Source organism: Mesoplodon mirus, assembly GCF_964341445.2.
Source record: "Mesoplodon mirus genome assembly, chromosome: 1".
NCBI classification, from domain to species: Eukaryota; Metazoa; Chordata; class Mammalia; order Artiodactyla; family Ziphiidae; genus Mesoplodon; species Mesoplodon mirus.
In genome coordinates this window covers 54,074,532-54,218,710 of record NC_138976.1, presented here as the reverse complement: position 1 = coordinate 54,218,710, position 144,179 = coordinate 54,074,532, and positions in this window count along the sequence as shown.

Genomic DNA, 144,179 nt, shown 5'->3' with positions numbered 1-144,179 from the left:
GGTGAAAGATTACTCTACCCAGCAAGCATCTCATTCATATTCGATGGAGAAATCAAAAGCTTTACAGACAAGCAAAAGCTAAGAGAATTCAGCACCACCAAACCGTCTCTACAACAAATGCTAAAGGAACTTCTCTAAATGGGAAACACAAGAGAAGAAAAGGACCTACAAAAACAAACCCAAAACATGTTTAATTACCTTAATCATGAATGGATTAAATGCTCCAACCAAAAGACACAGGCATGCTGAATGGATACAAAAACAAGACCCACTATATGTTGTCTACAGGAGACCCACTTCAGACCTAGGGACACATACAGACTGAAAGTGAGGGAATGGAAAAAGATATTCTATACAAATAGAAATCAAAAGAGTAGCAATACTCATATCAGATAAAATAGACTTTAAAATAAAGAATGTTACAAGAAACAAGGAAGGACACTACATAATGATCAAGGTATCAATCCAAGAAGAAGATATAACAATTATAAATATATATGCACCCAACATAGGAGCACCTCAATACATAAGTCAACTGCTAACAGCTCTAAAGGAGGAAATCAACAGTAACACAGTAATAGTGGGGGATGTTAACACCTCTCTTACACCAATGGACAGATCATCGAACATGAAAATAAATAAGGAAACACAAGCTTTAAATGACACAATAGACCAGATAGATTTAATTGATATTTATAGGACATTCCATCCGGAAACTGCAGATTACACTTTCTTCTCAAGTGCGCACGGAACATTCTCTAGGATAGATCACATCTTGTGTCATAAATCAAGCCACAGTAAATTTAAGAAAATTGAAATCATATCAAGCATCTTTTCTGACCAAAACGCTATGAGATTAGAAATGAATTACAGGGGAAAAAACGTAAAAAACACAAACACATAGAGGCTAAACAATATGTTACTAAATAACCAAGAGATCACTGAAAAAATCAAAGAGGATATCAAAAAATACCTAGAGACAAATGACAATGAAAACACTATGATCCAAAACCCATGGGATGCAGCAAAAGCAGTTCTAAGAGGGAAGTTTATAGCTATACAAGCCTACCTCAAGAAACAAGAAAAATCTCAAGTAAACAATCTAACCTTACACCTAAAGGAACTAGAGAAAGAAGAACAAACAAAACCCAAAGTTAGCAGAAGGAAAGAAATCATAAAGATCAGAGCAGAAATAAATGAAATAGAAACAAAGAAAATAATGGCAAAGATCAATAAAACTAAAGGCTGGTTCTTTGAGAAGTTAAACAAAATTGATAAACCATTAGCCAGACTCATCAAGAAAAAGAGGGAGAAGACTCAAATCAATAAAATTAGAAATGAAAAAGGAGAAGTTACAACAGACACGGCAGAAATACAAAGCATTCTAAGAGACTACTACAAGCAAGTCTATGCCAATAAAATGGACAACCTGGAAGAAATGGACAAATTCTTAGAAAGGTATAACCTTCCAAGACTGAACCAGAAAGAAATAGGAAATATGAACAGACCAATCACAAGTAATGAAATTGAAACTGTGATTAAAAATCTTCCAACAAACAAAAGTCCAGGACCAGATGGCTTCACAGGTGAATTCTATCAAACATTTAGAGAAGAGCTAAAACCCATCCTTCTCAAACTCTTCCAAAAAATTGCAGAGGGAGGAACACTCCCAAACTCATTCTATGAGGCCACCAGCACCCTGATACCAAAACCAGACAAAGATACTACAAAAAAAGAAAATTACAGACCAATATCACTGATGAATATAGATGCAAAAATCCTCAACAAAATACTAGCAAACAGAATCCAACAACACATTAAAAGGATCATACACCATGATCAAGTGGGATTTATCCCAGGGATGCAAGGATTCTTCAGTATACGTAAATCGATCAATGTGATAAACCATTTTAACCAATTGAAGATTTAAAAACCATTTGATCACCTTAATAGATGAAGAAAAAGCTTTTGACAAAATTCAACACCCATTTATGATAAAAACTCTCCAGAAAGTGGACATAGAGGGAACCTACCTGAACATAATAAAGGCCATGTACGAGAAACCCACAGCAAACATCATTCTCAATGGTGAAAACCTGAAAGCATTTCCTCTAAGATCAGGAACAAGACAAGGATGTCCATTCTCACCACTATTATTCAACATAGCTTTGGAAGTCCTAGCCATGGCAATCAGAGAAGAAAAAGAAATAAAAGGAATTCAAATTGGAAAAGAAGAAGTACAACTTTCACTGTTTGCAGATGACATGATAATATACATAGAGAATCCTAAGGATGCCACCAGAAAACTCCTAGAGCTAATCAATGAATTTGGTAAAGTTGCAGGATACAAAATTAATGCACAGAAATCTCTTGCATTCCTATACACTAATGATGAAAAATCTGAAAGAGAAGTTAAGTAAACACTCCCATTTATCATTGCAACAAAAAGAAAAAATACCTAAGAATAAACCTACCTAGGGAGACAAAAGACCTGTATGCAGAAAAGTGTAAGATACTGATGAAATAAATTAAAGATGATACCAACAGATGGAGAGATATACCATGTTCTTGGATTGGAAGAATCAATATTGTGAAAATGACTGTACTACCCAAAGCAATCTACATATTCAATGCAATCCCTATCAAATTACCAATGGCATTTTCTATGGAACGAGAACAAAAAATCTTAAAATTTGTATGGAGATGCAAAAGACCCCGAATAGCCAAAGCAGTCTTGAGGGAAAAAAACGGAGCTGGAGGAATCAGACTCCCTGACTTCAGACTATACTACAAAGCTACAGTAATCAAGACAATATGGTACTGGCACAAAAACAGAAACATAGATCAATGGGAAGATAGAAAGCCCAGAGATAAACCCACGTACCTATGGTCAACTAATCTATGACAAAGGAGGCAAGGATATAAAATGGAGAAAAGACAGTAAATGGTGCTGGGAAAACTGGACAGCTACATGTAGAAGAATGAAATTAGAACACTCCCTAATACCATACACAAAAATAAACTCAAAATGGATTCGAGACCTAAATATAAGACCGGACACTATAAAACTCTTAGAGGAAACCATAGGAAGAACACTCTTTGACATAAATCACAGCAAAATCTTTTTTGATCCACCTTCTAGAGTAATGGAAATAAAAACAAAAATAAACAAATGGGACCTAATGAAACTTCAAAGCTTTTGAACAGCAAAGGAAACCATAAACAAGAGAAAATTCCAACCCTCAGAATGGGAGAAAATATTTGCAAACGAATCAACAGACAAAGGATTAGTCTCCAAAATATACAAGCAGCTCATGAAGCTCAATATTAAAAAAACAAACAACCCAATCCAAAAATGGGCAGGTGACCTAAATAGACATTTCTCCAAAGAAGACACACAGATGGCCAAGAAGCACCTGAAAAGCTGCTCAACATCACTAATTATTAGAGAAGTGTAAATCAAAACTACAATGAGGTATCACCTCACACCAGTTAGGATGGGCATCATCAGAAACTCTACAAACAACAAATGCTGGAGAGGGTGTGGAGAAAAGGAAACCCTCTTGCACTGTTAGTGGGAATGTAAATTGACACAGCCACTATGGAGAACAGTATGGTGGTTCCTTAGAAAACTAAAAATAGAATCACCATATGATCCAGCAGTCCCACTACTGGGCATATATGCAGAGAAAACCATAATTCATAAAGACACATGCACCCCAATGTTCATTGCAGCACCATTTCCAATAACCAGGTCATGGAAGCAACCTAAATGCCCATTGACAGACAAATGGATAAAGAAGATGTGGTACATATACACAATGGAATATTACTCAGCCATAAAAAGGAACAGAATTGGGTCATTTGTAGAGACATGGATGGATCTAGAGACTGTCATATGGAGTGAAGTAAGCCAGAAATAGAAAAACAAATATCGTATGTTAACGCATATATGTGGAACCTAGAAAAATGGTACAGATGAACAGGTTTGCAGGGCAGAAATTGAGACACAGATGTAGAGGACCAACGTATGGACACCAAGGGGGGAAAGTGGCAGTAGATGGGGGTGGTGGTGTGGTGAATTGGGCGATTGGGATTGATATGTATACACTGATGTGTATAAAATTGATGACTAATAAGGACCTGCTGTATAAAAAAATAAAATTAAATTAAAAAATTTTTTAAAAGTTGGCTTAAAGCTTCTTTTAGACAATAACTATCACCTATACTGAAGATTTATGTGTCCGTCTTCTGTTAGACCTGAAAAGTCAAAGCCAGAGTCAGTTGCGTTCTGTACATCTGCGCCAGGCTTATCCTGCCTACATCTCAAAGTCAGTAGGAAGAAATTTAGTCCGTTATCAATAACTGAACTTCTTCCTTCTATAATTACTGACCTGTTGGAGAATAGAACATTAACTCCATCTTCCATATAAGAAATCTGTTTTTTCTTGTTTATTCATGTATTCTGCTAATACTTATTGTATATCTACAGTGCATTAGATATGGTCTAGGTGCTGGCATTATTATACTGAAAGGTTTGCCAGAGATTCTGCCTTAATTATAATAGGATGACAGCAATAAAATGAGCAAATTCATGATATTATATCAGGTAATGGTAGGTGCTATGAAGAAAATGACCAAATAAAATTAGCTTCTTTGGACATATAGTTAATGACATTTGATAACTTTATTCTGCCAACATTATTTTATTCTTTTGAAATTCATCTTTTACTGGGTCTTCAGAAGTATTTTTGTGAGTTTAGAAAGACAGCAGCTAGCCAAAGTCATTGAACTGGAATTCCCTGTTCATCCTCTTTCTGTCAGTGATGATATGCTTCTTCCAATTTTGTTGGATATCTTGTTCTGTGTCTTATCCTTGGTTTTCTTTGAGTATATCCTTTATTTCTCTTCTCTTACTCGCTACAGATAGGATTTCTTTTGCTAAGTCCATATGATGGCTGGATACCAATAGTCTCAGACTTTTATTTGTTACAACAGCAATCACTTTGAAAGGCGGCCATCTTGGCAATTGTTTGTTGAGGAAAAGAAGCCTTGATTTGTGGAATTTCCTGATTTGCCCTTGTAAGTACTTCCACCATGTCTAATTTCAAGCTACCAAAATGGCATCACTGAACACAGAGGTGGAAAAGCATCAGATCTTAAGTGTATATTTTTTAAGTGTACATGTCTACACAAATGTAGCTATACCTCATTCAAGATATAGAATATTTGCATTTCTTTAGAAAGTTCCTTTGTGTCCTTTTCTAGTCAGTACCTCACTCCCATGCCAAGGCATCCACTGGTCTGATTTGCATCACCATAGGTTAATTTCGCCTGTTACTGAACTTTTTCTAAACACAAGCAGAGATTACAGGCTTTTTTGTTTCTAGTTTCTTTTGCTGAACATAATGTTTTTGAAATTCATAATATTGTTACATATTTTTATAGTTCATTTTTTTTTGTCCAAGTAGTATTTGTGTGGGTATATTACATGCTGAGTCTCCATTCTGTTGGTGGACATTTGGATTGTTTCTAGATTGTGGCAATTATAAATGAAGCTAGTATGAATATTTTTGGATATGTATTCTTTTGGACATATGTTTTTATTTCTCTTGGATAAATATCAAAAGAGTAAATTGCTGGGTTGTGGGTTAGGTGCATGACAACAGCTGTAAACTGTTGTCAGAAATTTTTGTATAGTTTTATATCTCATCCTGGATATATGCCATTTTTTTCCAGATCTTTAGCAACTCTGGTATTGGTATTGACAGTCTTTTGAATTTTAGCCTTTCTAGTGTGAAGTGGTATCTACTGTGGTTTTATTTTGCATTTCCCTGAAATAAATATTGCTGAATACCTCTTCTTGTATTTGTTGGCCTTTCATATATCTTCTTTTGTGAAGATATACAAATCATTTGTTTACTTCTTCTGTTATTCATGTTAATCTGTTTTCTTATTGAGTTGTTTCTCTTTTTATTATTGAGTTGTAAGATTTTTTTATATAATCAAGATAAAACCCTTTATCAGATGTGCACATCACATATATTTTCTCTGAGTCTGTATACCACCTTCTCTATTTTCTAAATGCTCAATAAGTTTTTAATATTAATTAAAATCCTGTTAATCCTTTTCATATACTTTTTGTAACCCTTTTAAGAAATATTTGCCTACTTCATGGTCATCAAAATATTCTCCTAGTTTTCTTCTAGAAACTCTAAATTTAGCTTTATGTTATTTTTCTGATCTCAAATAAATTTTGGTGTTTGCTGTTTGGTAGGGGTCAAAATACATTTCTCTCCATTTATTTATTCTGGTGTTCTAGCGTTATTTGTTTAAAAGACTTTCCTTTCTCTCATGACTTATCGTGAGAATGAGGAATATTGTTTGACCACATGTATATGGGTGTATCTCTGGATTTTCTGTTATATTCCATTGATCTGTTTATCTGTTTTGAAACCAGTACAGTGCTTTTTTGGTAAATGTTGCTTTGCACTGAGTTTTGAAACATGATAATGTGACTTCTCCAACTTTGTTCATTTTCATGTGTCTTGGCTCTCTTAGTTTCTTTGCATTTCCATATTGATTTGTCTATTTCTATAAAACGTCTCTTGTAAGTTTAATTTGGAGTGCATTGAATCTTTAAATGGATTTTCGGATAATTGAAATTTTAATAATGTTGTCTTCTAATCAATCAAAAGGCCATGTCTCTTCATTTATTTATTTAGTTTTGTAGTTTTTAGATAAAGGTCCTGTTAAGTTATCCCTAAACAGTTCAAGTGTTTTTTTTAGATTAATATTTGAAATGACATTTAAAATTTTATTATCCAACTGTTTGCTGATAATATGTTATAATATATTTTTTAAATGTCAACTTTATGTAGTATACTTCTGCTAAATTTACTTGTTTTGATGTTTGTTTTATAAATTCCTTAGGATGTTCCATGTAGATAGTCATGTTATCTGCTAATAGAGAGTATTTTAATTCTTTCATATTTGTTTATCTTTTATTTCTTTACCTTACTTTATTTACCTGGTTAGGACTTCTGATTCAGTATTGATTGGAAGTGGCAAGAGCAGAAAATCTTGCCTTGTTCCAATCTTAAGGGGAAACATTCAGATTCTCATCATTAAGTATAATGTTAGCTGTAGACACCTTTTTCAATGATCATGTGGGGTTTTTTTTCTCTTTTATTCTATTAAAGTGAAGAAATAAATTGATTTTGAATGTTACTCCAAACTTACTTATATACCTGGGATAAACCTCTTTTCATATGTTAATAGATCTCATTTATATATTACTGGATACGATTTCTTAATAATTTTATGATTTTTGTATCTGTGTTCAAGAGTGAGGTTAATCTGTAATTCCTTTTTCTGATATTTTATTTTTAGTTTTTGATATCAAAATTATGATTAGTTCATAAAACCAGTTGAAGACTATACTCTGACCTCTAATTTTTAATTGTTGGTAAAAATTACTATTTTTTAATTTTTTTAATTTTGAGAAGAACTCACTTGTGAAAATATTTAGGCTTAGGTTTTTCCTTATGGGGAGGATTTGATTAGAAATTAAATTTAAAAAATAAATATAGGTCATTAATGTTTTTCATTTCTTCTATGTCAGTTTTGGTTCTGTTTTTCAAAGAATTGTCCATTTCATCTAAATTTTCAAATTTATTGGTATAAAGTTGTTAATAATATTGTCTTATACATTTAATGTCTTTAGGGTCTGTAGTAGTAATCTGTTTCATTCCTCAGTTTGTAATATGTGTTTTCTTTTTGTCTTATTTGATCACTGTTATGGTTTACCTATTCAGTGAATCTTTTCAAATAAATGACCTCACGATTGTTGATTTATCTCTATGCTTTTTTAATTTTATTGATCACTGATCCATATTTTATTATTTCTTTCTTCTTAGTTCAGGTTTGATTTGCTTTCCTTTTTCAAGCATATCAATCTGGAAAATTAGATCATTCAGGTCTCTTTTTACTAACATTAAATTATAATGCAATTTTCTCTAAGTCTTGTTTTAACTATCCCAGTTTGAAATATTTAAAATTGTGCTTTCTCTTTACCATATTGTATATTTAGAAATGTGTTGCTTAATTTCAAAATATTTGAGAATTTCCTTTATGTCTCTTTATTGTTTTATAATTACTTCCATGGGATTACAGCTTCAGAGAACATAAATATAAGAACTCAGTTCTTTTAAATTTATTTAGACTTGTTTATAGTCCACGATATGGTCTATCTTGATGAATGTTCATTGTGCACTTGAAGCTAATATGTGTTTGGTAGTTATTGAGGGTGTTGTCCTATAAATGTCTGTTAGTTCAAATTAATTGACAGTATTGTTCAAATCTTCTACATCCTTTCCATCCTTTCTGTACTTTTTTCTAGTTTTCCTATCAATTACTGAGAGAGAATTGCTAAAACCTCTTCTTATGATTAAAGATTTGTCTATTTCTCCATTTAATTCTGTCAGGTTTTGTTTCATTTATTTTGAAACCCTGTTTATGGTGCATTCACATTTATCATTGTCTTCCTGAATAATTGACCCTTTTAGCATTATGAAATTTCCTTCTCCATCTCTTGAAATGTCTACTTTGTCTGCTATTATTATAGTCTTTCCAGATTTCTTATACTTCATGTCTGCATGGCATAAGTTTTCCATCCCTTCATATTCAAACTATCTGTGTCTTTATACTTAAAATAAATCTCTTGTAGTCAGCATAAAGCTAGCTATCACTTTTTAGTCTAATCTTATAATCTAGCTTTTCATTGAGAATTTGGGCAATTTAAATGTATGATAATTATTGCTATATTTGTGTTTACATCAATCATCTGGCTATTGCTTTCTACTTGTTCTATTATATGTCTCTTCTTTTCTGCTCTCTTTCAGATTAATGGAATATTTTTCTTTTTTTAGTACTTCATTTTGATTATTCTGCTTTTTTTAAACTTATAACTCTGTGTGTGTGTGTGTGTTTGTGTGTGTGTGTGTGTGATGCCTCTTGGCATTATAATATGCAACCTTATCACATTCTACTTATAATTTGTATTGTGATACTTCTTATAAAATTTAAGAACCTTACAACTGTTTAATTCCTTTAGCCACTTATCCTTTCTGTTATTGTTGTTATTACACATGTTATAAATTTCAAAATATGTGTTGATATTTTTGTTTTAACTAATTAGGAGAATAAATGTCCCCTTATTTACAGTTTATTTTTCTCTGTAGGTTCACATTTTTATCTGGGTTTTATTTTATTTTAGCCCAAAGAACTAACTATTGTTCTTTTTACAGTGCAAACCCACTGGCATTGACTGTCTCAACTCACACTTATTAATAAATATATAAGCATAAAATATATTAAAAGAACCAGTTGTATGGATTTGTACATAATGAGTTTTGTTTACGCCCTTGAACAGATTTACATTGTGTTCCAAATTTCTTTTCTGTGGTTTCTCTTTATTGATTGCTTTCTTTCTTGACTTTGGGTTTCTTTTCTCTGCTTCTTCACATATGCAGTACTTATTATATAATGGCTGTTGCTAACGGTTTGATGTAGGTAGTCTGAATTATGTCATCTTCCTTTAGAAGATATTGAATTTTGTTTTGAAAAGAAATTAACATCCTGTGAGGTTTTTTTTTTTTTTTCCTTTTTTTTATCCTGGCAGGTTTGGTTTTAACTGTACGAGAGTGAGTGTATTTCACTTTTGTCTTTAGTACTGGTGCATCCCTTACTGTAGGCCATGGTCCTTCTAGGTTCTCACATGCCGAGGTCTCAACTGAATGCACAGGGTGCTCAAGGGATCAATATACTTTTGCAAAGCTGGGATTTCAATGTCTCAGCACTGTGAGACGCCTGGAATCTTTTTTTCAGTTTCCATCTCTGAAAGAGTGTTCCTTTGTTAGTTTTTGTAGAGTTTTCACTTACACATTTGAGAACCAGACATTGGCAAATGACATGTCATTAACCCCGGAGGTTTTCCATACTCCTCACCCCTGCCAACTTTCCCTTCTCTAATATTTGGCTCACAAATTCCAGCAGATTCAATAATTTTTTCCTTAGCTTAACAAGACTGAATTCTTCTTGGGCTCCACCTCCCTTCTGCAGAGGAGAAGGTACTCCCAGTTAGAAAAGTTGGATAAATGTTTGTTTCTTTTCTGTCTCAAGCATCATCATTTTGTTTTGTTTGATATACAGTGCCTGAAGAGTTGTCTCATATATTGTGTTCATTTGTACAGTTGGTAGGAGTACATATCCAATATAAATTATTTCATAGTAGCTAGAATTGGAACTCATTGTTTTCTTATAGATTCATCTTGACTTACCTTTGGCTTCATGTTTCTAATACGTACTTTTAAGCAAATAGACATATATTCTTGCTCTTTAAAAAATGTTTCCCACACATTTGGTGCTTAATATTAATAAACCACTATTGGTTGTTTATTAATAATGATAAGTTGAAAATCTGAAATGAATATTTGAAAAGCCCAGCATACTAGATAAAATCCAACCTACTTTTGTTGTTCTTTGTCCAAGAGACTCTCTCAGACCCCTGTGCTTTAGCACCTCAATACAGAATTTTTCAACCATATTAAGAACCGTGGCTACTGTGAAACATTTGTTTTTCTCCTTTTGTCTTAGTACCTTGACAATTTCTAGCATTATATTTTCTTACTTAACTCTTCAGTCCACACATTCTGTCCTCAGGGAAGGAACAGCTATTCACTTGTTACACCAAAGAATTACTGCAGTGTATATGTTTTCAAGGTGAGTGAGTTTGAGCATGGATTGAGGAAGAGAAGAAAGATATTAACATGTGTCATTTGCATTTTTAAAAATGTAGTCCTATAACAATCTTCAGAGTCATATAGTATTGTCCCTCTTTTGCAAAGACAACCATAATAAATAATTTTCCTGAGCTGTTAATATCTTCCTTCTCAGTTCCTGTAACTGGATTTATTAAACTTCATTTGAACCTTAGTAGTGTATTGTTAAAATTTTAATAGTACTAACAGCCTCACAAGGTATTTTAGAGCATTAAACATTGTAATAGAAGCAAAGTTGCAGGCATTTATCGGATTAGTTTTTCCTCCAGGAAATTTTCTTGAGGACCCAGTTTATGAATGGTAGAAGTGGATTTTGAGTCAGTACCTCATTAGTGCCTCTTACCTTATAGTCTATACTTTTTTCAGAGAACCATGATATTTTTCCAAATGACTTTTAAGGGTAGGCATAGGATGAATTTTTTGACTATACATCTCTGAGTCATTCAAAATATTCTCTGGTAGTTATGCCTATTAAGTTATAGATTTTTCAGTATCATTGGATGAAATCTCTACCACTTCCAAACATCATTATTAACAGATACTTTAAAGACTCTATCAACTTTCTTACTGAGTCTAATGCCATTATAGAAAAAGAATCAGCTTTAAGTTTAGCAGACTCTGATTATTTTCCATCTTATATTCAGGGACATAATAAGAGGCAACCAGATTAAATGGAGGACTCATTATAGGGTCACCATCATCATATACATATCTCTTTGTGGAACCTATGACAGCTGTTTGTGTTCACCACCTCTGACTGCTTTGAGAAACCTATGACAACTGTTTTTTGTGTTCACCACCTCTGACTGCTATGATATTGTTATGGAGTAAAATAGCACTTACACTTTAAATAATGTCTAATTTTGCAACTGATTATTTTCTAGAACTTCACACCCTTTTTATTATTCTGATATTAGAGCCCTATTTGTTGAATAAATAAATGAATACATTTGAGATTTTCTCATTGCAAAAGTATGATCCATTCTAATTGTAGTGAGGCCATTTGTTTTATCACCTTTGAACTCAGACAGATCTGAATTTTAAAACCTGGCTTTGCCAGTTTTAAAATTATATGAGCATAATTCCCAGAAATTATATGAAATATATAAAGAAAAAAATTTCAACCAAATCTTAATTTGAAATGATAGGTAATAGTATTTTGGTGTAAAAATTAACATTTTTATCCCAAAAGAGAATATAAATAAAATAAAAGAATCAGTTAACTATTACATTTAAAAAATCATGTTTAAGGAAGTGGTCTCATATATTTACAATGAAGATATTTTCGTGAAAGGTTAGAAAATTTCCAGTTTTTCAACAGTGTTATTTTAGAAAATCAACAGACATGAAGAAAATTTATAAAAGAGGGGGCAGCAAAATTAGAAATAAATTCGAAAGAACACTGTACTTGGGAATCTGGAAGCATGTATTCTATACCTGACTGTGCCATTAAAGCTGTGTTCTTCATGAAAATGAGTTTATTTTCTGTAATCTCAAGTACTTGTGCTATATAATATCCATATTCTGTTTAATTCTAAAAATTCCATTACTTAAAAACATATTCTTTAAGTATTGTTAGCTACTTTAGGATTGCACAACTAACCAAATGGAGTTCTAGGTTATAATGAATTAAGTTTTCTCCTTTAATGCTATTCCTTCTAAAATTAGCCCCTATCACTTTCTATCCAGTAACCCTTTCACCTGCACCCATACATCATTTCCTAAACCTCTAAAAGAAGGAGGCTCACGTGAAAATTCATCTTTTAGCCTACCAAACTATTCCTTAAATAGCATACATAGTTCTTGAGTTAAATTTCTTGGATATTTCTTTGTAAAACAGAGCCTAGAATTTAGCCCTTCATGATTTATCATAAGTCTCGGTCATTCCACTGCTAACTCTTACCTCTAAAGCATCAGTGCCTTTTGCTATTCACTTGTTGGGATTCATTTATCAAGAGGCAGAGATGTGAACATCTGTCCAGGTTCCAACTGAACAAATCACTCCAAGTAACCTTTCTAACCCAAAGTTCAGTGGATGAGGAAGACCATGATTTATATTTGAGGGGTTTTGTTTTGTTTTTGCAACAAAAGCCATTCTCTTACTGTACTCTCAACAACTGCCTGTACTGCATTAATCAGACCTTAATTAACAAGGAAGAAAGGTGATAATTTACATTTATTTCAGATTGACACAGTGTACTTTATTTAGCAAATGAGACCTGTCAGGCACTGCTAGTGAGGCTTAGATTGAAGACAGAGTGTCGAAAATATGTCTTCCACCTGCCTGTGCCTTTGTAGGAGGGAGCTTTCAGTGTGTTTACACAGAGATCATTAGACATACCTCATGCTAAGCTTCCATGAATCTTTGAATAAGAAATGCTCAAAGGTCATCAGGTATGAAATATTTTATAATGACACATTGTCATAAGGCATGAGAAACTGTGATTTATCCTCCAAAGTAAACTCAAAGAGGATAAAGGAAAGAGAAACACACAGGCCTCCAAACCATTTCAGATCTATGAGGATGGAGGCTGGAGAAAGTTTATTTACTCTGTGTAATTGAACAATTCAAAGTCAGAGTTGGAGGTCTGAATTAAACAGATGAGCACTCTAACTGGTCACCAGCTTTTGAGCAAGAACAGTAAGTTGCTATCAAATGTCAGGAAGGAAAGAGAATTGAGGAATCATGAACACCAATCTGCTAATTCTATGAGGTGAAATCAGAAAATTAGATGATTGATTTCCCCATTCTTGCCTTTTATTGGGTTATATGGGTAAAGGTTGAATTAGAAATTTATGTTTAAGAAAGTTGAAGTAAGTGAGATTTATAGTTTAAAGTAGATCCGTGTTTTCCTCCTGCCCTCATAAGCTTATTTTCATGGTTTTTTATGTTAGCATATGTTTCAACCTGTAGTTTAAAGCAGGCAATAAGGTAGTCCTGCAAGCGTCCCTTTTATGTGTTTGATGGGCCTGGATGAGCACTGCTCCCTGCCTTGAGCATGCTGTGCTCATGCAGGCATCCCCACCTTTGCTCATGTTAAGTCTTCTCCATTGAGATGACCACTGCTCTACCCCCTCCATATGGTAAACCTGTTGTCAGCTTTAAAGTGTGGCTCAAATCTTATCTTCTCTCTGAAGCTTTTGTTCTTCCCAGTACTTCTCTGCCCCCAGAGCACTTTAAGTCACACATATCACATTGCCTAAATGCCTTCCTCTCTGCCTACATGTGAATTCTTACTCATCTTTATTTCTCCATTGCTTAGTGGAGTGTCTGGAACATGGAACATCTTACAGTAGATGCTAGTTAACTTAGATTAAATTTTGAATAAACATTCATAGTTTTCTAGCTAATAAATGTTACTTTTTATGGTGGCATTTTTATATTTGCTCTTTGAACTGTACTATTCAACTGATCCAGGATATGTATGTTACTAAAGAGTGTACATTATGCCACTATATATAAAATTTATGTGATATATACTATATATGTGCATGAATATGAAACATTAACTCATATAAATAGCATATTCAATTTTCAAAATGTTGTCAATTATACAGTTTTTGAAATTTGTAGACTCTTCTCTTTTTATCAGTTTATGTTTTTATTAGCATAAATCATTAGAGGAGCTTGGGCTTTTTAATCATTTAGATCATGATTTGAATGATATTTCTCCTCCCTACCATAATATATAAACTTAAGCATGTTACTTGATCCCTTTTGGTAAAGTTTCTAAAGTTTTATTTTTTTTTATCTAGAGATAAAAATGTTAATCATGGCTACCTCATTTTAGTATTTTAAAAGATGAAATAAATTAGATGTACAAAGTTCCCAGCAAACCTTAATTGTCTGATTAATGTTTACTGTCCTTTCACCACCCTTATGCTGATACTGTAGAAAGTACATAAACTTACAAAGCAAGAGGCTGAAATTTTCATCAATTAATGACATTGAACAAGTCTCTTAACCACTGTAAAAGTCAGTTACCTCATTTAAAAATAGAATTTTGTTGAAATAGTAGCTGCCATTCTATGAAAAAGAGATAGGAGCTTTTGGAGGAGAGAGAAATCTCTTGTTTCATATATGTTGTTGTTAAGCTCTAAAGCCAAATGTAGATGAAAAAAGATTATAAGGCATGATAGGATCTATGATGCCAAATCTACATAGTTTTACAACACAGCACTGAATTAATGACATGGTTTGAAGTAGAAATATTTCCTGTTACTCCTGATCTATACAATAGGAATATTGATTTTTATTGGCTCCGGTGTGCTAAGGAAAGCATATTACTTGTGGGTTAAAGTTACAAATTCTGCTTTATAGATGAGTTAATAGGAATTAGAATAATAGAATCTACTTTTCTTATGGATTTAATTATTGTGGATAACTTGTTCTATGGTTGTTCAGAGGCAGAGCTGGAACTAAAATTAGGTTCTCGTCTACTTCCATGGTTTTAACTTTTGCATCTAAGGTAGTAATTTGCAGATCTAAGAATCCATTCCAAATTCTCTTTCAAATTTTTAATTATCTTTTCCAATTACTGGCTGACATAATACAGAGACTCTTACAATAGTATTATAAACATAATATATTAAAAATATAGTTATTTTTAATAAACATTAAGATGTCAGTGCCCCACAGGCTTATTAGTTATTCACTCTGATTTCCCATTCTCTTGGTCACAAAAATGCAAAATTTGTTTAATTTCACTCCATCTGTTTCCAAAATCTATAGGGTCTCCTTCTGGAGTGTTAATTTTGGTCCTGTCTTTTATACTTACCACCTAAACCATTGTTGATGATGTTAAAATACAGTTGCTGCCCTGATCCTTTTCTGAAACCATTTTTTGTACATACTTCATCCAAAAAATTACAGGCCATATTGTGGCTACTCAATGCCTAGAGGATTTCCTCAGCCTGGCATATAAGACCCTTCAAAAATGGTTTAATTATTTCTGTTGCTGAAAATTCAGAAGATTCCTCTCACAGAGGGTAGCTGGAAAGTCTGGACACCACATAAAGTACAGATGTTTGAGGATATCACAGATCTAACCATGTATTGAAGAATTCGAGAGCTAAGATATGTGAGAAGACAGAAGTCTGAGAAGATGGGCCTGGAATCTGTCCTGGTAATGCATTCATATTTTGGCAAGAGGTCATGCTTTTTGAGAGTCTGAAAAGCACCTGTTTTTTCACTAGGCAATAGGAAACCATGCACCTGCTCCTATCTCCCTGAGTTTTTTTCCCCAATAAACACTGTTTTAGGACTATTCTTTATATTGCCTACAACACCAACATTGTTTGTTTAACTGATAGTGATAAGAATGATATACTTCAGGAATGGATTGGAAATCCATTTTATTTTATTTCATAGTTTTTAATTGAAGTATAGTTGATTTATAATTTGTTAGTTTCAGGGGTACAGCAAAGTGATTCAGTATGAATACATATATATGTATGTATATGTATTCTTTTTCAGATTCTTTTCCATTGTAGGTTATTACAAGATACTGAATATAATTACCTGTGTTATACAGTAGGTCCTTGTTGTTTATCTATTTTATACATAGTAGGGTATATCTATTAATCCCAAACTCATAATTTATCCCTACCCATGCATCTCCCTTTGGTAACTATAAGTTTGTTTTCTATGTCTGTGAGTCTTTTTCTGTTTTGTAAACAAGTTAATTTGTATATTTTTTAAGATTCCAAATATAAGTGATATCATATAATATTTTTGAGAGGCTTCTGAGGCACAAAGTTGGAATTTGGGGCCTGGGATAATACCCTTTTGCTTTGAGGTGGGATTCCAAAGAGCTTCACCACAGCAGTAAATCTCAGTGAGATAAAGCAAGCCCTCACAGAGTCTGAAGTTTAGCATTGAATGGTTTGAATGGTTTCTTTGCTTGAAATTCTACGGAGGTGATCTCAGATTATTATTGTCCCCAAGAGCCTGGCAATTACAAATGTGAGTCCTCTCTGGAGGAAGATAACATCATCTTAGTCTTTATATTGTTACAGCAAGTAAGTTTTCAAACGTAATATCTGAGATGCAACAAAAAAATGCCAAGACAGATAGGTAGACAAAACAATCTGAAAGATAACAAGCAGTAGCAAAGAAGAAGGACCTGCAGATATTGGATATATTTGACACAGACTATACTATATTCAAGATAAAAAAATCAATAATAAACTTTTTGGCAAATAACTAAAAACTATTAAAAAGGACATGGAAATATGAAACAATGAAAAAGTGTAGTTAATATTTAGAAGTTGAATTTATCAACCAGTAGACATAGCTGATATAAGAATAAATGAATTATTCAAAATGAAGTCAAAAGTTTGAAAAGATGAAAAATACAAAAATATGTATGACAAAAAGAGAATATAGTATAAAGTTCTCTTATCTATCTTTCTATCTGGATGTGTGTGTGTGTGTGTGTGTGTGTGTATGTGTAATTGGAGTCTCAAGAAGAGGAGAAAAGGAAGGTGTCTAAACTTATATTTGTGGAAATAATGCTTGGAAACTTTCTGATTCTCTTGAAACCGTTATATCTTATAAACCCAAAGCTTTATGGCCCATAGGTCAAATAATGAATCTCAATAGAAATTAGAAGATATTTTTTACTAAAAGATGATAAAAATACTAGAAATCAAAACTTGTATAATGAAGGAAAAGTCATGCTTAGAGTGTCCTTTATAGACTTATATGTATATATTAAGGGGGGAGAAAAAGGCTGAAAAATCTATAGCTGAGTATCTTAAAGAATTTAGAAAATGAAGAATAAACTACATTATATCTAAAGAAAGTCAAATGGAGGACATAATAAAGGAAAGGGTAGAAATTAAAAGAATGATATAATAAACAGTGGAGAGGATTAGCAAATTAGAGTATTTTAAAAAATAGAATTGGTAAACCCCTGGCAAGATAAATTAAGAAAAAGCAGAGATATATGCCCAGGAGTGGAACTGCTGGGTCATATATCATAGTTCTATTTTTAGTGTTTTGAGGAACCTTCAAACTGTTTTCCTCAGTCGCTGCACTGATTTACATTCCTACCAATGGTATACGAGGATTACCTTTTCTCCACATACCCAGCAACATTTGTTGTTTATGGTCTTTTTGATGATAGCTGTTCTGACAGGTGTGAGGTGGTGTCTCATTGTAGTTTGATTTGCATTTCCCCGATGGTTAGTGATGTTGAACTTCTTTTTATGTGCCTGTTGGCCATCTGCATGTCCTCTTTGGAAAAACGTCTATTCAGGTCTTCTGCCCATTTTTAAATCAAGTTGTTGTTTTTTGATGTTGAGTTGTATGAGCTGTTTATACATTTTGGATATTAACCCTTTATCAGTCATATCATTTGCAAATATCTTCTCCCATTCAGTAGGTTTTGTTGATGGCTTCCTTTGCTGTGCAAAAGCTTTTAAGTTTAGTTAGGTCCCATTTGTTTATTTTTGCTTTTATTTTCTTTGCTTTAGGAGACAGATCCAAAAAAATACTGCTATGATTTATGTTAAAGAGTGTTCTGCCTATGTTTTCCTCTAGGAGTTTTATGGTTTCCTGTCTTACATTAAGGTCTTTAATCCATTTTGAATTTCTTTTTGTATATGGTGTTAGAGAATGTTCTAATTTCATTGTTTTACATGTAGCTGTCCAGTGTTCCCAGCACTACTTATACATGCACCCCAATGTTCATAGCAGCATTATTTACAATTGCCAAGATATGGAAGCAACCTAAGTGTCCATCAACAGATGAATGGATAAAGAAGAGTTGGTGTAAATACACACACACACACACACACACACACACACACACAGTGGAATACTACTCAGCCATAAAGAAGAATGAAATTTTGTTGTTTGCAACAACATGGATGGACTTGGAGTGTATTATGCTAAGTGAAAGAAGTCAGAGAAAGGCCAATATTATATGGTACCATTTATATGTGGAATCTAAAAATACAACAAGCTAGTATATATAACCAAAAAAGAAACAGACTCAAAGATACAGAGAACAAACTAGTGGTTACCACTGGGGAGAGGGAAGGGGGAGGGGCAATATAGGAGTAGGGGATTAATAGGTACAAACTATTACCTATAAAGTAATCTACAAGGATATATTGTACAGCAAAGGAAATATAGCCAATATTTTATAATAACTATAAATGGAGTATAACCTTTAAAAATTGTGAACCATTATATTGTACACCTGAAACTTAAAAAATATTATATATCAACTATACTTCAATTAAAAAAATATGGACATGGTTAAATTAAAAAAAATGAAAACACAAATAGTCTAAATATAAAAGGGGAACATTACTACAGATCTGGAGACTCTAAAAAGGTAACAAGAGGACATTATGAACAACTTTATGAATATGTATTGGAAAATGTTGAGGAAATAAGCAAATTCTTAGTAAACTAAAACTGCTAAAACTAACATAGAAGTAGAAAATCTGAATAATTACTAATGAAATTGAGTATATGATTACCTTTCTTTATATACTTAAGCACATACTCAAACCTTTCAGTCTCAAATGGGTGAGTTTTGCTAAAAACTGGAATAGTTTCCAACTTGTTTCATGAAACCAGAATACATTTGACAGTAAAATTTGATAACATCTTAAGTACAGATCAATCTCAAATCCTGAAACAAAAATTCTAAATGAGATTGGAATTCACCACATTAATAGAATAAATGAGAAAAATCACATGATCTACTCAGTAGACACAGGGAAAAAAAAGCTTTCAATAGAATTTAAATACATTCATTAAAATAAAACTACTAGTTAACTAGAAATAAAAGGAAATTTTCTTAATCTCATAAGCAGTATCTCCAAAGACCTTCAGCAGATAACAGGGTAAAGAAGAAGTATTAGAAGCTTTTCTGTTTAGATCTGATCAAGTGTTTACTATTTTCCCTTCTAGTCAACATTATTTTGGAAGTCTCTACACTATATTAAGATGAGACAAAGAAATAAAATGTAGATATTGAGAAGGAAACTATGAAATTATGATTATTTGCATTTAATATGATTGTGTACATAGAAAACCCCAGAGAATCTAAATATAAACAATTAGAATTAACAAATGAGTTTAGCCAGTGTATTTCCACATAACAACAATAAGAATTTGGAAAATGAAATAAAAGGTTATATTTTAAGAACATAAATGCAAAATATATTGGAACATGTGTAAGATTTGTATATAGAAAACTAAAAACAGTGTTGAGAAAAAGTAAAAAAGGAGTAAACTAAAAAAATAGAGGAAAATCTAGTTCATGGGTTGGAGGATTCAGTATTGAAAAAAATCTAAGTTATCGCAGTCCAAATCCTAACTTCTTTTGTTGGGGTAGAGATTGATTATAAAATTTATGTAGAAATAAAAGGTCCCAAAATGACAAAGGCACTTGAAGAACAGATAGGAAGGACTTGCTCTGTCAGCTATCAAGATACTGCTATTTCTACTGCAGTAAGACTGATATTATTACAAGAATTGGAAAATAGATCAAAAGAAGTAAAAGAGCAGAAAAAAACATGTTTTTGTGGACATTTGGTTACAAAGTTGGCAGTGCAGAACAACAGGGAAATGTTGACCTTTTTTAATGAATTATGTTAGGATAATGGCATCTCCATATGAAAACAGGGAAATCTAATACCAAGCATAAGAATCCAGGTAGTTTTTAGATTTAAATTTTTTAGGAGATAGTACATGATAATATGGGATAGGGATAATATGGGATATTCCTTGGGATAGGGAAAGCCAGCACTCTGCACATGCAAGTCATTTACCTGCTATACTGAATTCTTCACTGGATTAACCTGTATTGTCATGTCTTGGCCATAGCTTGTTGACGGGGCAAACTTATACAAAGAACACCTATCAGATAAGCCACAGGCTGGTGAGGGGCTTTTAGGGACTGCTGGTAAATAGAAGAGAATGGTCAATTATATATTTTCTCTCTTTTTTGAAATAAAAGCATAAGAGTGTATCACTCAACAAGTGGTTTGCTCCTAATTATACTCCATTAATTAACTTCCAGAAAGAAAATTTAATCAGGTTCTATTTAAAAGTTGTTTTCCTGTTCATATTCCATATGTAGGTGTCTCAGAATTTCTACAGTGCAAATTGGCCTAATGTTTTAATTCCTTTGGTAAGATTTGTATCAACAATTTTTAGTCTTTATCTTAATTACATTTGAATACCAAAATTTATATTTTTCATCTAACTGTAGCAGAAGGGTTTACCTAATTTACACATGTGTCTGGTTATTAAAAAATATATGAAATTCAGATGGAGATTTTAAATTTTAATTGCTTTTGTGTTTCTTTAAAATATAAACATTATGAATGGAAAATAATAACATGGTCCAAATTTTCAAAGAACAAAATCATTAAAAATGCAGCCTTTTGTCCCTCATAATTGACTCATTCCCATTTCTGCCTCCATATTGAAATCTGCAATAAATTTTATTAATTCGGAATGTATCTTGTATTAATAATCAACTTCAGGAAACCGAGTGTGATCTTTGCAATATCCTACCAACTCCTCTCTCAACTCTATCACTTAGTTCTTAAGTTCCAAAACTTAAGGTGCCAAGTTATTATTCTCTTGTAAATGCACTCATTATCTATTATTAATAAACATTTATTTACTATTCCAAAGTATTAGAACTTCAGTGAGATTTAAATATTCAATCTTAATTGATTCAAAAGTTTCTAGCCACCCCCCCTCCTATCCACATCTGTTTCTTTATGCCAGTTACAGGTGGATCTTATCACACTTTAATTTCTGTCTCTAAAGTTTCTAATTAGCGAAGTATTGCCTGGTATTTGAATGTTGCTGATTAACATCTAAGAGAATATCTCCAATAACATTCCCATTGTGTATTAAATCAATCCAATTTTTGATAGATTAATTTTTTTCTTATTTTACTGAAATCAGCCATTTTTCCATGTTAATTTGGTCTCAGAGAGGATAACATAATTGTCATTCATCTCCCTTTAAAAGCTACTAATTTCTAAAGTGGTTCAAATCTGCTGAAAGCCAACTCAGTACTAGGAATTAAAACTGACAAACAGCTACATAACATTAAAGTTGCTGGGGAAGAGTTAGACCATTGAGCTATAAAATGAAATGTCTATGTTTCCAAAATCAAAACCTCTCCCCTCCAAAATATTGTCCTTTCATTCCCATTGTGCCACAGTTATGGTGTAGAAAAGCAAGCTGATAGAACTTACTTTGTCTTGCACTTTTATACCCACAGAGCTTCAGTTTCCTCCTTGTCAAAAATCATCAGCTTGGTAACATTTTCATCGTTCTCTGCTGTAGGATTATTAAATCAGTGGAAGTCTCAGGTGGTGATCACCTTAGTAATCTCTGGAGGCCTATTTTCTACATGAAATAATTGAGGTTCATTTAGGGATTGCTTTGAGGTCACCTGTCTAGTTACTTCAAAAGCAGGAATAGTACAAAGGTTTATTCTTCTAGTTTGTGTGTGCTGTTTATAATCAATTCTATGTTTCTCTTTATGTTTGCTTTTATTTGTTTGCTTTTCTCACACATAGGTAAAGTGATTGCTTTTTTTTGGTGATGTAGCAGACATCCTATGACTGCATTATCCATATCCATTTTGCCACTACTTCTGCGGGGTGGACAGCCAAAAGAGTCAGGCTGCCCTTGGCTCCAGTTTAATGGAATAGAGATGAGCAGCTGACTCAATGAATCAATCATAATCTTTATCCTGTGAATTTGAAAATGTGAGATGGGGGCTTCTAAAACATACCAATTCACCAGGCCCTCCTAGAGATCAATTAAAGCAGAAATATTGGGGTGAGGCCCATAATTTTTAACTCCTAAATTACTTCTAATGGTGAGAATTGAGAACCACTGGTTCTGATCTTAGTTTTTTAATACTTATTTTCATAGGCTATCTAATTTCTGGGTGCATATATGTGAATTTGTATATATATTTGTATTATGTACATGTATATGTATGGCTATATTCATATGCATTATTCCAGAAACATAATCTTTGACCTTTATAATTCTGTCATATTTTTCACTAACCTGAGTATACAATTTTGATTTAGTGTTCATGTTCCTCCTGTCTTCAGTGATCATCTCTCTACCATATTACTCCATGTAATATTTAGTTGCTGTCAACTAAATATTAATTACAAAAATATCAGTTTCTCTATTACATAAAATATGATTAAAACTTAAGGAATTAGCCCTTAAAATAATGCAAAAGTAATTTATCCTGTATAACACTTTTCTGATAAAAATATATCTATATAAAATGATAAATTATATTTTGATTAATAGGTTAAATAGACCTTTTCTTTTAATTCATTTTTTTCTATATTACACTTATTAAAAATACTACAGAATTTAATTAATGTTTAACATGGAAAATTGTGTTTGGTAATTGGCTTAATTTTTTTAATAATTGGTTACATATTAAATCCTCATTTTCATAGAACACTGCTCATTACTAAGAAAAATAATTCTAGTCAATAAAATATTCATCACTTTGTTGGAGGTTTTCTTCCTAACTTAATAAGAAAAAAGTTAATTTTTATTGAATTACTTCCAGTTAGGGGTATCAACTTAAAAAAGGCAAATTTCTTACTATCTCTAGCTTACAGTTTATATGTATGTATGTAGTTACCCAAGTGTTTATGTATGTATGTGAGTGTGTGTGTATGTGTACATATATAGTTACTCAAGTGTTGTGTTTACTTAAACAGAAATAGTCATCATCCATAAATTCTTGTTGGTTAATTGCTTACTAATTGCATTTACTAGTTCAAAGTAAAACACTGTTGTGCATTGTGTCTTTCATACTAAAGTATAGGTTGTAACCAAATCCTATGGTGATGAGGAATACATTCCTTGATGAGTCAAAGTATTAATTCAAACACCAATAATTCATATTTCATATAGGCATTTGCTTACTCATAACCTAGCTAAAAATCAATCTGAAATTTCATATTTTTAGAGGAATATTCATCCAAAGGGGACAGTTTTATACTTTTATAATTTACATATATACAAATGATGCAGTTTAGTCTGTTATAAAGTATTGTCAGTCTCATATCAGTTGACTTAAATAATGAACCTATAATATTTTAAATATAATAAATTCAGGTTCTTCAATGACAAACTATACTTTTCCCAAGTTTGCATTTATTTGTGAGGCTTCTTGTATTTTGATAAAAAAACATTTGTTGCAAACCTATTACATCTTTTAAAACATGGTTAAAATACTTTGAGAAATCTAGAAATAGCTCGAAAATAATAAACATTCTATAAATAGTGAATATATTTGAAAATTTTGAAAATGTCTTCCTTTGGAATTTAGAAATAATTGTTAAGAAATTGGCAGAGACTAAGTCTCACATAACCACATAGAAGTAACCAAAGATTGTATTCCACTGGCTTTGTTGGTTCAAATAGAGTTCCTCAGGCATTTCCATTAAGAATCATAAATAAATCTTATCTTTATTCAACTCTTTTTAATCTTTATATGAAAAATAAGGAAAAAGAATAAATGGAACCATGTTTGAAAGCTTTTCTTGGGTTGTGAAATATAACACATTTATAGAAAAATGCTCCCCTTATAGTACAGTTTAATGAGTTGTCACTAAATGAACAGCCAGATAAACTCTAGGTCAGGAAATAAAAACATTTTCAGAGTCTATAAGCCTCCATTGTGCCTCTTCTCATCTCTATCTATTGCTGCCTTGAAGACACTCTCTATACTGACTTTTGCGCCAGTAAGTTACTTGCTTTCCCCAAAGTTTTACCACCAAAGTATATCTCTATAAACACTGTATTTATTATGGTTTTGTCTAGTTTGAAGAACATATAAATGGAAACATAATATGTTTTCTTGGCCTCGTTTCTTTCACACAACAATATTTTTGATATTCCTATACATTGTTTTAAGTTACTGCAATTCACTTTTATTATAATACTATTCCATTGTACTAGTATGCTATAATGTCTTTATTTTAATATTGATGGACATTAGGTTGTTTGTATTTTGGAACTATCACAAATAATGCTGCTAAGAACATTTGTATTCTTGGTATACACATGCATATATTTTTCTCAGGTACTATATTTGGGGGAGTAGAATTGGTAGGTCAGAAAGTGTGTGTTTATCCAACTTAAGTAGTTTGATGCTAAACTGTCTTTTTAAACCAAGTTAAGAAACCTGACTTTCAGAATGATTGTACTAATTCAAACATTCCATACTTTAGCTGAAACAAATAATACAAAGTCCTCAGTTCCAAAGTTGTCCTGCCTAACATGACTAAGACACACACACATTCACTTCATTCCCAAAAGGAGGCATTTGAGAGTAACTCCCAGAAATTACTTCCACATTTGATATCATAGGATGACTTTTCTCGGAGTCCATGATTTCCAAGTGATATGATTATTCCTCCAGTTCTTCCAAAATCTACTCCAGACAGAGGTCCCACCATCTCAAATGTAATATGCTGATTAGTTATAGCTATGCTATGTAGTTGTTAAATGATAGGAGGAAAAAAATAAATTCACCTTTTTGTTTTGCTTAACATGTCCTGTAAAATTCTATCTAGTCTTGTAAATTGGGCTCCTTGATTGTCACTTCATTGCCAGCCAATTGTGGCAGAGATTTGAACTATTTTCATCATCAAAGAATATGGTGCCACAGGAATTAAAGGAATACGTAGTCATTTCAATAAGAAGTATGTGGTCAAAGTAAAATAGGCAATTTGGGAGGTGTAGTAAGATAAGAATTAAAAGTGTCCATTTTATTTGGCAGGTTGAAGGATATTTTTGAATTTATGGCAAACAATTTTAAGAATGCAGGAAATAGAAGACAGATTGTAGTAGAGTGAGGAGTAGGGGGGTGCAGGGCTCAGTAAGGAAATGGAGGTAGGATATCACTGCTTAGGGAGTTAACTTGGGGCTTTGTCGGCCTACTGACCTATGTGGCTAGAAATGTCATTCAGAATACTATGTTAAAGGAATAAACTGGTGTGACAGCTCTGAATCGTTAAGACTAAAGTCAAGTGGGGCTGGTCATAGGCAGTGTTGAAAAGAGCAAGGTTGTTGAAGTTAGGGGATTGGCATCGTCCTTAAATAGAGACACAGCTTACTTTGATGCTTCTAAAGTTCTTTGCACTTGTTTTATAATCTTAACTCTTCAATATTAAAAATAATTGGTTTCTCTAATTCTATCTAAATACTCAGTTAAAACCATTATCAAAATCTCTTAAATGTATCATAATTCAAAGTAGAATAGCTAGAATCTCTTGCCCCCGGAATGGACTTTTTAACTAAGGCACAGTTGCCTCATCACCCTTAGGGAAGATATGAACTAGAGAGCACAGCTGGATATCCAGTAGACAGCTTTACCTAAACTGAGCTTTCTTGGGGTAAGAAAGCCAAAATGTCACCAGATATCTTGAGCTTGATCTTCCTAGTGTAGTGAGTGTGTTTCTTTGTAATGTTGTGAACTTCAAAGTCAGTGAATCAAGTATATGTCTGAAATTGCTTTCAAAAGTTTGAATGATTTACCCTCAGAGTTTTTAAATACTTCCTTTTCTCCTAACTCCTATGGTGGTCAGTTCAGTTTGACACTGGAAGCCAAATAAAGTGTTTAGTGTAGGATTGCCTGGATTCTCATGGACTTTTTCAACACTGTCTTTAGAATGGTTATTTTTTAATAATTGGTTATCAATAAATTTGTGTTCATCAACCAATTTTCAATAAATTAGTGCCCCAACCTTTTATTTAATAAAGTTTTAAACCTAAAGAAAAGTTGAGGAACTAATTTATAACTGCCTTTTTAAAAAAAATCCAGAGTCCAGTCAAGGTTTACATATTGCTTCAGATTGTTTTGTCTCTTTAGTGTCTTTTAATCAAGAAGGTTCTTCTCGCCTCTTTGTTTATTTATTTTTCATGATTTTTACTATTTTGAGGAGTCTGGGCTAGTTGTAAAATGTTCTGATTTTGCTTTTGTATTTTTGTTTGGTTTTATTTTCTAATTAGGTTTTTTTCCTCTATAAGAATGCTGCATGAGTCATACTGTATAGTTCTGGTTGCTTCTTAGCAGTAGGTCATGTTAGACTCTTAATATTGGGGATGATAAGTTAGGCCACTTGGTTGGGGCTGGTAACTGCAAAATCTCCTTGTTCATATCATTTTGAAAAATGTGAGTATTTTTTTCCAGCTCCCTGCCTCCTCCCATAATGGTTCATAAGATGGTTTTATATCTTTTGACAATCATATTTTAAAGCAGTTATTATACTACTGGTTACAATGTGGTGATTTAAAAATTATTTCTTCTGCTTAATTATCTGGAAATCTCCAATATGCAAATATTTCCATTTTTTCTCTCTCCTCTTTTTCCCCCCAAATTATTTATACAGGACATAGCTAGGGATTACCAGATTTAAAAAAAAATGCACTGAAGGCAAAAGATTTCTCTTGCACTTGTTTTTATTTTCTGTATAATTTCTCTTCACCAAGTTTTCTCATTATATCCCTACCAATCTTGACCCAGTGCCTTCATATCTTCTTTTATTCTTTCCTGAATATTGTAGTGCTTAAAATGTACTATTAGCTACTTTGGAACTTCAAACAGATTAATTGCTACCTTTGGATGTAGGTTTTTCACAAAATCATGATAATTACATATAGGGTTGTGAGAATTTCACAAAATAGCATAATTTCTTTCATTTAAAACACTCTGGTATATTGTTGAATTTTAATAAATTGTCATTATCATCATCAGCAAATTGAAAATGCCGGGCAGGATTAGGCATCAGTTTCCTTCCTGCTTTACATTTTCTACTATACTTGTGTTTTAGGAACTTTTATGGTTATTTAGCTAATATTACTTATTTATAAGTTAATTATATTTAAATAATACCCTCATTATTTAGCAAAGCATAAAATGGATAAACTAATGTTTCAAAACCCATAATTATTGAATAGAAGAAAATGACCATGTAAAATAAACTCACATAAAAGTTGTACCTTTATGAGGCTTTTTGGAAATTGTTTTTAATTGTTACTGTTGCCTCTACCTTACTTAGAATATTAACAATATGGTAGTTTAACTGGCAAACATGGCAATTAATATCTATTGTGGTTTAAAGGTGATAATTAATCACACATGTTTGGAACAGAGATGGACAGAGATCAGAACAATGGAGATAAAAATATGGATGCTATTATTCACACTGTTAAATCAGATTGCCCTATGTTCAAATGTACTCCCTTCTGCACCCCCACTGAGTGTATACATTGGGATAATCTAGCTAAGAAAGAGTATAAGGCTTCCAAACATTAACCTGTTCAGACAAAAGCAGGATTTTAACTCATATTTTTGAGCTTTAAGAGCATTGGCAGAAAAAGTAAACCATAGAACTGTCTCTAGGAAGGCAGGTCCTGGGGGCCTGAGGGAGAGCAGGATCAGGATGAAAATGGAGAATATCGAGCAGAGCAGCCCAAAGAGAACGAGTAAAGCCAAATATGCCCTGTGCCTTTTTTCTCTTCTCAGAGGAGTACATGGGAGAGAGACAATAGAAGAGGGATAAGTATGCCCAGGGAGGAGAGAGCTTGCAAAACAGAGTTAAGAGAGTTAGGGTTATTGGTTCCAAGGCTATTGAAAAATATCCAGGTAAGAATTGGTGGGTGGCTGCAGTGCAGTTAAGAAATGGTCAGATTTGGGATAGACTTTAAACTTTAAGTCATTAGGAATTGCTGATGGCTTGGGTACAGAATATGAGAGAGTCTGGGACAACTCTAAGGTTTTGGGCTCAACCCTCTCTGGAATTTTCTTCAGTCTCACAGTGTGCTGAACTTTGTTTCTTTGTACAGACTAAAATGTAATTCAGTGGTTCTCATTATTTTAAATTAGTTTCTAATTTTGTCAAAGCCATACAGGTACTTATTTTTTAAATTAAAATGATATTACATGAGTTTGTGTCAAAAAGGTCAGTCATCAGCATTTTGTCCTTTTATCCTCCAGAATTACTCCCCAGATGATATCACATTTCCAACTCTTTTTTTTAGTTTTCTTTTTTTTTTGTAGAATTTACTTACATATTTTTTAAATAATGGGATTATATTTCAGTTACTTTATTTACTAATTTTAGTAATTATTGATTCCCTGTTACCATAGATGAAGATTTAGCTCTCAACCCACACTCACATCTCTGCTCTACCGTCTCTTGTCTTTTTGATCTAAATAACTAAATTTGTTAGTAGATAAACAGAATCTATTCTCATTGTGATAACTGTAAATACAGTTCACTTCCAAATGATGTGGTATGCTTTGAAGGCCTTTTCTCTCCCATTACTTCCCTTCATCCCTCACACACTGTAATTAATAATTGCATCATTTACATTAGTTTTCTATATATATAAATGAGTATTTTTCTCCAAATGCATCAATCTCTCTGTCAGTCTACCAGATTTACTCTTCCTGGATATATTTTTGCCCAAGTGTGTCCAGTATGTATTGGTTGGAGTCTAGGTCTGATGTAGAGATGTTATTTGTGCATCTCTCTCCTCTCTTGTATCTTGTATTCTCCCCTTTCTGAATCCTGCCTCTTCTTTATGTTTGCCAAAACCATCTTCTAGCATAGTGTTTCTCAGTCTTTAGTGTGTCTCAGAATCACACAGGAGTATTTTTAAAACACACATTGCTAGGTTACACCCCCAGCATTTCTGATTCCTTATTTCTGGAGTAGGGAGAGTGAATTTGCTTTTTTAGCCAGTTCCCACGGGATGCTTCTGATTCTGGAACTAACATTGAAAACCAATATTCTAGAATAGAAAGAACAAATTTTTGAGAGCTTTCATATCTTCCTATTTCAGCTAGTAAGATAAAGTGCACTATTGTCTACAGTGCTTCATACCTCCCTATACATGAGGCTTTTGTTGTGTGACTTTGCAGTCCCTGCCATTAGAAGCAGAGTTTATTTCTCTGTGTCACTATTGCAGGACTTGGTCATGTGCCTTGCTTTGGCCAATTGTGTTTTAGCAGATATGACTCAAGCAAAGGATTTAAACTTGCTTGTAGAGTGAACTTCTCTTGTGTTTCCTTGAGAAAAATATGCCTTGGTTGGCCTTATCCTCTCAAATGTGAGAGACATGTGAGACAACCCCAGCTGAGCCTAGCTTAGAGGAACTTAACCCTAGACAATCTGCAGAAGCATGGGTGAAAAATAAATATTTGTTTCTGTAAGCCACTGAATTATGGCATATCTTGTAATGGGGCATTATTGTGGAAATAGCTGAAAAATACAGAATGTTTGGGTTAAAGTTTGAGAGCATATATTTCTTTCCCCCTCTGTGGAACACTTCAGAAACCTCTCTAAACTCCAGGATTTGAAATTTCACAACGATAGACATTCATAGGAATCTTTTCTCATTTATTGTGTTGAGTTCATGAGAGACCCTTTTGTTCTGGAGATATAAATTCTTTATTTCTAGGAATTTTCTTACATTATTATTTTTTCTCTTGTGTAATTACCCCTTTCTGTTTTGTTTATTTGCTCTTTTTAGAACTCCTGTCATTTAAATATTATACTTTCTTGATTGATTCATCTTTTCTCTCTTTTTTTTTTAAACATCTTTATTGGAGTATAATTGCTTTACAGAGGTGTGTTAGTTTCTGCTTTATATAACAAAGTGAATCAGCTATACATATACATATGTCCCCATATCTCTTCCCTCTTGCATCTCCCTCCCTCCCACCCTCCTATCCCACCCCTCTAGGTGGTCACAAAGCACCGAGCTGATCTCCCTGTGCTATGCGGCTACCTCCCACTAGCTATCTATTTTACATTTGGTAGTGTATATATGTCCATGCCACTCTCTCACTTTGTCCCAGCTTACCCTTCCCACTCCCCTTATCCTCAAGTCCATTCTCTAGTAGGTCTATGTCTTTATTCCCATCTTGCCCCTAGGTTCTTCATGACCATTAGATTCCATATATATGTGTTAGCATACGGTATTTGTTTTTCTCTTTCTGACTTATTTCACTCTGTATGACAGACTCTATGTCTATCCACCTCACTACAGATAACTCAATTTCGTTTCTTTTTATGGCAGAGTAATATTCCATTGTATATATGTGCCACATCTTCTTTATCCATTCATCTGTTGATGGACACTTAGGTTGATTCCATGTCCTGGCTATTGTAAATAGTGCTGCAGTGAACATTGTGGTACATGACTCTTTTTGAATTATGGTTTTCTCAGGGTATATGCCCAGTAGTGGGATTGCTGGGTCATATGGTAGTTCTATTTGTAGTTTTTTAAGGAACCTCCATATTGTTCTCCATAGTGGCTGTATCAATTTACATTCCCACCAACAGTGCAAGAGGGTTCCCTTTTCTCCACACCCTCTCTAGCATTTATTCTTTGTAGATTTTTTGATGATGGCCATTCTGACTGGTGTGAGATGATATCTCATTGTAGTTTTGATTTGCATTTCTCTAATGATTAATGATGTTGAGCATCCTTTCATGTGTTTGTTTATCTCTGGAACATTTTCTTGACTTTATCTTCTAAACATGCCACTAATATTTAAAATATTGTCAGTTTTATCTTTAATTTTTCCAGTAATCCTTCTTATTTGAATGCTTCTTATAAATCATGTTTTTATTTTATAGTTTCATTTTCATCTCTTCTTCTGAGGACAATGAGGATCTATCTGTGAATTTTTATTCTTTGTGTTACGAGTTTTTTATTCAGTTTGTTGTTTTGTTTATTTGGGGGTCTTTTCTTTCATGTTGGGTATTTTACTGATGGAAGCTCTGTTTGGATGAGATGGGTCTTTGTGATGGTGGAGCTTTTCAGTAGAATGGCAAAGTGTTGTGTCATCTTTTTTATTGAGGACACTCAAATTCTGTGTAAGTCTGTTTTTATTTTTTGTTTCCCATGTGCCATTTAGTTTTGTGTCAAATAATCTTTCAGTCCACTTTCTGAGTGTGTGTTGGTTAGATTGGTGAGATTGATCAGGTATTAGGGAGGGGGAATTATGCCTGGCTGCCAGGATTCTGGTAGGTTAGGGAAAGAGAAACTAGCATTCTGCAGTTCACAATGTAGCTGTACAGTTAACTGCAGTTCACAATGTAGCTGTACAGTTAGCTGCAGTTCACAATGTAGCTGCAGTTCACTATGTAGCTGTACATCGGTCCTTAACTGGGCCAATGACCACGAGTCCAGAGACTCCAGCTCATTTTCTCCAAGAGGAGAGGCAGGCCCTTGGATTCTCTTGTCCTGTAGACGTTTATATTATTATTTCCTTTACTTTTTAAAAGCCAGTTATCACTTCTCCTCTTGCTTTCTGCTGTCTAACAAGTGGATATAGATTGTCTGCTGTTTTCTATTGTCTTATTTTCTGTCTTCAGGTTTATAATCATTTACCATCACTTTGGTGGAGCCTGGGACGAGCGATGAGATAAATTCATGTAGACATTCAACCATGTTTTACTAAGTATAATTTGTTAACTCTGTTAAGTAGAGTGTAACATCCAGGAAAGGAGACTGTATGGCTGTCTTAATCACAGTTCCATACCCATGGTCTAGCACAGTGCCAGGCACATAATTAGTACTCATTAAATATGTGTTGACTAAACCTATGGATGAATTCTTCAAAATGAAATACCCATGCAGTATTTAGATGTCTGTTTGAATCCCTGTATTTCTAGCCTAAAAGATAGAAAATGTAGAGGTATAGTGGGAAGCAGGCCAGGCTCTTCTGTTTATCTGGCAAAGTGACACAGACAGATGGACAGTTGTTATTTACCAATTCAGTTCCATTAGTCTTACCCTGAGTCGACTTACCAGATTTGGCAGGCTGTTTACACTGAAGTCTTTCCAAGGAATACTTCTTTATCTACTTCTCGGGTATATAGATCACATTTCTGTGCCACTAGTTAAGTATTTTGGAGTAATTATTTTTCTCTATCCTGAAGATATGGAAAGTCAAAAAAGTATTTTTATTTCTGTGACTCTTAAATGTGTTGTGGTGAATTAAGAAGTCACCCTCCATATACCCTGGTAGAAGATAGCCATCTTTTATTTGAACAAATCTGCTATCAGGTAACTCTGTATACTTGCATTCTTGAAAAAAACACAGATGATTGTGAAATACTTCATAAAGAATGCAGAAAGCAGAACAATTCTGAATATTCCTTTTGTCTTTCTTGTGAGATCAGAATTTCTCAGCATCCATAGTCTGGCACTTTTATGAGAACATTGGCATGATGAATGTGTGCTTCTCAGAAACGTTAAGTTAGATTACTTTATTCTCTATTTTTTAAGAACTTCTGAATCCTGATTTGATTTAGGTCTTTAGACTAATGTCCATATAACCCAGCATGACTTATAAAATCTGCCTTTATAGGTATGTGCTTATTAGTATACATTCGATATGTCAAAACAGTTGTAAGAGCAGGCAAATATTCTAAGTATTTCCCTCCAGGGAAGATTACCAGTTTGGGAGTAAAAGTAAATAAACATGTATAAATATTATACATGTTACAAATGAAAATACTTCAGGAGTAGAAAATTTATTGGCATGTGTGTAATAAATTGGTACACTGTTACATAAACCTACGTTTTCTTATTGCCTGAAAAATACCAAAGTTCCCTTTCTCTTACCATCTTTGTACTCCAATTTGAAATCTAATCCTTATAAAGGAAACAGAATAAAGCAATGCCAAAGCCACAATATGTCTATTTTACTTCTAAATATTCAACTTAGGTACACAGAGGTAGGTGACGTACTCTATAGATAGCCCATTAGCTTTTGCTGTATTCTTGAGACCAAATTAGTATTGCTACCATCCTGTGACTATGACCATTCTTAATGACTCTTGCAATGCTTATGGATAAAACCAATTCTCAATTATCACTCTGGTAATTGAGGCTGCATTTTTAGCATAAGTGAAAACCATGGGAGGCCCAAAACTTCACTGTGGCAGAGAACCCCAAAGCCTCCTCACTTTGTCCTTTCTCTTATAACTTCACCTTCATTTTATTCCAAAACCTTGTTCTGATTTGAGCAGATTGCTCTGTGCCTGGAATAGATCCATGAATATACACTAATTTACCACCATCTTCCATCCTTCTTTTTTTTTTTTTTTTCATTCTGAGCTATCAGCCCCTTTCATCCTTTTTGCTTCCCAGTATACAAGCTTTGTTCACACTCCTTCTACACCTGCTTTTTCTTATATTATTCCTAACAGAGACCCGTTCAGGATGGTAGATATCAGGGATACATTTGTGTTTAATTTGTACTCGGTATGTAGACTAAGTCCTGTCAAGGCAGGATGTTTGTCCTAATAAATGATGTATCTCCAGAGCCTAGCACAGTATATAGCATATAGTAGGCATTTGGTACATATTTGTCATGTGAATAAATGTAACTGTTTATGATTTAATTACATTTTGAACTTCCAAATAACAAGGGCTATTTCTTTAATCCAGCTCCTAAGGGGTGTGTTTGAGAATTGCACCAGGAACTGACTCTTGGTGCGTCATGAGAGGAAATAATTTGCTATGATTGTTGTTGCCTTTAACAGCAATAACTACAAAAATGCTTGTTAATGCTTAATTGCCCATGGAGATACATGTGGCATTGTATGAAGAGGTGAAAAAGCACAAAATTTAATGGGCTTGACAAACCCCTATGTTGTAGACTTAGACATGCTAGACCAGACAAAAGGCAGAATTTCAGCCATTTTGATGTAAAAATTAAGAAAAATAAAAATTTCCATTTTTGTACCACAAAATGCTTTCACTTTTAAAAATATTTTACTTAAAAGTTTAGAACAATTTTTATGTAGTTGTCCAACTACTAACAAAAGGATAGAAAAACCCAGTATATACACAAATGGTTTAGCAAATTTTATGCCAATGAAAGTATTCTTGCTATAGTGCTATAATTTTTAGAAATCTCTATACATAAATAATAACCATTAGTAAATTAGTAATTAAAAGTCTCTTGATTATCAAAGATGATTAATAATTTAAGAAAGTCTCTTCTTACTGATTGAGGGAAAGAAATGTTACACATGTCATTACCATGTATTTGGGAAATTCAAGCCTTTACGTGACAATAATGCCCTTAATAAAACAAGGAGAGACATCTGTGTTTTCTTTTTTAAAAAGATTATTGTAATTGACAATATGTGTGCTGACATCATCCTAATTATTTGAATTTGCTAATAATTGTCCTCCACAAAATAGTAGCACAAGTTCAGCCTTAAGATGCATATGCTTTGCTAATGTTAAGATTAGCTGATTAATATTGATGGCAGCTAAGGCCAGTGGCTAATGTCTGACATCTGTTTGGGAAGTCAGTGTTCCAATTCAGGAAGCTGGCATTTCTGTCGGGGTTAGAATGAAGGATTATTGTGTAAGGAATTATGATGAGGGTTTTGTGTATGGTTAAGGTTAGGAGTAGGGACATGATCTATTTCATTTCTGTTCATCTCAGGGTATTTCTGGTGTCAAGCTGCTTGCTCTATTCTGTGTTAACAGAGAGGTCTTCCCCTCTGTTCCCTCGTGGCACATTCACTGTGGCACATTATTTCACTTGCTTCTCCTATGTTAATGGACTGATGTATCTCTTTTTCTTTGCCTCTGTTTGTCCTTACCTTGTCCTTAAATGATCTTTTCATTTGGGACAGAGGCATTTCTTTTTGTTCCAGTTTTTTTTTTTTTTTTTTTCAGTTTTGTGAGGAAAAGGTTAAAATATACAGATTTGTCCCAAAACTGTCTGGAATTTTTATGAATCAAACCTAAAAACAAAGCAAAACAAAATGTCATAAAGTTTTTGACATTATTCTGACATAGAGATTATTTATTTCTCTTTCTCTAGTGGACTTCAGTTGGCTTCAAGTTTTAACTACTATGTAGAAGTGAAAAGTAGAGATTGCACACAGTTTATACAAAGGGAGGAATGAAAGCTTCGTAACCTACTTACTGTAACAAAAGGGGCAATAGTGAAGTAGCCACAAAGATTCAGAAAGCAGATCAACTGGAAAAGCAAAGGATACTGAGACCTTTCAGTGTGTTGAACAAAAGCACAATCAAAATCCCTTTTCTTTTTTTTCCCACTTTGCTTCAACTGAAAAATCATGTAAAAAGTCACCAAACTCTTGAAAATTCAGGAAAAATTTTCAAAAACATTTGAGGGTCTTACTATATTATATACTTTGCTTACTTGAGGTTTGTAATGAAGTCTCTGAAGCCATAGTGTCAATGCGATCATGACATTCCATGCAGTAAAGCAGGAAAATGGAACTTTAACACAGTCTTAGAAGATTGTTTTCAAAAATGATTTTTTTAACAATATGGTTTTGTGCTTTAAGATATTACTTAACACCAAAAAATATTTATTTACTGAACATCTCCTGTGGGGGAAAGCAAAACTAAATCAGAAGAAAATTGAAATTAGGTAATGAGCATTCCATATTAATTGTAGGCTGGGGCTAGGAGAACTGGTGTTTTCTATTATAATCTGTTCAGATCATTATGTATTAATTTTGACACAAGGATTTTTTTTTTCATTTCAAAAAAATATCCTAGTTTGCGAACTTCTAGCTTGGGCAAGTTGCTACTTAAACTTTTCATGCTTAAGAGTCCACATCTTTAATATTATGTTCAGTATTTTCGTTGGAAGCATCTTTGCCATAGAAATTTTTGCCACAAACATTTTTGCCACATAACTAATCAATCTAAGGGCAATTTTGCTGTTAAAAAGTAATGGAAAATGAAAGAGAGACATTAAAAAGATATAATGAAACATGGAAAATGAATAAAAACTATATTGTGAAACAAAATATTTGAATACATTGAAAATGTTACAGATTCATGGCAGTACTGTGCAAATAACTGGTTTTATTGATCTTTCGTGGGTTGTACCTAAGTACTTGTCTTCTAGTTCTTTTGTTCATAACATCCTATAACTTTATATATTTTTTTGCTTGTTGATTCATCTTCTTGTTCAGCATTGTACTTTTTCTATTTCACTAAAATTACTTCCTTCATTAAGAGAGGTATCAGTTTCCAAATACTAAGACGCATGTTTGTAACTGAACTTTGTATTGTGTCGTGAAAGCCTCTACATTGTTGTTTGTTTCTGGCATATTGTCACATGTCACATGTTCCAAAGTTCTGTAGGAAATGTGAGTTCAATTGTGTACCTTCAAGACCCTGGAGACCTCTTCCTCCTCCAGTGTAGTGTGTTTCAGAATGAGAAACTAACTCTTGGAGCAAATCATCACCACTTGTCAGTTCAATAAAGCCATCAATACTGTTGCTAACTGGAGGAAATGCAACCGGTTGAAATCAAACTGTCAACCAGTTATTTTATCTTTCACAGCAAAATTGCCTTACACTCAATTAGTTATATGGCAAACATGTTTGTGGCAAAAACCCTGTGTCAAAGATGTCTACAGCAAAGATGCTTATGGCTAAAGTACCTAGAACCTTTTACAACGGGTATGGTAATAGGGATATTGTGATAATTAATGAAGTAATTCATGTAACACATTTAGACATACCTGATAGTAAGTGCACAATAAATGTTGTTTAATATTAGTAGAGTCATAATATTTTCTAACATGACACCCACCTAGCATTGAGCCTTTTCTTAGAATATACTCAGTAAATTAACTAATGAATAAAGAAACTGTCCATAGCATTTTCATAAGAGTAAGATTCAAGGAAATTATAGAAATTTAGAATTAGAAGTTAATTAGTGTACCTAATAAGGCAGTTCTTTAACTTGTACAGTTGGATTAATATTATTTTACTGCAAAATATTTTCCTTAAAATAAGAGGAAATGTGAATAATTTAACTTTTGCTCCTTGGTACTAAGCTCTGAAGCTTCACAGAGTTGGTCTACACTTTCTGTCATAAAATAACACTAAACATTAGCTTTCAGGAATTATAAGAGTCTTATATAGACTACTTTCTGGGTAAAACATTCATTTGTTCTCAATTGACTCGATTTTCTCAAGAACTCATTATTCAGTCATTCTGATTTATAAATATATCCCTGTATATATTACGGGCAGAACAAAATAAAGATTCCAGAAGGATCTGACTTGTGCCTAGTAGGATTATTAATAGCTGTTCTTACATTACTATCACCTCAGCTAACAAGGATTTATCACTTGTTATGTGCTAGGCGCTGTAGTAAGGCTATAGATGATTTACTTCTCCTTTTGTCCAGAACCCTCATAAGGCAGATTTCATTACCATCATCAACTTAGAAACCGGGGTCCAGCCTGGTCATATCACCAGCCTAAGGACTTGCATATAGTCACCAAGACTGACAGATCTCAAACACTGGTCTTCTCTGACAGGAAAAATTGAGCTTTCACCTCTCCACTTTGTTGCTCTATTTTCTGCCTTTTTCTGGACACCATGCTATAAACCTTTGTATTTTTGAAAGCTATAGCTAAAACCTTAGGAATTTACCAACAGTTAAAAAAAAACACCCTAAGAATTAGAATTTGGCTGGTTGATCAGGCTCCTGTATACAAATAGGATTCCAGTCTAGAGTGGGGGCTTTAAATATATTTCATTTAACTCTTAATTATAATGAAGGTGTTGTTATGGCCATTTACATTAATATATATCATGTACCTCTCTGGTCACACATGAATTGCTAATGCAAGGATATTGAATTTGCGTTATGTCAAAGGTCTGCACCACTTTTGTGAGTATGTACTATTTAAGATTGCATTAGCATTTTTGACATGGCATATTATTATCTCATATTAAGCTCTGCTGACTAAAACACATCTTTTTCAGATGAACTATTCAGTGGACATTCTAAGATCTGGTACCTCGGTGACTAAGAACCTAAAGGCTGGGACAACTTATCAAATCATTACTCTAATGAGAATCTTCCCCCTAGGACAGATTCATACTCAGTCCATACTAATTCACTTCTGGGACCCTAAAGTTACTTGCTTGGCTCTGCTGTCAGTTAAAAGTAGCACCAAGCAACAGGATATAAACATGAAAGCAAAGAAAAGGAAAGGAAGGACTTTCAGCGGTTTGATATTTTCATTGATAGTTGCAGGGTGCATGCCAATAAAAATCATTATTTAGACAGCATTAATGTAGTTACTGACTCAAGCAGTTTGTTCATGCGTGCAATATTTTATTTTGATATTCTTTTAAAAAATAATGATAAGGGATGGATGTACTCTGAAAGAAAGACAATAACAATATTAAAAAAAGATTGGGCATATGCAGTTCAATTAAATATAGCTAAGGTACAGGTTAAGAGAATGGGAACTTTACATCTATCATATTCATTGGGAGATGGTTATTCTAGATCTTTGAATTAATTTAGTAATATAACCATAAAATCACATGCTTTAAATTAAAAAAATGAAATACATGATGGGAATTACAGCAGCAAATGGATTTTTTTTAAACTGAAGGCAAAGTGAAGCATATCTCAAAGGAACCAACAAATGAGAGAAGATAATCAATATGCTCAAATAGAAAAGTATGGTTAGTACACAAAAGTGGGCAGTTTCTGAGGATGCTGGTGTAAGAGAATTACCTCTTTCAATAAAATGAATCAATTGTAACCACATTTCAAAGTAATCTTTTACTATTTGGTTTTTTTGATACATGAAATTAATTTTACTACAAATTTTTCATTTAACAATATGTTACAGGCATAGAGCACTTTCCTAATTTAGTATTTGAAACCTTGTGTAGAGAAAATGTTTTCCTGTTTTTATATTCTTGAATTAGCCATAACTTATGACACTCTTTTGAGGAAGGTTTTATTTTCCCTTGACAAGTTTAAGTAAATTGAATTTAGTTGAATTTGATACAACTAGATGCATAAGATGAGGTAGATAATTTAACTGTCAAGCAAACTGTAGGTAGTTAGGCTACATAACACTTTGGTTTTTTAAACCAGGAAAGTATCAGTTAAATAACATTCATTCCTTTCAAAATACTTCCTTAGCTCAGGCCTTCAAAAGAATCTCAATGCGGTTGTTAAAAATATTTTGAATTACTGGTCATAAAGGAGTTTTAAAACATTCCTGTGAAGTGCTTTAGAGCTTCACCCTGTAGCATCGGGAGTATTCATTACTGTTCAAACAAGAGAACAGAATACAAGACTGGCCGCAGAAGTTGCCTGCTTCAGAGATTCAAGTCGAATGGAAATCAAAGAAAAGAACAGGCAGCACAAATGGTTAAAAGTAAGTTAGTGTTTCTGAAATTAGTTGAAATTGTTTTAATAGATATTTGTATTTTAATAGCATCCTTTAATTCATACTTTGAAATGAAAATACGTGCCAAATTGAGAAGGCATTTGCAAATTTATAGGAATATTAATTTTCAGAATTGGATTCTTAAAACTGATATGAATCACCCCAAATGCCAAAATCTAAAAATAACCTCCCAGTCAATTTTTATTATCTTTGTTTTTTGTTTTATTAAAAAAGTCTATTTAAACATCTGAATCTTCACTAAGCCATATAAAGGATCGCTATAGTTCTAGGAGAATGTTCTAATTATTCATTTTCATTTATGTAGTATATTATGTTGCCTGAAAAGCTATCAGTGTACCAGAATACAATGACAGAGAAATAGTCCCAGTAACCGAGAATGCTATTGCATCAAGATCCATTATATATTTTTCTTTATTTTTCAACTCAGGGTGGGCAGATTTTAGAGATCTGACCTATCCTTTTTTCTTTGTTTAAGTATTTTTAAATTCTGGTCATTTGCAGTGAGAATTTGCAGGTGTTTCTCAGAGAACTTTGTCCCCTCTAGCTGGATGTGGAAAGGACAATGCAATTAATAACAGATGGCACGGGATGACCACGTCCTTGAGAGAACGCCTTATTGGCACCTCCTGCTAATTGTATCACATATAACACAACTAAAAGCATAATAAATCTGAACTGGGGGACATTTTATGCAAGAGCTCTTCTCCTTTTCCAGACGGTAAATTGCTCAGCTCTTGAAATATCTATAACCTTGTGACACCCAACTTGCATTAGCTTAATTGCCTTTTTTTCCCTCTCCCTCCCCCTTCTACCCTCCCTTCCTTTCTCTCTCTCCTTCTCTCTCTCTCTCTCTCTCTCTCTCTCTCTTGTTCTTTCATGTTGTTTTCCTTCTTGGGTGTAAAGGAACAGTTGTTTTTCTCCCTCGTTTAGTGCTGTGTCTGAAACAGCTGTATTTCCTGGATTGTATAGAATTTGGTCAGAGTTTGATCTGCTGGTTTAATGGGAAATTATTCTTTTAGAGGGCTTTAAAACACTTTGCTTAACATTAATGTTGGGAAAGAAAATGTGTGTCTAACTGCTGATGCAATTTAATAAACCTGCAGAATAGAGTTTTAATTAAATGGAAAAATGCGTAAGCTTCAGATGGACACACACACACACACACGCACAGGGCTTTCTTCTTTTTTGCACAATGGCAACAACTCACAATATCCTGTAGCAGTAAAAAGAATTGAGTTTTCACTCATTTCGTAACTTGGTTTGGTGTTATTAACAATTTGTAAAGTAAAAGTTTTATAGTATGTGAGAATGTAATCTCCTAGCATTTTTTTCTCTTTCTCTAAGAAAATGCTTTAGGGAATAGCCTGAATTTCATATTCATTTCCTACACATCTATTTCCAGTTTTGGAGGTTTGCCTATAACCAAACAGAACAAACAACTAACCAACAAGCAATTTAAATTGTATTTGGAGAGGGTTAAAACAAATACATCAAAATCATGGAATATGTGTTGAAATTGTGTCTTGGCTGGCTAGCTGTGTGTATGTTGTGTGTCCTTTCCTTAGCTATATATAAATGTCTGTTCCTCTGTAGTGATTTAGCCTCACTGATGAGAGAGTAACCTTAATATTTGTGTCAGTTGGGTAAACCAACCCTAAAATAATAAGACAAATAATAGCCCACACAAGAAATGATAGAAAGTAAAGGGAAGAAACCATATTCTGAGACCTTTCTGGTATTAAGACTATCCCTGGATCCGTTATTGAGTATTTACACTTTGAAGAGACAACTTTTAGGCCAGTTCTGGACCTGAGACACTCTCGGAATTCGATATAAAGGAGCATGGAAGATTCTCATGATTTTGATCGTTCTCGTTTGGTCTCTGGTGAGATATACAGCATTCTGATGTGTTATCTGGTAGGCACATAATAACATGCTAATAATCTCAGCGTTATGCTGCTGACGCTCCCGGTGATGATGATGATAATGATGAGATGACGTTTAAGACAAGTTGATACGTCATGGTCTGCATATAGCTAGTGAATGACCTTGGGGAAGTCCCACCATTTTTCTGAGCATCACTGTGTGTTCCCTTACAAAGCGAGAGGTCAGGACTAAAATCAGTGATATTCAAACAGTGCTCCCTTGAAGATTAGGGGTTCTGCAGAGCCCCTACTGTGGATGGGGGCAGGATGGAGGGAGGAAAATGTAGAACAGGTGGCCACTATTCTCAGAGCAATTTTGTTATTGTTTTTGTATTTGTTTATGTTTCATGTAGGATTTCCTTTGAGCAGTTCTTTTGAATACGTGTCCACATGGTTAAAATTATTCAAAACATTTAGACTAAATAATTGCTAAGGTTTCTTTCAGTGAGGAATCTATGATATATGTATTAGCATGCCTCTTATTTAATATGAACTAGTTTTGATGTTCTGAATATACGAAACATGGCATTTAGAAACAACCTGCTTTTTCTCCACTTGTTCAGCAGTTGATTTGAATAATAGAGTATAGGAATGAGCATCAATAAATTCCTTTGCATTGAAGGGGTATGTGTGTGTGTGTCTGTGTGTGTGTGTAATGTTTAAAATGTATGTCATTTTGTGCCTCTATATCTTGAAAAAGTAGAATCATTTATAAAGCAGGCAGAATCTCTAAAGCTCATGTGAGTAATGGGTCTTATGTTTTTCTTTGATTTCATGTTTGCCATCTTCATCCCTGTATATTTATAATTCACAATCTTCAGGTCAATGCAAATGGCTAGTTGCTCAGTGGAGATGCGAAGATAGTTTTATCACACTTAGAAAAAAGAATAAAATCATAGTGTTAATGATAGTGACATTTGGTCTTTGTCTCATCTGTGTCCCTGTTGATATCAGACATTCTCTAGAAGCAGATCCTTATTTCTGGTTCAGTAGTCAAATAAAAATGTTTCCTATATACAATGGAAATAGAGGCTAATGTGATAGGAAGGATACTCATTACCATATATCTCTGAACAATAATTCATCCCATTCCTGACTTTCTCACTTTTGCTGTGAGGACTAGAGCACTTATACAGTAAAAACTTTTGGAAAATACAAAGTCTTGAATGAATACAGTAGCCTCCTTGTGAGTGGGAAATTGTCTTAGTTTTCTTTGTAGTCTGATCACTTAATATGTTTCATAACTCATAGTTAATGCCCAGTTAATCTTTGATGAATACATAAATAATGAATGAATAGATAATAATATATATAATTCTGTATTTGGACTGATACATAAGATAAGGTGAATGCTACATAGAGATGATATTCTGTACCCTGAATTATTTATAACAAACATAATAAAAACTGAACAAATGTGCATATGCTGCTTACCTATATATTATTGCATGTGCTTGCAACAACTAAAAAAAAGACTGTCTCTTAAAAAGGTGGCTGACTTTTTCCTGTATACAAATATCAATCAAATATTGTCATTTATTGGGGATATAGGGAAGAGTCAAAGGGAAGAGCAGTCAGAAATCGAATGTTCCTTTCCTTAGTTACAATAACCTTTCTCCTCTGCAACTCATTACAAATGAGGTTTTGACGCTTATTTTTGAACCTAAATTTATCTGTGGTCCACACACACCAGGTGATATCTCACTTATATTATTGTAAATTATTTACATCACAAATTCTGGGTCATGAAGCTGAGGTGATGGAATATTTTTACATAAAAATGTTGGGATTGTGTTTTATTTTAAGCCTCTTACACTGATCATTTTATTTGCAGTGTAAGTACGTCCTACATTAGCTTCTGGATTTGGGTATTAGTGCAGTAAATGGGATCAGTTAAATAGCTAGCACTGTATCCCTCCTGATTAATGTTATACCTCATATCTTTGGGTAATTGGTGATATATTCGGATATAATCAGGATGAAGTGTTACACTTTATATATGGCTTTGGATAAGTCATTTAAAATTGTTTAGATCCTTGTGTGTGTGTTTGTTTTCAACATAACAGTGACAGTACCAGGTACTGACTTGTCATTTAGAGTTGGAGATCATCATAATGTTTGGTGCTAGGGGATTGATAAGCATCAACTATTAAAAAGTAGGCAGTGGAAAAATACTGGCTTTGGAATCTATTATTACTTCCCTATCGTGTTTATTCAAGACACTGTCTCCTTTATTACTGTTAATATATTTCTTGTTGTTAATATAAGTGAAAATACTGGTTTAGATAGTGGTTCTCAACCAGGGGGATATATATATATATATATATATATATATATATATATATATATATTTTTTTATTTTTTTTTTTTTTTTTTTTTTAATTTTGCTATACCACCCCCCTTCAGAGACATTTGTCAGTATCTGGAGATGTTTTTGGTTGTCACAAGTTGGGTGAAGGTGCTATTGGAATTTACTATGTAGAGTCCAGAGATGCTGCTAATATCCTGCAATACACAGGACAGTCCCCCACAGCAAAGAAGTATTTGGCCCAAACTTTCAAAAATGCTTAGGTTGAGAAACCCTGACTTAGATTATTATTTTCAAACCACTCTCTTGAAAAAATAAAAGTTGTCATTTAACTGCTTCATATTCCAAGAATTTAAGCTACAACATATCTCTACCAAATGGCCTCGATAGCCTTTCCATTATATTTATCTTGGTCTTAGGCTAAAAGAAATGACCTCCACACTTAATATAACATAGTAGAAATATCTCAAAATTTCCAGTTTTTAAGGCATATAGTGTCTGGATGATAATTGCCTTCTGATCAACTCGGCCAAGTAGTTAAGAATTGAAGCTCCTATTGACCTGAATTAGTTATTCTGTGGTCTGTGTGTCACACCACCTTTTGACTTAGCTATTTTCAGGAAATGAGAGGGATTATGGAGAATCAATGCTGCAGTGGATGACTAAAAGCATAATTACTTCAGCTTAGCACAACTTTCTTTGCTAGCATTAGTTTTGAGTTTATTTTATTTATTATATAATCTCATATATTTTAGTCATATCAATTCAATTTGGAATGTAGTCAAGGGCATTATAAATGATTGATTTAGGTTGGGACACAGATGAGATAAGGACCTGATGCCATCTTAATTGACATTAGGGCTTTTTTTTTTTCTTTTAAGGCAGATAAAAACTGTCTTCATGTTGTCACTGAATATCCACATACTTCGGCAATGCCCCAAAGATTACAGACTTTAAATACAAGAGGACAGAGATAATAGACATGAAAATCAAAGAAAAACAGATGATTCTGTGAAAATCATTAATTTATTTACCTTTATTCAAAATTCAACACTTCCCAAGATATTCATATATTATAGCAACGTGACTTTTTATCCTCATAAAGAAAAATAACAATTTGCATTTGAAATTTGTCTGCTGTGGGTGTGGGTGGGACATGTAGCAAATAAGGAGAGAGAAGGTCCTGTTTCCCTGCAAGCTTATGCTCTTTTATTCCCTTCATCCTTAGAATGGACCCAGATGACATTTCTTGATTTGTGTCTTTTTTATTTTTTCCTAAGTAGGCATTAGTATACTTAGAAACAAAGAGTGGCACAAACTTCCTTCAACCAGCGTTCTCCATCCCCCTGAACTCTCAGTTACTTTACTGTGTACAATCTCCCTTCTCTCACAATCTCATTTCATTATCTTTTGGATCCTTTAATGCTGTGGGTGGAGTAGAAATAATAAGCCCCAACAAAGGACACAGTAGTTGTGTCAAATGGGTAAACTCTGAAGGAGGCGTGAGGGATAAGCAATGTTATATTGACAAGCTGCACTAGAGGGCAAGAGAGAGAAGAATTCTAGTTTCAGCTACAGTTCTATAGCAAATACAGAAGGTAAACTTGTACAATCCATTCACCCTTGGGAGGTTCGTAAATGAAATTTGTTTAAAAGTGTCTTTCACATATACAGCGCTTACTTGGGAATAAAAATGACTCTGCAAAGTAGGTTAAAAAAATCTTTTCATATCTATCCCAGAAGAGAATTGGTTTGTATGAAGAAAGCTTTAATCACACACACATACACAAACACACACGCACACAGGAGCACACAAAGACACACAGACACACACAAACTGGAAAGTTAAAAAAAAATCCTCTTTTTTGGAACAAATGCACGAGGAAAATATTATAAAGCTTTAATAAGGAAAGGAATCTTGCAGAAATCTATAAGCTAGAAAATTCCTTAACCTTCTTCTTTCTGCAATCTGTTAGTCAGTTGGGTGTCTCTCCCTTTTCCTGATGAGATTTTGGGTTGGGAAATCAATGTGGTGACTGTGTCTTTGAACAAAGTATTGTCATGTGCTGGTAACAATATCTTTTATTATAACAAATATGAATTCAATTGGATAGCAAGGAGACATCCCAGGGGAAATGGTAACAGTTGGTTATTTATCTGTCATCAATCCACTGAACCAGCAAGGAGGAGGAGGTGAACCATCACCTGCTAGATCCTTAATTCATCTGCTTTTTTGAAACTGCATTTCTATCCCATGTGGCTAGAAATCGACAGGAAAACCTCTTCCTTGAAATGGCATGAACTAAAAGCCAGTTTCTGGTCCTCTCTGTGTTTCTTTTTAACAAGGACTGTCTGTAAAGTAGCCTTGTTTTTGTGACTGGATTTGGGAACTGAGTTTTGAACAGGCTCTAATGGGTTACCTAAATTGGAATGCATTGTAAATTCTAAAATCCAGGCATGTTGGAGACCCTGAATTGACTTGTAGATGCAAAACCTATTACAATTAAAAATGATTAATTTCAGTATAAAATGTGTACAAATAAAGAATATTGAAATTTAGGAATTATTCCTTAGCAATGTATATAATTACTATTCCTTAGGAATGCTCCAAAAGAAATAAACTTTTTTTGGTAGCATGTAAAACCAGAAATAATTACAATAAGGGGGATTATTAAACATTTGGAAATTCTAGAATTACCACTTCTAACAGTTGGAACTTTAGAGAAGACACATTAGCTTTCTAAAATATATTCTTAATGTATTGTTACATTTGTGGAGGAAAACTGATTTAGCCAGCTATTTAATATTATTTTGATTTTCTAAGCATTTTTTTCCTTCCACTTGGTATATATGGGTAAACTATCATCACTCCTCTTGCATAAAATAGGAAAAAAATAGCAAAAAGAATTTGAGACTTCAAATTACAGTATTTGAACCAACTGGACATGAAAAGAAGAGTGAAGCATATTGAACACTTTCCTAAACATTGCTAACCTAGGCCTGATGACTCTACAAAACAGAGCTGACTTCTTGAAATGTTGAATGAATAAAACTCGCCATAATAAGGGAGGGTATAGCAGTTGCCCAAGGAAGTGGAAAATCCAAGTTGTCTCTCTCTGTATAAAAGGAGCCCCCTTTCTCTTCTGTAAATGTCACCCTGTAGTAATGAAAACTTGAGAAAATCCTGAGGGGGACCTGGTGCTTTTAGTAAATGATGCAAGCCCCATTGACTTACAACGAAAAGTAGTTTGTGGGTCTATGTACTGCTCCCTTTGGCAGCTGAACTCCCTCTGTTCTTCAGAAGCAGCAAGAGAAAGGCTGAGAACACACAGCTTCATATGAGGGCCTTGGCAGAGGAAATGCAAAACGCTGGAATACCCAGCAGTTTTGTGCTTTCCTGAGAATGGGCTCAGCCAGTATGAGAAATGGCCCCCGATGCCTTTGAAGGCAGGGAGACAGATGATCAAACTCAATAAATATCAGATAAAATTGCTTTGGGAAGTTGGTTGGGAATATTTAGTAGACTAGGTATTTTGTATTAAATTGGGCAACTTAGCACTTTAAAATATTGTCAGTGTTGTGTGCTTCCAATCAATCAAAACTTACACATACTTTTTTTTTTTTTACGTAAATTTTCCTTCTCGTTTCAAAGCAAACTCTGTTAACTCTTGATTACATATTTCAGTCAAATATTTTCCACCTGGCATTTGACAAAGATTAAAAACATAATTTTAAACACTTCTTAGTAACAGAGAATAGGAAGTTTTCAGCTGAAAAAAACACAACTGTTTGTCTTAAGAGAAGTAATCTTTGGGCTTCCCTGGTGGCGCAGTGGTTGAGAGTCTGCTTGCCAATGCAGGGGACACGGGTTCATACCCCAGTCCGGGAAGATCCCACATGCTGTGGAGCGGCTGGGCCCGTGAGCCACGGCCTCTGAGCCTGCCCGACCGGAGCCTGTGCTCCGCAACGGGAGAGGCCAAAAAAAAAAAAAAAAAAAAGAGAAGTAATCTTCAACTGATCAAGGCACTGACTTTTCCATAAAGAAATGTGAGAGTCATCTTCTTCACCCGATGATGGGGTATTCAAATTTAGTTCACTAACAGAAGATTTCTCCCAAATTCAAGTACCTAGAGCATATAGGCACAGTTGAGTTTTCAGGAAGGAACCACTTCTGGTGTTTACAGTTCTTCAGATTCCTGAGATAAATGTTTGCCTATGTAAATTGGTTACCACCCATGCAATACAGATGCAACTTTCATACTAAAACAGTTAGCATTTTTAAATGTTAAAAATTAAGGAATAAAGTTAAAAAATTTAAATTATTTATGTAAGGCAGCCATATTATTTACAATATTCAATAAACAAATATTAAAACATAGTTAAGAGGTTGTTCCTTAACTTTGAAAGAGGAATACAGAAGAGGGAAAAGATGAAAGACAGAAAAAACAAATTTCACAAACTATATATATTTACAACACGCAAAGATTTTGCAACACTGTTAATTTAGTAGGGCCTCTGCCAGCTATGCCTGTAGATGACACTAACAGGTAACTGGTCTATTGGTCAGTAGGCTCACTAGGTACCCTCCTACTTTAATTCAGTCTGTAAAGTGATATAGTGCGCCTCCCTCAGGCCTGAAGACAGAGTTAGATTCCACATACACAAGGAATCAAACCTGGAGTCAGTCATATTTCTGGCCAAAAAAGGTTAAGTATTGAACTTAACCAACTGGGTAAAAATGAACCTTTGTCAAGTCTGTCTGAGGGACAGAGGGTCAGATTCTTATTTTTGTATCTCCATGGCAGCAGTGTCTTGGATGTGGGATGCCGGAATAACAGAATTGAAATACTATAGTTCAAAACTAAGATTTTAAGTACTAAAATGGATTTGGGGAGTGTGTGAGAAATCAGTAAAGTATGAAGAGTATTATTTTCATTTTTTCCTTGAAATATTGAGAGGTATAGTTCATATATATATATATTTTGTATAGTAACTAGGTGACTCTCATCTACCAAGCATCTACCAAGCTTTCTACATCACCTCATTTAATTCTCACATACACACAAAACATGAAGTTAATTGATCATCTACAACTTATAACTGAGAAAGCTGAAGCTCAAAAGGCTGATGAATTTGGTTCAGCTCTCATAGCTAGTATATGGTACAGTCAGAAATTAGACCAGTTCTCTCTGGAGTTAAAAAATCATGTTCTTTCCACCAAACCAATATGAACTTCATTGTTTTATGTTTTTAAAGCCAACTGTTCTCTGTTGTTTTGCCCTTAATTATTTAATATGTTTGAATGTTTGATTTTTCACTAATGTTAATCGGTTAAATATTAATTATGTGAAACTAGACTTTTTTTTTACTTTGATCAGAAAAAACAACAGCAGACTTTAGTCCAATTGACTCTCTGATACTGTTGGTTTTAAGAATGAAGAAAAAAATTTTTTCTCCTTTATAAAATCAGACAAATACAATGTTTCCTTTGTAATCAACATTATGACATAAATGTAATACTTTCAAAGATAAGTTCTTTTTCTTCAAGTTTAGACCTATAGAATTAATGTTATACTCAAGACACAAATATGATCGCTGTCCTATAAAGAGACTAATAATTAAAGAGGAGTGTGTTGGTTATTACTTTTATGAAAAAATTGAGAATGGCTTTAAAAAATGTCCAGCATTAAGCAAGAGACTAACTTGATATGTTGTCTGAGTGTCTTATTCTGTGCCCTCTGCTCTTTAATTAAGTGGTCAGGTAGAAATATGAGAAGATTCAGAGAAAGAACATTTTGAGCCTCTGTTACATGCCAGTGACTGTGCCTGGGTGTTTCTCATTCATTTCCTTGTTTACGCTCAGGTAAAATTAGCATTACTTCTCCTTAGTACTAAGGAAAACTGAACTTAGAGGTCCACTGATTTGAGAAATGGCACAACAGGTATTTAAACCTACATCTCTGTGGCCATAGAGGCTTGGCATTTTCCCATTACTGCAGTCTTTGTGGAGTTGCTAATGGATCACAGACTTCATTGACTTTCCATTTTAGTGCTCACAAAATAGATGTTTCAATAACATGAGGGGGAAACTTAAGAAAAGCTGGGGAAATCTTTGTGATTTACATTTTAGACAGCCTCACTTAATACTTGAAATCAATTGCTAACATGCTATACATAGATCGCATACTTGTAAATTGAATTCAATTCTCTTTTTTACATTGACTGCCACTTCAGTATCAGTAAGGTGACATTTTTCATATTCATTTTTGTTGATCTTCAGTAGACAGTGGTTCTTAATCATTTAAGTTTTACATTTCCCATTTAGTTTTTCAAGTGAGATCTGTAAAAAAAATATTTTTTTTCTTAAAAAAATTTTTCCCTCATCTATTTCATTTATGCCCTCACCCTCCTCCCCTCTGACAACCACCTTCTTTTTCTCAGTATTTATGACTGTGTTTCTGTTTTATGTGTCTGGTTTACGTTTATGTGTTTTATATGTTTATATTTTTAAGTATACTTATATTTTAAGGGAATATTTCTATAAATTCTTTTTGGATACCAATATTCTTTATTTAAATCCTCCCCCCATGATTTAGGTGAGATTAAATTAATTTAATTTTTCATTTTGCTTCTAAGGAAGGTAACTTTCTTAGAACTTTAGAAAGAGAAACCCTGTGCAAGCCTTATGAGGCTTACTCTCAGCCTAAGGATAGAAAAGCCAATTTAGGAATAACATGTTATGATGAAGAGATGAAGGCAAGAAATAAAAACTCCATGTCAGAGCCATCATGATATATAATTAGTGTGGTCTAAGGCTATATTTTTCAAAAATTTCAAAAGTATGTTTCATTGAATATTAAGCTTGTGAATCTGCCATCCCCAAACTACACACGCTCACACACACACACACACACACACACAAGCTATAGGCTTCCCTGGTGGCGCAGTTGTTAAGAATCTGCCTGCCAATGCAGGGAACATGGGTTCAAGCCCTGGTCAGGGAAGATCCCACGTGCCGCGGAGCAGTTAAGCCCATGTGCCACAACTGCTGAGCCTGTGCTCTAGAGCCTGCGAGCCACAACTACTGAAGCCCACGTGCCCTGGAGCTTGTGCGCTGCAACTACTGAGCCCACGTGCCTAGAGCCCATGCTCCGCAACAAGAGAAGCCACTGCAGTGAGAAGCCCAGCACTGCAACAAAGAGTAGCCCCCGCTCGCCACAGCTAGAGGAAGCCCATGCGCAGCAGTGAAAACCCAATGCAGCCAAAAATAAATAAATAAAATAAAATAAAAGAAAATAAAAGAAAATAAAAATTACCTGAAAATTCACATCAGCCTGTTAAATGCCTTGGCAAACCTATCAGTACAGAAGCCCCTTTTTAAAATTAAAAAAAATTATTGAAGTATAGTTAATTTACAATGCTGTGTTAGCTTCAAGTGTACAGCAAAGTGATTCAGTTATATATATATTTCAGATTCTTTTACATTATAGATTATTATAAGATATCGAATACAGGTCCCTGTGCTATACAGTAGGTTCTTGTTGTTTACCTGTTTTTTATATAGTAGTGTGTATATGTTAATCCCACACTCCTAATCTGTGGGATTGCAGGATCATATGGTAACTCTAGTTTTTTTGAGGAACCTCCATACTATTTTCCATAGTGACTGCACCAATTTACATTCCCACCAACAGTGTAGGAGGGTTCCTTTTTCTCCACACCCTCTCCACCATTTTTTAATTGTAGACTTTTTAATGATGGCCATTCTGACTGGTGTGAGGTGATACTTCATTGTAGGTTTGAATTGCATTTCTTTAATAATTAGCAATATTGAGCATCTTTTCATGTGCTTGTTGGCTATCTTTGTGTCTTCTTTGGAGAAATGTCTATTAGGTCTTCTGCCCATTTTTTTAAATAGGATTGTTTGTTTTTTTTGATATTAAGCTGTATGAGCTGTTTGTATATTTTGGAAAGGGTCTCTCTAAATTTATCTGGCCACAAAACTTGCCTTTCATGTGAGACCCATTAGTAACATCTAGAACTAGAACTCAAAATTCACTTTGGGAAACACTGTTCTAAGTATGTATTCAGAGCCACAATAGAGAGATATTTACTGTACCCAATTTGAAATGATGATTAGAAGAAAGACAGATTAAATCAGAGGAACTTGAAATAATTTAAGTAAGAAATATTTAGGGCCTGCTCTAAGGCCAAAGAATGGGATAGATTCTGGGTATATTAACAGATACCCATGATAAGATATAGAAATGATCTGATACAGTGACTATTAGATGAAGAGGAAAGAGTCACACATAGCAGGTCTGACTAGAGTGATTGGTTAAACAGTGGTATTATTACTTAACAAAGAAAAGTCAGAAAGAGGAATTGTTAGGGTAAATGCAAGGAGTTAACTTTTGGACATTTGGCTGGAAATACTTGGAATTCATCCCGGTTGATTTTTTCCATTGGAAGCTGGAAATATGTTTGTAGCATACCAAAAAAAAAAGTCTCAGGAAAGATAAAGAAGTTAGAGTCACCATGCCTTATGAAGCTTCTGGGAGATGGATGAGATGTGAATGACTTCATCTTTAACTGGTAGGGATCCAATTACTTCATTAAATGCATTAAGTGAAGCAAGATGCTGAAAATGCAACTACATTTTACTACCATAAATCCTGTTTTTGAAAAATATAGGAGATATAAATGAATAAAAATAAAATTACCTACATATTAAATATTTTAGATATTACATGTGGCAAGGGATACATGATGCTGAAACTGCAGTTGTCTCACAGAGAACCAGGCAAAATTTAAGAATGTTAGTGTCTGAAGATGTTTAAACTTCTCTATGGGCTCATGCCAACAGCTACTGCATTAAACTTATAAATAAATACATTAATCAAGATAAGAGGTGTTGAATAATGATTCATCCAGAACTTAAATAATTCTGTGATCTATTTGAAGCAGACTGACATTATAGGAAATAGTAAATGTATTTCCTGTTAAGCATTTCCTTGGTTCATTTACAGTAATTCCCTGTTCCTGCTCAACTATTCACTAGTGTCTGAAACTTGTATATTTATATTCAATTCAATTATCAGTGATGCCCATGATAAATGGCATGATTGAGAAGAATTTGGGTGCTTTCAGGTTAAGTGAACCTTGAGTTGCTATCACTTCCCGTTTCCAAGAGGATAATAATAAGAGTAATGGCTATTGTATGCTAAGTGCTTACTTAGTGTTGTACTTTAGCAAGACCTTTGCACATATTCTTCAAATCAACTTTGTAAGGTGAGTTTGATTATTGTCCTTTAAAAATCTAGAAACTGAAGCTCTAAGAGTTAATATTCAGTTACAAAATCAGTAAGAGGTAGAGCTCAATTTTGATTATTGGGTTGAATGATTCCACAATCTGTTTGCAGTCTTTCCATTGCCTGGTGCTTCGTACACATGGAAGGTTAAAAAAAAAAAAAAGGGGGGTGGGCGGGAAGCAAAATGATCCATTTCCACATCAGTTAATTCTCTCCCTTAGAGTGACATTTATTTGCAAACCTTCATACTGTATTTCCTTAACTTTTTTTTTTTTTTTCTTTTTGCTGTATGCGGGCCTCTCACTGTTGTGGCCTCTCCCGTTGCGGAGCACAGGCTCCGGATGCGCAGGCCCAGCGGCCATGGCTCACGGGCCCAGCCGCTCCGTGGCATATGGGATCCTCCCAGACCGGGGCACGAACCCGTATCCCCTGCATCGGCAGGCGGACTCTCAACCACTGCGCCACCAGGGAGGCCCTTCCTTAACTTTTTAATAGCAATTAATGGAAACTAATACACACAAGCAAGATTTTCAGTTTTTGAGCTTTGCTTTGTTCTAGAAAAACCAGTCAAGCAATGGTGAGCAATGATTTTAAATATTGTGGGAGGTAAGGAATGAATTGATTAAAAAATATATACATGTGTAAGGAGTGTCAGATAATTGTCTCAATTTAGGAACTGATTTGATCTCTATAAAGAAACACTGCCATCGCCTTTTCCAGAAATATCCTATTAAAGCTTTTTTTTTAAAAGAAGGAAAGTAGAGAATACATTTAATATTCCACAAAAACTGCTCCGCCTTGCCTTTTAGAAGTAGTCAGAGGAGGAAGATATCAGTCAGCAAACCATTTATTCAAAATCTATTAAACAAATGAACTCACCATTGATTAGTTTCTCAAATAGCGTGGTGAGTTGGTGGACTAAACCGAGGATTCTGACATCAGAGAAATGCAGAACTCTTCTTTGCCCAAGAAAGTTCTTGATTCTAGTTTGTTTAATTTACTGTATTCAATGAAATTCATTTTGCCTTCCATATCAGTTATGTATGCGATTAGATTTTTTTTTTCTTTTGCGGTACGCAGGCCTCTCACTGTTGTGGCCTCTCCCGTTGCGGAGCACAGGCTCCGGACTCTCAGGCTCAGCGGCCATGGCTCACGGGCCCAGCCGCTCCGCGGCATGTGGGATCCTCCTGGACCGGGGCACGAGCCCGTGTCCCCTGCATCGGCAGGCGGACTCTCAACCACTGTGCCAGCAGGGAAGCCCGGGATTAGATTTTTAAACTTTATATTTGAAATTATTGAATATTCTTTTAACGCCCTAATATTAATAAAACTTTACCTCAAAATTTGCCATTGTAAATATCTTACAGCCACTAACATTGATCTCTTTTTCTTCTTATACATGTTTAAAATGAATTCTCACAGATAAGAAAGGCATGTAGATTTGAAAACGAATTTAGCCAAAGGAAAGAAGAAATGTGGAAATATTTATAAGGAATTGTCTTAACTGGTAACAACATGCATTAAGAAATGTGTTACATGAAAGCAACTTCCCTTATCTCTAGGTGAAATATCTACAGTCATGCTAAATGTTTTTTGATACGTTTTGACATTTAAAAATGAAAGCTATTTTAACAAAACCACATTCATGAAAAATACAAACATTTTAAACGCCACCTAATGTTGTAAATATATTTTCTGTTTCTCTTGCAGATAGGGATTTTGTCAAGTGACATTTTTGGTATATTATGAACAAATTAATACTGAGAATAATAATATGAATGAAATGTTTGCATGTTGGAAGTGGAGAAGAATGATGAAACAAATAACATGCAAATACATCCTTCGACAATATAAAACTGTCATCTATAATATTTTATATCAAATGTTTTTCCTTTCACTGTATTTGATCAAACCACAGAGATCACTACTTAAAATCTTTAAGGATAAATCTAAAATGCATGTATCTGTAGAGTGAATTGTTTTCAGGAATGTTCTACTGACCATGATTGCCTTTTAACTCAAAACTCATCTTAAAGGGAAATGATAACAAAGCCTAGCACTTTTATAATGCTTTTTGCCTCTAAATAACTCACCTAATTAATTCAAATTAATCTTTAAAACACCCCTATGAGGTGGCAAATTGGCTAGAACTGTTCCCCCATACTGATATAATTATAATCATATACATATATATTGAAAGCACAGTTGTATTTTATTTCTTAAATTTGTTTCTAGCTACCAATAATGTAAATTGCATCACATTCATTTGGTGAAAAAATGATGTTGTAAAATGAGAACAGATTTGAAATCATATTTGTTGCTACTTTAGGAGAAAATCAGACTTGGGCTTTCGTTTTCCCATTTGTGTATGGAAACTATATGAAACAGTAGAGTATGATGGGGAGCGTCCTGGCCCAGGACCTGAGGGACCCTAGATTGTAGCCTTAGTTTTTTCATTAACTACATGTCTGACCTTGAAACTTATTTTTCTCAGCTATAAGGTAGTGATAATGTTACGTGCCTGACCTTTATCACAGGGGTGTTTGTGGGTTAAATGTGACAATATATGTGAAAATACTTTATTACTTTAAAGCATTTTTCAAATATCGATTAAATAACTTTATGAAATCAAACATAACTAATATTATAAAAACATATTCCTACGACACAAATAGTTCAGTGGACTTGCTCTTTATTTAATTTGTTTAACATTAAAAATGTATTTATTGTCTATTACTACAGAGAGCACACATGGTTGACCCATGATGAAGGACATGTAAAAAGGGGGCAGGGTACATATGGTGAATCTGCGTAAGAAGTAGATATCAGTGATGAGCCCATTGGGCCTGGCGTAGTCTACCATTAAATTCTTAATTAGTACATTAAAAGGAGAATGCCTGGGACTGGCAGTCCTTCTGAATGGATAATCTAATTTATGAACAGTGGAGAAATGTGTCTCGTCTTCTTCCTCATGTTTAATTACAACATCTAAAAGGTTATCAAAACAAAACATAGTGCTGACTGTAGTCATGCAGTGGCCAATGTGATAATCAATCCAGGACCTCTGTCCTCTGGCCTGAGCCTCAGACCTCTTCATCTGCAATGCACAATCTGAGAAACATTGCCTTGGTCAGAAACCTTTTGTACTTTTCAGAGTGGAACAACTCCCAGTTTAGGTACTATCGTCCTCATTTATCTTTCTTGGTTTCTCCTCCTAATTTGTAGATTGCTCCTTCTGAGCCGCCTTTGCCTGGTTGCTCCGTATCTCTCAGACCTCTAAAATTGGGCCTTTTTTCTTTTTGCATCAACTACCTAGGTCATCTCATTCATTTTCATGGCTATAATGCCATCAACTCTCAAATAAAATTGTCAGTTTCGGGCCTCCCTGGTGGCGCAGTGGTTGAGAGTCCGCCTGCCGATGCAGGGGATACGGGTTCGTGCCCCGGTCTGGGAGGATCCCATATGCCGCGGAGCGGCTGGGCCCGTGAGCCATGGCCGCTGGGCCTGCGCATCCGGAGCCTGTGCTCCGCAACGGGAGAGGCCACAACAGTGAGAGGCCCGCATACCGCAAAAAAAAAAAAAAAAAGAAAAAAAAAATTGTCAGTTTCATATCTCTTGCCTACGCTTGTCCCCTGACCTCTAGAATTGTATCTCCCATACCTGCTCATCATCTCAACTTGCATATGACTGTATGTATCTCAAGCTTAAGAAGTCCAAACCACATTCCTGACTCTCTCCTGGCGTGGATCCATTCCATCTTCATCTTTTTAGTCTGTAAGTGGCAACTCCACTCTTCCAATTATTGAAACAATAGCCTTAGAGTCACCCTTGATTTCTTTCAGTCTCTTGTACTCCACCTATCCTATTGGCTGTACCTTCAAAATATATCCACATTTCAACTTCTTCTGATTACATCCACCAAACATCCTGGCTCAGGCTACTATTGTCTCATCCTATCCCAATAGTTCCTGATTGTTCTCCTTGCTTCCACCCTTGCTACCCTATAGTGTATTCATAATCTATCATTTTTAATATATCATTGAATTGTGGCTCTCAAACTTCACTCTGAATCAGAATCACCTGAAAGTCTTGTTAAAATATAGATTTAGGGACTCCAGTTCTAGAGCTTGTGATTCAGTAAGTGGAGCCACAGAATTTGTACTACTAACAAGTTCCTGGGTGATGTGTCTGCGGATGGTTTGGGGACCATCCCTTGAGAGCCTGTGATGTAGATCTTTGCTATGCAGGGTATGGTCCACTTACCAGCAATATCAATATGACTGCCTGTCATAAGATATTATTCTCCACAACATTATCAATGCTAACATCATCAAAGAAATATTAACATCATAGAGAATCGTTTACATATGCCCCACGTATTTAAATCTGAATTCCTTGTCTTACAGATGAAACTCAACTCATGTCTCTCTATTCTGTCTGACTCCTCTAAGGCCTTCTGCATTTTTTTTTTCTTCTCTTCCCTGGTGTCACTGGCACCTCCCAATTTAGTAAACCAGTGAATTCTGACAGCCTGTCAGAAATGCAGAAGTTCAGGCTCCACTCAGACCCACTGAATCAGAATCAGAATCCTCATATTAACATGATACCAGGGTGGCTCTTCTGTATATGACAGTCATAGAAACACTGATGAAGAGTATTCTTTTTACATTTCAAGTCACATATTATTCCTTTCCTAAAAATGGATTTCTATCTCAATATGGATAAAACCCTAAATCCTAACAAGGTTTAGAAAATTCTGCAGCATCTGACCTCCTGTTAAACCCTCTGACTCTACTGCCACACATCTGCTGGGTCATTGCTCTCCTGCTGCATTGGTCTCCTTACTCCTCCTCGAACCCCAGCTATGCTCTGACTCAGGGCCTTGCTACTTGCTTTTTTCCCAGCCTGGAATGCTCTTTCCTCAGTAACCATGTGGCTTATTCCCTCACTTCCTTTGGCACCCTGCTCAAATGTCTCCATATCAGTGAAGACCCTTTCACCAAATATCTGATAACAGTTCCCCCTCCGTAACCTAACACTCCATTTACTTCTTAACCTGCTTTAGTTTTCTACATAGCACTTATCAAGATCTGATGTACTATATATTTATCTATTTACCAGTTAATTTTATTTTTAGAGCATAAGTTCTTTTGCTATAGGTATTTTGACCCTTGATCATTTTTGTATGTCCAATGCCTATAACAGTGCTAGGCACATTTTAAAAGGTGTAAAATTTGTTGAATGACTAAATAAGTTTTCAAAATCTTTTCCCAGGGCTGAATTTTGAGAGGGAAAATATGAGGGCATGCTAGTATCAGGGTACTGAGGAGAGAGGAAAAACAAGTAATAAAGTTTTGGTTTAAGATTTTACAAATAAGGAGAGGATGATTAGGAGAGAGACTTTTCCCCGTATTTTTTCTTAGGTTTCTATTAATGAGACTATTGATTTGTAATTTATGTATAGTTCTTAAATATAAGACATATTTTCTCCAGTTTCATACTTCATTGTAGGATGATAGAACAAAATGATGGAAATTTACTAATGCGTTTACTGTGTGCCTAGGAAATGCACACCAGTGGGCCCAGCTGTGACTACTTTTGGCTAAAGAATTTTAAATTAATGATAATGATGTACAGCAGTGTGTACTGTTGGGAGGAGGCCAACCAGAGAGAAGATGCAGGGATAGGTGTTAGGGTTGTTTTTTTTTTTTTTTTTTTTTTTTTTTTTTTTTTTTCTGTACGCGGGCCTCTCACTGCTGTGGCCTCTCCCGTTGCGGAGCACAGGCTCCGGACACACAGGCTCCGCGGCCATGGCTCACGGGCCCAGCCGCTCCGCGGCATGTGGGATCTTCCGGGATCGGGGCACGAACCCGTGTCCCCTGCATCGGCAGGCGGACTCTCAACCACTGCGCCACCAGGGAAGCCCTGGGTTGTTTTTATTTAATGCCTTTGTTAATGATCTGGAAGGAAGAGTGAGAATATCATTAATTAAATTCACTGGTTTACTAAATTGGGAGGTGCCAGTGACACCAGGGAAGAGAAGAAAAAAAAAAATGCAGAAGGCCTTAGAGGAGTCAGACAGAATAGAGAGACATGAGTTGAGTTTCATCTGTAAGACAAGGAATTCAGATTTAAATACGTGGGGCATATGTAAACGATTCTCTATGATGTTAATATTTCTTTGATGATGTTAGCATTGATAATGTTGTGGAGAATAATATCTTATGTCTGAATTCTGACTTCTTCATTGAGTGGCTCAACCACTGCCATGATGTGCAATAACCCATCACAGATATCCTATGTGTAGCAAAAGACAAAGCTTTTTCATTTTTTTATCGGAGTAAAATTGCTTTACAATGTTATGTTAGTTTCTGCTGGACAGTGAAGTGAATCAGCTCTATGTATACCTATATCCCCTCCCTCTTGGACGTCCCTCCCACCCCCACCCTCATCCCATCCATCTAGGTGGTCACAGAGCACCCGGCTGAGCTCCCTGTGGTATACAGCAGGCTCCCACTAGCTATCTGTTTTACACATGGCAGTGTATTTATGTCAAACCTAATCTCCCAATTCATCCCACCCTCCCCTTCCCCCACTGTGTCTACTTGTCCATTCTCTATGTCTATGTCTCTATTCCTGCCCTACAAATAGGTTCATCTATACCATTTTTCTAGATTCCACATATATGTATTAGCATACGGTATTTGTTTTTCTCTTTCTGGCTTACTTCACTCTGTATGACAGATTCTAGGTCCATCCACATCTCTACAAATGACCCAGTTTCGTTCCTATCTTATTTCTAAACTGGTATTAGATTTGTATTTAAATACGTGCAGGGATATTGCATAAGGGTGGCCCATATGAGGAAGCATGCAGTGTTCTGGGAAAGAATTATTCCTAAGGGAAGGGACTGAGGGCAGTTTAGACAATGGGTCAGAATTGGAGGGAGATGTGATTTCTGAGCTCAGGTCTTCATTCAGATTGTATTTTGGCCCAACCTCCATGTACTCATTTCTGAATACCAGAGAGAAATCACAGTAAGGAGCCAGTAAAGCTATTAGGTCGAACTGTTATTGGACATAAATGGTCAGGAATTGCTAATTTCATTTATTTCAACTAATGAACTGTTTGGTATAAGAATCTTGAAGTCATAAGATACCAGCTATCCTGCTCTTTTGGGTGCGAGCACTTGTACTCACAAGAGACCCTGCTAGCTTCAGTGCAGACTGGTGTTCCTGAACACTAGTTCAGGAACCTCTGGTGGGCAGTGGATACAACACTTACTTCTGCTGAGTGCTAGCAGTGGAAGTGGAGCTTCTAGTAAAAGTTAGCAGCTGCAGAAAGAGAGAAGGAAAATGAATTTTAAGAAGTACGCTGGAAGATTAATCCATAGGTGAGACTTAAGGTTTCTCTAAAATATTTGGGGGTTCCCACTTGGGGTCAGAAATACTATTTTGCAGTTCTCATTTTCACGTTTAGATTTTGCCTTAGACTGTTGTGACACAGGGAATATAGTTATACCTGGTGCAGTAGGGACATAAGCAGGGCAAAATTAGGATCTGAAGGACTTCAGGAATTCTGTGTTTTGGTTCGAGACTGCAATTGCTCTTCTAATGGACCTATGGCAGCAGATTGTATTCCCAGACATTAAGAGCAGCCAGTTTGGAGAGTTCAGAATGAAGGTAGAACCATGGTGCTGTTGGTGTTGTTTACCATGGGTAAATGAGGGAACATTTAGGAAAACACATTGTTGGCACTTCCTCAAACTAGAGTGCTCAGAAAACCAAGTATTCTCTCTCTGGAGAGCCAGTAAAACTTTCAGACTGTAGCATTCTGCAGGCTTAGGTAGAATAAAGCAAAAGAGAAATGTATGCATACTTGCACATTAGCCTTCCATTTAGAGTGTCCTGTTTTGAACTATTTTGATCCATGTATGAAGGATGTTAGTCAACACACTAAATTACTCTGATTCTTAGCTGCCTTAGGTATAAAATGACAGAATCGTACCAGATGCTCTTGAATGCTTTTTTCCTAATGTACATTGTATTACACTACTATATTGATGCTTTTAGTGGAATATTAGGTATTGTTTACATATTTCACTTCTGCAGAGAGTGATGTTGTAACTGAAATAATAAAAACATCAGCAAATACAAATTAACAATAACAATAAGTAGCTACCATTTAATGATAATGTATTGTTATTGTGGACCAAACATTGTGCTAAGGGTTTTTCATGAATTATCTGATATAAATCTTAAATAAGGTTAAGGTTCATTTAGTGCCCATAATAGAGCATACAATGACAGGGCCAGGAAGGCTAGAATTGGACACTTCTTAAGTTTTTATCATCACCACCACTACCATCGATTGTACCCAGTGGATTTTTCTGCTATAGAGAAATGTTTTCTTACCTTTATTTTTCAATTCATAAAAGATGCAATGAGTAAAATGGAAATAAAGAAGACATATATAAGTACAGTACATAAATACAGTGTGATTTTTTTTTTTTTAGCAGAAGCATAATTTGGGCAATAAGGTAGGTGGGCTTTCTCATGCAACCAAGAAAGTACCATCGCGATAATTCTCTTTTTAGATACAACCAAAAAAGAAAGAAGAGTGTAGATGAGCTTTATCAAGATCCCTATTGCTACTCTATCTAGAAACATTTCTCAAAAGGCCAGTTCCTTTGCTATCTCCCTGGCTTTGCATCATGTTTAAATTTATGATGAACACCTAAGAGAAGCATGCTGGATTAAAGCATTTTTCCCAGTCTTCTAAAAAACCAAACATAGTATAGGGGCCACAGATTTTTATCCATGTGTCCTCTCTCTAGTATTTCAGAAACTTTACTCAAAGTAATTGGTAGTTCTAGTCTCCTTATCGTCACAGCTGCCAAGGTTCCCCAATCTGGAGTAGATGGTTAACCATCCTTAATAGATGATTTATATCAAGGCAAAAAGAGCTCTTGGACACCTGCAGAGGGGCATCAATGTGCTGTATTGAGCAGCTGAGGACGTTTCTTGACAGATTTTGTTTTAGGTAAAAATGCAAGACATTTTCTTCTATAGATTTCTTAAAACATATATTGTAAGGGAAAGAAAATCCATATGGTATTGATTTATTTAAATGTTTTAAAAATTAGATATTGGAAAAGCCTCTTATATTTGTATTTTTCTTAGAGAACAATTTATTTCACCAAGAATCAAGAGAAGGGGAAAAAAAGGCCTGAAAATTCATGTTTAGTTCCAAATTTAAAGTCAGATTTGACGTGGTTTTTAAAACATGACCAAACAAAAATAAGTCTGTGGTTTCAAAGAGTAAAGTAAGCTTTAGGAGGAGGCAGGCAAGCTGTTTCTCTGGAAGAGTCCTTATTCCCTTAGTCAAAACAGAACAGCAAACACATAAATAGAACCCTCAAGTAGTAGCACCAAATGGTAGCTTGGTACATAATTCTACAGAATTTATAGCTTTAGCAAACAGGACTGGGTACCAATTCATGGTTTCTTTTTCTTTTATACTACAAAACAAAAGGACTCTGTTAAAAGAGTAATGAATTGTGTGAGCTGTAATTGCTATTCTGTCGGTAACTGTTACTGGCTTACAGTGCTTCAGAGTGAGCTGGAAATAGGTTGTACTGTGTAGTCTGCTAATCCATACTTGTTAGTAAACATATGGGGAAAGGAGAAATCACTATCTTTGAGAGTTGTTTTTAAACAGTACCTTTACTCTGAATACATGGACTAAAAGTTTACGTAGTTTTACCCAGTTTTAAATAATTTTTACAATGACAGAAATATACTTAAATTAAATCATGATGTGAGGTATAGGGTGATGTTATGAGGAATAATACAGGGGAACTTTTTCTTCTTTTTTTCCTCCCTCCCTTCCTCCATCTCCTGTGTATCTCTGTATACATCTACTTAGTTAGACATGTTTTTATTTATTTTTTATATTTATTTAGAGTTTGTTACATCCTAGTTAGATGTGTCCCTGAGAACAGAGAAATGCTGATTTCTCTTCCTTGACCCTTTCCCTCAAAACTTCTTTCTACTCAAAACTTCTTTCTACTCAAAACCTGATTATTTTATTTCATGCTATACTATAAATACATATATATGTTTACAGATATAAAATTAGCTTGAACTAACATAGGTAAAAATATTGGTTGAGATGAATAGAATGACATCAATATAAGTCTGTTGGTAGACTAACAATAAATTATTTTAAATTAATGGTGCCCACATTATATGTTAAAAATAATACAGATCTTGATTAATTACTTTGAATAATTTTCTATTTTTTCCAACTAATTGATTGAATAGAAATCACCCTCTTTTCTCATTTCCTGCATAAAATCTGTGAGAGTGGATCAGATGCCTGTTATTAAAATACATACTCAAAGAGTCAAATACTGTGGAAAGAATATTAGGCATCTTTAGTATCTCAGCTAATAAATGTTGACTGATTAACAAGGCATAAAAAGAACACTTTTAGAAAGTATTTTATTTTTATAAATATTAATTTACATTCACTTCTTTTATATTTGTTTCTGAACATATGTATGTAGGTGTCAACAATAGAGTTAAGTCAAGGAGTGAAAGTAGGGATATAATTAACATTTACTGATGAACTATGTGTGAAGGATGTCTGTGCTTTACATTCACTAATTTAATTTTCATGAAACATTAGGGATTAATATCCCCATGCTACATTTGAAGAAGACTTTTACAGATGAAGAACCTTACCCATTATGTAAAAAGGTTATTAAATGTTGAAAATGATCCTAGATCTACTTTGCTCCAAAAAGTCCTTTCCAATACTTTCTTTGCTGAAGAAGAAGAAAAAAAACAGGAAGCCAGAAAGTAGTGGATTATGTGTACACACACACACACACACACACACACACACACATACTTTCTTTCAATAAATAACCTATACCCTTCAGGAGAAAGTATTGATATAATATAATTGCCCCTATATGTCTGAGGACATACCCAAGTAAAATCTAGAAAAATATATATATAACCTTGTACATTGTGATCATCTTCTATCCGTTATCATGCCATGTATGTTCTTGAACAAATCCATCTATCAATTTCCTATTGAAATTTACTTATGTCTTAAAAAAATTCTTTTAAGTGTTATAAAACTCTTATTTTCATATTCTAAACAACAAGCACATAAATTTTGTCTTTTAGTCTGGTGAACCCAAATGTAATATATTATGAAGAGCAAATATATGTATTCAAGTACATATACAGATATAATAAAGTGAATGAATATGTCATAAAATTTTATTATTTGGCTTTAATTTTTATCTCCCCTGGAACAGGTTTTAGAAGAAAGTGGGTATGGGCAAAAAAACAAAAAATTAATAACAGGTTGTAAAGCAAGTACAAAAAAGTAGTTTTAACTCTCAGAAAAGCTTCAAATCCAAATTTAGCTCCAAAATTAATCTGAGATTCCTAGGCTAAAATATCAGTTCATGGCTAATTTTTAAGTTTGGGTTATTTTCTTATTATTGAGTTTTGAAAAGTCTTTAGATACTCTAGATATAAGCCTTTTATTCATTTCATCAGATATATGATTTATAAATATTTTCACTCTGTGTCTTTTTATTCTTTCAGTAATGTCCTTGGAAGAGCAGAAATTACTAAATTTTCTGAGGTTTGGTATATATTTTTTTAAGGGAGCATGGTTGAGGAATCATGTTTAAGAAATCTTTGACTAACTCAAGGTTACAAAGATTTTCTCCTATGTTTTCTTCTAGAATTTTTTAGAAATTTAGGATTCACATTTTGGACTGTGATCCACTTTGAGGTAGATTTTCTGTATTTTGTGAGTTATCTATCAAAGCAATTATTTTACAAGATAGATATCCGGTTGTTCCTGTGGCATTTGTTGAAGAAACATTTCAATCTTTGCACCTTACACTTTGGCAAAAAATCAATTGACCATTTGGATCTATTTCTAGACTCTTTTATGTTTCATTGATCTATTTGCCTATCTTAATGCCAACCACATTATTTGAACTTTGTAACTTTAAAATAAATCTTGAAATCAGTCAGTTTATGTCTTCTACCTTAGTTCTGTTTTCAAAGTTGTTTTGGCTGTTCTAGATCTTTTGCATTTCCATATAAGTTTTATAATAAGCTCTCCAGTTTCTACAAAAAAATCACTGGTGTTTGGTTGAGATTGTATGGAAGCTATAGATCAGTTTCGGGAGAAATGACATCTATATACTCTAAGTCTTCCAGTCTATAAATGCATGATATTACTACATTTATTTAGCTCTTTAAAAATTTTTTTCTAAGCATTATTTTGTAATTTTCAGGTCTGGCAGATTTATTCCTAAATATTTTATATTTGTATACTATTGTAAATTATATTTAAAAAATATTACTTTTAATTTTCATTACTAGTAACAAAAATAATTGACTTTCTAACTGATTCATTCTAGTGGCTTTTTTGTAGATTCCATTGAATTTTCTATATAGACAGTTATGCTGTCTGTGAATAAAGACAGTTTTAATTCTTCCTTTACTATTTGACTACTTTTTATTTCTTTTTCTTGCCTTATTTTACTGACTAAGATGTTCAGTATGTTGTTTAGGGAGGGGAGAGGGACATCCTTGTTTTTGTTCCTGATCTTAAAGGGAAAGGAATTCAGTTTTCTCTATTAATTCCAATGTTAGGTCTGCATTTTCATAGTGTCCTTTCTTTTCTACTCATTTCCTGATTTTTTTCGTCAGTAATGGATGTTGGATAATGTCACTTTTTTTTTCATTTATTGACACGATTATATGATTTTTCTTTTCTAGTTTGACATGATGAATTGCAACTTATGTATTGCTGGTTTCTGTTTGCTAAATTTTATTTAGAATATTTTCATCTTTGTTCATAGATATTGGTCAGTAATTTTCTTCACTGGTAATATCTTTGTTTGCTTTTGGTATCAGGGTAAGTTTTACCTCATAGAATGAGTTGGAAATTACTCCATTCTCTTCATTTTTCAGAAAGAGTTTGTATAGAATTGATGTTATTTTTTAAATGTTTGTTAAAATTTACTAGTGAAGCCACATAGACCTCAAATATTCTTTGTGAATTTTTTTTTTTTTTTTTTTTTTTTGGTGATACATGGGCCTCTCACTGTTGTGGCCTCTCCCGTTGCGGAGCACAGGCTCCAGACGCGCAGGCTCAGCGGCCATGGCTCACAGGCCCAGCCGCTCCGCGGCGTGTGGGATCTTCCTGGACTGGGGCACGAACCCGTGTCCCCTGCATCAGCAGGCGGACTCTCAACCACTGCGCCACCAAGGAAGCCCTTCTTTGTGAAGTTTTTAAGTACAAAGTCAAAATTTTAAAATAGACTTGGGTTATTAAGTTAATCTATTTCTTCTTGAGTAAGCTTTGGTAATTTTAGTATTAAAATTTATTCGCTCTTTTCGTCTATGGTGTCAAAATTATTGGCATGTAGTTGTTTATAATATCCTCTTATTATCCTTTCAGTAACTTATAGAATCTCCAATGGTATCACCTCTTTCATTACAGGTGTTTATAATTTATGTCTTTTTAATTTTCTGATCATTCTAGCTAGAGGTTTTTGATTTTTGACATGCTCACACAACTGGCTTTTGATTTAATATCTTTGTTATTTTTCTTATCTATTTTATTAGTTTTGCATTCTGATCTTTATCATTTCTTTCTTATGGTTACTTTGGATTTAATTTGCTATTCTTTTTATAGTTTTTCCACATCTTCATAAACACTCATTGTTATCAACTATTACCATTTGTTATCATCTTTCTGACTATAGCAACCCTAGTGGGTGTGAAGTGGTTGGTACCTCAAGTGGTTTTGTTTTGCATTTCAGTTATGGCAAAAGATACACTTTCATAGGGATCTAATTCTTTCTCAGAATATCTGCAATCAGTGTGTCTATAAGCATTCAAACCCTTCAAATAGTAATAAATACATTATTCTTTCCTGACTGCCTCTATTACTTCTAGACATCCTAATAATAAAATTGCCATCAGTAATAGCCAACAATTTTTAAGCACCTACTGGGGCCTAGGCTTTTTATATATCTTACTCAATTCTCACATAGTCCCATAGATGAAGGAAATTATGTTGTGAGCTTCATTCAATGCCATTTTTTCCTAAATAATAATTGCCAATTGAAACACATGTCCTCTCCTGCTTAGAGATCAAATCTGTCCCACTCCCTACTTTCATAATGACTGTGCTAAGAATATTTGTTACATTTTAAAGTTTTGTTAAAGGAAACAAAGGAGAATACGAGACAGAGACCTATGTGTCTGGAAAGCTTAAAATACTTAATATATGACCCTTTATGAAAAAAGTTTGCTGACTTCTGACTTATAACCAGCTGATTTTGACCTGGTTCAAAACCAGCTTCACCTATTCTGGAATGTGGGTTTTACAACTGACAATAAAATTGTAGACATATAAGGCCTCTGGTTTATCTGACCTAGTAAAAGAGAGCAGGGGAAACCACAGAAAACACACAAGCCTATGTGTTTTTTTTTTTGTTTTTTTTTTTTTGCGGTACACGGGCCTCTCACTGTTGTGGCCTCTCCCGTTGCAGAGCACAGGCTCCGGACGTGCAGGCTCAGCGGCCATGGCTCACGGGCCCAGCCGCTCCGTGGCATGTGGGATCCTCCCGGACCAGGGAACGAACCCGTGTCCCCTGCATTGGCAGGCGGACTCTCAACCACTGCGCCACCAGGGAAGCCCCAAGCCTATGTTTTTTAAAAAGATAAATTGTACTGGATATTTTGTGCTTAATATAAAACCTCTGACTTGATATGGAAGATAGAAGGAAGGTTAGAATATGATTCCTTGAACATACATGAGGAAAGAGAAAACTAACTATAGTTGTACAAGACCTAAGTAGAATGTGTACCATAGGAAGTATTCCGGGGGTTGGTGCATTCCTTTACTCCTCCATGGTGCCTAAGGAGGCTTCATTACTGTAGATTGGATGGCACTCACCCAGAAGGATAAAGGAGAGTCACTAGATTGTACATGATATAGGAAGACAGACTGGCCTAGGGTAAGAATTTATATTAGAAAACAAAATCACCAATCTGGGAGAATGGATTATTTGAGTAGAAAATAGTAGAGTTTGATAAACTGTACAAAGGTTAACACCCGCACCAACATTGCAGACCAAGTGCCAACTCTCAATATTGACAGAGTACTTTTACATATCAAGCTACTCAATTAGCTTTTGCTTAACTCATTTTATGTGTCATCTATACCACCCAAAGAGCTGAGTTAATTATCATGGGGGTCTTGTTGTAACAGTAAACTTTCTCCTTTGTTGATCAGCATTGGACAGTGCTTTGTATTCCCCACCTTACCTACCCTTCCTGTCTATCTCTTCTACCCTTTATTAAAGAATCAAGTAATGGTTCTACTATCAAGACCTCAATGATAAATAAGCACATAGGCTTGTACACATGGTTATCTCTTAATTTTTCTCCCGTTATTCAGTGCCAATTTTTTTCTAAAAAATGTTTGCCAATTGGAACTCACATCAAAAAATAAAAATTCTGAATTCTCTTGAGCAACATTATTTACTTTTTGTTGTAAAACAATCATTTTAAATAACTTACACACGAAACTGAAACCACCACCCATCTTTAAAGAAGGCTTTAGTTTGTTGTAAATTTGTCAGGAGGCTTGACATTTTATCGTTAGTAACTAGAATTTTTTTAATGTTTAAAAGAAATTAAATCAGTTTTTCCATCAAAATGAAACACCCTCAAATATAAACAGTTAAAAAATTCAGACTATCTTTGATCAGGTTGAAATATGAGTGCTTGCTTAAGAATCACAATCTTCTGTATTGCCTGTCATTGATGACTATGCTAACACAATTACAATAGTTTATATTTCAGAATGGCAATGTAACAGGTCCCAAAGGACATGTGAAACCTTTTTATCCACCTCCTTTTGTGCACTGCTCGGTCATATCAGTTCCTTTCTAGAATATCCTCTAATTTAATTTTCCTTTGAATAATTGTTTACTAGATCAAATCTTTTTTCCCCCTAGAAATCCTCTGACCTTTAGAGAGGACTGGAATTATAAATAAACATTATGCTAATGGAAATGATAAGATTTGTTCTAAGACTTAAGAAGTTTTTTTTTGTTTGTTTTGTTTTGGTTTTTTTTGGCGGTACGTGGGCCTCTCACTGTTGTGGCCTCTCCCATTGTGGAGCACAGGCTCCGGACGCGCAGGCTCAGCAGCCATGGCTCACGGGCCTAGCCGCTCCGTGGCATGTGGGATCCTCCCGGACCAGGGCACGAACCCTTGTCCCCTGCATCGGCAGGTGGACTCTCAACCACTGTGCCACCAGGGAAGCCCTAGAAGTTTGTTTGAAGATAGTAGTGTGTTAGCAGATATTCAAAAGTTCTTTTCTTACACAGAAATATTTTTAGCCAAAGGAATAATGTTCTGTATGCATTATTTGTAAGATTTTTAAAAAGTAAGTTATTTTTGTTAACCCTCAATACAATTTCTTCTTTAATTTTTCTCCCTGGCTAGCAAATATATAACAACTTGTTTAATCTTTTTATTACCTTAGGCATTCACTATAATTCCTGGATTGAGATTTAGATAAAATAGTGTATAGTGAATAGTCAAACTTCTGTTATTTTTTTAAGTGGGGACAAATTGTATCAGGTATGATGAATAATTCGATCAGGAATGTTGTCATAGTCATGGTTTAAATCACCCATTTCATCTTTGCATATTAAAATTATAAATACCCTATGGTCATGTTGAAAATATAATAATACTAAAAAAAATTTATGTTTGGCTATCCTGTGCTTTCTCCATTCTTTTATTCAAGGACTTTTATAATTTGTTGCTTCTTTACTTCTCCAGATTACCTTATATTTTTGCTTTATTTTATTTAAAAAATTTTTATTCCTTTTTAAATGGTCTACATATCTTATCTGAAAATGCTTGCCATAATATACCACTTCCTAACTGATATTTATGAATTTATTTCTTTTATTAAAATGCCTTCCCAACTCTTCATTCATGAAAGTCTCATCATCTGCCTAAAGCTTATATTATATGCCCTATGAAATCAACACAAATTTCCTGATGTATTTTTATCCTAAACTATCCTGACACACATATTCTTAAAAATCATTCATGCTTTTACTATTATATACACTCTCATTGTATTGTACTTGTCTTGAGGTTCCAACTAGATTAAGAGACTTCAGGGTCAAGAAAACGGATCTGTGTCTGTTTAAATCTCTATTACCGACTTCCGGGTAAGATGGCGGAAGAGTAAGACGCGGAGATCACCTTCCTCCCCACGGATACACCAGAAATACAGCTACACGTGGAACAACTCCTACAGAACACCTACTGAACGCTGGCAGAAGACCCCAGACCTCCCAAAAGGCAAGAAACTCCCCACATACCTGGGTAGGGCAAAACGGAGAGATCCGCACACAGAGGATCGGTGCCGAGCGGCACTCACCAGCCCGAAAGGCTTGTCTGCTCGCCCGCCGGGGCGTGCAGCGCTGGAAGCTGAGGCTCGGGCTTCTGTCGGAGAACAGGGAGAGGACTGGGGCTGGCGGCGAGAACTCAGCCTGAAGGGGGCTAATGTGCCACAGCTAGCCGGGAGGGAGTCCGGGAAAACTCTGGAGCTGCCGAAGAGGCAAGAGACTTTTTCTTCCCTCTTGGTTTCCTGGTGCGCGAGGAGAGGGGATTAAGAGCGCTGCTTAAAGGGGCTCCACGGACGGGCGCGAGTCGCGACTGAAAGCGCGGAGCCCAGTGACAGGCGTGGGACGCTGGGCCTGCTGCTGCCGCCGCCAAGAAGCCTGTGTGCGAGCGCAGGTCACTGCCCACACCGCCCTTCCGGGAGCCTGTGCAGCCCGCCACTTCCGGGGTCCCGGGATCCAGGGGCGGCTTCCCTGGGAGAACGCACGGCGCGCCTCGGGCTGGTGCAACGTCACGCCGACCTCTGCCGCTGCAGGCTTGTCCCGCACTCCGCGCCCCTCCCTCCCTCCCGGCCTGAGTGAGCCAGAGTCCCCGAAGAGGCTGCTCCTTTAATCCTGTCCTATCTGAGCGAAGAACAGACGCCCTCCGGCGACCTACACGCAGAGGCGGGGCCAAATCCAAAGCTGAGACCCAGGAGCTGTGAGAACAAAGAAGAGAAAGGGAAACCTCTCCCAGCAGCCTCAGAAGCAGCGGATTAAAGCTCCACAATCAACTTGATGTACCCTGCATCTGCGGAATACATGAATAGACAACACATCATCCCAAATTGAGGAGCCCGGAGTCAGTGCTGTGCCTCTGAGGTGGGAGAGCCAACTTCAGGACACTGGTCCACAAGAGACCTCCCAGCTCCACATAATATCAAACGGCGAAAATCTTCCAGAGATCTCCATCTCAACACCAGCACCCAGCTTCACTCAACGACCAGCAGGCTACAGTGCTGGACACCCTGAGCCAAACAACTAGCAAGACAGGAACACAACGCCACCCATTAGCAGAGAGGTGGCCTAAAATCATAAAAAGTCCACAGACACCCCAAAACACACCACCAGACGTGGACCTGCCCACCAGAAAGACAAGATCCAGCCTCATCCACCAGAACACAGGCACTAGTCCCCTCCACCAGGAAGCCTACACAACCCACTAAACCAACCTTAGCCACTGGGGACAGACACCAAAAACAACAGGAACTACGAACCTGCAGCCTGCAAAAAGGAGACCCCAAACACAGTAACATAAGCAAAATGAGAAGACAGAAAAACACACAGCAGGAGAAGGAGCAAGATAAAAACCCACCAGACCTAACAAATGAAGAGGTAATAGGCAGTCTACCTGAAAAAGAATTCAGAATAATGATGGTAAAGATGATCCAAGATTCTATTTCCCAGATCCAAAATCTTGGAAATAGAATAGACAAAATGCAAGAAACAGTTAACAAGGACCTAGAAGAACTAAAGATGAATCAAGCATCGATTAAAAACACAATACATGAAATGAAAAATACTCTAGATGGGATCAATAGCAGAATAACTGAGGCAGAAGAACGGATAAGTGAGGTGGAAGATAAAATAGTGGAAATAACTACTGCAGAACACAATAAAGAAAAAAGAATGAAAAGAACAGAGGACAGTCTCAGAGACCTCTGGGACAACATTAAACTCACCAACATTCGAATTATAGGGGTTCCAGAAGAAGAAGAGAAAAAGAAAGGGACTGAGAAAATATTTGAAGAGATTCTAGTTGAAAACTTCCCTAATATGGGAAAGGAAATAGTTAATCAAGTCCAGGAGGCACAGAGAGTCCCATACAGAATAAATCCAAGGAGAAATACGCCAAGACACATATTAATCAAACTGTCAAAAATTAAACACAAAGAAATCATATTAAAAGCAGCAAGGCAAAAACAACAAATAACACACAAGGGAATCCCCATCAGGATAACAGCTGATCTCTCAGCAGAAACTCTACAAGCCAGGAGGGAGTGGCAGGACATACTTAAAGTGATGAAGGAGAAAAACCTGCAACCAAGATTACTCTACCCAGCAAGGATCTCATTCAGATTTGATGGAGAAATTAAAACGTTTACAGACAAGCAAAAGCTGAGAGAGTTCAGCACCACCAAACCAGCTTTACAACAAATGCTAAAGGAACTTCTCTAGGCAAGAAACACAACAGAAGGAATATACCTACAATAATGAACCCAAAGCAATTAAGGAAATGGGAATAGGAACATACATATCGATAATTACCTTAAATGTAAATGGACTAAATGCTCCCACCAAAAGACACAGATTGGCTGAATGGATACAAAAACAAGACCCATCTATATGCTGTCTACAAGAGACCCACTTCAGACCTAGAGACACATACAGACTGAAAGTAAGGGGATGGAAAAAGATATTCCATGCAAATGGAAACCAAAAGAAAGCTGGAGTAGCAATTCTCATATCAGACAAAATAGACTTTAAAATAAGGACTACTAGAAGAGACAAAGAAGGACACTACATAATGATCAAGGGATCGATCCAAGAAGAAGATATAACAATTGTAAATATTTATGCACCCAACATAGGAGCACCTCAATACATAAGGCAAATACTAACAGCCATAAAAGGAGAAATCGACAGTAACACAATCATAGTAGGGGACTTTAACACCCCACTTTCACCAATGGACAGATCATCCAAAATGAAAATAAATAAGGAAACACAAGCTTTAAATGATACATTAAACAAGATGGACTTAATTGATATTTATAGGACATTCCATCCAAAAACAACAGAATACACATTTTTCTCAAGTGCTCATGGAACATTCTCCAGGATAGATCATATCTTGGGTCACAAATCAAGCCTTGGTAAATTTAAGAAAATTGAAATTGTATCAAGTATCTTTTCCGACCACAATGCTATGAGACTAGATATCAATTACAGGAAAAGAGCTGTAAAAAATACAAACACATGGAGGCTAAACAATACACTACTTAATAACGAAGTGATCACTGAAGAAATCAAAGAGGAAATTAAAAAATACCTAGAAACAAATGACAATGGAGACACGACGACCCAAAACCTATGGGATGCAGCAAAAGCAGTTCTAAGAGGGAAGTTTATAGCAATACAATCCCACCTTAAGAAACAGGAAACATCTCGAATAAACAACCTAACCTTGCACCTAAAGCAATTAGAGAAAGAAGAACAAAAACATCCCAAAGTTAGCAGAAGGAAAGAAATCATAAAAATCAGATCAGAAATAAATGAAAAAGAAATGAAGGAAACGATAGCAAAGATCAATAAAACTAAAAGCTGGTTCTTTGAGAAGATAAACAAAATTTATAAACCATTAGCCAGACTCATCAAGAAAAAAAGGGAGAAGACTCAAATCAATAGAATTAGAAATGAAAAAGGAGAAGTAACAACTGACACTACAGAAATACAAAAGATCATGAGAGATTACTATAAGCAACTCTATGCCAATAAAATGGACAACCTGGAAGAAATGGACAAATTCTTAGAAATGCACAACCTGCCAAGACTGAATCAGGAAGAAATAGAAAATATGAACAGACCAATCACAAGCACTGAAATTGAAACTGTGATAAAAAGTCTTCCAACAAACAAAAGCGCAGGACCAGATGGCTTCACAGGCGAATTCTATCAAGCATTTAGAGAAGAGCTAACACCTATCCTTCTGAAACTCTTCCAAAATATAGCAGAGGGAGGAACACTCCCAAACTCATTCTACGAGGCCACCATCACCTTGATACCAAAACCAGGCAAGGATGTCACAAAGAAAACTACAGGCCAATATCACTGATGAACATAGATGCAAAAATCCTCAACAAAATACTAGCAAACAGAATCCAACAGCACATTAAAAGGATCATACACCATGATCAAGTGGGGTTTATTCCAGGAATGCAAGGATTCTTCAATATACGCAAATCAATCAACGTGATACACCATATTAACAAATTGAAGGAGAAAAACCATATGATCATCTCAATAGATGCAGAGAAAGCTTTCGACAAAATTCAACACCCATTTATGATAAAAACCCTGCAGAAAGTAGGCATAGAGGGAACTTTCCTCAACATAATAAAGGCCATATATGACAAACCCACAGCCAGCATCGTCCTCAATGGTGAAAAACTGAAACCATTTCCACTAAGATCAGGAACTAGACAAGGTTGCCCACTTTCACCACTCTTATTCAACCTAGTTTTGGAAGTTTTAGCCACAGCAATCAGAGAAGAAAAGGAAATAAAAGGAATCCAAATTGGAAAAGAAGAAGTAAAGCTGTCACTGTTTGCAGATGACATGATACTATACATAGAGAATCCTAAAGATGCTACCAGAAAACTACTAGAGTTAATCAATGAATTTGGTAAAGTTGCAGGATACAAAATTAATGCACAGAAATCTCTGGCATTCCTATATACTGATGATGAAAAATCTGAAAGTGAAATCAAGGAAACACTCCCATTTACCATTGCAACAAAAAGAATAAAATATCTAGGAATAAACCTACCTAAGGAGACAAAAGACCTGTATGCAGAAAATTATAAGACACTGATGAAAGAAATTAAAGATGATACAAATAGATGGAGAGATGTACCATGTTCTTGGATTGGAAGAATCAACATTGTGAAAATGACTCTACTACCCAAAGCAATCTACAGGTTCAATGCAATCCCTATCAAACTACCACTGGCATTTTTCACAGAACTAGAACAAAAAATTTCACAATTTGTATGGAAACACAAAAGACCCCGAATAGCCAAAGCAATCTTGAGAACGAAAAATGGAGCTGGAGGAATCAGACTCCCTGACTTCAGACTATACTACAAAGCTACAGTAATCAAGACAGTATGGTACTGGCACAAAAACAGAAAGATAGATCAATGGAACAGGATAGAAAGCCCAGAGTTAAACCCACGGACATATGGTCACCTTATCTTTGATAAAGGAGGCAGGAATGTACAGTGGAGAAAGGACAGTCTCTTCAATAAGTGGTGCTGGGAAAACTGGATAGGGACATGTAAAAGTATGAGATTAGATCACTCCCTAACACCATACACAAAAATAAGCTCAAAATGGATTAAAGACCTAAATGTAAGGCCAGACACTATCAAACTCTTAGAGGAAAACATAGGCAGAACACTCTATGACATAAATCACAGCAAGATCCTTTTTGACCCACCTCCTAGAGAAATGGAAATAAAGACAAAAATAAACACATGGGACCTAATGAAACTTAAAAGCTTTTGCACAGCAAAGGAAACCATAAACAAGACCAAAAGACAACCCTCAGAATGGGAGAAAATATTTGCAAATGAAGCAACTGACAAAGGATTAATCTCCAAAATTTATAAGCAGCTCATGCAGCTCAATAACAAAAAAACAAAGAACCCAATCCAAAAATGGGCAGAAGACCTAAATAGACATTTCTCCACAGAAGATATACAGACTGCCAACAAACACATGAAAGTATGCTCAACATCTTTACTCATTAGAGAAATGCAAATCAAAACTACAATGAGATATCATCTCACACCAGTCAGAATGGCCATCATCAAAAAATCTAGAAACAATAAATGCTGGAGAGGGTGTGGAAAAAAGGGAACACTCTTGCACTGCTGGTGGGAATGTGAATTGGTACAGCCGCTATGGAGAACAGTATGGAGGTTCCTTAAAAAACTACAAATAGAACTACCATATGACCCAGCAATCCCACTACTGGCCATATACCCTGAGAAAACCATAATTCAAAAAGAGACATGTACCAAAATGTTCATAGCAGCCCTATTTACAATAGCCCGGAGATGGAAACAACCTAAGTGTCCATCATCGGATGAATGGATAAAGAAGATGTGGCACATATATACAATGGAATATTACTCAGCCATAAAAAGAAATGAAATTGAGCTATTTGTAATGAGGTGGATAGACCTAGAGTCTGTCATACAGAGTGAAGTAAGTCAGAAAGAGAAAGACAAATACTGTATGCTAACACATATATATGGAATTTAAGAAAAAAAATGTCATGAAGAACATAGGGGTAAGACAGGAATAAAGACACAGACCTACTAGAGAATGGACTTGAGGATATGGGGAGGGGGAAGGGTAAGCTGTGACAAAGTGAAAGAGCGGCATGGACATATATACACTACCAAACGTGAGGTAGATAGCTAGTGGGAAGCAGCCGCATAGCACAGGGAGATCAGCTCGGTACTTTGTGACCGCCTGGAGGGGTGGGATAGGGAGGGTGGGAGGGAGACGCAAAAGGGAGGGGATATGGAAACATATGTATATGTATAACTGATTAAATTTGTTATAAAGCAAAAAAATAAAATAAAATAAATTAAAAAAAAAATCTCTATTACCTATCATAAAGGAGGTGTGAATATATGTTACTGCATTTTTAAATCAATCATTTACTTTTAGTTATAATTAATGTTTGTGTAAAGATTAAACCGTAGGCAGCTGAACATAGGATAAAACTGAAAACATCCCAAGAGAGAAAAGAAAGTAAACTGGTAGAAACCATGTGGGCACTAAAGTAAGGTGCCTCACTTCACCTCTGCTTTGATTAAAATGATGTTTGTGCTATCCCACCTCATACAAGCACAAATGTTCTCAATAGTATCTCTTTTTATCTAGAGTGTCTACCCTTGCCCAAGTCTTGCAGCCTGTTCTCAACAAAGTAGATGGGAGTGATCTTGTCTAAAAAAAGTCAAATCATTTCACGCCTGTCTTAAAAATTTCCACTAGTTTCCCATTTTACTCAGAGTGAAAGCAGAAGTCCTTAGTATGAGCTATGTATGAATCAGGATATTTTATAAGCAGTGACAGACAACTGAAAATCTTAATGATTTAAACTGCCACAGTTCATTTCTGCCTTCTTCTGTGTTTTCATTGTGGAGGCTCTGAGTTCTGCCCTTCATGGGCATCCAGAGACAAACACTGATGGAGCAGACAGTCACCTCAAGTATGCTTATCACCATGCTGAGGCAATTATATGCTCTTGTCTACAAGAATTGCACCTCACATTTTGATCACAACTCTTTGTCCAGAACTCTTTTAGTGGTTGCACTGAAACATGGGGAGCAGGAAATGGAAGTCTACTTGAAAGACTACTGGAAGGGGGGCAAAATCACAATCCATAAGGCCTCATCCAGTCACCTCACTCCGATATCCACATTACCTCTCTGATCTTATCTTCTATTACTTTTCCCCTGCTTGATTTTAATTCTGCCACAGTAGCCTCCTTGCTGCTACCCGAACACCCCAGGTAGGTTCTTACTCCAACCCCCTCCTAAAATGCCTTTTCTGTAGCTCTCTCCATGGTTAGCTTCCTCACCACTTTCTTCATCTTTACTCAGATGTAATTGTCTCAGTGAGAACTACCCCTGATATCCTATGTAACATGAATGCTTCCCCAACACACCACTTGGTTTTTTTTCCTTGGTCCTTATCATTATATTACACAGTATGTTGTCAGTATCTCCCTGAAAACTAAATTTAATTAAAAACAGAGATTTTAGTTTACATTTCTGTGTATCAGCATGCAGGACAGTGTCTAGCCATGGTAAGTGCTTAGTAAGTATTTGTAGCATAAATTTTAAGTAAAAATTTATGAAAAGCCTCTTATCGCAATTATGAATACCATAACATTCAGAATTACAATTTATAATCATCTATTGATAGCTACTATGTAATATCTATTTTATGCAAACAGTTTATTAGGTATTTTCTGATGTATTAACCCATTTTGTTTTGTGAAAACCTTGGAAAGTAGATTCAGTCATCCTCTTTTTACAAATGTATGAATAAGCAAGAAGAATTAGTGTGCTGAAGACCTAAATAGACATTTCCCCAAAGAAGACATACATATTGCTAACAAACACATGAAAAGGTGCTCAACATCACTAATCATTAGAGAAATGCAAATCAAAACCACAATGAGGTATCACCTCACACTGGTCAGAATGGTCATCATCCAAAAATCTATAAACAATAAATGCTGGAGAGGGTGTGGAGAAAACTATGGAGAACAGTATGGAGGTTCCTTTAAAAACTAAAAATAGAACTATGATATGACCCAGCAATCCCACTACTGGGCATATATACCCTGAGAAAACCATGATTCAAAAAGGTACATATACCACAATGTTCATTGGAGCACTGTTTACACTAGCCAGGACATGGAAGCAACCTAAATGTCCACTGACAGATGAATGGATAAAGAAGATGTGGCACATATATACAATGGAATATTACTCAGCCATAAAAAGGAACGAAATTGAGTTATTTGTAGTGAGGTGGATGGACCTAGAGTCTGTCATATAGAGTGAAGTCAGAAAGAGAAAAACAAATACCATATGCTAACGCACATATATGGAATCTAAAAGAACAGTTACTGATGAACCTAGTGGCAGGGCAGGAATAAAGACGCAGGCATAGAGAATGGACTAGAGGACACAGAGGGGGAAGGGGAAGCTGGGATGAAGTGAGAGAGTAACATTGACATATATACACTACCAAATGTAAAATAGATAGCTAGTGGGAAGCAGCTGCATAGCACAGCGAGATAACCTTGTTGCTTTGTGATGACCTAGAGGCGTGGGATAGGGAGTGTGGGAGGGAGGCTCAAGAGGGAGGGGATATGGGGATGTATGTATACATATAGCTGATTCACTTTGTTGTACAGCAGAAACTAACACAACGTTGTAAAGCAATTATACTCCAATGAAGATATTAAAAAAAATAGTGTGCTTATGGTTACACAGGAATAGAAATTTGCTTTAAAGTACCTAAAATTTTTGCTTGATGTTCATTTTAACTAAAGAATTCTCACCAAGTACCTATGATATAATTATAAGAAGGGCATGGTTTGTACTAGTGATAAAACAAAGTAGGGAAACTCAGTTAACATCAATGATTTTCAAGTAATAAAAGTACTGCAGAGAAACTCACATTCACCTTGCAACATCTTTGCATAGGAGCAGTAGTCCTGAATCTTAACTGTACATTGAATCATGCAGGGACCTTTAAAACATTCTGAGGGCGAGTTCCCATCCCCAGAACTTCTGATTCAAGCTCCCGTAGGTAACTCTAATATGCAGCCAATGTTGAGAATCACTGAGTTAGAGGATTAACTTAATCACTGAGTTCTGGTGGTTGTGAGGCGAGGATTTGTAAATAGTATTTGTCAGAAATGAGGAGTGTTTACTGCTGGGTTCAGATTAGGTTAGATACAATCGCCCATTTGTTGCACTGACCAAAGAAAACAATGATGCTAGCAATAACTTTTTAAAAATATTGCACACACTTTCACACCTACATCTTTCTCATCCGTCTTCTTGGATGTTTATTTTCCTTCACATTTTCTGATTTTGGTAAAAAGAAACTGAAAAAGTTGTTGGAGAACAGAGAAAAATTATATCAACTACTCTCCAATTTCCTTTTTGTGTTGGCAGATCATTATGGTTGGCAGAGCCCAAAAGTTTCAAAAAGTCATTGTTTTATCTGGGATTTTTCACATCTCTCTTCACATATGCAGTTTTGGTCCTGTATACTAAAGAAGTCTAATTCTATTCTGGGGAAATGTTCTAAACATATTTTCGTTATTGAATTGATGGAATTCTGGTCATATGGGTACAGATGTTTTTCTCCTGGTGGCGTCTCCACAAAGTTGAGTTGCTTTAACTTTATTCAGACATTAAAATACTCATGATCCTGGTGGTGAAGAATGGCCCATTTTTTCAGTCCAGCTCATGAATTAATTTGATAGCTAGGCTTAGTAACCTGGAAGGTGTTGGCTTCTATTTCAGATAAATTATTGTGGGGAAAGAATACAAAAGATTTATTACAAATCATATGAATGATACAGCACCTTTATGGCATGCAGCTTGTACAGTTAAAAAATAGCAGTTCTCTACCTCAGTTAATGCAATGTATATGCTGATCAGTGTTTCTAAGGTTGCAAAATGCTTGCAGAACTGTCCCCAAAGAGATTTACTCTTAGGATTCAATTCTAGAATATATGAGAGGGGGGAAGGGTAATTCTCATTTCCTATTATTTATGAACTGGCCTTATCATTCAAGTTCTCAACTTTGCGTCAAACTCCTCACACTTTATGTCCCAAATGCACACCTCAAAACAGTATACATCACACACACCATGCTTTATCAAACAAATCAGAACTTTTTTGAAGGGCTTGTTTTATTTGAACTCTATTATCTTTCTGGGATTACCATTTCTTTCTCCTAATGCTGTTTTAAAAGCATACAGCACAGCCTAATTTAACAGTCCCTACTATTTTGATTCCCATTGATCTCTTAATTTTGCTTTCTTTCTTTAGGCAGTGTAGCTTCTTTTGATTCAAAGAGCTCTCTAAACCTTTTAAGAGGTTGCACAAGAAGATAACTAGAATTCTCATTGTGTGTAAACAGAGGGCTTATTTTCTGGTCCTGTAAATTTCTTCAATTACTTCTCATTAACACAGCAAAATGTGGATTTTAACATTCCACTGCAGCTCCTGTTATTTCTTTGTGGAAGGGTCTCATTAGATTTCTTGCTGTATTCTTTACTATATGCTCCACCTTGGGCTTCACTAATGGGTCTCTTAAAAGATTGACACAGAACTCCCTGTGCATCTGTATGATTCTTCTTAGGCCACTGAAAAAATGAGCATGACTAGTGAAGATTTATTAGAACTCCATATCTCCATTACATACTCCAGTTATACATTAACATTTTCAAGACCCAGCATGGAAGAAGAGACAGACTTACAAAGCATCTCTCTAAGCTCTTTAGATTCTCTTACATCTAGATTTCTCCAGGTACCCTGAAAAATACTGGGTATGAAATTAGAAGACAGTTTAACTACTGACTCTATTACCCATATAAATGGAGAGTGTTGAGAAACTCTAAAGATCTTCAATTTTTAAAATCTCTACTTATCTTTCATAGTGGTTTGAGTTAAATGTGTTTGTGTGAATGGTTGTTGAAAATCTAAAAGCACTATAAATTTGTGCTGTGCATTCTGCTTTTGCCCCTCCAGATTCATAATCTGCTTTTCTCCACCCTGCTTTGTGCTTGAGGACCTGAGTCACATGCACTGCTTCAACAAGGCTCTGTTGCCCTGTGATTTCCAGCCAGCCGGTGGGAAGCACCAGTCAAAAGGTAGGAGAGAGGGAGGATGGAGATGTCAAGGAGTCTTTCCCCTTGGCTCCCTCCTTGCCAGTCTACAGTTTGCCACTCACTCTGTTTTCTTCTCTTTCTCTACAAATATCTACAACTCCTTTGGATGTTCCTTTTCCTACAGATGTAGGTCCTAATGAGTCCTGGTCTCTGCTCCTCCCTGGCCCCTTCAGGCCCAGGAGTGGCAGTGGCTTCCTGCTGCTCTTAGCTCCAACAAAAAGATCTATTTTTTTCTCCCCAGATCTTTGTAAATAGTCCCCTTAGCACATCATCTATTTTGAGTGTGTCATATTTCTTGCTGGAACCTTAACTTAGACAAATAATTGCATTTATTTTGGCTAATTTATTAAGAGATACTCTATACCCCAATATAAATCTACATATAGAAATTTATATTTTCCTAAATTTTCTAAATAAATACATAGGCATGCACGCACACACTTTCCTAAATCTATGGTCTTCCCCTTTTCCACAGTGGATTTGAGAGCTAGATTAAATTTCAAGGCCATTTTATGAATTTCTGCTCAATTTTCCTTAAAATTGTGATCTTATTTCTGCTAGTTTTGATTTTTAAATTTTAACTACTGTTAGATTTACTTCAGTCTTATCAAATTTATACATACTTGTGTCAACAGTATTTTTGATCTACAGTTTTAATAATTAGTATATATACATTATATCATTTCAAATATAAATCACTTGTTAACCTAAAACAATGAAACAGCTAGTTATTTTACCAGTAAAACAGGTGTATTTGGGACAGTGAAGAATTACAATTCAGGATGTGTGACTGTGGCGAATGACATGCAAGTATGGGTAAAGCAAGGGAGAGAAAACTCTTACAGAGGAGGATGGGAAATTGGGAGAGGCTGTTGTGAACAAAAGGCCCATTGGAGGAAACTGGGAGTTTGAAGTATAGAGGTTTTTCATTGGCTGAGCTGTGATGGTCTTTCGTTGACTGAGCTGTTGCTGAGCAAGGAGAAAATCTTTCTTTCTTATGATGGTGGTAGTAACATAGTGTCACTTTCTGCCAGAGATGCCAATCCATCTCTTCCTCTTTGGATCTATATTGACCTCAAGTGTTATGTGCGTGAGAGCTCCCCCTGCTGGCTTCCTGACTGCTTTAGTGAGGTTTTCCTTTATTAATTTTCACAAGCTAGAGCAGATATATTCATAATCCAAAAAGTTCCTTGCAAGAGAAACTTCATTGTTATGAAGAAATTCTTTTCCAACTACAATGTGAGAAACTGTGGGGTATTTTAGCTTTTGGGTTATTCTACCTGAGAAAGTATTAGCTATGAAAGTTTGAGGACATTTGTCCTTGAGGTTATGTGCATTACACTGTCTAATGGGTGCATGATGCCTATATACAACTCAGCTCACCAGTTGCAAATCTACTTTTGTCAGTCAAGAAAGATCTTTGTGGACTTGCATTATTCAAATAACTTGAGTCTAATCATGTTTTAATAATGAGATAGTTTGCACACATCATTATTGGTAGCCAGTGATTAGAGCTATATATTATTGAAACAATGATGTCACCCAGCTGAATACTGCTTCTCTTAAATCTCAGCCTGTGGTCATTCAGGCATAGTGCAAGTGGGAGTCACTGTTTTACAGAAATTTGTTCGAGCATCAGAGCTATCCTGAGTTCCATGAGTAAGTTAATTCTTCACTTCATCAATCTCACGTCTAACTCCTTAGCTCCATTTTGAGGTGGGATAAAGACTGACTTCTCCATTGCAGTTTTACATTGATCCAAAGTTGTCCTGTTGTTCATTGTCCTCCCCTTGGTAAACATTAAAAACAGCAGTCACTCCAGTCATTCTTCTCCCTGGCCAGTCTTTGACTCAGCTACACTGGGAACACGGTAATAAGATATGTATGTCTATATCCCTCTCTGATATTTTCTCCCCATTTTATTTCATTGCAAATGTTATCACAGTTGTCTGTGTCTTTCTTATCCATAATGTTACATGTACTTATCTTGAGACGAAACCAGCCTTCTCTGAGAAGACTCTACTTTTAAACCTATCATCTCAGGTACTGTCAAATACTAAAGTGAAGGTTTGAATCCGTGATGATCTATTTCCTTCTCTTGGTGTGAGATATATTTTTATTAGGACGAACTGAATTAAATTGCTAACCTGGAAAATAAAGGGAGGCTGCTTATACGTCTAAGCTCTTGATAGATTTTAACTTTATGATATTTATAATTAGTGTCAATAAAATCAGTGCTACTTGAAGTTCATTGAATTTTCAACTAGGTATTATGCATTATTTTCTTTTTGGGCATGCACTCAGTATAAACCTTTGTTGGCCTGATAGAATTGCATTCGGTGTGATATTTCAAAAAGTAGTCTAGCATAAGAAAGAACTCGCTCCTCCCAGAACTGTGTTTATGTATCAGTTCTAACACTTACTAGTTACATAGATTGGACAAGTGTTATTAACTTTATATCTAAAAATGAGAGGCTAATAGTACTTACCATATCGAGTTGTGAATAGTTGACAAATGTTGATTTAATTTTCCATCTTCTATTCTCCTGCTTCACTTTGCCTTATTTGTTACTCTTCTTTTTTCTTTTTAAGGAAATCTTATTGGCAGGGCATTATTTTATTTTATTTTATTTTTTTTACTTTTGGCTGTGTTGGGTCTTCGTTGCTGCACGCGGGCTTTCTCTAGTTGTGGCGAGCAGGAGGCTACTCTTCGTTGCGGTGCACGGGCTTCCCATTGCGGTGGCTTCTCTTGTTGCAGTGCATGGGCTCTAGGTGCGTGGGCTTCAGTAGTTGCAGCACGCAGGCTCAGTAGTTGCAGTGCACAGGCTCCAGGGCACATGGGCTTCAGTAGTTGTGGCTCACGGGCTCTAGAGTGAAGGCTCAGTAGTTGTGGCACACGGGTTTAGCTGTTTTGCCGCATGTGGGATCTTCCCGGACTAGGGATCAAACCTGTGTTCCCTGTGTTGGCAGGCGGATTCTTAACCACTGCGCTATCGGGGAAGTCCCTTATTTATTACTCTTGAAAGTTGGGAGAAGGTAGCTCTTACTAGCAATGCAGGTAAAAGGCAACTTTTTTCTTTCATATATATATTTTTTAAATTGTGGTAAAATACACATATAAAATTTACCATCTTAATCAATCTTAAGTGCACAGTTCAGTAGTGTTAAGTGATTCACACTGTTGTGCCACCAATGTCCAGGGCTCTTTTCATCTTGCAAAACTGAAATTCTGTACTCGTTAAATAGCACCCACTCCACCCTCTCCCTCAAGATTTCCTTTTATGGTGTTACTTTTAATGATCACAGCAAATTTAGTAAAAACTGAAGGTTTATTCCAAATTATTGTTTCATTAACATGATTTATAATCACATTGACTTTACAATCTCATTTTTCTGAACTTTTTTTAAAGAGGTTTTATTCTTTTAAGTAAAGTTGATTCCTTAAGTGAATAATTTGATGATATTTACTATTATTCATTAAATATAGAGAAGCTAACAAATCAGAAAAGGAAATTATTTGTCCTACCAGTTTCCTCAACCTTTGGTTTTAGAAAATGGGGTGAGGGCCTCCCTGGTGGCGCAGTGGTTGAGAGTCCGCCTGCCGATGCAGGGGATACGGGTTCGTGCCCCGGTCTGGGAGGATCCCATATGCCGCGGAGCGGCTGGGCCCGTGAGCCATGGCCGCTGGGCCTGTGCGTCCGGAGCCTGTGCTCCGCAACGGGAGAGGCCACGACAGTGAGAGGCCCGCGTACAGCAAAAAAAAAAAAAAAAAAAAAAAAGAAAATGGGGTGAATATGTCTGTAAGTTGTAGTCACTAAGGAGGATCAGTGGGTTAGGGTCTTTGCTTCCAGATAAGGTCATATTTGATAACTGGTGACTAGGGAAGCACTGGATCTTTCACTTTTTTACCAGCCAGCTCTGTCCTGACTCTAGTCATGGATAAAAGCAATTTTACTTATATTTTAAGCTATATAAAAGTAGTTTAATATTAATTTCTAAAGTTTTAAATGTATATCTAAGTTTATTTTCATATCTACTTTGAATTCCTAATTACTTTCTAGCTTTCAATCTATATATGGGCTTTGGGCTGAGAAAATAAGTAGATAATTTGACTCAGGAGTGTAGAAACAATTATTCTTAAATATTATTTATGTGCATTTTTAAACTCCTCAGAAATATTTCTAGATTATTTCGATAAGAAAGAATATGCTTTGCTATCTAATAGCCTGTAATTTAGTTTTAAGTATTTTAAGCATGCTAATAAATGTAAAACACTTAAAACAGTGCTTGACACATAGAAATTGGTCAAATTTTAGCCATTATTATTATTGCTGTTTTTATTATTGTTATTATTTGGGGAATTAAGCTGAATGGACAACAAATATATTAACCAAATTTATAGTATTGAGCTACCATAAATCTCAGAGGTACCCTTCACCCAGGGTACCTACTCTGTAAAATATTTGCCCCAAACCTATCTTACAGAGGGTAATTCTATGGATAATCTAGGTTCTTTAATTCTGCACATGCAAGGTACTTTCACATCCAAAACATTTTCTGTACCTAGTCCTGGATTTCTGGGACTTCTTTCAAAAAACAGCAACCAATCTGTTAGTTTTTCAGATTTGAAAGATCTTTTTTATTTAGTTATGCTTCCTAAAATAAATTATTATATATGCAGCCAGAAGAGTAAACCTCCACTTTGCTTTCTGGAGACTTATTGTCTATATTCATTACTCAAGTAGAAGTACTAGCTAATTTTTTTTTTTTTTTTTTAGTAAAGAAAAGAGGAAATGTTCTGTTCCTTATTACTGTAAAAGTGCATTTGAGTGTAAGAGGAAAGATGTAGAGTATATTTTAAAATTCTCCTACTCTGTTTGGTTTGCTGTATCATAGACTGGGTGTCTTAAACAACACACATTTATTTGTCAAAGTTTTCTTGGCTGGGAATTTCAAGATCAGCACTCTGGCAGATCCAGTGTCTGCTGGGATCACTCTTCCTGCTTTGCAGATGGCTTAAAAAATTTAATTTTAGAAGATAATATTGGAGATTTATTCTTTTTATCTGATGGTATAAGTGCTTTTTAAAATTTTCTTTTAAAACAAGACCACCAAATACAAACCATACAGGAAACATTTGATGAGTTTGATGACCTTAAAATTAAGGATGTCTCTGCATATAGGAAAATCAGAAAGAAAGAATAAAAAAGTAAGTTAGAATCTAAAAAAAGTATAGCAACTTATAGTTTTAGTATCCAGAATATATGAAAGACTTGTTCAAAACTGTAAGCAAAAGGGAAACTTCATACCAAAATAGTGGTAAAAGTCGGGAGAAGGAAGTTCACAAAAGAGAGAATATAGATATTGTATAACCTTATTAATAATCAGGTAAATAGAAATAAAAACTGTATTGGAGAATACTTAATTGACAAAAATTAGGAGATAGAATGACACCAAGTTTGCCAAGGATGGAGAACAAAGGGAACTCCCATACAGTGCTAGGGCAGTGGGGTTCAAATGTGATAAAAATCTCTATAAAAAACTTTTATTATGTCATACATTTGAACATGTACATACTCTAGATCCCTGCATTAGAAGGTGTCCTTGTATGTAATAACAACATTGCAAACAACCCAATCACCTTTCAACAGTCAATTGAATAGATAAATTGTGGTATGTCATACAATAGACTATATACAATAAACATAAGTAGATCTCAAAACCATAAAGTTGAATGAAAATAGCAGGTTATGTATATATGTATATAGTTTGAGTTCATTGAATAATATGTTGGTTATGTGTTTATTTACAGTTGATAGAAAGAAAATCAAATACATGATTAAATCAGTAATTAGGAGAGTGGTTATTTTCTCTTGGTGGCATAAAGGAGAAACATTACCAGGAAGGGAAATCCAGGCAGTTTCTAAGACACAGATAAAGTTCTTTTAAGTTGTTTGGTAGGTATATACATGGTTTGTTTTTTTATTATTCCTTAAACTTCTCATGAACATTATTGTGTCTTTATTATTGTGTCTTTAATACTTTTGGAACATTTTATTTAAAGAGTATAAAAGAAAAACATAGAAAAGTTTTCAAAAACATATATGTGCCAATGAGCTTTATTGAACTAAAGAAATTAATTTTAAATTGAGTTTCCAACATCTAACTAATACTCTTTTGGGGGGCAACTGTAATAAGATAGTTAGATGATTACATCTAGGCTTTCTCCTTCACCTTCCAATATCCTGCTCATCCTGATGGATTGCCTGCTGCACCTCCCTTCTTGTGAAAACTGGAATAATCAGTTAATCTCCTTTGAATAGCAGTTCATCATTTTCATTGATTTTCTTTCTGCAGATGAAATATCCTTTGATTTCTTATGTCACTTCACTTTTCTCTTCAAGCTATCCATTTCTTTTCAGGCCTTATAACCGCTGGGGGCTCACATTCTCCCTCTGCTTGTCTGACTAAGGGTAGATTTCCTTCTAAAACTGCTGAGGCATTTTTTTTTTCACCCCAACTATATGTGTATATTCTACACTGTCAGTATCTGCAATAATCTGATGTAGTTGAAACTCCCTTTCTTTCTTGTTCCCATCTGTCATGGCAAGCAACATATACAAAGGATATATGCAATAAGCAATTTTCTTGCTGGACTACTGTGGGCAGCGACTAGGACTTTTATAGCATGCACTTAGGCTGTTAGTACCAGGAAGATTTAGGAGAGCATTATTCTGAGAACACCAAGCCCTGTATTGCACTTCTATTTCTGAGGGAATAATTGGACAGTAACATGGAAATGTTACTGGTGAAAAGACTACCCTATTTCCCACCAACCAGTTTAAATAATGCTAATGATGCTTATAATTAGTATGTATAACAACTTTCCTATGTGCCAGCTACTGTGCTATGCTAATTATATCAATTTATCAATGTAGAAGCTTTTATCTGATAATGATCAACAAAAGTCCAAATTCAAGTTGGAGAAAAAAAAAACATTAAAGGGAGAAGAAAAGATGAGAACAAGTGAAAGATTATGAAAAGAGAGAAATGTGCCCCTTTTGGTATTTATTGTGTTACCTGTGACTTATACAACTCAATTTGGAAATAAAATTAGGGATGAAGACAGTAGAAACAACATTTTAATTTATTGTTCTCTCTAAGGATAATGCATTTATATATGCTTTGATTTTTTTCTTCTACTCCACCAGGGCTAGGAAATTATCTCACATTAAAAAATGTGGGATAAACTTACAAATCGATCACTTAGATCAAGAGGTCTAGAACCAAATACTGACCCAAAATTTGTTGTCATTTTTTTAAATAAAATAACTTTATTCCTAATTTTCATGTAAAAAGTCAGGAAATGTATAAAATGTAAAGAAGAACACATAAACCTGAAATCATACTATAAATGATATTATAATATGTATAAAATATAATTGTTTTCTGTGTTACATTTGGGTTCATAATATATCCGAATATGTATCGCCAGTTACTTAAGATATTTATGATATTTAAATTAACATTTAACATTTAAATACACATACATCATGTAACTGTGTAATTCTTGCTACATAATATAAGCATATGGATATAATAAAACTTTAATTTTTTTCTATAGAATTCTAATCTATTGTTATGAACAATGCTGAGATGAAAAATTGCATATATAATACCTGTACCCTTCTCATAATTTTCTGTACATATTCCTAAAAGAAGAACTGCTAGGATCAATGTGTATATACTTGGAATAGATGTATTTTTCTAAATGGCCCCCTAGAAATTTAATATCAATTTAAACTCTCCTTGGCAGTTTCTGAATGGCTGTTTTCACATCCTTTACAATACTAACTCATATTAATCTTTTAACCTTGCTAGTCTGATAAATACAAACAATAGTGCTTTTGTATTTTAGTGAATTCGTTCAAATAATATCCAAGTTTAACATCTGTCTTAAGTGGGGTTCTTTAGGAAACAGACTCTGAGATGTAGACTTGCACACAGGAAGTTTATTGGGGAGTGCCTATAGAAGCAACCGTAAGACAGTGGGTAGATCTGGACAGAGGGAGTTGAATTTGAAGCAGTTGAACGATGAGGTTATGAGATGATTCCCCAGGATTAGGAACTGGGATGGCCTTTCTGATTTTTCTTGAATGAAAGTATGCACTCAGTCACTCCAAACATCTATGTATTCCCTTTTTGCCATAAAATGTAACTTGTATATTTAACTAAGTAAATGGTCTTAGGTCTTTTGGGAAAGAAATGGGGGAGTCCCTGTCATGTACATCTGCTGAGGTTTTGCAGGGTTGTTCCTTCTGTGGACTGTCTTCTTCAGTCAGTAGTTTCTAGCTTAGGTCTAGAAACTGTTCAGGGATTGTGTTTGTATTGGGATTGCTACCTTACTTTCTTGGCTGTCCTTGATTTCTTTTGATTTTGTAGAATGAGCAGTACCCTGTTGGCTGTCCATCTCTCTTTCCCTTAAGGATACTGAGTTTTTAAAATTATTTCCATAGGTAGGTCAGGCTTCCATGGATATCATTCAAAACTTGCTGCTCCTTTATAATATCTGAGCCCACCTTGTTCTAAGAGATCAGCAACACTGCCTGACCTATATTTTCTGGATTCTACCATTCCCATCTGTCAGTGAGCTAAATTTTCTACATTCAAGTTTATTTTATTCATTTAGGAATTTTGCTCAACCAAGTCCTTTAACCTCTCTTAAGTGACAGATTTCTACTCGGTAAAATACAAATAAAATGAATTGCTCTCTTCCAACCTCATACTCTTGTTTCCAGGGTAAAATGAAAAAAATTAAAATGTGTGAATATATTTTATAAAACGGTAGTTCTGAATAAATGTAATGTAGTGTTTTTATTTTCTCACTACAAAATCATGCAACCTTTATGTCATAGTGGTAGTATCTCAAAATACCCTGTCTTAATATGTTGGAAAATCATTACATCTTCTACCATAACTGAATTTTTACAAGAGTTAACTGTTATAAACTTGCATCCATAAAAAAACAAGATTTTCCTTTTAGCCACAGATAAAGAATATAATCCTAAAGACACCGTGGGTCAGGATACCTAACATGTGAGAAGGAATCAAGGAAAAAGATAGGACCAAAAATTTTGGGATGGAAAAGAAGTTTGAAAGAGCATTTCTGGGACTTTAGGGATGGCTATTTTACTTAAAGGACCATGTTGAGAGATGACCATACTCCATGTCTATGTCTAGGGTGGAGTGTGCTTCTGTATTTTGTGACTCAGGTCTAATGGAAAAAGCACTCCTCTCTTCCTTTGCCTCAACTATTGCAGACCTTCTCCTATAGAGTAGAACTTAATCTGGCAATTATGTTGCTGCTCTTGAACTTTTGATTATTTTTAATTGGTAGTTTAATTATCATAAGACCAGATGATTAATATTCCACATACCATATTATAAGGAGTTTTACTGAAGCAAAGTTAAATTTTCAAAAGCAAAACCTTCAGTCTCATCATGATAAATCTTTAAAAAGGCAGAGAGCTTTATAATGAGAATACTTTTTAGATTCCTAGTAATAATTTTCCTTTTCACAAAACAAGGTATTTCTGTTTTTATATGTTATATTATTAAATATTTCAAACTTTAAGGAAAATTTCAGAGACCTATATAATGGATATATAAATATACAAATATATACACATATCACTGAGATTTAATAGGTGTAAAATTTTTGCCACACTTTCTGTAGTATTTTATTTGGGGTCTTGCTGTTATGTCTTTTTCTTTAATAAGTGTTATGTTAATTGATAATATGCAAATTATGTAGTTCAAAGTTTTAACATTTTCTAACAGGCTTGGCTTCTAACTATAGAGAATATTTTGACCATCTTAAATTATTGATATTTATGAATAAACCTTTATAGGAGGTTATAAACATTGTCTAGGAGGTATTTTCTTATGAAATCTGAAGCTTTTTTGATGTCCTCAAAGCTACAACTGTAGCTTGAATTGAGACTTCACTTTTCTGGAGTTAAAATTTGTATTACATTGTAGCCTTTTAGGAAATGAAATGTATATCTGGAAAGCTGACAACAAATCTTTGTCACAGTTTTTAGAAAATAAGTGGTTTATCCCATATTATGTTCCTGATCCAGACGTGCTAATGATTTATTTCAGAGTTATTGAGGATCTGGCAGGAGACATCAAAATAAATGAATGGAAAGCTGTATGAACCAACCCATTAAGACAATTAAAATGAGAGCATATGGATGAATTTTCCTCTTTTCAGTTTGCATACATATCAACTTTAGAAAAACTATTGGATAAAATTGAATATTAAATCTGGAGATGTGAACCATCTGGCAATTTGAAAATAACAGCATAAAATTTGGGGTCAAGCTATTGAAACTTGGAAACAAATGGAAATATGAATTTTTATTAAAATAATAATATGCAAGAAATTATGATTTCAGGAAGCAAAAAATGAAGAGCTATACTTTAATAATTAGAAGTTATCTGAGTTTCTTTAATGTGTTTACTGCATGGTCAAACCTGCCATACCTATAGGTAGCTAGGTCTACATTTCCCCCTGTTGTTTTATATTGAAAAGCCACAATAAAGCCAACTTTTTCCTATTTAAATGTCTTTTAAGAATAACTATTTAAACATAAAATAACAGCAACATATTGTGAATTTATTATATATACATGTTATGAAATGAATGACAATTAGAGCATAAAGGTTGGGGGAGGATCGAAGTATACTATTGTAAGTTCCACATACTATATGTGAAGTGGTATAATATTGCTTAAAGATAGTAATAAGTAAAAAATGTACCCCAACAACAACTAAAAACAAAACAAATAGAGCAAGCAGTAAAAAGCAAAGAGTTATAGCTAACTAGCTAACAAAGGTAATATGATAGAATCATAAAAATAATCAGAAAGAAGACAGAGAGAAAAGGGGACAAATCTAAAACATGTAAGTAAGATAATAGAAATAAACCAAAATAGATCAATAGTCACACTAAATGTAAAAGCAAATTAAAGTCATATTTTGTGAGAGTGGATAAAAAGTGAGACAACTATATGGTGCCTATAAGAAATACTCTTTAAATGAAGACTCAAATGGATTAAAAGTAAAGTGATGGGAAAAGATACACAAGACTAACAGTCATTTTTTGAAAAAATGGAGCATGATACAAAGTACATTTTGAAACAAAGAATATTACTAAGGATAAAGAAGGCTATTAAATAGTGACGACAAAGTTATTTCATCAGTTGGACATAATCATAAACATTTATGAACTAAATAACAGGGCTTCAAGTACATGAGTCAAAAACATAAAATTTCAAGGGGAAGTAGACAAATTCAGAATTTCAGCTGAAAATCTTAATGCACTGTTCTCAGTATTTGAGAAAACAAATAGGAAGAAAATCGTAATCATACAGAATATTTGAAGAACACTAGCAACTAACTTGACCTAATTTGACATCTATGGAACACTTCAGCCAAATACGACAGAATACACATTCTTTTCAAGAGTACATGGAACATTTGCCAAGGCAGAATACATTCTGGGCTATAAAACAAGAATCATGGATTTCAAAAGGATTCAATTCATATGAAGTATGTTCTTTGACCACAGTGGAATTAAAATAGAAGTCAGTAAGAGAAAGAACACAGGGAAATCTTCCAAATATTTGGGAACAGAATTCTAAATAATATATGGGTCAATGAAGGAAACACTAGGATGCCTTAGGTACTAGAAATACAAAACAAATTTATTTAAGAACAACTGGGCACCTCCATCACTGAGGATCCTGCACTTAGGATAACAAAACTCCACCCATAATCCTACATTTTCTACTCTTGCAGGTAGCAGTATTCAGGTACCCATAGAATGCTGCTCCACCTCATTTGTTCCATGACCTCAAAACAAAAGACAACTGAACTAGAATACCACGTTAGGTTTGTAGTTTGTTATAGTTTATGTTGGAGAAGAATACTTCAAAGTGCACCTTCCTTAAGACTGCATTATGAAGTATCATTTTCTGGTATTGCTGTGTGTCCATTTTCCTGCTTCTTTCTGTATTTCGATTCATGGTTCTGGAGCTACATATGAATTAACACAATATTTGCAGTAGTTTATCTTGAGGGCTAAAGAACATTTTGCAATATTAAAAAGTCCATATTGTTAATTTGTATATTTTTAGGGATAGAGGTAATGTGTAAAGTATAATACTAATTCATTACTTGCACAGAAAAAAGGACTCATGCAATTAATTATGGGATCTGAAGAAAGACTGAATAAATATAAAAAAATAAACAATAAAATAAAGGCAAGTAAATAATGATATAGGACTTTGGCATGACTTTCTTAAAGGAACAATATTGTCTGCTCAATATTTCACCAAACGTGTTTTCATATTCATGGTATTAACAGCAAGGTGTTTTAAATTTAAGGATAAAGTAGACATCATTGAGTAATTTGACTTGTAAAGTAAATAAAAATAAGAAAATAATCACTATCAAAGGGGACAAATTCCAAATAAACATTAATTTGTTAGGTAATAAGGTGTGAAAAGAAATTATACATAAAATAAAAAGTAAGTAATTCTTGTTCAACTAGATTATATCAAAGATTCTTTTAACTATGGTGTACTGGGGATAAAAATCATGTTGAAAAGAAATGTATTACCCTATACTTGAATAAACAGGAAAAAAGGACATCAAAATTAGCAAATATTTCACTGGTTTTGCACTTGTTTTTTAAAGTACAGGTTTAGACTAATGTGAACAGTGAAAATATTTTTCAGTTTTAAGCATTGATTTTAAACCATTATCAAGGACAAGTCTGTGAAAATGGAGGTAACAAGGTTGGTGAAGAAAGAATTGTATAAGACAGAATTTTGCCCAAAAGGTCGTGAGTTTTATGTCTCATATGGAGCATTAATCGACTTTTTACTAAGTGACGTGATGGTTTCAATTATGGCTATAGCAATTACATCCTTTGGAGAAGTGAAAGATAATATACAGTAATTCCTAGATCTTCCCGAAGATGAAATTTCTTGATGAAACTTATATCGAATTTGACCTTACAGCTACTCTTGGGTACTCTACAGGAATTCTAAATGAATACTGGCAAAGCAATTAGATTTATATTGGACTTTATGAAATAAAATAGAAGAATAGAGGAAAACAACAGCAAATTCTCAGAAAAAGAAGCAAATCATGTTCTTTGACAGAAAATCAGAATTTTTAAGTTGCACTATCCATACTTATTTGGTATGAATTGTTACTTATAATTGATGCTGTTAGTAAAATCTTATAACAGTAAAAACATTGTTTTATTTTACTTTTTACAGGATTAAATGATTACACACATAAAATTTTTCAGATTTTGTTAAATCTAAACAAATTTTATATGAAATATAAAATGTGACATTTAATTTATATAAGAAAATCATAACAAGGAAACAAAACTGTATAATTAAGAAGGAGAACATTGAAGTAAAAATACTAAAATAATTCTATAATATAATTCTGTTTTTGTTCATTATAGATTGCAGATATAGTTTAAATCGAGAGAACTTTTTAAATAAACTGAGCATTATACTGCTATTTTTTAGTTTTCTTTTTTTTTAAAATAAATTTATTTATTTATTTTTGGCTGTGTTGGGCCTCCGTTGCTGCACGCAGGCTTTCTCTAGTTGCGGCGAGTGGGGGCTACTCTTCGTTGCGGTGCGCAGGCTTCTCATCGCGGTGGCTTCTCTTGTGGTGGAGCACAGGCTCTAGGCATGTGGGCTTCAGTAGTTGTGGCACGTAGGCTCAGTAGTTGTGGCACGTGGGCTCAGTACTTGTGGTGCATGGGCTTAGTTGCTCCGTGGCATGTGGGACCTTCCCGGACCAGGGCTCGAGCCTGTGTCCCCTACATTGGCAAGCGGATTCTTAACCACTGAGCCACCAGGGAAGTCCCTAGTTTTCTTTATAATATTTCAGCATTGAAAAATGGTAGAGAAAATTAAAACTAAGAAATACTGTTTGCACATGGCAGAACTTTCTTCAAGGGTCAGTAAGCCATAATATAATTGATAGTGATTTTATACTGATAACATTAAAATATTTTATGGAAATGATAATTTATCACATGTGATTCTTCTATAATGCTTGAACATTATGTATAAAATTCTTGATTTATTCTGAAATTGCTTTATATCTTTTAATGTTTCAAGTTGCTACTGACTCCACTGGGTAAATTTTCTTTAAACTGAAATTAAATAAGAAATAAATTAATACTGACAATTACTCATTTTATTTAATTAGGTAAAAATGTGTCAAATTATATGAAAAGCCTGATTATAATATCAGTATTAGTCATTTTGCTAAAATGTAAGCATTTTTAAGTAGTTCATCTATGACTTTATTATATTTATATTTTATCGTATTATACAAACATCACAGGCCCATCAGCACATCCCCCAGAGAAGCGTGATGGCAAATTTATTCTTAGGAATTTAGCCCAGCTTCATCAAAAAAACAAAAAACAAAAAATCTATACATTTACCCATACTTCTCAATTTTCTTGTTATGAAGTTAACTTGTCAAAAGAGGAGGAAAGCATAGTCAACTGTTTATTATCTTGATTTATATAGTTGAATATTCACATATAACATATATGAGCCTTCATTTATACTCTTGCCCTGGGTTCTGCAAATGATAGGAACCAGCTGCTCTAGTGATGCATGTTGGACTTGCTCCATGCAGGAGAAAACAATAACATAAGAAACTCAGCCTCAGATTTGGAGGCTGATTTTACTGTCCATTCTTATTAGAATGGGACCAATAGTTAGCTGTTCTTTATTTTAATTAATTTCATGAATATCTTTGCAAAGTGAGCATGACTGTGCCTACCAGGCACATAATGTCTACCTTCAGCACTTCCTGGAAGGGACTGATTCAAATTTAGGATTTGGGGGCACCTTTAAATTCCAACTAGTAATGGGTAGCAACTACCCCTGGTCTGCAGCCCACCTTGCTTTTTTTTGTTGTTGTTGTTGTTGCTATGCCCTGGTTCTCTCACACATCTAGGGGAAACTTGGACACCACTGGGACCTAGGATTGCCCACACCAACTGTGCAGTTCTCTCTGGAGAGAAGGACCAAGAGATGGGCTCACTTAGCCCTTGGATGGGGTTTCTATGCCATTTTTGCATGGAATGTGGGGTTCAGGAAACCCTCAGCTACAGCTGGAAGATGTGGGCTCCTAGTCAGCAAGTGCTGTGGATCCTTCTTCCCATGGAGAGAAGGAAGTGCAGCTGGGGAGGTGAGGAAGATCAGAGTCAGTTCCTCTAAGCTCTAGGCTCAGGGTCAGGTCTCCCCTTGCCTGGATCCCAGGGTGGCTCCAGTGCCAGGCACTGTGTTGGAAAAGAGATGCAGAGCTAAAATACACATTTCCAGGTGTCAAGGGAACTGACATTTAGTATGGTTACTATCTGGAATGTTCACATGATCCCTAAGTAATCGTTTATGAACTAATAAGTAACCATTAGAAATGAAATCATCAAAATGAAAACATTTTAGTAAAAAAGATGGTCATTATGTAAGTGCAAATAATTCCTTTTTTGCTCTTCTTAGGTAATTGGTTTGTGTCATTAATTTTTATCTCTGAAATTATTCCCTGAATGAAAATTTCAGAAAAAATGTGCTTAAAAGAATACCAGGTATGGTATGCTTGAAGCTGCTTGATGGAACTTAGCGTGTAGAATTTCTTAGATCAAAGCAGATCTTAAATGAAGGTAGGTTTTGGAGTAGATGGAAGTTAGAAATTATCTATTCTTCCATTTAAAATATAAATTTAAGTGGAAAGAATCTATTCCCTGTAGAATGAAAGACCTCAGCATTTTCCAGATAAACCCTGTATGCAAGGAACACTGTCCTTTTCTGCTTTGTTAGTTACCTCTTCTCCATTCTTTTGTACTTATCTTTCTACCACCTTGCACTCATCTCAGTTTGTTTTTCCATATCCAGCTAATTACTTAGTTTCATAATTCTGCTTATTTACATTAATATGTTCCTTTAGAGTTGTACATTTGCTTGAATATACATTTACTCTTGTATTTAAGATTTTGAGGTAACAAGTTTTAGGGAAGCCCAACTGAGATATACAGCCCACTCTGTGTGGTATTTGCATTTTATTTTAGGCATATCTATAATAATCCCTTCAGAAAGTAGAATCTGTACTCCCACATGAGCCGAGAGTACTCAATTTTTAATAACTTCCTTAGGGTTTTGCTTTTTACTGTGATGCTTTCAAAGATTACAGTATAATTTAGGAATGAGAAAATATTACTGTTTTCACCAATAAGTGTTAAACTATCATTACATTCCTTTGTCAGTCTTCCATATTTTGATATCCATATTTAAACACAGGTAAGCTTCTAAAACTACATGAAAGGCAAGATATCGAAACCTTGGTTTCCTCATTTACATAAAATGATAGTACTTACATTGCAGTTTTATGGTGAGGATTAAATGGAATTCCAGCTCTGGTCATGTAGTAGAGTTCCTGGCTCAGAGCAAATATTCAAAAGAATTCAATACATTTTAGTTATGATTATTAGACAGTGACTCTAAGCAGAGACAATGATCTATATTGTCTGTTAGATTTACTAGTTGGAGGTTGATCACCAATTAGTATGTCAGATCCCCTTCCAAATAAATAGGTCATTACAGCGAAGTATGCCAGAAAAGCAGTTGGTTGAGACTGAAATTTAACAAATAGTACCACTTGTAAATTGTTCAGTAATTGGTTCTTCTTATGAATCAAAAATAGACTCTAGCCATTTTATTTTAGTTAATTTAGTCCCTACTACCCATGTGCAAAACAATTTTATAAAGTGAATAACACAGAAAAACAAAACATCTGACCTTAAAATATTACAACTCAAATATTGCTCATTGTTTACCAAGTTTTTTGACTTACCAGTTTAATACTTTTAAAATTTTATACCAATATTATTTTTATTTATTTTTCTGTTGGATGATTTTCTGTTTGTCTCATTTCTGAGCCAAATCTTTCAAGGCTGCATGTGTTTCAATCTTGGTTTCTGTAAGTCTTAATTATTTCTTGGGTAACATTTTATTATTTCACTTACACAAACATATTAGAATTTCAAAAAAATCTACTCATATGGTATGTATGGAAAAGTTTTATGGGGGTTTTTGGATTTCATGAAAATTATTTTTTATTTATTTTGAAAATTAACAAATATACACAAAAGTAAAGGGTATAAAATAATCAACTTTATGTACCCAACACACAGCTATAACAATCAATTGCCATTTTGTTGGTTTTTTCAAGAAATACATTTTTAAAATTGTATATGTCATATAAATATAAATAAATATAAATATGGCTCAGGGGAGATACTAAAAAGATTTCTCATTAGTGTGTCATTCTCATTTCTGTTAAGAGTTCTGTAAAAATTAACTAGTGATGAGCTGACCATTGAAGGAAAATAACACAAACTAATAATTGTCCTATGACCTTGTCCAGCTATGAATTATATAGTGATCTTCTAAAACTGTTGAGCATGTGGTTTGTAGGAATCTTGAGTTAGAGTCTAATTTTCAGCCCACTTCCTTCCTTGAGCTTATAAGAAAAAAAAAGTTTGTGTGCAATCAAATGAAAAGGAAAAATAAATTTCCCCATCTCTTTATTGAAGTTATACTGTTTTTCCCTTCTGAATATAAAGAGTCTTCAATGGGAAAAATACAATTTACTTCCACTAGATCATTAATGGTATATACCCAATCTAAATACTCATGCAAAATAACATAGTTCTCACTCTCTTTCAATTTCCATATCTGATCAGATATCAAAAGAAGTATCTCTCAGATGTGGCTTTTCATATCCATTCCAGTGTAGTCTTATAATCAATAGGTATGGGTCAAATTTGGCATAGTTCTTCCTGGTGTCTTTCAGTGGCTGTTTTGTTTCAATTACTGGAATCAAACAGTTAATGTTCATGTATGTTAATCAACTTAGATAACTGGCTCTGACCCTTGCTAATTTTGGTCTGCCATAGCAGTAAAGGGCAGTACAATTTCCACAAGATACCATGTCTTTTCCCTTCTAACATTTGCCAGGGACTAAAAGTTTTTAACTTGGGTCCACATAATCTCTGGGAGTAATCTTGCTGTCTAATGATAACAGGCAGATAAATTCATTCAGTTTTCTAAAGAAAGGGGATTCATGTGAAAAGTCAGAGCAATTATCACCCCATAAACAACTTCAAGGTAAATGGAACTACAGAAAACTGGGGGAAGTGAAACGGCTTAAAAGCATATATATGTGAAGTTTTTCCTATAAGATTGGAAATAAGGCAAGAATATCCATTCTTACCACTCCTTTACTGGATGTTTTAGCCAGTGAAATGAGGGAAGAAGAAAATATATGTATTTTTGAAGGCATACATATTGCCTGTTCTCAGATGACAAAATGGCTCTAGAAAATCCCAAGGAATCTAAAGGCAAAAACCCAAAACCCCCAAAACTCTAAGAACTAATAAAAATGAGTTTAGCAAAGTTACAGGATACAGGTCAGTATACAATCATATTTCTATAGTAGCAGTGAATAATTGAAAAATCAATTAAAAATACAATACCATTACAATAACACCAACAAATACTTAAATATAAAATTAATGAAATTTCAGGAAATCATTGCAGAAAACTACAAAATGCTGATAAAAGATATAAAAGAAGGCCTCAAGAAATGGAAAGACATATTTTCCCAGATTGGAAGATTCAACATAAAAAAGACATTAATTCTCCCCCGATTGATCTATAGATTTAGTGCAATATCAATAAAAAACCCAACAGGTGTTTTTCAGATGTAGGCAAACTGATTCTGAAAAGTATATTGAAGGGCAAAGGAGTAAATAAAACAATTTAAGAAAATAAAAAAGTTGGGAGACTCACACTACTCAATTTTAAGAATTACCATAAAGTAATAATTAAGAGTGTGGTTTTGATAAAAGAATAGACACATATCAGAACCAAATAGAGAGTCTAGACATACACTCTCACATATATGGCCATTTGATCTTTGACAAAGTTGCATAAGCAATCCAGTGGAAGTAGGAGACATGGTGTTGAAACAATTGGTCATCCTTATGTAAAATAAAAATGAAAGGAAAAGGAAAAAGAACTTGAGCCTAAACATCTCACCTTATATATAAACTTACTCAAAATGGATTACAGATATAAATGTAAAATATAAATCTATAAAAGATTTAGAAGGAAATATAGGGGGAAATCTGGTATTTTGCAGAGATTTTAGGCCTGACACCAAAAGTGTAATCATAAAAGAAAAAATGATAATTATATATCATCAAAATTAAAAGCTTTTACTCTGTGAAAGACACTATTAAGAGAATGAAAAGACAAGCTACAGACTTGGAGGACATATTCACAGATCAAAGATTCAGCAAAGGACTAGAATTTCAGAATGTATAAACAACTCTCAAATCTCAACAATAAGAAAACACATAATTAAAAGTCTCCCAGACTTCAGACAATACTACAAATCTATGGTAATTAAAACAGCATGGTATTGGCACAATCACAGACATATGGATCAATGGAACAGAATAGAGTACCCAGAAATAAACCCACACACCTATAGTCAGTCTTCGACAAAGGAAGCAAGCATAGACAGTGGAAAAAAGACAGTCTTTTCAACAAGTGGTGCTGGGAAGCTAGACAGCCACGTGTAAATCAATGAAGTTAGAACATTCCCTTACACCATACACAAAAATAAACCCGAAGTGGCTTAAAAGCTTAAATATAAGACAGGCAACCATAAAACTCCTAGAGGAGAACATAGGCAAAACATTCTTGACATAAATACTACCAGTGTTTTCCTAGTCAGTCTCCCAAGACAATAGAAATGAAAGCAAAAATAAACAAATGGAACCTAATCAAGCTTATAAGCTTTTGCATAGTAAAGGAAACCATAAACAAAATGAAAAGACAACGTATGGACTGGGAGAAAATATTTGCAAGCAATGCGACTGATAAGGGCTTGATTTCCAAAATATACAAACAGCTCATATAACTCAATAATGAAAAAACAAACTCAGTCAAAAAATGAGCAGAAGACCTCAATTGACATTTCTCCAAAGAAGACATACAGATGGCCAATTGGCACGTGAAAAGATGCTCAACATCACTAATTATCAGAGAAATGCAAATCAAAACTATTCAATATAATAAGGTACCACCTCAAACCAGTCAGAATGGCCATCCTTAAAAGGTCTACAAATAACTAATGCTGGAGAGGGTGTGGAGAAAAGGGAACCCTCCTACACTGTTGGTGTGAATGTAAGTTGGTGCAGCCACTATGGAAGCAGTATGGAGGTCCCTTAATGAACTAAAAATAGAGTTACTTTATGACCCAGCAATCCCACTTCTGGGCATATATCCAGAGAAAATTCTAATTTGAAAAGATACATGAACCCTAGTGTTCATAGCAGCACTATTTACAATAGCCAAGACATGGAAGCAACCTAAATGTCCATCAACAGATGAATGGATAAAGAAGATGTGGTGTGTGTGTGTGTGTATATATATATATATCTTTGTGTATATATGCACAATGGAATACTACTCAGCCATAAAAAAGAGTTAAATAGTGCCACTTATAGCAACATGGGTGGACCTGAAGATTATTTTACCAAGTCAGACAGAGAAAGACAAATATCATATGGTACCACTTATATGTGGAACCTAAAAGATAATAGAAATGAACTTATTTATGAAACAAAAAGAGACTCACAGACATAGAAAACAAACTTATGGTTACCAAGGGGAAAGTGGCGGGGGGGGATAAATTAGGAGTTTGGGGTTAGCAGATATAAACAACTATATATAAAATTGATAACAGGGCTTCCCTGGTGGTGCAGTGGTTGAGAGTCTGCCTGCCGATGCAGGGGACACGGGTTCATGCCCCGGTCTGGGAAGATCCCACATGCTGTGGAGTGGCTGGGCCTGTGAGCCATGGCTGCTGAGCCTGCGCGTCCGGAGCCTATGCTCCGCAACGGGAGAGGCCACAACAGTGAGAGGCCCACATACCGCAAAAAAAAAAAAAGATAGATAACAACAATGTCCTACTGTGTAGCACAGGGAACTATCTTCAATATCTTGTAATAACTTATAATGGAAAAGAATATGAAAAAGAGTATATATATATAAAAAACCGAATCACTTTGCTGTACCCCAGAAACTAACACAACATTGTAAATCAACTATACTTAGATAAAAAAAAATTTTAATGAATAAAACTTAGATATGTACTTTACAAAAGAGTATAAAAGGATGACAGATTCACACAAGAAAAAGTATAACATCATTAGCCATCAGAAAATGAAAATTAAAGCCACAGTGAGATACTACTACATACCTTATAGAATGGATAAAATAAAAATAGTGTCAGTACTAAGGGTTGATTAGAGTATGGAGTAAATGTAACTCTTTGTGAGAAAGCAATATGCTTCAGCTACACAGTAGTTTCTCACAAGTACCAAATGATCCAATAATCCTACTCCTGTGTGTTTATCCAAGAGAAATGAAAACTGATCACACTAAAACTTATACGTGGATGTTGGTAGCAGAATTGGCCAATAGGAACTTACTTCACCTTCAACAGGTGAATGGGTAAACTGTGGTACATCCATACAGTAAAAAGGAACAAACTATTGATAGACACATGACAATTTAGGTGGATCTCAAGATCTTTCTCCAGAGTGATAAATGCCAATCTCAAAAGTTTATGGACTTCATGGTACCATTCTAGAAAATACAAAATTATAGCCAGGGAGAACAGATGAGCAGTGCCGGGAATGGAGACTGGGGGACGATGTGAGCATAAAAGAATAGCAGGAGGAAGTTTATTTTGGGTGATTGAACACTTTTGGATCTTGACTTCACTGGTAGTACCATGAATATGTCCATGTATTAGAATTAATGTAACTGTACAACAAAAAGAAAGTCAATTTCATTGCATGATAACTTTTAAAAAATCACACAGACACATACTCTGGCACACACACATAATTATTTTATGGTTTACATAAGATTTAAAAAGATGTTGAATCCAAATAAAGGAGACAATGATCCCTGTAAAGTTTGCTTTCAGTTATAACACAGGATTGTTAAGTTTTTAAAAAGAAGTTGTTATGGTACCACAGAATACCAAATAATTGATGGAAAAGAAAAAAAATTGCTCTAGAAATTCTCTCAGAACTCAAAAGAGATGATAAAGAGATGAGCGCAGTAAACAAAAAGATAAAAAGATGAAGATAGCTGTATGTAAACTGACAACAGAGCAGATGGAGGTGGAATAATAAATGAAAAATAAACTACAGTTTCCTAAACTGAGAAAGACTTGTTAGATCAAAATGACAATAAAAAAATGATAAAAAGAGATGCATATCTAAACTTATACCTGTGACACTTTTGAATTTCAAGAATAATGAACAAATCTTAACAGTTATTCAGTGTTAGAGGAGTGGGTCGCCAACCTATAAGAAAAAAATAAATCCATGTTATTATCATTTACTTGTGGTTTTATTATGTGGCAGTAAAATGTATCCCATTTTTTTGGTTGGTCCCAATGTCTAACTGTGTAGAAGCATAGCCCATCTTTTGTGTCCCTGTGATTTGTTCTGGAAGGAGGACCTAATCTAGCCCAGTCATTTAGAGAACAATCCCTAGGAGCAGTGATAGATTCAGGCATGTTAGAATACTCAAAACAAAATGAACTTGGGACTTTTGCTTTGAATGTGCTGAGTGCTGTGATGACATGAACCTCAAAATTTCTGCTTCCATCTTGCCGTCATGGAGTTAATCAGCTGAGGCTGAAGGAGACACAGATTAAACAAAGTCATGAAATGGATACTACTGACAATATTAAACACAGAATTAAAGCACCTCTGAAGCAAGGCTGCTCTTTGACTCTTTGGTTCCATAAGCAAATAAATTTCTTCTTGTATTTAAGACAGTCCAGGCAAAATTTCCTCTTATGTGGAATAAAATGCATCTTGAAGGATAAAACATTTTAATTCTCATATTTTATTTGTATTTTCTTTATTCCTTACAATTAAAAAGAATCAATAACAAAGTAATTTTTACATTTTTTTCTTTAATCATTTTCAGTGCCCATGACTAGGATCACATTTGTTCACATAAACATGATTCTCTATACTGTAACTAAAATTCATATTATTTCTTTATCATCAGTATTAACATATCATAATCATTTCTAGTTTTTTACTCTGTGTAGCAAACATATGCTCTAAACATTCATCAGACCATTTTTTTATTCCTTTATGATATTTTGAAAATGAATTGAGGAACCTTTGCTGAGAATGTTTATGCAAATGTTGGTCTTACATATACATGGATTCAGTTTCCAGATGATTTACTGACCATGTATGTATGTCATAAGAAAATGAACCACTAAATCTTTTGATATTCTCCCACCATATGGGAGGTCTAATGTGAATCCTTTAAAAGATTTATGTAATGTCTAAAAGTTTTCCTCATTTAAAATTTTTCCTTACTTTATGATCCCATAGATAAGAATCTATATGCATCTTATGAGAATGTGCAATAAACCATTCAGTAATTTTAAAATTATATATGAGAAGACAGTCTTGTATTACTTATAACCAAATAATTGCTTAAGATAACTTCATTAATCTATTGCAAGTCAGATCACTATATTCATTAGTGAGCAGATTAAAAGTATCAATACTTTTAAAACATCAATAGTAACTTCAGTTATATGTATGTTTATAATAAATTAGGAGTAATACAATACAGAACAGACAGAAAATAGAAAACAAATGTAAATTATTAGATTGAATATCTTACTAAAGCATTCTGATCAATGGTATAATCACCAACGAGGAGTCACTGTTCAGAAAAGTATCAGGATGCTGAAATCAAGATGAGGGACTTAAGTGTCTAGAACTATGAATTTCTTTGAAATCAAGATTAAACTACATGACCTGATTATTTTGATATGTCTGAGATTGAATTCATATATATAAACTTCTCTCAGAAGCTAAGTTTTAACAAGCCATCTGGGTCTGTTACTCAGTATCATAAAGTAAATATTTACTTCAGTGTCTTCACTCGATAGACATGATCACTCAAAAGTCAAATACCATGCAGTAAAAATATAGTGGAGTCACTATAAATGAGTGATTGGTGTAATATTGCAAAAATCTTGGTTGCTTGTAGGCAAATGATAAATCATATATTCTGAAGTTAGAAAAAATATTTTAGTGTATATTTGGTTTGGTTTGATCCAGATGCCTCTTTTGGTTAAATAAAGATTTTCTCTCTCATTGGTAAATAAGTTACAAAATGAAATTTTAGGGTAAAAAATTTCATAGTTGTAAAAATGACTGGAAGTAACTTCATTAATCTATTCTTTTTTAAAAAAATTTTTAACATCTTTATTGGAGTATAATTGCTTTACAATGGTGTGTTAGTTTCTGCTTTATAACAAAGTGAATCAGTTATACATATACATGTCACCATCTCTCTTCCCTCTTGCATCTCCCTCCCTCCCACCCTCCATATCCCACCCCTCTAGGTGGTCACAAAGCACCGAGCTGATCTCCCTGTGCTATGCAGCTTCTTCCCACTAGCTATCTATTTTACATTTGGTAGTGTATATATGGCCATGCCACTCTCTCACTTTGTCCCAGTTTACCCTTCCCCCTCCCCGTATCCTCAAGTCCATTCTCTACTAAGTCTGCATCTTTATTCCTGTCTTGCCCTTAGGTTCTTCATGACCAATATTTTTTTTCTTTTAGATTCCATATATATGCATTAGCATACAGTATTTGTTTTTCTCTTTCTGACTTACTTCACTCTGTATGACAGACTCTAGGTCCATCCACCTCACTACAAATAACTCAATTTTGTTTCTTTCTATGGCTGAGTAATATTCCATTGTATATATGTGCCACATCTTCTTTATCCATTCATCTGTTGATGGATGCTTAGGTTGCTTCCATGTCCTGGCTATTGAAAATAGTGCTCCAATGAATATTGTGTTACATGACTCTTTTTGAATTATGGTTTTCTCAGGGTATATACCCAGGAGTGGGATTGCTGGGTCTTACGGTAGTTCTACTTTTAGTTTTTTAAGGAACCTCCATACTGTTCTCCATAGTGGCTGTATAAATTTACATTCCCACCAACAGTGCAAGAGGGTTCCCTTGTCTCCACACCCTCTCCAGCATTTATGGTTTGTAGACTTTTTGGTGATGGCCATTCTGACCGGTGTGAGATGATATCTCATTGTAGTTTTGATTTGCATTTCTCTAATGATTAATGATGTTAAGCATTCTTTCATGTGCTTGTTGGCAATCTGTATATCTTCCTTGGAGAAATGTCTATATAGATCTACTGCCCATTTTTCGATTGGGTTGTTTGTTTTCTTCATATTGAGCTGCATGAGCTGCTTGTAAATTTTGGAGATTAATCCTTTGTCAGTTGCTTCATTTACAAATATTTTCTCCCATTCTGAGGGTTGTCTTTTCATCTTGTTTATGGTTTCCTTTGCTGTGCAAAAGCTTTGAAGTTTCATTAAGTCCCATTTGTTTATTTTTCTTTTTATTTCCATTTCTCTAGGAGGTGGGTCAAAAAGGATCTTGCTGTGATTTATGTCATAGAGTGTTCTGCCTATGTTTTCCTCTAAGAGTTTGATAGTGTCTGGCCTTACATTTAGGTCTTTAATCCTTTTTTTTTTTTTGCGGTACACGGGCCTCTCACTGTTGCGGCTTCTCCCATGGTGGAGCACAGGCTCCGGACGCGCAGGCTCAGCGGCCATGGCTCATGGGCCCAGCCGCTCCGCGGCATGTGGGATCTTCCCAGACCGGGGCACGAACCCGTGTCCCCTGCATCGGCAGGCGGGCTCTCAACCACTGCGCCACCAGGGAGGCCCTTTAATCCATTTTGAGTTTATTTTTGTGTATGGTGTTAGGGAGTGTTCTAACGTCATTCTTTTACATGTAGCTGTCCAATTTTCCCAGCACCACTTATTGAAGAGACTGTCTTTTCTCCACTGTATATTCTTGCCTCGTTTATCAAAGATAAGGAGACCATATGTACATGGGTTTATCTCTGGGCTTTCTATCCTGTTCCATTGATCTATATTTCTTTCTTTGTGCCAGTACTATACTGTCTTGATTACTGTAGCTTTGTAGTATAGTGTGAAGTCAGGGAGCCTGATTCCTCCAGCTCCATTTTTCTTTCTCAAGATTGCTTTGGCTATTCAGGGTCTTTTGTGTTTCCATACAAATTGTGAAATTTTTTGTTCTAGTTCTGTGAAAAATGCCAGTGGAAGTTTGATAGGGATTGCATTGAATCTGTAGATTGCTTTGGGTAGTTGAGTCATTATCACAATGTTGATTCTTCCAATCAGAGCATGGTATATCTCTCCATCTATTCATATCATCTTTAATTTCTTTCATCAGTGTCTTATAATTTACTGCATATAGGTCTTTTGCCTCCTTAGGGAGGTTTATTCCTAGATATTTTATTCTTTTTGTTGCAATGGTAAATGGGAGTGTTTTCTTAATTTCACTTTCAGACTTTTCATCATTATTGTATAGGAATGCAAGAGATTTCTGTGCATTAATTTTGTATTCTGCTACTTTACCAAATTCATTGATTAGCTCTAGTAGTTTTCTGGTAGCATCTTTAGGATTCTCTATAGTATCATGTCATCTGTAAACAGTGACAGCTTTACTTCTTCTTTTCCGATTTGGATTCATTTTATTTCTTTTTCTTCTCTGATTGCTGTGGCTAAAACTTCCCAAACTATGTTGAATAAGAGTGGTGAGAGTGGGCAACCTTGTCTTGTTCCCGATCTTAGTGGAAATGGTTTCAGTTTTTCACCATTGAGGATGATGTTGGCTATGGGTTTGTCATATATGGCCTTTATTATGTTGAGGAAAGTTCCGTCTATGTCTACTTTCTGGAGGGTTTTTATTATAAATGGGTATTGAATTTTTTAAAAGCTTTCTTTGCATATATTGAGTTGATCATATGGCTTTTCTCCAATTTATTAATATGGTGTATCACATTGATTGATCTGCATATATTGAAGAATCCTTGCATTCTTGAGATAAACCCCACTTGATCATGGTGTATGATCCTTTTAATGTGCTGTTGGATTCTGTTTGCTAGTATTTTGTTGAGGATTTTTGAATCTACGTTCATCAGTGATATTGGCCTGTAGTTTTCTTTCTTTGTGACATCTTTGTCTGGTTTTGGTATCAGGGTGACGGTGGCCTCATAGAATGAATTTGGGAGTGTTCCTCCTGCTGCTATATTTTGGAAGAGTTTGAGAAGGATAGGTGTTAGCTCTTCTCTAAATGTTTGATAGAATTCGCCTGTGAAGCCATCTGGTCCTGGGCTTTTGTTTGTTGGAAGATTTTTAATCACAGTTTCAATTTCAGTGCTTGTGATTGGTCTGTTCATATTTTCTATTTCTTCCTTGTTCAGTCTCAGAAGGTTGTGCATTTCTAAGAATTTCTCTGTTTCTTCCAGGTTATCCATTTTATTAGCATATAGTTGCTTGTAGTAATCTCTCATAATATAAATCTCTCTTTATATTTCTGCTGTGTCAGTTGTTATTTCTCCTTTTTCATTTCTAATTCTATTGATTTGAGTCTTCTCCCTTTTTTTCGTGATGAGTCTGGCTAATGGTTTATCAATTTTGTTTATCTTCTCAAAGAATCAGCTTTTAGTTTTATTGATCTATGCTATTGTTTCCTTCATTTCTTTTTCATTTATTTCTGATCTGATTTTTATGATTTCTTTCCTTCTTCTAACTTTGGGGTTTTTTTGTTCTTCTTTCTCTAATTGCTTTAGGTGTAAGGTTATGTTGTTTATTTGAGATGTTTCTTGTTTCTTAAGGTAGGATTGTATTGCTATAAACTTCCCTCTTAGAACTGCTTTTGCTGCATCCCATAGGTTTTGGGTCATCGTGTTTTCATTGTCCTTTGCTTCTAGGTATTTTTCGATTTTCTCTTTGATTTCTTCAGTGATCTCTTGGTTATTAAGTAGTTTATTGTTTAGCCTCCATGTGTTTGTAATTTTTACATATTTTTTCCTGTAATTGATATCTAGTCTCATAGTGTTGTGGTCAGAAAAGATACTTGATACGATTTCAATTTTCTTAAATTTACCAAGGCTTGATTTGTGACGCAAGATATGATTTATACTGGAGAATGTTCCATGAGCACTTGAGAAGAATGTGTATTCTGTCTTTTTTGGATGGAATGTCCTATAAATATCAATGAAGTCCATCTTGTTTAATGTATCATTTAAAGCTTGTGTTTCCTTATTTTCATTTTGGATGATCTGTCCATTGGTGAAAGTGGGGTGTTAAAGTCCCCTACTATGATTGTGTTACTGTCAATTTCCCCTTTTATGGCTGTTAGTATTTGCCTTATATATTGAGGTGCTCCTATGTTGGGTGCATAAATATTTACAATTGTTATATCTTCTTCTTGGATTGATCCCTTGATCATTATGTAGTGTCCTTCTTTGTCTCTTGTAATAGTCTTTGTTTTAAAGTCTATTTTGTCTGATATGAGAATTGCTACTCCAGCTTTCTTTTGATTTCCATTTGCATGGAATATCTTTTTCCATCCCTTCACTTTCAGTCTGTATGTGTCCCTAGGTCTGAAGTGGGTCTCTTGTAGACAGCATATATACAGGTTTTGTTTCTGTATCCATTCAGCCAGTCTATGTCTTTTGGTTGGAGCATTTAATCCGTTTACATTTAAGGTAATTATCGATATGTATGTTCCTATTACCATTTTCTTAATTGTTTTTGGTTTGTTATTTTAGGTCTTTTCCTTCTGTTGTGTTTCTTGCCTAGAGAAGTTCCTTTAGCATTTGTTGTAAAGCTGGTTTGGTGGTACTGATTTCTCTTAGCTTTTGCTTGTCTGTAAAGTTTTAATTTCTCCATCAAATCTTAATGAGATCCTTGTGTAGAATAATCTTTTTTGTAGGTTTTTGTCCTTCATCACTTTAAATATGTCCTGCCACTCCATTCTGGCTTGCAGAGTTTCTGATGAAAGATCAGCTGTTAACCTTATGTGGATTCCCTTGTATGTTATTTGTTGTTTTTCCCTTGCTGCTTTTAATATTTTTTCTTTGTATGTAATTTTTTTTTTTTTTTTTTTTTTGCGGTACGTGGGCCTCTCACTGTTGTGGCCTCTCCCGTTGCGGAGCACAGGCTCCGGATGCGCAGGCTCAGCGGCCATGGCTCACGGGCCCAGCTACTCCGTGGCATGTGGGATCTTCCTGGCCCAGGGAACGAACCCGTGTTCCCTGCATCGGCAGGCGGACTCTCAACCACTGCGCCACCAGGGAAGCCCCCTGTATTTAATTTTTGATAGTCTGATTAATATGTGTCTTGGCGTGTTTCTCCTTGGATTTATCCTGTATGAGACTCTTTGTGCTTCCTGGACTTGATTAACTATTTCCTTTCCCATATTAGGGAAGTTTTCAACTAGAATCTCTTCAAATATTTTCTCAGTCCCTTTCTTTTTCTCTTCTTCTTCTGGGACCCCTATAATTCGAATGTTGGTGTGTTTAATGTTGTCCCAGGTGTCTCTGAGACTGTCCTCAATTCTTTTCATTCTTTTTTCTTTATTCTGGTCTGCAGTAGTTATTTCCACTATTTTATCTTCCAGGTCACTTATCCATTCTTCTGCCTCAGTTATTCTGCTATTGATCCCTTCTAGAGAATTTTTAATTTCATTTATTTTGTTGTTCATCACTGTTTGTTTGCTCTTTAGTTCTTCTAGGTCCTTGTTAAACGTTTGTTGTATTTTCTCCATTCTGTTTCCAAGATTTTGGATCATCTTTACTATCATTATTCTGAATTCTTTTTCAGTTAGACTGTGTATTTCCTCTTCATATTTTAGATCTGGTGGGGTTTTGCCTTGCTCCTTTATCTGCCATGTGTTTCTCTGTCTTTTCATTTTGCTTAACTTACTGTGTTTGGCGTCCCCCTTTTGCAGGCTGCAGGTTCATAGTTCCTGTTGTTTTTGGTGTCTGTCCCCAGTGGCTAAGGTTGTTCATTGTGTTGTGTAGGCTTCCTGGTGGAGGGGACTAGTGCCTGTGTTCTGGTGGATGAGGCTGGATCTTGTCTTTCTGGTGGGCAGGTCCATGTCTCGTGGTGTGTTTTGGGTGGTCTGTGGCCTTGTTATGATTTTAGGCAGCCTCTCTGTTAATGGATGGGGTTGTGTTCCTTTCATGCTAGTTGTGTGGCATAGGGTGTCCAGCACTGTAGCTTGCTGGTCGTTGAGTGGAGCTGGGTCTTGGCGTTGAGGTGGAGATCTCTGGGAGATTTTTGCCATTTGATATTACATGGAGCTGGGAGGTCTCTTGTGGACCAGTGTCCTGAACTTGGCTCTCCCACCTTGGAGGCAGAGCCCTGATGCCTGGCTGGAACACTAAGAGCCTGTCATCCACACAGCTCAGAATAAAATGGAGAAAAAAAAGAAAGAAAGAAAGAAGAAGATAAAATAAATTAAAATAAAGTAACATAAAATAAAGTTATTAAAATAAAATGTAATTGTTTTTTAAAAATTTTAAAGTAATAAAAAAAAGAAGAAGAGAGCAACCAAAGCAAAAAACAAAGCCACCAATGATAACAAGTGCTAAAAACTATACTAAAACAACAAAGAAACAAACAAAAAAATGAACAGACAGAACCCTAGGACAAATGGTTAATGCAAAGCTATACACACAAAATCACACACAGAAGCATACACATACACACTCACATAAAGAGAAAAAGGGGAAAAAATATATATACCATTGTCCCAAAGTCCACCGCCTGAATTTGGGATGATTCGTTGTCTATTCAGGTATTCCAGAGATGCAGGGTACATCATGTTGATTGTGGGGATTTAATCCGCTGCTCCTGTGTCTGCTGGGAGAAATTTCCCTTCTTTGTTCGACAGCTCCTGGGGTTCAGCTTTGGGTTTGGACCCGTCTCTGCATGTACGTCACCTGAGAGCATCTGTTCTTTGTTCAGACAGGACGGGGTTAAAGGAGCAGCTGATTTGGGGGCTCTGGCTCACTCAGGCTGGGGGGAGGGAGGGGTACGGAGTGTGGGGCAAGCCTGCAGCTGGCAGAGGCCAGCATGACTTTGCAGAGGCATGCCGTGTGTTCTCCCGGGGAAGTTGTCTATGGATCACGGGACCCTGGCAGTGGTGGGCTGCACAGGCTCCCGGGAGGGGAGGTGTGGAGAGTGACCTGTGCTTGCACACAGGCTTCTTGGTGGCGGCAGCAGCAGCCTTAGCATCTCATGCCCATCTCTGGGGTCCGTGATGATAGCCACCGCTCGCGCCCATCTCTGGAGCTCCTTTAAGCGGCACTGTTAATCCCCTCTTCTCACGCACCAGGAAACAAAAAGGCAAGAAAAAGTCTCTTCGGTAGACTTTTTTTCTTCGGCAGCTCCCAACTTTTTCCCGGAGTCCCTCCTGGCTAGCTGTGGCGCCCTAGCCCCCTTCAGGCTGTGTTCACGCAGCCAACCACAGTCCTCTCCCTGAGACCTAACTCTGAAGCCCGAGCCTCATCTCCCAACCCCCGCCCGCCCCGACGGATGAGCAGAAGAGCCTCGCTGGCTGGTGAGTGCCGGTCGGTACCGATCCTTGTGTGGGAATCTCTCCACTTTGACCTCCGCACCCCTGTTGCTGCGCTCTCCTCCATGGCTCCGAAGCTTCCCCCCTCCGCCACCCGCAGTCTCCACCCACGAAGGGCCTTTCTTATGTGTGGAAACCTTTCCTCCTTCACAGCTCCCTCCCCGAGGTGCAGGTCCTGTCCCTATTCTTTTGTCTCTGTTTTTTTCTTTTGCTCTACCCAGGTATGTGGGGAGTTTCTTGCCTTTTGGTAGGTCTGAGGTCTTCTGCCAGAGTTCAGTAGGTGTTCTGTAGGAGTTGTTCCACATGTAGTTGTATTTCTGACATATTTGTGGGGAGGAAGTTGATCTCCACGTCTTACTCTTCTGCCATCTTGAAGCTCCTCCACTGATGTTGTTTTTTCTAATCTATTCTTTGGATTCATCTTCATACCTTATTCTCATTATTTATTGTTGATTAAAATTGATATTTGAAATAAGTGAGAAACCTATGTAGCTATCAGTAAAATTTTACTTAGAATTAATTTAAATACATTATTTTTATAAATGTTCAGAATCTTAAATAAAAGGGCATGCTTATATTCCTAGAAAGATAATTCAAAAAATGAATTCCAAATGAAATTTTATATAGGTAAGATATAAAGAAGATACCTTATTTGTGATTAGGTGTAAGATTTTTTTAATTGCCAGTATTCCTACCAATTTAATTTATATTTTAGAGAGTAAAATTACTTTAAAAATAACATTTATATTTTCCTTTTGAAAAGTAACACATAGTATTGTAGACAATTGGTGAAACAAAAAAACCATATTAAAGAAAAAAATTAAAAATTGTTCATTCATTCAATTATAGAAAACATCAGTTCAAATTTTAGCTGATATTCTTAGAGTTTTTTAGAAGCAAATTAATTTATTAACTGGCAATATGCCTGCATGCACAAAAAACAACCACTAGCCAAAAAAGTGGGTTCATCATTTATTTAGAAGCTCAATTCAAAACTATTTGATTTGGTTTAGTCAGAATGGTTGAAATGACATTAATGAAAGCTTAGAGAAAGCAGGAGCCATGTCTTTTAAAACTTGTTCATTAGTAGAATGATCATTCCTTTTAAGAGTACATATTTTTTATGTTACGTATGTTCGTATATGTATGCATAATTTACTTAGGGGATATGAGTTTCTATTAATTAATTGTTCAATGGTAATAATGACTAGATTCCATGAAAATGCACATGGCTGGACTGTTTCCTTTGTGATAGAACCTAAATGCTTTGTGTCTTAGCTAGTTAGCTTTTGTGATTTGCCAGCAAACTTGGAAGTTAACAAGCTGGATCCAGAACAAACCATTTGGTTGACTAGTTATATTAATGAGAGAATGATAGCTCATTTTATGTAATTGTGTATATTTGCGAATGTAGAACTATTAACTTCAAAGGGAGCTCAATTTGCTGGAAGGAAAGCTTTTGGAATAATGCAATTTGTTGTTGACTTTGTGCATGGTTGGGTATTCCTATTACAGTAGCTATTTTTCATATTGGCTTTACAAATCTATTCTCTTAGGAATTTCATTTGACTATTTGGAGTGAGAAATGAGGGTTATAACTTCTGAAGAGAAAGTGTATTTTGGAAAGTTATTTTTATTTTGTTTCATTTTCTTAAAGAATATATAACCTAAAAAATTTAGTTTACCACTTCCACCACAATAGGTTGTAAAAACTATATGAATAGAAAGATTTGCACAATGGAGGAAGTTCAGAGGAGTCTTTTGGGATTAAGTTTAATGAATATTAATGCCAAATAATGCATGTGGGACAGTAAAGGAAGCAATGGATACAACATTAGTCTATAGAAAATGAATAGAAGAGAGAAAATAGTTAGTGAATTGCAATGTAAGAGACATGATTACAGGAAGGTAAGAAAATCAAATAACACTATTCAAAGCTGCTTTCCTTGGCAAGTTTCTTATTTAAAGGGTGAGAATTAGTTCTATTTTCCACAGTCCATATCATAGTAAAAACGTGAGGACTGTTTAATTCTAGGTTCTACATACTGTTAAGTATTATTGAAAATCTGTTATATTAAATTTTGAAGAAAAAATTAATAGACTCCAGGAGCATCTTCTAAAACTCAGTGAGTCTCAACTTTACTTGCCCATTAGAATCACCTGGGGAAATTTTGAAACTCTAATGCCCAAGGCACACGCCAGTCTTTTAAAATAAAAACCCCACATTTGGAGCCAGGCTTCACATACAGCAAATTAGGGCACTAAAGCAGTATATATATATATATATATATATATATATATATATATATATATACTTAGGCAAAGAAAATGATGATAAAACGAACTGGATAAATTCAGTAAATTGAATCTTCTTCTTAAATAAGTTGACTTTTTTTTTTCCTGAAGAAAATATTACAAACTTTTCTTAGTACAATAAGAAATGTTCTGTTTAACTAGAACCCTCTCTCCAAAATGTAACTAACATGTATTTACATTATTTTATTTTCACAAACCTTCTGTAAGATATGCCCAAGCACCAATTAAGTTCAGAGAAATAACTATCATGTACAAAACTGCAGAGCTAGATTGTAGTAGTGGGACCAAGACCTGAATTTGTGTCTTTAAATCTGAATCCTGTGATTTATTCCATCAGATGATTCTCCCAAGCTTCCCTTTCTGGTCACAATATCTGAGCATCTTCTCTTTTTCATCCCTACAATCTACTTTTACTGTTCTTAGTGCAAATCATTTGCCTTGTCAGCATCCCAGTGCCTTCCTTTCAGTCTTATAACTTACTATCTGTAATAATATTGTCATCCATTTTGTTATCTCTGGTAACCACCTGAGTTCAGAGTAGAAGTTAAAGAGAAACAGAGCTATGAAAGATCTCAAATATAGTGTTTCCCCAGCCACTGAATTTACAGAAATTTAATTTCAATGACTTTAATCATCATTTAACTTACAATCATGGTTAAAAGTTAGACTTTAGCATTATTGAAAATTCAGTGTTCCTTGTCTTTCCCATCCTCACAGCACACAGTCTTTGAATGAAAAACTATAGTCAGTCTTTTATATTATTGTTTTATAATAGCTAGAATAATACCTGATTTTAGGACATGAAAATAACTATTGAGTGATGCCCAGATCTTTTTTTTTTTTTTTAACTTCCATCCCTAAAAGATTTCTTGTTCCATTCCTTCTGATTTTGAGTAATTTTCTGTTGTGGTTTCTTGTTACTCTACAATCACATCCCATTCTCTTAATTCATGATTCTGGTTCTGACTTCAGTTGATTCCCTAATCTGCCTAGACTTCCTGGTTTCTTTATTCAACATTTTTCACCAGCACTACTTTATTTACTCCTTGATTTGCCATCATTCTTTCAGTAACAACCATATGTTGTTACATATGTACATATAGCATATGTATACTCAACTGCCAGATTTCCTCAGTTCTGGTCTAAAGCTCTCAGACATGGTCAGAGTCAGATAGCTTGACAAAATTATTTCTCAGCTGGGATGCTCAAAAGCCTTTATTTTTATTGACAATGTAAAATTATTCTCCTTTGAAATCAGCCTTACTTTTTAATTACCATAGTATTTCAGTATCTTTTCAAATCCCTTCAATTCTTCCATTTCTGTGAAGTTTTCTGTAATGATTCTAACTAATCTTAAACTCTCCTTCTCCTTGTACACTTACTTTTTCATTTATCTGGAGCCACTTCCTCTTTTGTTTTCTTGTTTTCTTACCTCTTGTATTTGTGTAAGGTCTTGTGTAAATCTCCCAAAGTAATGATCATTTCTATTCCTCCTTAGTACTTCTAGAATGCAAATCCCATTGCTTTTTTCCACAGATGATAATTCAAAACAAATCGTTGAATGAATGGGTTAGAGCCAGAAGTTGAAAAGCTGAGAACTCTAAGTCTTTCACATGGACTCTGATTTCCCATATTCTTCCTTAATTGATCAATATTCAACTTGTTACAAGCCACTTAGGTCAAAATATTTGTATAGACCCAAATTCTTGAATGGCAGCCTGAGGAGCTTTATGGACCCTCTCCCCAAAACAACCATACTAGTGAAAATTATTAAAACAACAACAATGTAAAGTCTCTAGAAATTGTCTGAAGCTCATACAGTAAATAAAAAACATTCATTTAAGAAAAAATTAATAAATATTGATAAGAATGCTGAGAAGTGCTTTTGAGCCAAGACCCACTCCCCTAGTCACCCCTGATTTCTCTCCTGCCCAACTCAGCATAAAAGTAGCTCCTCCTGGGTGGATGCAGCCAAGAAAACAGTGCTCCCTCTCTTCCCAATTCCAAGTTGAGGGCTATGGTATCTCTCCATGAAGGGTAGATTTCTTATTTCTCCCAGTTCCACGTTGCAGAGGCTCTATTCCAGAGAGAAACTGGTGAGAAATCTGGGGCTCTCTTCCTTCACTCACCTTCTGCTTGTGGGGTGAAAGTTCTACCTCAGGGGCCACGTTCCCAAAATACTAGAGCCCCAGTTATCCACTTCCAGGCTCATTTGTAGGGAGTAAGTTCCATGACAGGAGAGTCAAGCTGAGAGGGCAAAGGCTACTGCTCCCATTCAATGCCATGCTCATAAAACAGAGGTGTTGCTCCAAGAGAAGTGGACCGCTCTTCCTGCCCCTACATCAGAAACAGTGGCAGAGCTTTTGCCAGAGGGGGAGAGACAGCCTTAAGAACAGAGATCTTTGAAGCTTTTCCTATTGGAGCTAAATTTATTTGGAACAGAGGGTGAGGAAATTCAAGTTTAAGAGTTTTCACCAAAAAATGGAGATTTTGGTGTTAAGCAAGGAAGCAGAAAGTGGTAGGCAATTAAGAGGAGAGTTTTTCCAAGAGAGCAATAAGTTAGTCATTAGTTGAGCTAGAAGTTCACCTGCAGGAACCAGAGAGAGAAGAGTCCTCCTGGCATGAGTACAAACCTCTAAGACTGGTCTCAAACAAATTTAATAGGGATACAAATTTAATAGGATCAGATTGTGGAACAATTTGTGCCCCCCAAAATAGAGGGATCAGCCTGCACTTAGTGGAGGCTAAGAGCTCTCCGTAATAACAACAGAGGCAGATAGCTTAACAAAGAAACCAGGGAGAGAGGTAGTAAAAGAGACACTTACTAAAACCACTCTTATCAAGGCATTGGACATAATCCTAGAGTTCAAAAAATTTTGATTTTTATAATTTTTGCACTGCTTTTTTAGAAGGATAGAGTTTTGGAGCTTTCCAATCCACCATTTTTTTTTCTGTCAGACCCTTTCAGTCAATTGGTTTTTGACAAGGATATCAAAACATTTCAATGGAGCAAACAATAGTCTTTTCAAGAAATGATACTGAGACAACTGAATATCTACATGCCAAACAGTGAAGTTGGATCCCTTCCTCACACCATACAAAAAGCAAATAAAAATGGGCCATAAACCTTAATGTAAACTATAAAATCATATAAAACTATATAAACTAAAGGTATAAAACTCTCAGAGGAAAATATAGAGTAAATTCTAGCGACCTTGGATTAGGCAAAGCCTTCTTAGGCTTAGAAAAAAATCAATAAATAGAATGTCATCAAATTGAAAACATTTATGCATCATAGTATACCATAAAGAAAGTGAAAAGACAACCCACAGAATGGGAGAAAATACTTGCAAGTCATATATCTGATAAAAGACCTGTATCCAGAATATATCAAGAACACTTCCAGTTCAATAACAAAAAAACAACTCGCCTATGTAATAGACAAATGTTCTGAATAGACTTTTCATATCTATAGAAGATATACAAATGTCCAATAAGCTCATGAAAAGAGGCTCAATGTCATTAACTATCAGGGAAATTCAAATCAAAACCACAGTGAGATATAACTTCACATGTTAAATAGCTATAATCGAAAAGATAAATAGTAACAAGTGTTGGCAAGAGTATGATAATGTTGGAAGCCTCATACATTTCTGATTTCTGATGGGCATGCAAAATGATTCAGCCACTAGAAAAACAGTCCAGCTGTTCCTCAAAGAGTTAAACACTGAATTACTGTTAGATACAGAAATTCCATTCCTAGGTATATACCCAGAAGAAATGAAACATATATTCACACAAAAACTTGTACGTGAATGTTCATTGCAGCATTACTGATGGTAGCCAAAACTTGCCTTCTCAGTGACTCTGTGCTATATTTTTGAGTTTGGAAAAAATATTAACACTGGTGCCTTGTCTTTTATAGGTGTAAAAAGAGCAAATGAGTTTTTTTTTTAATTTCTTCTTTTCCTTTTCTCCTTCTCTTGCTCCCTCTTTTTCTCAGAATTCATTAAAAACCCCAAATATGTAGTTACTGAAGAATTATTGTAAATATTATTAAAATGAAATGACTTAGGGATCAATTACAAGGCAACCTATAAACAAAGGCATGGTAGTAAATTCTTTTCCTTTACAAAGCAGTGCTGAGAAAGCAAAGTAGATCAGAGTGAGATGCAATTGGTCATTGCGTGCTTCCTCTAAGATATATTAATCCATCTTTTTAAAAGCATAAAAGAAGTAATATAGATTAATAGTGAGAGAATATAATAGTGTATAGGGTTAGAAGCATGGGGCAAGTCATGATATATAGAATTTTGCCAAGAATTTTCTGGGGGAATCATAAAGAGAGTAGCATGATTATAACTGAATTGCTGAATTGGGGATTACCTAATGACAAATTAGGAAGATTTTAAAAGACCATTTGAAGAGATTTTTTTTTATTATTTTTATTTTTTTTATTTTTTGCTTTATAACAAATTAAATCAGTTATACATATACATATGTTCCCATATCCCCTCCCTTTTGCGTCTCCCTCCCACCCTCCCTATCCCACCCCTCCAGGCGGTCACAAAGCACCGAGCTGATCTCCCTGTGCTATGCGGCTGCTTCCCACTAGCTATCTACCTTACGTTTGGTAGTGTATATATGTCCATGCCGCTCTTTCACTTTGTCACAGCTTACCCTTCCCCCTCCCCATATCCTCAAGTCCATTCTCTAGTAGATCTGTGTCTTTATTCCTGTCTTACCCCTATGTTCTTCATGACATTTTTTTTTCTTAAATTCCATATATATGTGTCAGCATACAGTACTTGTCTTTCTCTTTCTGACTTACTTCACTCTATATGACAGACTCTAGGTCCGTCCACCTCATTACAAATAGCTCAATTTCATTTCCTTTTATGGCTGAGTAATATTCCATTGTATATATGTGCCACATCTTCTTTACCCATTCATCCGATGATGGACACTTAGGTTGTTTCCATCTCCGGGCTATTGTAAATAGGGCTGCTATGAACATTTTGGTACATGTCTCTTTTTGAATTATGGTTTTCTCAGGGTATATGCCCAGTAGTGGGATTGCTGGGTCATATGGTAGTTCTATTTGTAGTTTTTTAAGGAACCTCCATACTGTTCTCCATAGTGGCTGTACCAATTCACATTCCCACCAGCAGTGCAAGAGTGTTCCCTTTTTTCCACACCCTCTCCAGCATTTATTGTTTCTAGATTTTTTGATGATGGCCATTCTGACTGGTGTGAGATGATACCTCATTGTAGTTTTGATTTGCATTTCTCTAATGAGTAAAGATGTTGAGCATCCTTTCATGTGTTTGTTGGCAGTCTGTATATCTTCTGTGGAGAAATGTCTATTTAGGTCTTCTGCCCATTTTTGGATTGGGTTGTTTTTTTTGTTATTGAGCTGCGTGAGCTGCTTATAAATTTTGGAGATTAATCCTTTGTCAGTTGCTTCATCTGCAAATATTTTCTCCCATTCTGAGGGTTGTCTTTTGGTCTTGTTTATGGTTTCCTTTGCTGTGCAAAAGCTTTGAAGTTTCATTAGGTCCCATTTGTTTATTTTTGTCTTTATTTCCATTTCTCTAGGAGGTGGGTCAAAAAGGATCTTGCTGTGATTTATGTCATAGAGTGTTCTGCCTATGTTTTCCTCTAAGAGTTTGATAGTTTCTGGCCTTACATGTAGGTCTTTAATCCATTTTGAGCTTATTTTTGTGTATGGTGTTAGGGAGTGATCTAATCTCATACTTGTACATGTCCCTATCCAGATTTCCCAGCACCACTTATTGAAGAGACTGTCCTTTCTCCACTGTACATTCCTGCCTCCTTTATCAAAGATAAGGTGACCATATGTCTGTGGGTTTATCTCTGGGCTTTCTATCCTGTTCCATTGATCTATCCTTCTGTTTTTGTGCCAGTACCATACTGTCTTGATTACTGTAGCTTTGTAGTATAGTCTGAAGTCAGGGAGCCTGATTCCTCCAGCTCCATATTTCGTTCTCAAGATTGCTTTGGCTATTCGGGGTCTTTTGTGTTTCCATACAAATTGTGAAATTTTTTGCTCTAGTTCTGTGAAAAATGCCAGTGGTAGATTGATAGGGATTGCATTGAATCTGTAGATTGCTTTGGGTAGTAGAGTCATTTTCACAATGTTGATTCTTCCAATCCAAGAACATGGTACATCTCTCCATCTATTTGTATCATCTTTAATTTCTTTCATCAGTGTCTTATAATTTTCTGCATACAGGTCTTTTGTCTCCTTAGGTAGGTTTATTCCTAGATATTTTATTCTTTTTGTTGCAATGGTAAATGGGAGTGTTTCCTTGATTTCACTTTCAGATTTTTCATCATTAGTATATAGGAACGAAAGAGATTTCTGTGCATTAATTTTGTATCTGGCAACTTTACCAAATTCATTGATTAGCTCTAGTAGTTTTTCGGTAGCATCTTTAGGATTCTCTATGTATAGTATCATGTCATCTGCAAACAGTGACAGCTTTACTTCTTCTTTTCCAATTTGGATTCCTTTTATTTCCTTTTCTTCTCTGATTGCTGTGGCTAAAACTTCCAAAACTATGTTGAATAAGAGTGGTGAGAGTGGGCAACCTTGTCTTGTTCCTGATCTTAGTGGAAATGGTTTCAGTTTTTCACCATTGAGGACAGTGTTGGCTGTGGGTTTGTCATATATGGCCTTTATTATGTTGAGGAAAGTTCCCTCTATGCCTACTTTCTGCAGGGTTTTTATCATAAATGGGTGTTGAATTTTGTCAAAAGCTTTCTCTGCATCTATTGAGATGATCATATGGTTTTTCTCCTTCAATTTGTTAATATGGTGTATCACGTTGATTGATTTGTATATATTGAAGAATCCTTGCATTCCTGGAATAAACCCCACTTGATCATGGTGTATGATCCTTTTAATGTGCTGTTGGATTCTGTTTGCTAGTATTTTGTTGAGGATTTTTGCATCTATGTTCATCAGTGATATTGGCCTGTCGTTTTCTTTCTTTGTGACATCCTTGTCTGGTTTTGGTATCAAGGTGATGGTGGTCTCGTAGAATGAGTTTGGGAGTGTTCCCCCCTCTGCTATATTTTGGAAGAGTTTGAGAAGGATAGGTGTTAGCTCTTCTCTAAATGCTTGATAGAATTCACCTGTGAAGCCATCTGGTCCTGGGCTTTTGTTTGTTGGAAGATTTTTAATCACAGTTTCAATTTCAGTGCTTGTGATTGGTCTGTTCATATTTTCTATTTCTTCCTGATTCAGTCTTGGCAGGTTGTGCATTTCTAAGAATTTGTCCATTTCTTCTAGGTTGTCCATTTTATTGGCATAGAGTTGCTTGTAGTAATCTCTCATGATCTTTTGTATTTCTGCAGTGTCAGTTGCTACTTCTCCTTTTTCATTTCTAATTCTATTGATTTGAGTCTTCTCCCTTTTTTTCTTGATGAGTCTGGCTAATGGTTTATAAATTTTGTTTATCTTCTCAAAGAACCAGCTTTTAGTTTTATTGATCTTTGCTATTGTTTCCTTCTTTTCTTTTTCATTTATTTCTGATCTGATCTTTATGATTTCTTTCCTTCTGCTAACTTTGGGATGTTTTTGTTCTTCTTTCTCTAATTGCTTTAGGTGCAAGGTTAGGTTGTTTATTCGAGATGTTTCCTGTTTCTTAAGGTGGGATTGTATTGCTATAAACTTCCCCCTTAGAACTGCTTTTGCTGCATCCCATAGGTTTTGGGTCGTCGTGTCTCCATTGTCATTTGTTTCTAGGTATTTTTTAATTTCCTCTTTGATTTCTTCAGTGATCACTTCGTTATTAAGTAGTGTATTGTTTAGCCTCCATGTGTTTGTATTTTTTACAGCTCTTTTCCTGTAATTGATATCTAGTCTCATAGCATTGTGGTCAGAAAAGATACTTGATACAATTTCAATTTTCTTAAATTTACCAAGGCTTGATTTGTGGCCCAAGATATGATCTATCCTGGAGAATGTTCCATGAGCACTTGAGAAAAATGTGTATTCTGTTGTTTTTGGATGGAATGTCCTATAAATATCAATTAAGTCCATCTTGTTTAATGTATCATTTAAAGCTTGTGTTTCCTTATTTATTTTCATTTTGGATGATCTGTCCATTGGTGAAAGTGGGGTGTTAAAGTCCCCTACTATGAGTGTGTTACTGTCGATTTCTCCTTTTATGGCTGTTAGTATTTGCCTTATGTATTGAGGTGCTCCTATGTTGGGTGCATAAATATTTACAATTGTTATATCTTCTTCTTGGATCGATCCCTTGATCATTAGGTAGTGTCCTTCTTTGTCTCTTCTAGTAGTCTTTATTTTAAAGTCTATTTTGTCTGATATGAGAATTGCTACTCCAGCTTTCTTTTGGTTTCCATTTGCATGGAATATCTTTTTCCATCCCCTTACTTTCAGTCTGTATGTGTCTCTAGGTCTGAAGTGGGTCTCTTGTAGACAGCATATCTATGGGTCTTGTTTTTGTATCCATTCAGCCAATCTGTGTCTTTTGGTGGGAGCATTTAGTCCATTTACATTTAAGGTAATTATTGATATGTATGTTCCTATTCCCATTTTCTTAATTGTTTTGGGTTCGTTATTGTAGGTCTTTTCCTTCTGTTGTGTTTCTTGCCTAGAGAAGTTCCTTTAGCATTTGTTGTAAAGCTGGTTTGGTGGTGCTGAACTCTCTCAGCTTTTGCTTGTCTGTAAACGTTTTAATTTCTCCATCAAATCTGAATGAGATCCTTGCTGGGTAGAGTAATCTTGGTTGCAGGTTTTTCTCTTTCATCACTTTAATTATGTCCTGCCACTCCCTTCTGGCTTGTAGAGTTTCTGCTGAGAGATCAGCTGTTATCCTGATGGGGATTCCCTTGTGTGTTATTTGTTGTTTTTGCCTTGCTGCTTTTAATATGATTTCTTTGTGTTTAATTTTTGACAGTTTGATTAATATGTGTCTTGGCGTATTTCTCCTTGGATTTATTCTGTATGGGACTCTCTGTGCCTCCTGGACTTGATTAACTATTTCCTTTCCCATATTAGGGAAGTTTTCAACTAGAATCTCTTCAAATATTTTCTCAGTCCCTTTCTTTTTCTCTTCTTCTTCTGGAACCCCTATAATTCGAATGTTGGTGAGTTTAATGTTGTCCCAGAGGTCTCTGAGACTGTCCTCTGTTCTTTTCATTCTTTTTTCTTTATTGTGTTCTGCAGTAGTTATTTCCACTATTTTATCTTCCACCTCACTTATCCGTTCTTCTGCCTCAGTTATTCTGCTATTGATCCCATCTAGAGTATTTTTCATTTCATGTATTGTGTTTTTAATCGATGCTTGATTCATCTTTAGTTCTTCTAGGTCCTTGTTAACTGTTTCTTGCATTTTGTCTATTCTATTTCCAAGATTTTGGATCTGGGAAATAGAATCTTGGATCATCTTTACCATCATTATTCTGAATTGTTTTTCAGTTAGACTGCCTATTACCTCTGCATTTGTTAGGTCTGGTGGGTTTTTATCTTGCTCCTTCTCCTGCTGTGTGTTTTTCTGTCTTCTCATTTTGCTTATGTTACTGTGTTTGGGGTCTCCTTTTTGCAGGCTGCAGGTTCGTAGTTCCCGTTGTTTTTGGTGTCTGTCCCCAGTGGCTAAGGTTGGTTTAGTGGGTTGTGTAGGCTTCCTGGTGGAGGGGACTAGTGCCTGTGTTCTGGTGGATGAGGCTGGATCTTGTCTTTCTGGTGGGCAGGTCCACATCTGGTGGTGTGTTTTGGGGTGTCTGTGGACTTTTTATGATTTTAGGCCACCTCTCTGCTAATGGGTGGCGTTGTGTTCCTGTCTTGCTAGTTGTTTGGCATAGGGTGTCCAGCACTGTAGCTTGCTGGTCGTTGAGTGAAGCTGGGTGCTGGTGTTGAGATGGAGATCTGTGGAAGATTTTCGCCGTTTGATATTATGTGGAGCTGGGAAGTCTCTGTGGACCAGTGTCCTGAAGTTGGCTCTCCCACCTCAGAGGCACAGCACTGACTCCTGGCTCCTCAATTTGGGATGATTTGTTGTCTATTCATGTATTCCACAGATGCAGGGTACATCAAGTTGATTGTGGAGCTTTAATCCGCTGCTTCTGAGGCTGCTGGGAGAGGTTTCCCTTTCTCTTCTTTGTTCTCACAGCTCCTGGGTCTCAGCTTTGGATTTGGCCCCACCTCTGCGTGTAGGTCGCCGGAGGGCATCTGTTCTTCGCTCAGACAGGACAGGGTTAAAGGAGCAGCCTCTTCGGGGACTCTGGCTCACTCAGGCCGGGCGGGAGGGAGGGGCACGGAGTGCGTGGCGAGCCTGCAGCGGCAGAGGTCGGCGTGACGTTGCACCAGCCCGAGGCGCGCCGTGCGTTCTCCCAGGGAAGCCGCCCCTGGATCCCGGGACCCCGGAAGTGGCGGGCTGCACAGGCTCCCGGAAGGGTGGTGTGGACAGTGACCTGCGCTCGCACACAGGCTTCTTGGCGGCGGCGGCAGCAGCAGCCCCAGCGTCCCACGCCCGTCACTGGGCTCCGCGCTTTCAGTCGTGACTCGCGCCCGTCTGTGGAGCCCCTTTAAGCAGCGCTCTTAATCCCCTCTCCTCGTGCACCAGGAAACCAAGAGGGAAGAAAAAGTCTCTTGCCTCTTCGGCAGCTCCAGAGTTTTCCCGGACTCCCTGCCGGCTAGCTGTGGCACATTAGCCCCCTTCAGGCTGAGTTCTCGCCGCCAGCCCCAGTCCTCTCCCTGTTCTCCGACCGAAGTCCGAGCCTCAGCTTCCAGCGCCGCCCGCCCTGGCGGGCGAGCAGACAAGCCTCTCGGGCTGGTGAGTGCCGCTCGGCACCGATCCTCTGTGCGGGAATCTCTCCGCTTTGCCCTATCCAGGTATGTGGGGAGTTTCTTGCCTTTTGGGAGGTCTGGGGTCTTCTGCCAGCATTCAGTAGGTGTTCTGTAGGAGTTGTTCCTGAAGAGATTCTTTGAACATCTGATTTAAAAATATAAAGATTGATTTGATAGGCTTTGTATATGTATGTTTGGAAAATTGTTGCATATTCCTAGTAAAAGATAACATTGTGATGTTCACTTCATTGGGAATTTGTGAAAATCCTATCATGTTAAGAAGTCTGTATTTAGCAGCAGTTTTACTCTGTGGACAAACAGCCTATGTATGCTGGAGGGAGAATAAAGCAAGTGTCATACTAGCAAGTGTTTTAGCCAATATTAGTCTGCCTCAACATCTGGTGGATAATAAAAATGATCCTGGTTTACAGTTCTTTCCTATATTATATTTTTCAAATTTAAGATGAGAGATTGATGTAGGGAGAGTGTATAATGCATATCCACTGGAAATTCAAATTATCTCTATGAAAATAAAAGGATACAGAGAACATGAGTTAGCATTTAAAGCACTCAACAATCAACACTGGAAGTTTTTCATGCACTATCAACATGATTAGACTTTGATTAGCAGTTTATCAGGTTTCCAGTTTCTGATTTCCTTCCACTACTACTTAGGAGGCTTAGTGATGCTGGGATCTTGGCTAGTTTTAGATTTGGCAGTAACAACCACAAGCACTAATGGCCCTCAAGCAACAGCCTATGCAGCATTTACGGCCCAGCCTCACTGGCTTGCTCTGCATTTTTGTTCTCTCACTATAAATCCTCAGGCCCAGTCATTTCAACTGTATAGGCCAGAGAGAGCTTCTGAGAAGATGCATACAGCTCTTACATCCCTAGACACTACCAAACATTGGGAAAAAATCAAAATTTGGCCCTAATCATAGAGACACTTGACTATGATCCATATCATTAAAAAAATATTGGATTAGCCACTTCCCTGTGGGCCAGCATCTTCCATTTGTCCAGTTTTATACTCACATTTCTATTTAGAATGTTTGGAGGGAGAAAGATACCACTTTTCTATGGTTTCTGGGTATCAAAACTGCTGGTTTTGCTGGTACTTTCTCTCACTCCTGGTACACTAATGTTACGTATATTACTACTAACGTTATGCTAATGCTACCTGTTTGATGTAACGGTAATGAACCCTGTTTCGTCTGCAGTGGTCACAACTGTGTGCCACCTCCTCCACGGGGGGCCATGGTTCTCTCTGCTCCCAAAGAAAAGGAAACTATTTCCTCCAGCCTTTTCTGCCATTCTAGACAATCTTACCTCTGATGACACACTTTTAATCCACTTTCTCATAAGCTTCCCAAATTATATTCTTTTCAGTGGTTTCTTTTTTGAGAAAATTGCTTCTGATTTTTCACAGCCTAAGATGTGGGGGAATTTGGTGGAAACTTGTCTTGTAACAGGGCTTATTCTTTGATAACCATCCCAATCTCAATATAAGATTACCCTGCTTTGGTTCTTCTTTACCTCAGAGGAGGTTTTCTGTTTTCTTGGTGGCACCTTTCCCTACAATTAACTAATTTTTTTGGAAGAGTATTGTAGTCACCAATTTAGATTAAGAGCATTATTCCCAGTTTGCAGGAAATGTAATACCTCTGCACTTTATTTCCTAAGGGCTCAAGGTGTCCAAATACAAAGAGGATTTCTTAGACTTTGTCCATTTGGCCTGCACTGTACTCCAACCACTGTCACTGTAGCAGTCATGTGGCATCAAAAAACAAAGCAGGCACACTCAAAACCACCATCTGTGCTTTTATTGTAGATCCTTATAGAAGATTTTTCCACCTTTCTCAGGCAGTTATTTAAATCATGCCCTATTACTCTTTTAATTACAGAGAAAAAGGGAACAAAGTTGGAGACAGTAACCTAGAGACACATGCTGGTAACAAATAGGTGTATGATCTATGGAAGATAAAGCTCAAATACTTTTGTGTGAGAGAGAAATTTTGGTTCTGGTATAAAGTACAGTATTTCTTATCTGAAAAATTTAAATGTTTCACTTAAATTCGTGAGAAATAATACTTGAGGCTCTCAGGATAAATTGTGGAGGACTTGGAAACAGGCAAAGGAGACTACAGGACATTCTGATTCTTTGAATGACTTTCTATCGTCCAGTTCATTTTAAGCTATTTAGGAGTAGAGGGTAAGTTGTGGAAAACTGAACACAATGCAAATGATTCCTGACCATAGCAAGGAAAATGAATTTTGTCCAGTACAGAATATTAATCCCTGCAAGTCAAATTCTCATTTGAACCAGTCTTAACAGCCTGTTAGTTCTCTTACTAATTAATTCATTGAAGAAAATCTTTGACATGGTTCATTTTATATTTGTATGAGAGTCATGATTTTACTTTTTCAGAATCGTAGATTGCTAGACCTATACGTGAAGGTTGATTCTTATATGTTTTGGCCCTTTAGACTGCTTTGAAACTACTGTACTTCATAAAAAAAAGACTATGACTACTCACAGTGATGAACAACCATATGAAAACTAAAGAAAAAATCAATCACTGGAAAAATTAATTTAAAAGTGCAGATAGTTTGTTCTTGAAGCATTAAATGTTAACTCTTTATAAAACTTATAGACAGCACAGGTAGATGAGACACACCTAAGGTTAAGGAGATTTTAAGTAGGTCTTGAAAACTGTCTACATTTTTCAAACCATTTTTCTAGTTATGACACTCACAGTCTGCATAATTGATCACTTTTCAAAAAGGCCTGTGGAAACTTTAATAAATATTTGATTTAATGGCATGTGATCAGTAAAGTGTTGTACACTTTAATCAACTCACATGATGTTTATTTTTAATATGTTTTTTTGATTACAAAGAAGCATATTTTCATTATGACATACAACATACTAAAATCTTTAAAGAAGAGAATAAAAGTTTCTCAACCAGATATAAACAAAGTAACTATTTTAGAAATAGTGATTTCCATACTGCTCCCATAAGATACACATATGTTGGTATCTGACTTTTTCATTTAAAATTTTAGTGTATATATTTCTTTATATGCAATTAAAACTTTGAAAACATAATTTTTTAAAAGAGACTTATTTATTTTATTTATTTATTTTTGGCTGCATTGGGTCTTCGTTGCTGTGCCCAAGCTTTCTCTAGTTGCAGCAAGTGGGGGCTACTCTCCGTTGCAGTGCGCAGGCTTCTCATTGTGGTGCCTTCTCTTGTTGCGGAGCATGGGCTCTAGGCGCACAGGCTTCAGTAGTTGTGGCACGTGGGCTCAGTAGTTGTGGCTCTTGGGCTCTAGAGTGCAGGCTCAGTAGTTGTGGCACACGGACTTAGTTGCTCCGCAGCATGTGGGATCTACCCCGACCAGGGCTCGAACCCGTGTCCCCTGCATTGGCAAGTGGATTCTTAACCACTGCACCACCAGGGAAGCCTGAAAATATATTTTTTAATGATAACATGATACTCTATTCTATGAACGTGTCAAGATGTAATCATTCCTCCCTTGTTAAATATTTTGAATATTTCCATTATTATTCTAATTATAAATTAGTCTGTGATGAACATCTTACTCTAAGGATCATTGAAGATTTTTCAGGATATTTTCTTGGACTTTGTAGAATTGCCATTTCAAAGAATTTTTGCATCTTTAAGGCTCTTCCTATGTACTTTCAAATTATTTTGAGAAAGAGTGTACCAATTTACAATCCTAGCAGAGACTGCCTGTCTCATAAGCATAAGCCAGATATTTAAGGATAATTAGTGTTTTCTGTATACACAGAAACCCACATGCATGCATACACATTAACAGTTACCTTGGTGATCAACAAGTTACTATTTGGAATAAAATTCTAATAAATATTTTTATATTGTGTTGATTTATGTGTGTTCCCTGACATTGTACTGTTTTTAAAAACCTTTAAGCACAGAAGAAATTGGCAAAGCTAGGCTAGTATAAAACAAAATTTGCAAAATGCACATAACTGACACTAACTTTAATTCTTAGTTATTATCTTTTTAACTCATCTTAAGTAAACACTTCTAAGTTCTGGGTAAAGCCTTGTCTTTCCCGTAAATGTCACTTAATACATAAAAGGTTTTTGGTCTTGGCCAGATTTAAGATGAAATATGCTACATATAATTCTTAAAATGCTGGCTGTTTCATATCTATGTGCCTAAATCATTTTATTATCCGCTTAATAGAAGAACAAATTAGTCATCCTCTCTCTGATCCTGGTGCACATTATGCCGAGACATGCCCACCCTAATATGCTTTCTGATAAAGTAAATGCTCACTCTGTCAGAGCACAAATCTTATTTGGGCACCAGCAAAGTCAAGGGAGAGAGAGCTGAGTCTGCAGTAGGATTGCTTATTCGAGGAGAACTGAGATTTATTAGCCGACTTCATTAAATATATGGAAGACCCCAGCACTCAAGGTTAGAAAATTAGAATGCAAACATGAAACCTCTGTATGAAATGAAACAGGTAGCAAAAACAAGAAAGATAGATCTTTGCACTTTACAAAGTGAGGGAGGTAGGCTTATATTAAAGTAAATGTCTAGCTAGCTAAATGAAAAGGTATGCTTTTCAGTTACTTGCTTGGTTCAGTAATCTGTGACTATAAGATAAATAACACTAATTAAATATCAGAGAGATAAATGATTGACGATAAACATAAATGAAGTCTCAGCCCAAGTTGCATATTGCTTTATTTATAAATAAATGTAATTATTTAGAGGTTGTATTTTAAAGTAAAATTTAACATCCCTGATTTTTCTATGTAAAGCATTTATCTACCAATGCTAAATAAGTTTCAATTTGGAATAAAGTTCTGCATGCTACATTTCAGTGTAATGTTAATGAAACAGACATTTATAGAAATTGTGTTTTGATATTTTGGAAAGAGAGTTTCAGTCAAGAATTTAAATAGTAATGATGTAAGGAGGTAGCTAAAGTGGTCTGTTTTATGTTTTGTTCTGTTTTTCGCTTGTTTCCCAAGTCTACTATCTTATATTGTTTATAACCATGAGTTAATTTTTCATAGTTTTGGAGAAAAAAAGACTGTATTCTGTCATCTAAAAACACTACGATTTTCTGCCCCCTTCTCTGTCTTTCAATACTGTAATTTGGGTATATAAGAATAATTGTGTTGGTAGCCTGTAGTAGTCATTTGCTTTTGACTTGAAAAAATGACTGAAATGGAGTTAGTGAACAGGACAACTGGAATCACTAGAGAGAATATCAGCACTGTCGGTTTTAATAGATGGGGTTCCTGAAACTAAGGGAAGTAACATGATGTTTCCAAAGGAAGTATGATATCACCAAATCCTTGAATTCTGAATCTATTGTCTTTCCATTATTTTTTGTTCCAAATCAAGAAAGCAGGTGGGGAAATAGGATTCATGTTAATGAAAATTTAGCAGAGATTAGAAGAGGCCAGAAACATGGGTCAAGTGATAAAGTCTGAAAAGAAAAAAAAAACCCATTAGGAGTAAGCATTAAGATAAGAGCTTATAGACAGAGCTAAATCCATGAAATATAGCTAGTGATCATGATTGTACTTTTTACATCTTCCTTATTTATAGTTTGCTTCTTCTAAACCTCGTCCATGATGTACAAAATACACAGTCTCTGCCCTGTGGCAACCTAGCATTCGTCTGTTACACATAGGGATAACTGAAGGCCATATAAGAAGTAGGCTGAAGAAGCTAGTTCAGAAGAGTCTTCATTCTTTTGTGCTATGTTTATTTTGTGTTCTTACAATGATTTGGGTAAAAGAGGTTGCTTCTATTCTAATGTAATTAGAATAATAATTACATTCTTTTTATGAAGCAGTAATGTGCATAACAGATATATTTTTTCCATCCATAGCCATCTCATCTAACCCTTAGCTCAACTTTTATTCAATTATTAACTTTCTAGCATTCCTTAACATCCCAAATTCCTAATGCCTACACCGTTCCTCACCTCTTATCTGTTTTGAACATTAGTAGGTAAGAAAACAAGTTGAAAGTTTAGTTTTTTTGACATATTAGCATATATGTGGTAACAAAATGGCTGAGCCAAAATGTTGGTCTTAAAATGTAGCATAAAGTCAGGCATGCCAAAATGCAACGTTCATCTTAACTACTTTGCAGTACCTGACTTTTCCTGATTGTTCTAGCCATGACCTCAAGATGGCCTTAGTCAATTGCTTTTTGGAATTTCCCTATTAAGGACCAGTTTTTCTTACCACAGAGACTCAGTCTGTGGTCAAATGATTTGTTTGACTTTTGACTCCCTGGTCTAAGCTGTGTTTGTTCAGTCAAAAATATCACAGAAGCTATCACAGACTTTATTCAGCATTTGTCTTCAAACCAGAGGAAAAAAATATAGTAAATCTTGAGAAATATGTCAAGGGAAAAGAGTACTTCAAAGAAAAGTAATCCCTGATTAAGGAATCTGGCAAAAATAAAGGATATTCCTCAAACTCTCTAATGTGTGGCATATCTTTTTCAGTTTTTTCTACTCAAGTAGAGGACTACCAATATACCAACTTGTGTCCTGCCTCTGTTTCTCTTTCAATAGAGTGATCTTATGAAAACAGTTTTGCTTCCATCACATAAATATGTTTTACCTTCTTCTCAGAAAATCTGAACAAATATTGTGCTAGTTAAAAAAAAAAAAAAAGTTCCTTGAGCTTAAGCTTAACTGAGGACTGGCTTAGTGTTCTCTTATCATTTGCTTTAGTGATAGTCTGAGCACCTGCACTAATCTAGCACCAGTCCATTCCTGTTCCCTCCTCTTTGAGATTTCCATTAGTTGCAGGCTCCCACACATTCCTTTACTATAAATGGGCTTCATTCTAAAATAAAACTGCCCTTAGGAAGTACAAAGAATGGTACACTTTTGGATATATCAAAACATTTTGCCTTAGAAAACCAAAATACATTCTTAAAATGATTGCTAGCTATTCAAGGTGAAATCTTATGGCTACTGTATTGATAGTAATGTTGAAACTCCCAAATTCCCTGATTCTACTCCCCTTCTTCTTCTTGCTGTTCCACCTGGGAAAAAAACGTAGCATCATCAATACTAGATGCGGGGTCAATAACACAAAGGCAGAGCTCTAGCAGAAGATATGCAGACAGTAACAGAGAAGCGGTTTGCTCACTGGAGGATTTTGTCTCTTGCTGGATTCTACTCTTCTGACTTCAGCTGGAGCCAAGTTCAGTTGAAGGAAATTCACACAGAAAAGACCTGGTTCATTAACCCTAGGTTCTGTGCTTTCTTTAGAAACTGTATTGTGGAGACATCAAAAGTCTCCTAATAGTTTCTAATACTGAACCTGTTACTTAGCAGTATTTATAAGTCCCTCTGGGACTTAGATTGTTCATCAGTAAAAATGGAGATAATAGTTCATGTTTCATAGGGTTGTTATATTACAAAGTGACACATAATCTTTGCTTCATAAATGCTAGCAATTATTATTGCCTTATTCTTGTTACCAACATGATAGCTCAAATATGTGTCCTTCAGTGACTATATGCTTGCTTACCAGGTATACTTAGAAAATGATGTAGGCTGGGTAAATAAATGAACTATAAATGGGCTTCATTCTAAAATAAACAAGTAAAGGATGTGAATAGTGAATACCCTCTTTACCTTTAACTTCATCAAATTTAAGGCATTCCTGAAGATGAGAGGCAAAGTCAGGGTGCACTAGAACAGGTTATGTTGTGTTACAGAGGCCTCTCCTTTCATCTGTGGGAGGATCAGAATCTATGGCACAAGCCAATGTTTTGCTCAGTTAAGAATGTCACAATATCAGTTTTTAGGTGGGGTTTAAAATTATAATCTCATGGAATATTAGAACTGAAAAGGGCCTTGGTGATCACCTCACCAATGTCTGAATTTTATAGATGAAAGAACTGAGACCAGGGTCATAGTATGATTTGTTCAGGGTCAATCAACTGGTCAGTGGCAGAGATAAAAAAGAATTCTGATAGTCTCATTGCCAGTGTGGATATGAAAGTTTTATATCTGCAGACTTTACAAACAGAGTTTCAGTAAGAAGCAGCTGGAGGCACGAGTGCATTTTATTATATTCTGCAAGAAAAATGAATCCGCAGATAGTTTTATTCCAAGAGAACAATATTCCACCCAAATTAGGTTCAAAGCTCTCAACAATAAAATAATTCTATCAGCTATTTAAAGTACAATCATTACTATGAAGTACTTGGTAGTCTAAGGATTTTTACATATCACATCAAAACATCTGGACACTTCAATCAACTGGACGTATTTACATTTTATAGACAAGAGCCCAAGTGATATAGCAAATTTAGAAATTTTGTTTTTTTAACCACAAGATTAAGTGCCATAAATGTCTGAAACCAGCCTAGTTTTAACATAGAGAGTACTCAGTTAATAATGGATTTGCTTATCACTATTCTGGTCTATTATGTATTTGTTTTAAGTTTTAATTTCTAGAAGCCAAGCTTATTTCCCTCATCTGGAAGTTCTATCCTGGGAGGGATAAGGAAGAATGAATATATAGATGTAATCTTTATATTTTGTCAGTAAAGATAACTTACTTAAATTTGCCAGAGAAGCATAACTTGTTATTGTTCTACTAATATTGTGCTTGGTTTTAGGATGTATTTCTAGAGAAATAGCCCTCTTCTAAAGAAACAATCATCTTTCAAGAAATGAAGCCAGAAATTCCTTCCTTTCTTTTCTCTTCCAGTTCAATTCTCACACATTCTTTAGCAGATAAAGTTGACCTCCTCTAGTAGGCAACTTTTCTTAATTTCACCATTCAGTAACTTTAATTTATTCAGTAAATATTTATTATGCTTGAACTGTTTACTGGGCAGCGTGCTAGTTGTTGGGTATCTAACAGTGCACAAGTTAGATGATCCTTAGCTTCAGAGATCTTGGCAATTGACATGGGATACAGAGAGGTAATTACACCATATGTGATAAGTACCATGACAGAAGAGCATACAGGATGCTGGGGGACAAGAGAAGAGGCATCTCACACAGCCTTGGGTGTCTTGGATGAAGTCATGTCAAAAGAGAAGGAAGGGAAAGAAGAGAAGGAAAGGAAGAGAGGGAGAGAGAGAGAGAGAGAGGGAAGGAGGAAAGATGGAAGCTGAAAAATCATTTTTGAAAGCCCAAAGGCAATGTTGAGGTGCCAAATGGAGTTGATAATATTAGGATTAAAATAGTAAGGCAATATACTGCAGAAATAAAAGTTGAAAAGTAAGTATAGTAGGTGTGGCTGAAAAGTTGCACCTTTTTCCTAATGACACTGGAAAGGGGCTGAATGGTTTTAGGCAGCAAAATGGCCATCTCATTTCACAATAGACTAGATATTCTCACTAACTCATTTCCTCAGTGTCATATTCTTCCTTTCATTATTAATTGATTTTTCAAATATATATCTCAGTTACCCAAGAATAATTCAGGATACCATAGGCCAAGAACTATGCCTTATATTTCTTATTATTTAGATGTGGTGTAATACCTTTAAAATCATGATGGAATGTATTTTTATAATTATCAATATTTAAAATTCACCACACATTATATTCTTTACACATATTAAATAGATGATAAAATTATAAAAATCACCTTTAAAATGTTTAAGGGGGTCATGGTTATTTGGAAAATTCTTTTATCATTTACCCAAGCAAAATGTTCAAAGACTACTATTTTGCCTGACATTTGGTTTAGTTTTACTGGATATGTGAGAATCCAATTGTAATGCTGAAATAAGTAGAAGGGTAAAAAAGAAGTTCAAATAGAAACAGAAACTCAAGGAGGGATAAACAATGGGCAGAATGAGAGAGCTAAGTAAAAATTATTTTCAGAGCAGTGGGCATCGAGAGAGAGGCAAGATATGAATGCTGGGAAGTTGGCAAGCTCTCATATGCAGATAATTCTAGACTGCATGGTCTCATAATATAAAAATACCCCTTTGCTACTTAGAGTGTACACTGTGCTACAGCATCCACGTATCCCTTTGAGGGTGGAGACATTCATTCCTTCACCTGGAGTTGTCCTGCCTGAAGTCATACCCTCCCTCTTCCCTGGGTTGACCTGCATCTGAGGACTGATTCATGCAATGATACAAATCATGGACTCCCCTTTCCTTAATTTAACCATGTCCAGGGAGCCTTTCCAGCTTCAGAACTCCCACTGGGATCAGTTGAGGCCTCTGTTGCATCTACATGGCAAATTCTTTCTTTGCCCAATCCTGCTTATTTAACTCTTTCGCAGATGTTCTAATTAAGGGCCCTCCCTGATAAAATCTGTGCATGCATATCTCAATTTCAGAGTCTGTTTCCTGGGAAACCCAGCCTAAAACATTTTGTTGGAAATTTGGTCACAGAGGCAACTACATCTAATTCTCATGATCCTAAATTAGTATTAAATACTAATTGATAAATAAGAATTTAAAATAGAATCCTGCATTTAAGCATGCTAATTGTGATTTCATTTTGACAGATAATATTACCATCTTCATGGGAACCATTTATCCAGTAAGTGTTACACTATGGAAAAAAATGATAAAAATAAAATTACTGCTAGCCTTAAAATCCTGGGACAATTTCCAATGTTTATCGGTAGTGTGACTTAGAAGACATTTTTTTATCTTAAAAAAAGGGATGATTGTTGGAATGAGATATTCAAAGCAAAAGTTTTCTCAAGAACTCCTTCTTCCTTGATATTCCTTAGAAAATTCCAGTCTACATGAATTTGCTTAGTATTTTACTGGAGACTAGAGACTTAAAAATTGACATCAAGTACTTTAAAAATGCAATAGAAAAAGTAGAGTAAAATCAATAATAGTGTGAGGAATGACTTGAACAGCTTGTATTTTCACAGTGGTCATCAAAAAGTAATTTTATATCCAATAATTTGTATTGATTGTTTGTGAAACTGTAATGCATTATGCCATAAGCCTGGTTGTGCAGTTATAAATATATGTATCATTTTGTTGGTCTTGGGTTTCTTTCTTTTTTTTTTTTTTTTTACTGAGTTTCATTTTCTCTAAAAAGTATCATATTTTGTAGTATTTATATGTGGAGGCAAGATTCAGAACCATGACTGTTAATGCAAAATAGCTTCAGCCACACACTGGGCATTCTCCTCTTTGGGTAGTGAAAAACAAGGGCAAAATATGTGTAATATTATATTATTCAAGAGAAAGTACTTCTGAAATCGTCTACAGTGTAATCATCAGTTACTGTGACTTTTCCAGGGGCCCATGCGGAAAGATTTCATTTAAAAGCCTGATTGTGCCATTTAAGCCAAAAAGATGCATACCCTAGGGCATATTCAGCATAAAATCCCACAATATATCTAGAATTTTTATCCTGGATAGAGAAGATATTACCTCACCAAACTTTGTATTGCCCTTGGCTTCTATATTATGGGCCATGGACTTGAACTGGGAGAAGTCCTAATTCTATGAGGGCTCTTTCCTGATTGCTACAGTGGATATTTGTATTAATTTGGAGGGAGAAGTTGAAAGGCCTCAGTTACTGTGAAGAAGAAAAGAAGAAGGAGAATGAGGGAGAGGGGAGGGCTGAGAGAAGAAGGAGTAGGGGAGGAGGGGGGAGAGAGAGGGAGGAGGAAAAAAGAAGGGGCAGAAGAGGAAGAAGGAGAAATTGCATCAAATGAAGAAGGGAGACAGTAGTCTATGATGATTTTTCTTTTTATTGGAGTATAGTTGCTTCACAGTGTTGTGTTAGTTTCTGCTGGACAACAAAGTGAATCATCTAAATGTACACATATATCCCCTCCCTCTTGGACCTCCCTCCCACCCCACTCCCATCCCATTCTTTTAATTAGTTTGCTGCAGGATGAGTGAGAGAAAGTCTCTCCTCTATTTATCCTTCAGTTGAGTACATTCCTCAGTACTGATAAAAGATGAAAATAGATTCTTTCTGGACAACAAGAAAAGAAGCCGAGTACTGATTTACAGAAGGAGGGACAATTTTGAAATCATAGAAGTTACCTCTACAACCTCTAGAGTTTAATCGGATGTGGCTTTTAATTACAGCTCTAGCATTTTCTGTTTATGGGGCCTTGAGCAACTTACTTAACATCTTTGAACCTAATTTTCCTCATCTAAAAATAAAGAATATTAATACCTGTTTGAAGGTTGTTGTTAGGTTTTAATAAAAATGCTTATTCAACAAATATGTGTTAGGAATTGTCCTATGTCCCAGTTACATAGCAATGCACAAAACAGAAGTTCTCTGACCTTAAGAAGAAAGTTAATAAATAAGTCAACAAATACATAAATAATTACAAAATGAAATGATGAAGATATGATGAGTGATAGACCAAAGGTGATATGAAAATTTTTCATTGCTTTAGAGAAATGCTTTAGAGAATTGCTTGAGAAGATGGGTTCATCCTCACATGAGCCTTTTCTGAGGAGATAACATTTCAGTTGAAAAGTGACTAATGGAAGCCAGCCACTGAACAGCCTGGAGAAAAGCATCTGAGGCAGAATGAATAGCAAATGCAAAGGCCCTAGAATGCAAACAAGCTGGATGAAGAGGAATAAAATGGCTAGAGCTTATTGAGAGAGGCCAAAAGTGGGCTGAGCTGAAGCTTTTAGTCAGCACACGCTAATAGTAACTACTGAGATGTTGTACTACTCATTGAAGTTCTTAAACTGTTTCTATTACAACTGTACTGGAGAATTGAACTAATGTTGGCAGGGTATTATTGTATCTAGTAGTGTGTGGTTTAATGAATAAATTGCTAAGCTAGCAGACAGTATATCCAGTTTTAATTCACAGAATTACTACTGTCTTGGGCAACACAACCAATTTGTTGGGTGAACATTATTGATAAATGTAACTTTAGTCTCTTGGTCAAATAAGTATGTTGCGAGAGGACAGTAATTAAGAAATGGATCTTCTGACTAACAGGAGTTTACAACTTTGAAGATGGAGCCCTGGCATATATATATTAGATAAAGTTATTACTGATCAGTTTCAAGGATTTCAAGGAGTCAGTTGAAATTCATAAGACTTCTTTCCTTGTCCCGCCCCTCCAAGCATAGTTTTCCCAGAAACAGATTAAATATATTGATTCACTCCTTCTCCTGAGCATGTTCTATACTTATTTTATACACAAGGACTTTTTAAAATCAAATAATACACCTTCCCTTATATTTAATTTTGAAATGCTTCTGATCAAAAGTCAAATCTATTATATAAAATGATTTTTAAAAATCCTAAATAAATGGCAAAAGGCTTTAAATATCACACTTTCTAGAGTTCTAAGATACTTCACCCTTAAATGCACTGTTACTCTGAGTCTCCCAGTGACCTTTATCGTTGTGGTAATTCTGAGATCCTGCTTTCAGGAAAGATCTGGGCCATAGTTTTAACTTTGGAAATAACATTTGTTCCCTTCAGAAGTCTGCAGCAGATTTGTGCTGTCTCACTGAAGAAGCATGGTAATCTCAGGACCATTCATTTCAACATTAAATAGGAGACAGAACTGGGCTATATCATTCAATATCCTCACACCACTATTATCTTTATTTAAGCAACAAATCTATTAGCAATCAAACTTCACATTTAAGTGTAAAGCACAAAATATTCCAGCAAGAACAGAGAACAAAAGCCACTTCTAAGTACGCATTGGCACCTTGCTTCTAACTTAACTTTTAAACTTTTATTTGTACTTAAAATCTCTCTCTTTTTTCCCCCTTACTTCCCCTTAGATTTAGCCACAAGTCACTTTCAGCTCTCATGAAATTCATTATTTAGGCTAAGATAAAAATTTAACTTATGTTATTATTGTCCACTAATTCTTTGAATGTTCTAGTCTATTTCTAAGTATCGTGGGGCCTCAGACTTCCCTGGGATTCTATTATTTTCTCTGAGAAAGATCTTAGGCATTATTTATTAAGCTCTTTTAATACTACTTGTGCCTATTTCAATTAATCAGTCTAGTAATCAAATATTATCTTAAAACAGTGAGTATCATCTGAACAGGTTAAATATGAAACAGATAAAGGCCAACTTTAACCAAAGAGAAAAACTTCCTTTAGAGTCATTAATACTCTATCACTTCAAAAAGAACAGGTATTAAGGAAATCATCCTTAGTAATTAACATAACATGACAGTTATATTTAGAGCCAGCTACATGGGTGTGCAAGCTGTGTAATCACATAGTGTCCTGCACTTAGAAGGGTCCCATGGTTGCTTTAATATTTGGCTGTTGCCATCTTGAAATTTGTAATTTTTGAATAGGAGGCTTCATGTTTTAATTTTGTACTGGACCTTTCAAATTATGCAGGCAGCCCTGGTTATATTTTATGATGTATTTATGATTTTGTTTTCATTTTAATTTGTCTTTCAAGTAGCTAGCTTGTCCCAGATTACACAGCTACAGGTGCAGGCGTTTTTTTTAGATGATAAGGGTATTCTTTCATATTCCCCATGTTTATATTCAAATATCTAGAGTGGGAACTGAATCGATATTTGGATTAAAGGTCACAAATGAATTTTTTAAATTAATCGTGGAAAAAATTATAAAATTCTGAACTGGATTGTTAAGATGTGTACAACAAAGATAGGATTTGTGTAATTCTTCTTATAAATAAGAATTGCAACGTATAAAAGAGAAAAAGCTAAGTAAAATGAATGTATATCCTAAAATGCCTAAAATGCATTGTCACAGTTTGATACAAACTCACATAAATTAGAAAAATCAATTAGAAGTAAATATCCAGGAAATGCAGATAAAGACTAGACAGGGAAATGACCTTACAATGCAATATGAGATTTTGATTAGGCATGCAGCTGATGTCCGTACACTGATGGTATTTGAAAGAGAATATTATATTTATTTCTGTTGTGCTCTCGCTCTTGCTCTGTTGTTTTTTTTTTTTTTTTTTTTTGCGGTATGCGGGCCTCTCACTGCTGTGGCCTCTGCCGTTGCGGAGCACAGGCTCCGGACGCGCAGGCTCAGCGGCCATGGCTCACAGGCCCAGCCGCTCCGCGGCATGTGGGATCTTCCCAGCGTCCATGGCTCACAGGCCCAGCCGCTCCGCGGCACGTGGGATCCTCCCAGACCGGGGCACGAACCCATGTCCCCTGCATCGGCAGGCGGACTCCCAACCACTGCGCCACCAGGGAAGCTCTCTTGCTCTGTTTTTTAAATGTGGAAACTAGAATACTCTTGTAGACCATGGCTTTTCTAGTAGGCCTGCAGCATGCTGCTCTTCCCAAGGTAAAGGGTGGCTGCTGAACTGCCAAGCCCCTATCACAACATTTCATGTTTCTTTATACTGTTCTGTACATCTCTAAATCAGCTCAGCCCATCGCTTTAGCATTCTGCCACACTCAGAATCCACAAAAAAATCAAACTGAAAGGAACTAAAGTAAAGAGTTAGAGATGATTAAAGTTTTACATCTACTGCTTAATTCTCATTAGTCCTGTCCTGAATTTATTAAGGCGTCAGCACATGGACCAGTACTTGTTTATGTAACGGTTAAGATATTCTCCTATTTGAAGATTCAAGAATAGATCGAGAAGAGCCCCCAAGGCTCCTTCGAGGCCTACTGTAGTATTTGCTTTTGAATTCCTAAAACGGTCCCCTTCAAGGTAAAAATCACCTCCTAGCAGAGAGAGAAGATGAAACATTTTTTTAAGATGTGTAAGATGGCACAAAGTCAGGTAGCAGCATACATTAAAATATGTGGAATTTTTAGATGTGTCAGAAGGATACTCCTTCTTCTTTAAGGGTAATAGTAGATTATAGGAAAGAAGATTGCAAAGATAAGAAAACTTTCAGACATTTAGGACTTTAATGAATTAAAATCTTCTTTTGCATTGGATAAAAATTAGACAGTATTAAAAGTATCTTTACCACTAGCTTGTATGCACACTTTAAGGCAGAATGTTGCTTACACCTCATTTTATTATCAACAATATAGACATTTGGGAGGTATGTTACTTGGAGCACTCCTTAAAAGTGAAGTCCTTTTGAATAATTGAGGGTATTATGCACATAGTGTTTATGACAAGAATTAATAAATCCTTTCATAGTAAAATCTTAAATTCTTAAATCATAAACTTGTATCAATGCATAGGACAATGTGCAAAGAATCTTTGCCAACAGCCGTTTGTATAAACTTTCTAGGCCTCAGTTTCCCAATATGTAAAATTATAGGTTGGCCAAGAGGTATCACTTTCACGTGAGTTGTCATGTTAATCTATCTCTATAAGATCTGTAGAAAGACTTAATTGTTCATTATCCATCTTTGAGGTTCACAGTTTCATTGCTTTACTTATTCATTCATTTGTTCATTTATCCAACAAATTTTGCCTGACTGCTGTTAAGCACTGTCCTTATTTCTGGAGACTCAGTGACAAGGGAGGGTGAGGTAGGAGGAGGTGGGGGAGATGTTTTCTGACTCTCATTTACCTCACTGTCTAGTGAGTGAGGCACACAATAAAAAAAAGAACGACAGAAGTAAACTTCACTTTGGAACTGTGGTGAATATCATGATGAAGGATTACATGGAGCTAGGAGTTGCACGCTATTTAGTCAAGAACAAGGGAAGCTCCACTGGAGCTTCTCAAGATTAGAGTTGAGATCTGAGATAAGAGGCAGAGTTAATGATGTGAGGAGGTTAGAGTCAGGCCTGGAATAGGGAAGAGCAAAATCTTGACTTATAATAATATGATTTAGTAAAAGACAAAATTAGCTAATGTATTCTTTGAACAATGGAATACTTGTCATCT